Source organism: Archocentrus centrarchus, chromosome 2, assembly GCF_007364275.1.
Source record: "Archocentrus centrarchus isolate MPI-CPG fArcCen1 chromosome 2, fArcCen1, whole genome shotgun sequence".
NCBI lineage: Eukaryota > Metazoa > Chordata > Actinopteri > Cichliformes > Cichlidae > Archocentrus > Archocentrus centrarchus.
The window spans coordinates 22,777,967-22,922,145 of record NC_044347.1 but is presented as its reverse complement, the minus strand read 5'-3'; the positions used below and the strand labels follow the sequence as shown (position 1 = coordinate 22,922,145).

The 144,179-nt window shown below is 41.2% G+C and overlaps 1 protein-coding gene across 1 annotated transcript; it reads right to left on the bottom strand.

The window, feature by feature from the left end:
• Positions 1–79,669: 79,669 nt before the first annotated feature.
• Positions 79,670–134,704, bottom strand: LOC115792371 (E3 ubiquitin-protein ligase Midline-1-like). The gene is made up of 10 exons (XM_030746885.1): positions 134,413–134,704; positions 115,063–115,856; positions 99,123–99,218; positions 91,880–91,987; positions 89,771–89,919; positions 88,933–89,060; positions 87,113–87,256; positions 83,086–83,247; positions 82,594–82,801; positions 79,670–81,952 (listed from the first exon to the last, which is right to left on the bottom strand). The coding sequence occupies exons 2-10, from the start codon at positions 115,786–115,788 to the stop codon at positions 81,604–81,606; spliced, it is 2,070 nt and encodes a 689-aa protein (XP_030602745.1). The 5' UTR covers positions 115,789–115,856; positions 134,413–134,704; the 3' UTR covers positions 79,670–81,603.
• Positions 134,705–144,179: the final 9,475 nt, after the last annotated feature.

The following is a 144,179-nucleotide window of genomic DNA, read 5'->3' as shown; positions in this document are numbered from 1 at the left end:
ACTTTTAAGAAGTCGTTCGAATGAGCCGCTTGACGAACTCTTAAGTTGTCCTGCTTACTTTGAGACTCTTTGTCACCTTTAGCACCGCCGCGGAACAGAGGAAGAGCTGTTGTCAGAGTATTATGTAAATGTTCTACTTTTATGCTTGTGCTTCATCGTTTTTGTAAGCTTAGTGTGTCCGCGAGGCATCTTTTACTGCCAGGAAGGGACCGAGAAGGCCGTGGGAGCAAGCGCCTGTATAAAAATCCTCCAAAATAAAAAATAAATAAATAAAACGATACTACACTCGGAGGTGCTTTTTGGTACTGTATGAAATACGGTAATGATCGCTTTCAGGTTTTAAGCCAGCGAAATGTTGCAACAAGGAAACACAGAGAGAAACTAAGTGGGATGATTCAGGATCTGATTGAAGAGCTAACGGTTTATTTCATCTGTGTTTGGGGGTGTGCCTCTGTTTTCTGCATACATGGAAGCAGAGAGAGTACCCCCCCACGGAGAACAGAGCAGGCATTAATCACACTAAAGGAGGAGCTCGGGTGGAGGTGGGATGCAAAGCGGCTTGCGGGTGCACGGCAACTGTAGGCTAGAGCCGCTTTGCCAGTTTGATGCTTGATTTTAAATATCACCTTCATCCATTTATTTCATAGTGTACTGTGACACTGTGCTATATGAGACAGATATGACTAATTTCCAAGTATTCAGTCCACGATAACTATCATGTGACAAACCCAGATAAATCTTGACAAAAAGGCACATCACGACTGATCGTCATAATTGGACTGACTCTGGTTGAATATCCTAATATCGCCATCAAAATGAGTTTTTTGTTGTTGTTGTTTTTTCTAATATTCTGTACAGGTGTGCTTCCAGCTTTCTGGAGTTATAACTGTAATGTAATGATATTTTAGCAGTTCATGTAAACCGTCACAAGCTCTGACACTCTGGCTGTTTAGTTATTTATACATATCACGAAACTTGACCTGAAATTGCAGTGTGTGTGTGTGTGTGTGTGTCTCTGTGTCTGTGTGTGCAGTTTCCTTGATGTCCCGGTACCTTGCAATCACTCCAAACTTCACAGCACATTCTGTTTTCATATGCAGCTCATGTTTTTAGCACAGGTTTTGCCCCCGGGGCCCAAATCACTCCAGTCAAGTAAAATAAGCAATTTTGCGGCAGGTTTTGGAGATTAAACCGACTTGAACCGAGGTCTCGTTCGCAGCTGCACAGATAGGAAGTGAAAACGGGTTGTTGTTCGTTTTATTCTAACATTCATGATTCTGCTGAACTGCTTTATCAGATCCTCCCATAATGGCAATGTGGTTCAGGGCTGCGGGTGAATTGAAAATAGGTTTCTGTTACAGTTCGTAAACAATCTGATAATTTACCTGGCGCTTTAGTGAAGGGGGAGGTTAGAGTTAGCAGAACAGAGATGCTGAAAGGTCTGCCAATTCAATGATAATTATAATCAGCAAAAAAAAATTTTAACCCCCTGCCACACAACCCCCCCCCCCCCCCCCCCCCCCCCCAAAAAAAAAAAAAAAAAGATTTGCGTATGGATTCCTGTGAGGTGCTGACAATATCTCATGCTACCATCTGAGTCTGTCACAGAGCTTATTCCTCAATTTTAGCTCTGTGGAGTGCGAGAAGAAGAAAAAAAAAAAAACTCCCCTGCACTCAATCTCATCCATGGGCAAAGCCATCACTCATGCAGTCATATTTGAATTAGATGTCTAGACATACAGTTTGCCAAAGGACTACTCTGCTTTGTCGCTGAGGGTTTCCTTGCAGCCCTTATCCTCTATCAAAATGATAGAGTCCCAGAATGGATCCAAGGCTAGAAATAAATGTGGGTGTAAATGGAAAATATCTGGAGGGGTTTCCTGGGAATGGGCGGCTGAAGTCCCATAAAGCCTCTTTCTCAGGCAGGGAAAGCCGTGTCAATAAGATGCAACATTATCCTGTGGTGTGATACTGTGACACTTCACAGAACAACAAAAACAATAATAGTCATGTGGGATAAGTATAAATCAGTTCAGTTAAATTTTATTTACATTTTATTTATATCGCACCAAATCACAACAGTAGCCTCAAAGGTGCTTTATATTGTAAGGTAAAGACTCTACAATAATCACAGAGAAAACCCAACAGTCAAAACGACCCCCTATGAGCAGCCCTTGGCAACAGTAGGAAGGAAAATCTCCCTTTTAACAGGAAGAAACCTCCAGCAGAACCAGGCTCAGGGAGGGGCAGTCATCTGCTGTGACTGATTGGGGCTGAGGGGAGAGAGACAGGGCAAAATACACATTGTGGAAGAGAGACAGAGATTAATAATAACTTATGATTGAATGCAGAGTGGTGTATAAACGGAGTATAAATCAATCCACCTATATAGCACCATCACAGCATAAATATGTATGACGCTAATTCTGAGCACTTGTGGCTCATAATGCATATTTAACCTGTTTCCTGCCTCAATAACAGTTAAAATACTCTTGTAAGACTTTAAGAATGGAAAGAAAGAAAAGCCCCTGCATTACTTGAACTTTCAGTGATGACCTTGCACGTGTGTTGTTGACTGCAGTGGTTTCTTTTGTGTCTCTGGTACGCAATAAAAGAATCTCTTTGAGCGACATTTACACAAAGCTTTTACCAGTGTTGTTCGCTGGTGTCTAAGAACCTGTTTTCAACTGAATATTGATTCATTTTACAGTCAGTGTCAAATATTTAGTTAAAAAAAAGAAACATTTTACTGCTCACATTATATTAACATTGTAACTGGAAGCATATTACCAGGTTAAAGAAAAAGAAGCAGCAGCTCATGATGTTTAAAAAACATCTAGGCCTATCTTAAGTATTTTTATATATCCTTATATGTTAGCATGCTAATATTTGCAACTTAGCGCTAAAACAGTGGACCAAGGAAAAACACTGAGGTTGAACTCTGGACCAGGTAAAGGGACCACTTACACCACACATTCTGTCAAAGTCAATTCAATCTTAAAATCTTTATTTGTGTAAATCAGCTGATCCAGCCATAATGTGGTCTGGTCTGTATGGCCTCCATGTGCCTGTATACACTCCCAACAATGTCTGGGCATGTTCCTGATGAGAGGGTGGATGCTGTCCTGGGGGATCTCCTCCCACATCTGGATCAGAACACCGGTGAGCTCCTTGACAGTCTGTGGTTTCAGATATAGAATAATGTATAAGGCCCCAAAGGTTCTCAGTTGGTTTCAGATCTGGGGAGCATAAAAGGGCCAGTCAGTGCCTTCATCATCCAGGCCTCATGTTGGTGCATTGTCCTGCACCAGGACCCAGATCCTTCTGCACCAACATAAGCTCTGACAGTGAGTCTGAGTCAAGGTACTGTTGGCTAACATGTGGAGGTCTGTGTGACCCTCCACTGAAGGGCCTCCACAGACTATCACTGAGCCACGGCTAAACAAGCCGAGCTGGATGAAGTTAAAGGCAGGATTTCGTTCACCATGGCATCTCCAGACTCTTCCATGCCTGTTACATGTGTTCTCATCTGTGAAAGGAACACGGCACGAGTGGCACACCTACCAGTTTGTGGTGTGAGCACAGGTCTCAAAAAAAGGACATCGGGCCTTCAAGCCACACCCATGGAGTCTGTTTCTGACAGTTTGGTCAGAAACACGCCTGGAGGTCATTTTGTAAGGCTCTCGCAGTGCTCCTGTTCCTTCGTACACACAGGAGCAGACACCAGCCCCACTGCTGGGGTTGATGTCCTTCTGCAGCCCTGTCAGGCTTTCCCTCATGTAATGGCCCATCTCCCGGTATGTCCTCCACTATCTTGAGACTGTGCTGCGAGGCACAGCAAACCTTCTTGTTAAGGCACATATGGATGTGCCTTATAGGAGCTGTGCTACCTGTGCAACCTTAATGGGCTGCAGGTATTGCCTCGCGCTACCAGTACTGACAAGCAGATTAGCAAAAAAGCAAAACTAGAGGGGAAAAAAGGTCATGAAGGGTAAGGAGAGAGGAATAGTCTGTGGCCACCAGATTGCAAAAGCATTCTCTTTTGGGGGGGCTTGTCTTATTGTTGCTTCTCCAGTGCACCTGTTGCAACTTAAGTTTTCACCAAAGCAGGTGAAATGGGTTCACAGTGGCTTCTAACAGGACAGCTTGCTATTCCTTAAGTTTAATTGACTGTTATGCTGTGATGATCCCATGTTTTCTTGTTTTTGAGCAGCGTATATTGTTGTTAGACACTAAATAGTTACTAATTAGTGCTGAGAGCACCGAGGAGTCGCCACGATTTGAAGGATTCCTTGTCTGCCCAAAATAAATGCCGGTACTAAATTTTATAGCGATCCACCCGGCGGTTGTGGACTAATTTTAGTTTGGATCTGACTCATATCTGGCCAGCTGCCATCCCTAGATGAAAAGGCAGCTCAAAACGGTACCTGGAAATACGCTTCAAACACCGTAATACATCAGTATTGGCAGGTTGAACTTTATTACTTTATTAAATTCTATATTTTCCTGCATGTTGCTGGATTCTGTGGCAGGAGACACCGGATGCTTACTCATCATGCAATCTTGAGCACGACGACAGGGATCTTCATTTTTTTTTACTCTCTCATTTGTCATCCACAAACAAGCCAGACTGAACGCTCACCTAATTTCTCAGCTAATAGTACGTGATTCTGATCAGTGCCTTTTAATTGCTACCATGTTACAACCAGCAGGAAAACCACACCGCTTCATGGCACGGCCTTTGTGTATAACATATGGAATGGCGCTAATTATTAATGTCATTAGTATGTGACTATGTATGAGCACCGTGCTATATAAAGATCTGGCTTCAGAATGAGATCAAACAGTGTGCAGGGGGCTGATTATCATCTGTGAAGTGAAGTCGCTCACTGTGCTCGCAACACTCCAAGAAAACAGTTAATCCTGGCATCAGTGATCCATCGCTCTTGATTTCCACCCTTTGCACTGATCATTCACCCACACTTGACTTCTACTACAGACTGACGGCCAGCCCGCTCTCCCGCTCCCACTTTTCACTCGTCTCATCTTGGCGGCCACCGAGCCTCTTCTCTGATTAGTGTAATTTATGCAGTCATCACACTTGGTCTTTCACCTTTCTTTGGGGGCCAGCTTCAATCTTTCATGAGTTTCATTCTGTCTCTGATTATTAGCAAATGTTTATGTGCGTATGAATTTGTAAGCATGAATACGTGCTCCCGTGTGTGTGTGTGTGTTTGTGTGCGTGCATGTACGTGTCTTTTTGGTGGCAGTCAATTAAACAAACAGACACTGTCCTTGGAAAAGTGTTCTGGGTTTCTCAAGCACCTAGCTTCGATTCAGGGAACACTACAGTTCTGTGTATTCAATTCCCAGCTGTCTAACTGCCTCCATCATACATGCAGCACACAGAAAGAGGGGGAGAGAAAGGCTGAGCAAGGGGGAGGTGGGGTAAAAAGATGGAGAGAGGGAATTGGAGGTTGGAGAGGAAGAGACAACATGAGACAGAAACAGAGACCTAGAAAAGGGAAGAGAGAAAGGGAAGACAGAGAGAGGAGGGAGAAATTAAATCCACCACACAATAGTGCCATCTAGTGGGATGCCTTTTCACCCATCCCTTCATCTCTTCTTCCTCTTCCCTTTATTTGTCATTGTTCCCTCTTTCTCCCTGCCACACTACCTCCCAAATCACACAGCTCGCACTCCCGTGTTTTTCCTAGACACTCGGTGTCACACATCTCCTACACGCACACCCACCCGCCATTAATAAAGCATGTGGGGAAGTGCATGTATGCCCGCGCAGATTACTGATTTGGCATGCTAAAGCAGCAGTGACTCGTAATCTTCTCAGTGTACTGTGCCGATGTACGGCAATGATTCAAAACAACAAAACAGGACTCACAGAGACACGCACAGTAAAAAAGTTGCTTGCCAGGATAAAAAAAAAACCAAACTTGTTTGTCCCTGCTGTCCCCTTCCCTTTGTTTACTTCTATTTTCCAGTCTCCTCACATTGTTTTCTTTTTTGCTTCCCCCCACCCATCCATCCCTGCTCTTCCTCTCCCCTTTAGCACATTCCCCTCCTCTCCCTATCTGATTCTTTTTCTCTCCCCATCTCTCCTTCGCCAGAGCGCCACCACCCAGACTGTAAACAGCGGTGATGGATTACTAATTGTCCTGCTCTAGTTGCACCGGGGTGGAGACAGCTGTGGGTGGGTGGACTGGGATATGGTGATGTTGTGTGTATGCGAATCACAGAAATCAGAATAGAGAGCACGGTTAAAAAGGACAACCTTACAAACACACACACACACACACACACGTGCGCGGCTGCATAACGTGTTCTCTGGTGTGTTCTGGGTCGAGCCGCGGCTATGGAAATGATGAGATGCCATGGGGCATTTTGACATTCACACGGTGTCCTTGATTGAGCTTTTGCAGTTTGATACCTTGCCCATTAGTTTTGCTTTGATAGCTGTAATTTGGCCCTCTGGGGATCTGCTGCAATCTTAAAGCAATAAACTTTGTCCTGCAATATAAAAAATAAAGCAGGGCTTTACTCCAGAAGTTTTCTTTTAAGTGCTCCCCTTTTTTTTAATATATGAAAAGGATTTTAATAAAGCCTAACAACACACAAAATGAGTCTCTCTTTTTCTTCTGTGGGATGTTGGTGGTAGTCTTGCCTTTTTACAGCAGCAGTTTGAATGTCTTGCTGTGCAAACAAAAACTTAGATGGGCTTCGTGGTGGCATCAGTTCTCTTTTATCAGCATTATCTCTTGAACATTTGACATTACTTGTACTTACCGAGGTATTTTTTGAAATCGTACTTTTTATGTAGTTGCTGTTATGTCAAGAAAAATATGATAAGCCACTCATCTCAGTAAGCTAGCTTTTAGAAGGAAGAAAAAGGCAAAAATCATTAGCCTAGATTTCTTCAACCATAGACCAAAGAAATCCACCAACCACCTCCTGTATCTCATTTGTTAATCTGATACTGGCTTTCAAGCAAGTTCCTCAGTCACAACAGGCACATTTTGCTACCTTTGGCAATAGCACAGCGAATATTTTCCTCCACTTCTTCTGAATCTTTAATTTAGCTTGATTTTATGTCATGTATGGACATCAAAAGTCCTCCCAAAATGTTCAACCAAAGATGCTTGTGTAGTTGCTCAGTCATCCAGGTCATGCTAGTGTAATACTACAGTCATATTAGGGGAAATAATCATCCGAGATCGTGGCATGAATAAAAGCATTGCGACTGAGTCTCGTTGCCTTAATTGCTTCAAAGATGATGCAAGTCGTACCGACATTCTTTGGAGAAAGGTTGCCTCCCGACACACGGGCAACCATCAAAAGTGGTCACTCAGAGGAGGGCGCTGAACTTTCAGTCTCCTTAATCTCCAACAGCCAAAAAAAAACAAAACAAAACAACAAATCAATCGGGTCAATGCAGGTCAACCATTGCTAGTTGCAAGGAGGTTTTTACTCTAGTGTGATAGAGCCATCAAGTACTTGAGTTGAAGGCAACTGGACTTATTTTTAGGTTCATGAAGACATTTCACCTCTCATCATGCAGACTTGAGCTCCCATCCAAAGTGTTTCAGCCTCCCCAACACCTTTATCCATGTGACCTTAACAAGTCACATGATGGCAGGGGTTGAACACCTGGGACTCCCCATTAGCCTTTAAAACTGAAGAATTCTCTCAACCTAAAAAGAACCTAAAAGAAGCCTTTAACTCCTGCACTTACGTCTAATTTAAGAGTTAGCTGAAGAAAAAGTGTGAAATATTCACTGGTTCTAAATTGTTAAACAAGACAGCTCAGTTTTATGTATTTTTTTTTTTTACAAGTCACTCACCCCTCTTCCAATATGGATGGGGACATTGACATCCAGCAGTAAGAGAGCACTCCCACCAGAATAGAAATATTTCCTTGTAGTATAGGTGACCACTAGAACAACTTTGTGTTGATTGGCTGTAAGCCTGGACTCTGAGGGGCCGAATGTCATGGGTTCGGGTCTGTACTGAGCTGTGTTGTGGAAAATATAAGAACAAGCATTTTGGAGCTTGACTCACAGAGAGAACAGACTTTTCTTTAAAACAAAACTCCCGCAGTACCCTTTTAACTTTAATTGCTTCAGTACCTTAACCTTAATTAGGTTGTTTATCTAAACCTTTTCATATAAAGAACAAGTGGAAATGTAATGTCATTTGCAGCGGCGAGAGCATTCAAATCCATAAGCCTAATTGTTGAGTTAAAGTTCTGGGTAGAGTCTTTCTTGTCTTTAAGAAATGATGCAGAACGATTGTGCTTTAAAATTCACAAGGCAACACACATTTTACTACACCAGCACCGGTTGTGATGTTAGCTGTACAGATTGTTGTACTTAGCAGCTGTAAAATCCATAAACACTAAAATCTTAATGTCATAGTAAAACTGAGCTGCAGTCAGCACATACTCACTCACACCTCTCCTTATCTTTATCTCCTTCCAGTCTTCTCTCCTGCTGCCTCCTGCTTCCTTCCTCTCCTGATCTAAGCGGTCACGTCAGCTATCAATTAAACAGACAGCCGATGGAGACGTTATCTATGGAGTTTTGGCAGAAAAGAGCGGATTGCCCTAATGAATTATATATGCATTATTGATAAGCTCTGCTTTTTGCCCATCTTCTGTAAATATATATTTATATAACGTGTCACTTTGTCTAATCGTCACCGGCTGGCCGTGTGTCCTCCAAGTTTCTGGCAAGGAGGACAGCCCAGGAGTGGAGCCAAGTGTGTTTATAAGCAGGTTTGCAGCTGGGATTATTAGGAAGGGACTGTGGCTGCATGCAGACAAAATTCCATTTTTTTCTCAATCAAAAGTTTCTTGAATACACAATCTCAAAAGTTTGGGGTTCTTTTCAAATCTTTGTTTTTGAAAGATAAGCACTTTTTTTTTTTTAATCTAATGTTTGAATTTGAATAATTGGAAATCCTGATCATAATCATCTTTGATTTTTAAGGGCATATGCACCTGGGTGTACAGGGGCTCGTTTTCAGCAACCGTCACTTTGATGTGGCAAACGGCATCACCTACAGCACATCATCTAACGTCTAACCGCTCATATTAGCTCAGCTGAAGTCTGATGTTAAGCAATAAATTTGGCTCTTTGGGTGTCTGGCCTTTGTGCATTTAATTATAGTCTTTCAGTTGCCAAAAAAAAAGATTGCCTACACCGTGGATTTAATTGCCCAAAGCCTGCGGAATCAATACTGCGGCACGCAATCTCTCCACAAGGCAACAAAAACAGTTTTTTTTTGCTGAAACAGAAAGAAAAAAGGAACACATTCATGGACAACTGAGAAAGAAGACAAATTCATCAGAGTCTCTAGCCAGAGAAATACTCTCAGGTCCTCAGCTGGAAGCCTTATTCAGTGGTACTAAAAGAACCAGTGTGACACTGAATGAAGGGAGCAGTGCGTACTCTTTGAAAACTTCAGTGTTTTGGTGAGTTGTCACATGAAATAGACACTGTTGGGGTCTTAAGTTCTTACATGCTCATTACATTACTTTCACATTACTCCGTACTCCATGGCCAGAAATGCACTGTCACTTACTTATGCTCCTTATGCTACAGTCCCACACACGTTACTTCACACCCAAAAACTGGGAGTAGCCTTGGGGGGGCATGTAGAAATTCTATTAAAAATCATTCATTTCAAAGTGACCTCAAACATTTGAGCAGTAGTGTAAATATTTTAATCAGACAAGATAGAATGACATGTATACGTGTATGATTGATTGAATAACTGATTTTGCCTGCTAAGAACACCCTCCATCTCCTTTTGGGACTTACTGAGCAGCTCCACCGCTCAGCAAATGTCATTCATAATTAAACCATACAAAAAAGATGGTGTACAGCTACAGGAGTTCAGGCGGCAGCCCAGAAGGCCAGATCTTGACTCCTTTTCAGCTATGAGGATTGATTAGATCAATCAAGCCCTGCCTTGACACACACACACACACACACACACACACACACACACACACACACACACACACACACACACACACACACACACACACACACACACACACACACACACACACACATTTCAATGCTGCTGCTGGGTGAATAATTTAAATGCTAACTTTGACAGCTTTCATTCAGTCATCTTAAAGGGAGTGGCCCAGCAGGGCAAGATCAGTGTTTAATTTTTGTGTCATTCAAAGCCTTCATTTCTGACCACAGTCATGTAAGGACAGAAGAGTACTGAGGTAAAGAAGGTATGTGTACTGCACAAGCTGAAGATGCTAAATGTACATATGGTCCTCTGCCTCTCAGATGTCCACATGGAAACACAGGTACGTCTTCATCTACAGTGAGAGCTTATGTAAATAGATTCAATGGCTTTGGGTGCACTTGCAAAGCTCGCCAGGAATACATTATTCATAACACATTACAAGGCTACAAACACAAACAATTAGAATATACTTTTTTACAAAGAAAATGAATTACAGATTTAGTTCAAAGGTTCGATCTTTGGCCTCTGTATAAGTGTACAAATATATAAGCTACAACGATATAAACAGGCTGCATCTGTGGCAATTTTAATTCTAAGTTATAGAAAGTTGAGAATAAGTTAAGGGCACGGCCACATTGATTGGTATCCCGGCACAAGCAGCTGGAACCCACTGGCATCTGCCAGGCCTGATCCACTGCTTTAAATCACTAAACTAGGCCTCTTCACTGGGTAGGCTGTTGGTGCCTTCGGAGCATTTTAATGGATTACCTAATAAATATTTTTGCTTGGTGTGTGGCGCAGACCATCCCAGATGTTTGTGCTTCGGTTTTAGTGAGTGAAATCCATTCACTCCACTCCATTACTTAGCACTAATTGGCCAATGCACGTGCCACTGTGTCTTGCACCTTACTAGCTTGCTACCAAGTTTGCTAGCATTAGCTAGTGTATTAGCACAACACCCTTTAACTGCGTTAAAGACACCCTAAACCAGGGGTTTTCAAAGTATGAAAGGGTGAGCCCCCCCCCAAGGAGCACAATGCCTGCTGCGCCCCCCCCCCCCCCCCCCCCCCCAATAATCAACACACAAACAAATGCCACTACAAAACACCTTCTAATTGCTTTTATTTTAGAACCATCTTATCTTTTAAAATGACACTTTATCTGAATGAAATTTAACGCATGAACATTTTAAAACATTTCCTCCCATTTTAATTATTTTATCAGGGCCTTTGTATGGCAAATACGCCCTTTTTTCATTTTTCTAATGATAAGAACAACCCCAAACTCATCACAAAATCCAAACTTTAAGTAGTCGTGGTCATACTTCCTCTTTTTTCTACTGACGCCAGAGCTTGTCTCCCCTGCCTTTTTCTTTACTAAAAATTTGTCCATTCTTTCTGTCACATCAGTAGACAGCAAGCAGATAGCTTCTTTTCCTGGTTTATTTTTTCCCTCGCACCGCGCCTCCCCTAAAGTGCTCTGGCGCCCCCTAGGGGAGGCGCGCCTCACACTTTGAAAACCGCCGCCCTAAACAAAAACTTTTCTATTGGTAGCAATCTTCTCAAATATTTACTTGCTTACCATGGTTATGCAACCTTAGTAAACATGATTATGTATCCAAAGACAGTGATGATATCACAACTCTGATTGAACTCTATGGGACTGCAGGGCACATTGAAGGATTATAAAATTTAAGAAAAGCTTGTTATAATATGAAGCTTACAAGTCCTGCGTAATTGTCAGGATGTGATGATTGGGAATGACAATGGGCTGTTCCCCAAGGTCCCTCGACTTCCTGCTTGCTATATTGTCACCGGTCAAGTGGATCCTTCACGACAGGCCGAAATGACCCACAGAATACCTGGAAACATGCTGATGCTTCCAAAAGTCATTCTGCCGCTGACCTGAATCTTAATTTTTGGCATTGTGCTAAAAAAGTTAATAAACAAATAAAAGTGTTTTCAAAATTGGTTACACAGTTGGCACTAATTGGATTCATTTACCAGTTGTCAAATTGCAATAACTGTCTTGTGTAGTGGTGACATGTATGCTTGTGTATTTGCATTTGAGCACGTGTGTGACACTGGTTGTTGGTGAGAATGCTTTTCGTCATCTTCCAAAACCAAGTTACGCGGCTCTTTTTACTCCAACAACAGTCAGCCATGGTGAGAACGCTATTATTTACTGTTCACCAGCAATCCAAACTGAGACAAGATGAAATGTCACCCATAATGTGATTTTTGTTCTTTTTTGTTTTTTACTCTGATTGAAGCATCGTGCTGACAAGTCTGTCACTTACTGTTGCAATCAACAGCAGAGGTCTTTTTTTCTCAGCACTCTGATCTTAGTAATCAAGAATGGAGGAATCCCAGAGGTATCAGTTCCAATGACATTTCTTCCTGTACATCCGAATACCCAAAAGTTCCACGTTTGAACGGCTAAAAAGTACAGTAGGTCTGCTTTGAGGAGAAAGGAATAGCTGTAATTGCCATCATTTCCACATCGAAGCCTTTCATTTCCCCACGTGGCCCTAGAAATTGAACTTGACATTCTGAGACACATCAAGCCCCTTTTTAGACCCTCGGTTTCCATCTGCTGCCCTTTACTTTGTCTCTTTACCCCTGTCTGCCCATCTGTCATAATGTGTCCTTGTGCACAAAAAAAAAAAAAAGAAACATCAAAAATACCCTCCGCACTTCGTTGGCAAGGTTCTACAGAAAGCAGCAGCAATTACATTTTGAGCCTTGGGGCAAGGGGAGAGGGAAGGGAGGAGTGGTGGAAAGAGAAGTTGGAAGGGTGAGGATATCAGGTTGCGATTGGTCATGCCTTACCCTCCCAGCTGAGTCTCAAAGAGACAGAGAGATGAGTGGAAAAGGATTGCCCATTTTGTTTCTGGATAGAGGAATCAAGTCCTCCCAGAATGTGAAGCTTTGAACCCCTTTCACAAGTCACAGATAGACAAACAGACATGGATACACACACTGACACGCACACACACACACACACACAAGCAGTCTTGCTACTTTGGTCACTACACCCTGTGGGCCAAATGATGACTCAGTGCTTTAATCGTATTTGCAGGGGATTGATGCCCAGAGAGGAGTTTCCTCGCCACAGACTGAGACTTGGAGCAGGAAAAAGATATGGTTAGAGAGATAGTGACAGAAGCAGAGAAATAAAGAAAGGAAGTCCCTTGCCAGAAGAAAAAGAGGCAGCCATTAGAATCAGAGGTGAAGCTATTGAACCACAACGGCCGTTTCAATGCAAACTCATTATTGTTCTCGGCAGTGAGAAGAGACAACCTTATTATTCTCCTTTGCATAACAGGAACTCATAACAGGATATTGCTCCCAGCGTTTATGGAGTAGGGATAATGCTTAGGTGCTCCTTGTCCTCACCTTTGGCAGACACATTTCTCACATAATCCAATCATTTAACTATTCTTGAGCTTATTTTACTTGTTAGTACTTCTCATTCTGCTGTAAAGTGGGAGATGAGGAGTGGAAGCGAGAGGCAGTTGATAACTCGGTGTGTGTGTGTGTGTGGGGGGGGGGGGATTTGGAGGTGAGGATTCTTGGTGCAGGTTAAATTTAAGAAGTGAAAAATATAAAACATTCACCTGAGTTTGTGCATTGCCATATTTCATGTTTTAAAGTTTGTATCTAATTTGACGATGAGGAACAAATTCAACAGCCGTGCTATCATTAAAAAGAACAAAGGCCTGCATACACTAGGATTCAGTGCAGTTTAATTTGCAACAACATTCCTATCTAATTATAGCTTCCAAGCTCCATTATGCATAGTACTTTTTCTGATGCAATCAGCTTGATTTACATTAGTAACTATAAAATGAGAAAATACAAACTAAACCAAGAGCAGTCTGAGACTGCATATCTTTGCAAAGCCTCAAGGATCATGACAATGTTGCCCCCCCCCATATGAATATAATATGTATTTGTGAAGGTATAACATGAAATGTCCAACATGAAAGAATCTTTCCAAAAATGCCTGGATTCAGATCCAGAAGTTAGCCATGCGCTGGATTGGGAATCTGTACAGGGTGTACATCGCCCTTTGACAGCTAGGATAGGCTCCAGATCGACCCTGAATTGGATAAGTAGAAGAGGATGGATGGATGGATGATCCAAAAGACCTCAAATGTTAAGCTCTCTTAAGTCCTCTCTAAATTTTGCAAACATGTTCCAAACTTTTGAGTAGTTCACCTTTAAAAATAGCCAGACCTTCCCAAACACATAATCTCCCTGAAGAAATCCTGAACTATGAAACCTTCAAAGAGAGCTCATTATTTTTAGCTTTGAATGTTATTTCACCAGCTGGTTCAGAAATTTGAAATTCTTCCTGGGAAACATGGACACCGTATCCTCTGGACTAAAGGGGAGAGGGATCATCCAGGTTGTTATCGGCATTCAAGTAAAAGGCCTGCATCTCTGATGGTTTGGAGATGCATTCATTCATATGGAACTGGCAGCTTGCACATCTGGAAAGGTGCCATCAATGCTGAAAGGGGTTTATAGGTTTTAGAGCAGCATGTGCTCCATCCACACATCTTTTTCAGGGAAACCTTGCATATTTCAGTAAGATGATATTACAGCATGGCTTCGTAGTAGATGAGTCCAGGTGGGTTTTTTTTATATACATCTTACACGGTGTCCTGACATCTTCAAAGTTGGGTGTGTACTTGGACCCAACTCGTGATGCATGAGCATCAAGGCCTTCAAACTGAGACGTTGGCACCTTTGACAGGTTGGCCTTTCCTTAAAAGTGAAACTACATTCAGTGATTTTCATAAACCTACAACAGATTCCAATATCTGCTCGCACATTGCACATAAAGTACTTTGAGTTTCAAGAGTTGCCTCCAATTTGCTCCGCATCCAGCTTCCTCCTGCTTTTCATTTTCAGTATATTTCACATATCAGCTAAATGTTTGACTGTAACTATAACTGTCCTCACCACTAGACCATAGGTGTTGCCAAATCACAGCCAGCGAAGCAAGTTGACCAAGTTGTCTTTGCTTCTGCTTTTTTGTGCACTTGAATCTGCCCTTAATAAGACAACATCAGGCCCTACCTCAGTAAAAACCCTGTTTCATCCTGTGTTTGCACATCAGTGTTAGAACCTTTGGCTGATATCAGAAGGAAAGATCCCCACAAAGTTCCTCGTCCTCACTGGACAAAAAAGTACAAACACCGGCTCTGCCTGAATGCTTCTGGGCAACGACGTTCTTGAAGATTACAGTAATGATGCTGGGAGAGCTCCCCGACACAGCTTGTCTTTTGTATTAGTATTATAAAAATGTTTAAAGGCTATTAATATGTTTAATGCTGAGGAGCAGCTGGTTGCATGTAACTGTTATGCAACAGAATTACAAAAACACAGTAAGTCTGCACTTTTTGCCCTGCAAGACTACCTTTTTTTTTTTTTTTTTGGCATTTTTACAGACAGTTTGGGTCAGCAAAGTTGGGACAGTTTTGACAGCAACAACACACAAGGTTAGGATGGCTTACAAGAAGCTGTCTCGACTACCACATACTCTCCGTTCATTTGGAGGTGTGAGCTCACATTTTCAGTGTTGTCTTCACATTTGCGCCACCTCTTGTCTGCCAGTCTAATCAATGTGCTGAGTATGCCATTCCAACCAGGGCTCTAACATTACTGTACAGAGTGATGCTTGTTAAGCACCAGGAAAAATGCTGGGACCCATCATGCTGCATAAGTGCTTAAGGTGTATACTGGCTCCACGTTTATGTTTTGTCTCATTTCTTAACATTAATTTCTAACTAGGTAATGTATTAGAAAAGGAAAAAGTCATCAAATATGTGACATCACTTTAAATTTGTGTTAGGGTTCACCCTTTCCCAACCCCCTATCTAACACTGATAACATTATCAGTTTTGATGTGGCGCGCACCGTATGAGTCGCACCTTCTCCTCATTATTCTTGCCTGAAAGATCGCTCGGCCCATGAAAATATCCATCATGTTCAGCGTTAACAACAAAGAGGAATTTACCTCATTGGTTTGCAACAGAGTGGACTTCAGTACTGAGCAGCACATTAAGGTCAAAACACTCGGAGCCCGTGGTGTTGAATTGGAAAACACTTTAAAGTACACTGTAGCTACATGATGCCCCAGAGCAAGCTACTGTCAGACTCAATAATGCTTTTGTTGTTGCTTTTTCCATCATGACACAGAGGTGGTGATCACATAAAGGTGTACTACTGTCATGCGTAAAAGAGAAGCTTCTTTAATTTCTTATTGAAATCATAATTATCAAATGATGTGTCCACCGAGGGAGGGTGGGGAATATAATACGAGTTAATCAGAGATGTCTGCGGTTGTGGACACAGCATAACAATGAAGGCCAAACATGAAGACTGTTTTGTTAAATTCTGCCTGTTTTCCATGTGGCCAGAAAGCTTCAGCACAATAGTGCTGCTACAGGACCACAAGAGGTCCCCCAGATAACGCAGCGGGTTATTTGTTTATGGCCGCAAGTTTCAGCAAGAGCGGTCCAAGACTTTGTACCTCTACCGACAATAAAATATTTGGCAAAGAAAAAAGAACAAAAGCATAAAAACAGGTATGTCAGGTTCACTTTTAGGGGTTTATTAGTTTTACAGATTTCTTTTATATTATCTGTTTACATTGTAAAATGTACACTATGCTTTGCTTTCCATGTGAAAGAGCCCCTTTTTGAGACAGAGGAGACCTCAGGGGTCTCGTGTAACCCAGCCTGAGGGGTTCCACGCTACTGTACTCCCAGTGCCGGTGTCAGGAAGGGTATCCAGTGTAGCATCTTTGGCAAATCAACATGCAGATCCGTCTGCTGTGGCAACTAGGGTTTAATATTTTTCCCGAAAATGACATGAATCAAATCCCGGGAAACATTTCCCGGGAATCCCGGGAAAAAGTTTATTTATTTTTTTATTTTAATTAGGCCTTCTGTAGCCTGGGTCGGCCTTAACCTATTGTGATATTGTAGAGGTAGCTTTCCAGCTATGTCCTGTTATGCCCAGTAGGGGGCAACGTCGGCTTGATTAACGCAATAAAACCTACATCTCGACATTGGAGTGCTCGAGCTATGCGGTGTTGTATCGTTCCTCAACACTCCCTTAACAAATATAATTCGAATATTCCTCCATTGTACATGGAATTATACCAAGATATTTTACAATTGCTGGTGCAAAACAATACGGTTCATCTCCACAGCATTGATAAAGGCTCAGCCACGCTGTCATGGCGACATCTGTTGCGCTATATCTCCACCAGTGGAACGCTGTAATAGTCATTGAAAAGTTAACTACCGTACTTCACTATAATATGGCATAACACAGGGCCTTGAGTAATGCACTATGACTTGGTCATTGCCATTCTGGCAACAGCAAATTTATAACACCGTGTCTGAGGGTTAAAGTAGGTTTGCTGTGAATCGTCTTTTGAAAAACTGGCCAATCCTTATAGCCTAAAAAATATACATTTTACTCAACTCCATTTTAAAAGCTAAATATGTTAAAGTATCTATTTCATGATACTTTCTTCACACATTAGGCCCGTATCCTAATTCATGATTGTTAGTAAGCGGCTGCAAACGAGGAAAAGAAACACTCGAAGTTAAACAGATATTTCTTTATTGTTCAGGGCAGGCATATTTTATAGGCTATATAATGCAATATAACAATATATAATAATATAGAATTATATAATACAAAATACCTTAGGGTAAACACATTGCCTACGATTTCAACAAATTAAAGAGGAAAAAAGCACAACTGTGTAATACCTCTATTAAAACGCTTGAGATGAAGGCTGAAGCCTTAAACGGAGGCTGAACGTGCCTGAAATGAAGAGTAATGCTTTTCGCATTAAACGAACCCTTCTCTCAATATTTCCTTAAATTTAACATTCTGAAGCTTTCTTTTCTTTCTGAAAGTCAAATCGACGCGCGCGACTTTTTTCCCGGTTTCCCGTCTAACGTTTCCCGGGAAACGGGAAATGGTTCTGATCGCATTTCCCGGGAATCCCGGATCCCGGGATTAAACCCTAGTGGCAACCCCTTGGGAAATAAGGGGGAAGTTGCAAGTACCTTCTGCTTATTGTAAAAGTAGAACAGTGAAAGTTTTTCCGCCTCTTCTTCCACTCAACCTGCGGCTTCTCTCTCACACACCCTCAACACTGCTCTGCCCCAGTCTGTAGCCCGCCTCGGGCCTAAAACCCGCCTGATTCAGCTGTTCTGCTCTGGATTTCACCCTTTACTTGCCTGGATTAGTTCTCCACATTCTGCAGAGCTCCCCTGCTGTTGTGCACAGCCAGCAACCCACCAGCTTCTCCACGCGCCTGTGATCCACTCTGCCCTGCAACAATTAGTCATCTTCTATCTAACTACAGTCCCCCATATGTTTATCTATCAATCTCATCCAGCAAGCTCTACTGTAGCGCATGATATGAGAGTCTTCACATCAAAATGTGCGTAAACAATACCCATTGCTAGGCAACCAGGTATCCCGTTTTGCATCGATTTTTTTTTTTTTTTAATGGAGTCAAAATGACCCTGTTAGCAGCTCTAAGTCCTCCAAAATGATGAATGAACCCATTTTAGGAGAGATCCTGTAAAATGAGATGCTAGAGTTGTATTTTAGTTCCCTGATTTTAAAATGCAAAAGGAGGCAAAAAGACTCCTTTAGTGGTTCTAGTGATGAGATGATAATCTCCCAATTTTATGACAGTAAAATACAAAATGTCTAATGTTGCACCATTTTTTTAATGACATTTTTTTTTTTTTAATTTGTATTTATTTATTTATTCTTTATTTATTCTTCTGTTTGTTTGTTTGTTTGGTTGGTTGGTTTTTTTGTCTGTTTTCTCTGAGTTGGGGCAGCTCTTATCTCTTGAATATCTTGAATTTGTTAATCCTTCCATAACTCTATGAGGAATCTTACTAACGGACAGAAAAACCAAATTAATCACATCACTTTCACTTTGCTTTGTGAGAAATCAGTGCACGAGCCTTTGCTGTGAGTCACTCAGTTACACAGAGATATACTATAGGGAATTATTAGGGGGATTATTAAATCAGGTTTGTCAGTGTCACTCGTTAGCTTCCATCTGCTGTCAGCAGCATGAAAGAATGTTCTCGCACTCACATCTCAATTAGTATTTATTATGTCGTTCCCTGTGATTCAAGCTGCAGTCCACTGTTTACCTTTAAATACATCCCTGGAATACAAGAGCTTATCTTACATGCTTTCATGCCTTTTTTCCTTCTTTATTAATGTTTACAACAGGCAAACCTGAGCAGCCTGGTAGCTGATGGAAATTTTAAATAGACAAGACAACAGCCTACTTGAGAACAGAAGAAATGAATGGGGGGGGGGGGGGGGGGGGGTAAATAAACAGCACTGCAGAGCTTTACAGTGTCCTGCTTCTGTAAGATATAGTCTGCTTTCATTAGATGCACAGATGTGTATGAGAAGTAGTGAGCGGAGAAATTTAAGGCATAATGTTTTGTCAAAGAAAGATTAGTCGCGGCGTTTGAAGAGCTAGGCTCTTTTTCATTTCACTGCTTCAGCGATCTGAAACAACTCTAAGAAGGTTGACTTCTAAAGAACGACTTTGGACTGTGTCTGTATCTGCAGCTCCATATGATAGGCTGCTAAACCCGAGGTCGTGTTTAATCTCATATTTTTCACAAAGCTAATGGGAAACTAAAGCATACACAGCTCCAGCACAAGCTATTGACTAAGTGTTTGCCATGCAAGGAAAATGAATGTGGAGAGTTTATCTGTATTTTTCTGCTTCTGCACACGTCTCCAGTTGAACTGGCCTGAGCCACTGCCATTAATACTGTTGGAGTGTTCACCCAAGTTATAAAGCTGTCTGAAGGTCCCTCTGTCAGTCCCAGGACTCGCTGCTGCAAGTGCTTTATTCCAAAGTCCAAATATGTAGGTTTTTTTAACAGAACCCTGTGATTTTTTTTTTTTTTTAAATCACCTATGTATTTATTGGTTTACTTTGCAGGAGTTTGCCACAATAGCATCTCTGTTTATGGAACAAGGGAGAGCATTAAACCTTCTGAATACTCTTGAAAAAATAATCAACCGAGCTGTGCAATAAAAACAACAAAGGCAAGCGTAATGAGCACAAGGCTTTCGCAGCAACATTATCAGCCAATGCCGAGAGATGAGGGCCCTCGCACAATTACAAGTCCCGCACTTATCTTGTCGAAGCAGATCCTGCAGGGGAAAAGAGAAGCTTGTGTGTGTGTGCGTGTGTGTGGGGGGAGAGACGTGGAGTGCACAGCCAGGCCTTAAAAAATAATGCTCAATAAACAAAGAATCACTGATGGTCCAAGAGTGTATAGAATTTCACAAACTAAGCAGGACTCTATATTATTTCTTCTTTTTTTTGCAGATTCCTATCATGTCACATGGCTGTGTCATTATCACAGACCAAAGCATGATGTAGACCTTGTTAACCAATGTAAAGTGCTAAAATGTCATGTAACTATGATGGATTGGGTCATACGGCATTTATTATAGCTGCAGCATCTGTGTTAAAGGGTAAAGCCTCACTGAATCACACAGAAAGCTGCTGCTGCCTGATTATGCAATTGTGGGCCATGGCTGTGGGATATGATATGTCCTGTTACATATGATATATGTTTATAGGCTGATTTTTACCCTATAAAATCACTGCTTGCTAAAGCAACTGCAGGGTTTTAAAGGTTCCCTGTATTTGATTTCTTTGAATGCATGTTTGCATTTCTCATGTTGTGCATCTGTAATTCTCATAAATGGAGATACTTTCTATGTCAAAAAAACATTTGCATACACAAGTTTTGGAAGCCTTTAAAAAAAAAAAAAAGGAAAAAAGTAGCTAAAGGAAAGCCCCCTTTTCCACTCCCAGATAATTGGCATGAACATCATGGGCAGACCAACTTCATGCTTTTATTGCAGTAACAGGGGATTTTAATAACACCGTTCTCACCTCCCACATGACTGGGTTTGCACAGTATGTGGACTGTCCCACGAGGGAAAATAAGACACTGGATCTGTTTTATGCTAATGTGAAGGATGTGTACAGTGCCTCTGCTTTACCACCGCTTGGCAGATCACATCACAGTCTGGTTTTTCTTCAGCCCACATACAAACCCTGTGTAATGAGGTTTCCTGTTACCACCCACTTATTCAGGAAATGGTCTCCGGAGGCCAGCGAGTTTCTCGAGGACTGTTTCGAGAGCACAGACTGGACTGCTGGAGCCACAGGATAACAACATAAATGTGGACATCTGCAGCAAGGTGGACAGCATCATGGATCACATCAGCTTCTGTAGGGACTTTGTGAGTCCTGTAAGGACTGTTTGCAGTCCGAGGGAACATTAAAGAGCTCCTTAACCAGAAAAGGCAGAGAAGCTCAAGTGTGTGCAGTGGGAACAGGAAAGAAGTCTGTTGCAGGTAAAGGCGGATTATGAAAAAAAAAAGTGGAGAGTAATCTGTAGCAGAATAACACCAGAGAGGTGTGGTGGGAATGACCAACATCACTGGCTAAAAGAGCAGTCAGGTCATGGCCAATGAATTCAACCTGTTTATAACAGCTTTGATGGGATGGGGAATGCCTGCCCTGCTGTGACATCTGCCCTTCCTCCCAGCCGCAACTGCAACACCCGCCACATCTGGTCTTCTCCCTCCATCCTTCTCAACTGATCAGGTGATGGCGAAGCGCAGCAGACTGCATACAGGCAAAGCAGCAGGCCCAGATATGCCAGACTCCTGAAGGATTGTGCAGTCCAGCTAGCTGAACCCCTTCAGTGGTTCTTTAACTTGAGTCTACAACAAGGCAAAGTCCCGGTGCAGTTATCACTCGGTGGCCTTAATGTCCCACATCCCGAAGACCCGGGAACATCCGGTCCTCTGCCTCATGAGACCAGAGGTTACTCATGTACTGGACCCCCTCCAGTTTGCCAATCAGGAGCACATCAGAGTGAAGGATGCGGTCCTTTACATGCTTCAAAGGACCTACACATACTTGGAGGAGCCAGGATGCAATATGAGAATCTTATTTTTTGATTTCTCAAGTGAATTCAATGCAATCCAGCCCATCATACTGAAAGATGCTGTACATTGGAGGGGATGGGTGCAGCTGCCTCCCTGACATCATATGGGTAATAGGCTACCTGACATAAACACCTCAATTTGTCATGCTGGGGAGCTGTGTCTCTGGGATGGTGAGGTGCAGTACAGGGCCCCCACGAGGGACCATTATAGCCCCATTCCTGTTCACACTCTATACGGCGAATTTACATGCAAAAATATTCTGATTAATACTGCTATTGTGGCATGTATCAGAAGTGGACAGGAGCAGGAACACAGAGACGTTGTGGAGGCCTTCAGGGACTGGAGCAGCAGGAGTTACCTCACACCATATGAAACCAAGGAGATGGTGGTTTTCCAGTCATTCACATCTGCCAGTCTCCATACAGGGCAGAGCACTAATGTGGTGCACTCTTATAAATATCTGGGGGTCCTTTTAGATGACAAGCTGGATTGGTCCCTGAACACTGATGCTCTCTACCAGAGGGTGCAGAGCCGCCTCTTCTTCCTGCAGAGGCTGAGGTCCTTTGGCGTGTGTGATGAGATACTGCATGTATTTTATCACGCCGTGGTAGCCAGTGCTCTCCTTTATGCTGCTGTGTTTTTGGGGTGCAGTCCTGACAGACAAAAACAATAAGCAGGTGGTGAAAAGGCCAGGTCAGTGCTTGGCAGGAGGCTGGACTCACATAAGACTGTGGTAGAGAGGGGCACATTGAACAAATGTAAAGCTGTAATGGACAACGGCAGACACCCTCTTTGCAGCCTTTTGGCTGGGCAGAGGAGCAGCAGTGGCAGACGGTTCCTCTCAAGCAGAATTTATGGTTCAGCAGGGGTAGCATATTCGCAGTCCACTAGCAGTCCAGGGATAGCCCATCTACATGCAGAGAGCTCTGTTGTCAGATGGAGGCAGTGTACAAAGTATGTGGTACAACCACTCTGTGGAGCACTTTTTTGTGCTGTTGATTATCTATCTTATCTAGCTATCTTATCTATCTATCTCATTAGTGATGATGCTGTAAGAAAGAGGGCTGCACCACTAAAGCAAAAAAAAGCAGGAGAACATCTGACTGAAGAAATTGAAATAATAGTGTCCAAGGAGAAAGCCAGAAAAGGGGCAGCTTTCTACAGTGTTTCCATTAAAAATAAATAAATAAATCCATGAGCTGAAAAAACCCGCTGGTACGATGTTAAAACATCAAACGTTAACATCAAAGTTAAAATAAAAAAAGCCTCACAGATCATTAGAATAAGAAGAAAAACAAGTGGAGGATGTGATCTGTTAGTCCGACATGAGAAACAATAAAAGAAGCAATTAAAACATCCAGATTCAGGGATAGTCCCAAGAAATGAGACTGTAAGTGGCGACTCTCAGCAATGATGGCAGTATTTTTCAATGAAAGATAATGCTTGTTGGAATATGTTGAAAGGTCAAAGTTTACAGCTTTCATTTAAAACAGTTTTCTTTGCCTGCAGTTTCACTTAATTTATTTATTATTTATTTGTCTTGTTTTTTTTTTTGGCTCATAGTGTTTTGGGAAACTGTAAATGATGACCAACAGGAAATAGCAATAATTATCATAATTATTATCATTCTCAGCCTCTGACAGCTGGGATAGGCTCCAGCACCACCACCACCAAATGATGTGTAAATTTAGTTATGAGAGAAGCTTCAGGTGCACATCGCAATTCCATGTTGCTTTCTAAAGCAAGTGCATCCTTTGCCATGCCAAAGTATGAGGGGTTTCCTTCCAAACAAAGTTTGCCGTGATTAATTTCACTGTTTGACGCATTCAACCAGAGAGAGTCAGTTAGTGGAAAGAGTTTTTTTGGAGGAGAAACCTGCATTTTCATCCATGGCAGTGGGCAGAAGAGCACACATTGATGATGAACAATGCTGGGGTTCATTTGTTGGTGAATCAATCACGTTCTACCTCGACCTTATTTTCTCACCTTCCCTGTCACTCTGTTTTGAGCAGTACAGCATTAAATAACAGGTAAATAGTCATCGCTTAGATTTGAATGGAAACAAGGTAAGTAAATAAAACTATTCATCAAAGTCGGTTTCTCAGCTCATCTTTTGTTTGACTGCACAGACCCTTCTGCGACTGAATGGTTTTCATTGTCCCTCATGTCCTCTAAGTGCTTAAGTTACATTTAACTTTAAACTTTGTTCTTTTTGCATGTTTTTTCTCCTTTTTTCAAAAGTAACATCTTGTCATAGTCAATTAGGATTATCCAAAAGCAAGTCCGAAGCTAAGGGTTGTTCTAGCCCCTAGTTCCAGTCCGACAGCCCATCAATCAGTCACCGTCATCGAGCTCATTGAGGTGGACTGAAACAGCGAAGTGTGTGACAGGTTACAAACACACTACGAAGGTCACTGGCCACTTTAAAAGTCTGGATGAGGTGAAGTGTGAATGTTCATGTGGCTGGTTGTTGCTCTGTGTTCGGTAAGGTTCAGTTGGGTATGTCTGTGAGACTCTTTTTTTTTCAGCATTCTTATAGCTTCAGGGTTAAATCTGCTCCAGTGTTGAAATGCTGCAGTGCCATTTGCGAGACAGCAAGGGACTAAACGCTTTTTCGTTTGGGAGGGTTAGATTGCTGGTGTTGCTTTAAGCCTTTCTTCCACACTGCTTCTTGTAAATATTCTACACAGGTGGGAATTAGCAAGAGTAATGTAGTGGGCCACATCTTTTGCAAAGCAGTGGAATCAGAGGCTCAAGCACTACCCACACAAGGCTGCAGTGCAGCAAATAAGAGATTTTTCAGTCGTTTCTATAAATGATTAGTTTAGGTATGCCAAGTTGGCGTACCTAAACTAATGCTTTATTTAAAATCTTTAGGTAAACCATTAGACATACGCCACTAATACGCCAATAATCCAGGTAGATCAGCTGATCTAAGTGTGGAGCTCCAATCTCTATACCCCAAACCCTCATTTCTATTATAGTGGTCCTGACTAAACAGGACCCCTGGGTCTTCTTAGGTCGTTGTTTTTCAAGGCATTTATTCAAGCCATATTTATTATTTACAACCTCATTGACTAGTTCAAATGCGTGATGACTTTCAGCATCCAGCTGCCAACTTTTAGCTCTTGTCTTCTCAAGAGTGACTGATTATTGTCTGCACAACACACCTCACCTTGTCGCAAACGCCCTGCAGGCTTTGTCATTATGCTTTGTAAATGACGCCAAAGAGATGCAAACTTCGAGCCACGCTAGTCCTAACTATTGCATACATCTTGTCACACCACTTCTCAAAATGAAAATACTCTCTCCTCAGGACAATGGTAAAAAAGCCAGTGCATTTAGATACAAATACCAAACAATTATTTCCCCAGAGTGACCTCCTACAATAATTGATTTTGTAATTGGCACCCCGTGTTGATCCTGGCTTCTGGCTAGTTTTCATTTAGTATCATTCGCACCATCCAATCCCTAAAAAAATGTATTTAATCAGAAGCGCTCTGGTACTCTATCAAAGGCTTCGGTAATCAAATGGAGCTTCTCCTGGATTTGTAACATAATATGTTAATGCAGCTTTTTTTTTTTCCAGTATCTTACTATATTTTCTTGAAGCTCTCTGTAGCTTAGAGATGTACACTTTAATCTATCACCAGTAGTTTGGTCTTACTCTTTTGTAAGTGAAAAAAGAAAAGAAAAAGACTGTTGTGTGCCTCGTCAGAAAGAACTTGTTTTGAAGTTGTCATAAGCCTTTTTTTGGTGGTGGTGGTGGGGGGGCACTGCTCTATAGCCAACTAGTTGGTATGGATTGAGAAATTCTTCTGTGCAACATCACAGTCAAGAGATCAGTTTAGATGAGAGGCACTTTCAAAAGAAGAAACGCTATTGTGGAAGATTCGATCACTGATCATCACGGAATACCTGCTGGCTGCCATTAGACATTACAGTACAGTCTTATAACTTTTAGTTGCACTTTTCTGTTTGTAGCTTCAAACAGTCGGGTGCATTGTCACAGTTGATATAATATTGAACCATACCGCTAGAGAAAGATGAATGCAATACAAATACAAAAAAATTTCTTCTTGTGGTGATTTTTTTTTTCTTTTAACATCTCACTGGCGTGTTTACTGTCAAAGAGATGTTGGGTAAGGACATCACTGCTGTGCTCTTGGTGCATGCACACTGACACTTTTAATGCTGCTGCCAGAGAGGAAATATGGTAGATGACCTAAGAGAGGGGCTTACTACTGATGGTCACAATGAGAAGGCTCATTGTCAAAGCCATTATACAAGCCTGTGAAAAAATACACACACAAATCAACCTCTGCCAGTATGCCAAGGTTCTTGACTCCAAAGCGAGCCTTTGGGGAGATTTTCCCCCCTTTTCATCAGCTTTTCTCTTCTTCTTCCAACCAGTTAAAAGATTGGGATTTGATATGCTGTCACTCATCTCCTGCCTGTTTTTCAGATGACAGGCGGGTTCACGAGCTGCTGTAGAGTTGATGCAAACCGAGCAGGGAGGAAATTTCAAGGCTTCCAGAGAGTCCCCACTGAGCAGAAAAGCAATCATTAGGAATTAGAAAAGGGAGGAGGAAGAGGTAAAGTAGTTCAGGGGAAAGGGGAATAAATTTAATGGCAAGTCAATAGGTATTGATTTTTATGTAAATTTCAACACAGCAGAATAGCGCCTCTTCGGTCATGGGCTATCAGGAGCCAAAATAAGGCTAAAAGGAGATGAGGGGATATTATTTACTATTTGCTGTGTCTAGTGTTCTTCACTCTTCTGCGTTTCTCTCTGCCCTGCTGCCTCTCTGGTCACTGACAGTTCTCATTCGCCGGCGCTCTTCCTTTCTCTGTCTCATTCTCGTTTTCTCTCATTCTCTCCCTCCCCTCTCAATCCCCTTTGTATTACTGCCAAGCAGTCAAATGGATGTTGGCATATTTTAAAGCCCTGTTGTCCAACTCTCTCTCATGCGCAGGCCAAGTCCGTGGCTCAGCAGAGTGCAACTTGGCAGCTGACGAGACAAGCACACTAAAGCAATTAGCGCAGCCACCAACAGTCGCTTGGAGAACTGAACGTTCGTTCTGCTCACGAGTCAAATAGAGTGTATTATTTATATCCAAAGGTCAGTACCCTTCCTGTTAGAGGATCTCAGATCTGTTATTGTGGGACGTTTACACTGCAGGCATGGAAAAAAAAAAGGGGGGGGGGTCTAAGCAAAATGATGTTAAAAAGGGCAGAGCTGTGACAATGCCACCACCCCGCACATGCAGACAAGCAAATTAGAGGTTGAAGCTGGGTGGTGCTTAGACATCAGGATTTTAAAACCCTTCTTGCTCTCTGTCACACACACATGCAGAGACACAAAGCACACTGGAAGGTATCCCCAAGCAGAGGGGTCGGTCAAAGCAGCGCGCTGTTAAAGGCGGTAGAGTATGACAACCTCAGAGGGGGTTGACCGCCCTTGCTGTCAGAAAAGATGACCCTCATCTCACAGTCTTTGTTCTGAACAAGAGAGGAAGCAAAGCGGACAAAAATGACAGCGGAGCCTAAGAATAGTACGTGCTGCCGGGATACCTGTGAGTAGCCCAGCTGATGTGACGTGCTTGGCATGGATATGGCGTTTCTTTGAGGATTTGTCTTCAGATTTGCAGCGCGTCGTCAATAAATAGTTAACTGTCAATCTGAGATTGAGGGATGTAGCAGATAAAGAGTATAAATTGATGATCAAATTATTACAATAATAATGATCATGTTTCCCACGGTGTCCACGGTTTCATATGTTCCATGGTTACATCAAAGAAACGTTTGAGTTTCAGCTTAATTTAGAGCTTCGTGTGGAAGATCAGCACACACACACAAACACTACACTATGATTTTCAACGCAATATCCCAGCAATTTGTTATATAGTCCCAGAATTTGCTTTATTGATTCCTTTTTCATCCCCATGAGCAACAACTGCAGCACAGTCTGGTGGCAGTTAATGACATTTCATTCAGGCGTTTCATGAAATAGTCCAAAAATTGTATCCATCCATGTTTATAGATACAGATTATAGTGCTCCCAAATGATAAAGCAAGAAAATCTGAATTAGCAAGCAGAAAATTGTAGGGTTTGCTTCCCACAGAAAATTCATCTGTCGTTCTTATTAATGTCATAATTGGGATTTCTTAACCCTTTCATGAGTCAATTATGAGAACCTCAGTCAAGATTTTTTTTTTTTTCCTGAGTGTGTTTATTCTTCTTTCAGGCAAGAAAAAAAACAAACAAAAAAACAATGCAATTGAATTTTGTTTATGAACTGTTCCTTTTTGCAGTGTATACAGCATAAAGCATGCAGACAGGCTCTGGGTTATTTAATTTCTAACTGATCCATGACAATCACAGGAAAGTATTATCAAATAAAAAGGTAAATGTGCCACACAGCAGATTTGTGTCATGAAAAAAAAAAGTTTTATTTTATTTTTGCTTCATACTAACTGATTAATGCTCATCAAGCCACTTGTAGGAGCGATAAATTTAATTAAGGACATTTCAAATATTCTTTACTTAAAGTTACCTGAGACTTATATTTAGCTTCATATTAGCCAAATCAGAGTTTGCACATCATTTTCATGTTACAAGATACTGTGCATCTTCATTTTTAGAGGATCAACTGTTAATATAACTCTTGATTCATAGCGACCACTCCTTTTTAGTGAGCGGAGGGCCGAGGGGCCTGAAATGTCAGTCAATACCTGCAATATTGCCTCATTTGCAGTACCTGTCAAAGTGACTTACATCGGTGCACACGCATACATACACATACACACACACACACAAACACACCTCCCTGCTGTCAAAGTAAATTGGGTGCATGTTCTCTAAACCCTATTTATGGGTCTCCCATTGCTTTTCTTGATGTAGTGTCTGACATGGGGAAGAAAGGGCAAAATTCATCCAGGAAGAGAGGAGAAAAAATGTATATGTATGTATCTGAAACTGAGAGTGGAACAGATGGATGGGCGGACAGAACAAAGAAGATAGAAAGGTTGAAACAGCTATGCAGACATAAGAAAAAGATAAATGGGTAAAGAGACTGAGAGGGAGAAGGTGAGACAAACAAAAAAGACAGACAGAAAGATAGACTGCATCCCATGAACTCAGCTGTGACTTCATTCCCCCCACCTTCCCCACCTCAGCTTCCTGTCACTCACAGCTGATGACAGCCCCCATCCTGTCTCTGCCTCCGTCACCTCAATCACACAAGGACCTGATACTGTCATCACACTCTGAGCTCCATATCAAACCAGTACATTGCTATGTGTGTGTATGTATTTGTGTGTCCCTGATTGGGTATGTGACCCCTTGCTGGGTAAAAGAATGTGAGTGTGTGCAAATGCCTGATTGTGTGTCTACAATTTGACAAGCAAGCCTTCTTGAGAAAAGTCTGTCTGACTGTCGGTCTATCTGACAAGCTCCCATTCTGAAGAAAGCCTATGGATTAGGCAGTGCCAACAAATACACCCCTCGTAAATCTCAGTTGCTTACACCGGGACAGCAAAAGCTTCGATCTAAGGGCCGCATTGAATACAAATCAAAATCTGTAATGTGGTATTCCAGCTCTTACAAACACTCTCAGCTCCCTGGTTGATGTACAATCCAGGAAACATGGATTGAATGATTGGTACTGATCCAAGAGTTTTTTGTTTTTTGTTTTTTGTTTTTTTCATGTCATGTGTAGCTTGAGTATCTTTTATGTTTTACCATTCAAACATCAGCCTGTATTCTCCACATAATTTTTTTTTTTGTAAAAGTGTTGCCAGCATCAAATTCAAAATGAGCATATATTCCTCAAAATACAATTCTTCTTGCAGCCAAAAGTCATATATAGCATACATGGAATGCCATAACCAAGTGGGTGGCATGCAGGTATACAGGAACATCTGTGCCGAGTATGACCTGGAAGTCCTGAGGTCAAAATGGGGCATGCCCCCAAGGGTGGTCGGGAATAACAGAGCTAAGATTCTCAGGGGCTTCCAGATACAGGTGGACAACCTACCGGACATAGTAATGGTGAACAAGCAGAGGAAGAAAGCCGTAGCGATAAACGTAGTAATACCAAGGGATGGGACATCCAGAAGACTGAACATGAGAAGCTCAATAAATAGGAAGGAAAATAAGGCAGTCTGCATCCATCTGTACATTAATAATTGTTTTGATGGTATCTGTTGCCCACAGATGATTTAGACTCTATGAAAATCTTCTCTATCAGTTCATTAAATCCCTGCAGCCATCTGAAGGCAGCAGGACACATGCTGATAAATCTGCAGCTCCTCAATGCTGTTCTGCGCCAGAGCGCAGTGCCATTTCACACAACAGTGGAAATAAAGCTGGAAGAGCTTGGATTGACGCGGTCATAAAATGGCTTCAACAGAATTTTCTGTATTAATTCTGTCATTGTAGAAGTTTAAAAAAAAAAAAAGACAAACCATTTACCACTGGCTCCAGATTTAAGTTGCTCAGCTCAGTGATGTAATTTTGTTTCATTTGTGGAGCTTTTGTCATGCATTATGCAATTGGCACAGCTGTTTTAGACTGATGAGACCAGCTATTTGATTGGCTAGGACTGAATTTAATAACCACCAACCCTGCAATTTATGCTCCGTTTCTGCCTGCCTTTCCATGCTTTGTGCTATTGGATACATGAGCAAAAATAGGAGGTGCACTTGTTGGTACCCAGATATCTGACACATCCATGGCTTGCTGCTTGTGCTCATATGGTTAACATAGAACCATTATTGCCTTATTTTTATTTTTTTTCCACTGTCAACTTCTAGAAGTGCTCTAATTGCTTATGGGGCAAACTTGATGGCTGCATCCCTGCTGCGACACTGACATGATGACACCTCAATCATATGTCAGCGTTCCCACAAACATATGGTAGATGCATCTCGATGCCGAAAGCCTAATTTAGCGTAGATGATGTACATCTGTCACCCCCCCAACCCTTCCCTCAACTGTGTCTTCTACTCATACAGCACATACACCTCTAAATGGTGCACTTACTGCAAGATTGTCATATATTGAACCTGTCACTCAAAGCATCAGCCCAGAATAAAAACCCAATTGTACAGGGGTGTTACTGTAGCAGGACCATTTTCAAATCTGTGTGAAGAGTTGTGTGACTATGTCTCAACCTGTGTGCATAACCACACTTGGAAATGTGAAAAAAAAACAACAACAAAGAAGAAGAAAAAGAGTTTTCTGTCATACATCTACACATTAAAAACCACATATTAAAACAGTTAGTGATTGACTGGCAGCCCTTCAGTTCTCTGAATGAACTGGAGATGGATTCCCTCAAAAGATCAATAACTATGGCCATATAACTACTCCAGAACAGTGCAGGTACAACAGCTTAACAGCATGAGCCCCATAAACCCAAGCTCAGGGTAAAGAAAACCCTGGAGTTACAGACGGATCTCCTGACATTTTTGCCAGTCGCCACACACATTTGCAGATCCAGCAAAGCAGAAGTGTAGCAGAAATATTGTTTAGCACGGCAGCCAACTGAGGGGCCCACCAGTTCTAAAGTAGGGACTTGTCTGTATTTATCTTGGATATTACTGGATGAAAAGTATTTTTTGCCTCATGTACGCATTTACAGATTTGTCTACGTGTTTAAAATGTCAGTACACTTGCAAATCTGATTATAGATTTATATAAATCTGCTTGACAGAGTCTGGATGCACTTTCACAAATGACATGCGTTTGGAAATTCTTTTACATATTATAAATCTGATTACACAAGCTGAGAAACTGATGCACAACTCTGCACTCGTATTTGCAAAAATACAGCAACAGGCAAGACAGAAAAAAACATGCCAAGCTTTGACTGAGAAGTAATGAGTAATGCAAACGCTTGCACACAGCATCTCCATCACACCCCAAAATAATATGACCTAGCTTTACCATACCTAATGGTCATTTGCATTGACTTTTTGTCGAGTAAAAAGAGGCGGACTCAATTTTCATAAAGCAGAACAATAGTAGAATGGGGCAGAAAGAAAAACATCTTACCACAGAGGACCAGGACTAACTTTGCCTGTGGCTAGTTGAAAGACTTGACTCTTGCCACTGACCAGTAAAATCTAAACAGGAAAAACAATTCGATGCTGTATGATTCCTGGCCCTTTAAACCAAGTCTATAAAATTTTTAAACGGGTGCCCAGTAGGTCCCATTTTCTTTGGACACTCGCTGCTTTTTCACAAATTTTCAATCCAATCCTTGTTCCTGACCATTTTCAGAGGAATGTTTTATGACACCTAACACAAGGATGGACCAGTGTTGTGTCCACACATAACAGACAACTTAGCAAAGAAACAACTTGAAATTCGATCTTCAGGCGCTTTGCTACTAGCACTCTGTCACAAAAACACACATTTCCCATTTCTTTAGTTGAATCAGTGAAAAATGTCAACAATAGCACATATACAGTAGGGGATCATTTATCTGCATTTCTGAAATTTTACACCCCAGTCACTCCCTTTCTGCTCATATGTCTATACATGTAAATAACTACTTGTGCCACACAGCCATTTGTTCCTGGTTCCTTGCCTCATCTCTTTTTCTTTGGTTGATAACCTCACTCAAAGGTGTTAGGGGGATCTGCCAGACACAGAAGCCGCCCACCCTCAGCGAGGCCTTCCTGACTGCATTTCTTTGGGCATTCTTTGGCCTGGCTTGTTTCTTTATTGTCAATGATGAAAAGCTTTATCACCTATACTCGATCATCTGGCAGTTGGAATCAGGACTTCAGACATTGTTCAGGATTTTGGAAGCTCTTGCACCATGTAAGCTTTGCTGGAAAGCTAATAAACATCAGGTCTTTCCATGAAGGCATGAAAACACGTGTCATAGGCACGTGATAGGAATCTGACCCCTTCAAAGTAGACAGTGGCACCAAGCAAGGTTGTATGATTGCACTGCTGCTATTCAGTACTATAATTGCTGCTGTGATCTATGATGCCTTTCATGATTGCATTAAAAGTGTCAACTGCAGATACAACAGTGGCATATTTAACCTACGCCAACTGAAGGCAAAAACCAAAATCCATCACATATTGGTCAGAGAACTACTCTACGCAGATTACTGTGCTCCAGTTGCTCATAATGAAGAAGATGCCCAAGTTCTTACTGAGTGATTTCAAAAAGCAACCACCAGATATGGCCTCACAATATCCATAGAGATAATACAAGTGCTTTTACAACCAAGACCAGGCTCTTGATACGTTGAACCAGCAGTGAAGGTTGGGTTGGAAAATTTGAAAGTTGTAACCAAATTCTGTTACTTGGGTGGCATAAAATCTAATGATTGCAACATGGATGCTGAAGTGACTGCACGTATTGCAAAAGTTTCTTCAGCATTCGGTCATTTTCCTTTGAGAGTCTAAAACACTCCTGACAACACTCAAGCAACAAAAGTGTCTATCAGACGACTGTTTTGACAGTGGTGTTATATGGCTGTGAAACATGGACAGCATATCGTCCATCCATCTTCTTCCACTTATCCTTTTCAGGGTCACGGGGGTTAGAGCCTATCCCAGCTGTCATAGGGCGAAAGGCAGGGAACACCCTGTACAGATTGTCAGCCTGTCGCTGGGCTAACACAGAGAGACAGACAACCATCTACACTCATGGACAATTTAGATTCACCAAATAACCTATCCCCAGTAAGTGCATGTCTTTGGACTGTGGGAGGAAACCTGGAGAAAACCTATGCAGACACAGAACCTGCAAACTTCACGCCCCAGCCAAGGTGGATTTGAACCTAAGACCTTCTTGCTGTGAGGCAGCAGTGCTAACCACCACGCCACTGTGTTGTAAAACATCTTGACACATTTCCTGTGTGCTGTTTACAAAGGATTCCTGGAATATCTTAGCAGGATTGTATACCCAACACCTGTCCTGTCTTGCTGCCACATACACAGAATAGAGGCCTACGTTATGGAAGCAAGAATTCGATGGGCTTGACGTGTTTTCGGATGGATAAAGAAAGACTACAGTGTGTTCTTTTATATGAATTGTCCAATGGTGTGTACCCAGTCAGGGCTCCTCAGAAGCATTTTAAAGACCTTCTAAAGAGTTTGCTGACCAAATGTGGCATATTGGACTTTGAAGTACTCACCTGGAGCAGAGTCCAGTGGAGAATAGCAGTGAAGGTTGGTGCGGCTAGTTTTGCAGAGAGTTAAATTGAAGAACTGAAGGAACGTTTTTGATGTTGAAAGGAATAGATATCAACGCCTGGAATTTATCCTTGTGATAAGGGTCCACAACTATGTGGATGGTGACTTGTTGGACTCACGACCACAAAGGAGATGTGGATCTGTTGTGTGGGACAGCCAAACCAAGCAGTATTTTTGCACTCAACAAGGTGATTCCCAAAGAGTTCTTACCTGAAAACTTGGCATATATTTGCACAGTGTGCAGTGTGTCCTTAAAAGAAACTGAACAAGTGGAAGACAAAAGTGGCAGCCTAAAAACCTATCTGCAGCAGATGAACATTATCTGACAGTCATGTCCTTAAGGAACAGAGGAAAAAGATCCAGCAAGTCCTGACAGGACCTGATGAAATTGTCTGATGCCTTGTTGTCCAGCCTGCTCATCATTATGTAGAAATAGAAAGGCATCAGTTTAATCAATCTAAATATATTTGTCTTTAAACATAATTTCACTATGGATGTGTATTTCAGCAGCAAAGTTGTTCTTAAATTTATTTTAATATAATCATAAAAGTCTTAAATTTATGCCTGTAAATAAATTTTTTTTTTTCTTTCCTGCAGCCGTAACCAAGACAATTTTGTGCTTTTGGAAGGGTGTTTATGCCTGCTCTGGCTCTTTCCAGCTGTTCCCGCTGCTGTTCCCACGGCATCTGTTTTGGTTGCTCCCCTGAACCCTCCGAAGGCAATGTTCCTGCCCTATCGAAATCTATGCACATATTCAGAAAAATGTCCTTTCCTGTCGCGCAGGGCTGTCCCATTTTTAAAATCTAAGTTATGGATTTATTCATTAACTTTTATTATGTCTAGTCAGAGGACACAGGAAGGGACAAGAAGGAGAGGAAACATGTGTGTGTATCAGGGCGTTTGTATATGGACAATGATGTGGAGGATTATGGCTAACCTTTAGTTTTGGCCATTTTAAGATGATTAATTTGCTGCTGTTTTTTAGCTGGAGGGCAGATGCAAGCAGAGAAAACTTATAATTGCCTCAGTACTGCATGCCCTTCTCAATGTCAAGCGTATGATAGAGAGCCCCTATTCAATAACGCCTAATCTAGTAGGGATTTACTCAGGAAACGGATACAGTTGAAAAAACAGTGCGGGGTCATTATAATCAAGTTATTCTCCTCAAGCTGACATGGGTTGTGGTTTGTCGAAGTGTTCACGCCAGCACAGAACAGTTATCGAAATTCAAAAGTATTTTGTAACACATCCAGCAGACTTCGGAAGAGTATGACTTCGAATTGAAATGACCTTATTTTTTGGTTTTAGGGAGAGCTTCTAAGATCTGTTAATGACAAAGCTTGTCTTTCACAGAAGTGAATAATAAAGTGTTGGTCTATTTTGGATCATTTGTAAGTGTATTCCGGACATTTAAAATTGCATCACCATAAAGTTTGAGGACTTGGGAGAGACAGATACACACTGCAGAGGCAGTTACAATTCCCAATCTTTTTACACTTGGCAATTTGCGACCTTTTTGGAGCACGATGTCCTGGCTGTCTTCTCTTCGGCATCTACTGTTCTGCCTCTAAGGACACCTCAAGGACTGTCTCGTTGTTACTGCAGAAACTCGGCCTGTTCCCTCATCTGGATGGGGAGAGCATGCAGTGGGTATGAACCAAAAAAAAAAAACTTTCAGTGGAAGGATGAAGTTCAGAACAGGGTGACCACACCTCCTGTACCATCACTTTTCTTTTTCTTGATATCAAGTATAGAATTTTCCATGGTAAATGTATATTAATGTATTTTATGCAACTTTAACCGGCACCTACAGAATTTCTGTAACTGCTAGCTCCAGATTGTAATTGCCTTGTTGCTGCGTTGTAGCTAATGGTCGGTCACAACTGGACATTTCAGGCTGTGATTGTGTAGGTTTACCATCCCCGCTCACTTTGTGCCAGTAATAGTTGTTTTGCTTCTTGTTGTTATGAATTGCTGAGTTTAATGACATTCCATAGTCTCTGCTAGCATCCTCCTTTATGTACACCCCTTTAGAACCAAGGCTGCAGCCATGGTGCTAAAAGGGTAACAATGGGAGGGAACCAATTCTAGGTTTCACTGTTGGAGTCAGGAATGGTATGGCCACTATAATGAAACTGCCTGGCTGTAATCAGCGGTAATATTGCTATCTTTCATAAGCAAGTGCAGTTATGCAGTACACTATACAAGTATGCATTGAATAAAAGCTACTGCAGTGCAACATAAATAATTAGAGCACCACTGAACTTCATCTAGGGTTCCTGACAAATATAAACTGTTAACAATATTAACACACCTGTGAGGACTATTATTGGTAGCTGGGTGAATATGTGTCTAATTACCTTTGCAGGTCTCAAATCTGATAAACATGTAAAGAAGTTTTCAAAGATGATTAAGATCAATCTGAACTGTTTTAAGCTAATTTGAAACTACACACCCACTTTGGCAGCAGCACAGTTGCATTTTATGATATCTTCTCATCTTTCCTATAATAAAGCATCTGATATCCGTATATAACCAGGCCCTGAAAATAACGGACAAACAGCCAGTTCAGTGTCACGTTTTAAAGAAATATAATTTACGTGGTTTTGAGAGTTTCATTTATTTGTGTTTTCTTAAAATGATTTTCAAATGTATAAACAGTCTAGCCCATCTTTGTCTTTCCAAATGCATCCAAAAAAGATGGTAAGAGTTGCAAGGAGTGTGGTGAATGGCGAGTGTAAAATATCACATCATAGAGCTAAATTTGGACAATCAGCATTCTCCATAAAGGCTTGTCATCTATGGGACACACTTCAAACTAAAATCAAATTGATTACAGCTGCAATCACTATAATTAATCACACTGTAATTCCACAGTTACTCATATTTAGAAATCATTTTCATTTATATGTCTTTCTTACACTATATTTCTATATTTTTCCCCTAGTTGTGTGTAGTTATTGTATTTTGGTTTTTACAGCATATTGTGATTTAATGTAACTGAATACTGTAAAAAGCACTGGAAATTAGCAATAGTTATAAACTCTGAGCAGTGCATCAGTTTCATGCTCTGTGTTGGAACTATGTTACACTGCATCATTCCTGCTGAATAAATTAAATTCCACTTCTAGCACATGTATTGACACGAATATCCACTTTTCATATCCTGGCTTAAGTAAAGTGCTATAATTGGTAAAGTGTTACAACACTAAGTGTTCCATTAACAAATGATGGGAACATTAATGGATTCTAATTTTACACAAGGGTAGTAAGTGTAGTATCCTGTGCTAGGAAATGCCCCCAAAATAGCTGCAAAACAATGTGGAGAAATGAGTTTAGTTATGATTATATTTGCTAACTATTATTTCAGACGGTGTGAGTTTGCCTGTTATTAATATTAGAAGGGATCTGTCCCCTCTGGTATGGAGTACATCATTTTCGGGGTTGGTTGAAGCCTGGTTTTAAGCAAGACAGTAATCAGTTTGTTAATATTAAAGTATTCTTGTGTATTAAAAACATCAAAACTGGTTGTTGTTCTGACACTTAGAATAGTAGACAGTGTGAAGCTGTTTCCACTGGCTGGGTAGCACCTCCTATGAGTGCTAAACTGACTTTAATGTGTAAAATTTTAGGTTCTGTGTGTGAAAAATCAATCTTGTTGCACATGGTTCAGTATTTTGTGGATCCAAGGAAAGCCTTAATAGAAATGAAGTCCATGCATGTGGGTCTATAGAGTTAGGATGGCTCTAGTCGCACTGAGTTAAGAAAAATGTAGCAGTAACAGCAGCAGCATGGTGTATGTCCTGTTTCTTATGGTCTTCTTTATTCATAACAAACACTTTAATGCCAGTGTGCTCTTAAGAGGAATGCATTTTAATGCCTGATATCTTAAGTCCTATTAATACATGTTTCGATCTGCTTCAGCTAGTGTGACATTTCCACAACAGCAGCAATTAAAAACAGTAACAATATAAATAATACCAGGGCAGCACCCACTGCATCCATCCTCGCCCGTGCTATTTTATCCTCGTCTTGTTGCACTCCTCTTGTGCAATCCTTGTCCTCATTTGCATTTTAATTCCTGCGCTTGTGTGGCTCGGCATGGCTAATCCTGTGCTAACCTAAATGAGGCCGTGTTCTCAGCTAAAGAGTGTGTTTCCTGTCTCGGCCTGCCTCTTTCGTTCCCGTCAGAGACGCGCACAGATTTCCCTTGAATGCACTCCCTCGTGCGGGCGTGCGCACACTGACATGAACGCACGAGAGAGAAACAGGTAGACACACACTTATTGAAAAGGCTTTATTTAAATCTTTATTCTCTCTTAAAACACGCAACATACTTCACCACCACCCCACCACCCCCCCCCCCCCCCCCCCCCCCCCCCCCCCCCCCCCCCCCCCCCCCCCCCCCCCCCCCCCCCCCCCCCCCCCCCCCCCCCCCCCCCCCCCCCCCCCCCCCCCCCCCCCCCCCCCCCCCAACCCTACCCACGCACACCATATCTTGGCGAAGAAGACAAGATAGCCAATTAAATCAATCTTCGCACCTTGTGTATATGCTATGCAAATATTCCTGCAGCTGGGGGAAGGAAATGGGTGACAAATTCTGGCTCTCAGCTCTCTCTCTCCTCTACCTACAGTAAAAAGGTGCTTAGATGGAAAGAGGATTACAGCTTTCCTACCCACCTGAGACGCCTGTTGGGGGCTTTATTGTGTTTGTGCGTGAAAAGCCCCTTTACTAAAGTGCTGACGAGCCATGGCGAAATGCCGAGACCAAGTGAGAGAGATGCAAATTGTGCTGTTGGTGAGTGCATCCTGATTGTATTTAGATAATGCTTAACACAGCAGCTGTTCATTTACGTGAGCGCTCTCGTGCACAGGAGTCGAGGTATCTGTGCGCCAAAATATGAATGCATCTTCTTGAGCGAGGTTTGTGTTTGCACATATATGGGTGGTGCATTTGTCACAAACTCCTGCTGTCTTAAAAGCTCTGCTACCCCGTTTTATCCCCCAGGTGTCTGGATTGCAGTTGCAAAAAATATATATATATATTTAGCCGCCTTTTAAGAACATCTTATTTAGGTGTCTCAATTCACCCAGTCTATGTTAGCTGCCAAATTAAGATTTTACTCATTTGTTTGAGTGGTATATTTGGCCTCTGCAGGCCTAGAGCCCCATTTGCTGCTTTGTAACCCGCAGGAAGAACATGAAAGGCATAGAGATCTGCTCATGGTGGAAAAGTGCAGTGCGCTGCTTGTCAGAATCAAGAGGCAACAAGGAGAGTTAAAAAATTAATCCAATGTATCACTGTGGATAGTTTCTGCCTTTATAAAAAAAAAAATCTTTAAAACTGTACAGTGGGTAATCTATTTATTGATTTATTTTATGACTTATTGACTAGAGTAATGTGAGGGATAAGTGTTAGGGACGTGAACAATTTGATTGACAAGTGACAAATGCAGCTGTGGCTGATTGCTGTCCGTCAGGCCGTCAAGATAGTGTGTTGTGTCATGAAGCCTTAAGTTACCAATCAGCATGCATCAAGAGAATACTAATGCCCGAACATAATTTGCAGAAGCAGTTTGTTAGGCAAACTTCATATTTGCCTGTCTGACAAAATGAAGCAGGCTAAAAGATCTCAAAAGGTAACACATCATGCCACGACCTAAAGAAACTCAAGAGCAGATAAGAAACAGAGTCACTGACATCTACCAATCTGGAAAGGGTTGTAAGCCATTTTAAGACAGTAGTGAGAGCCATTATCCACAAATGGAGAAAACTCTGGTGACCCTTCCCAGGAGTGGCCGGCCTAAAAATTATTCAGAGAGCGCCATTAACAACTCATCCAAGAGGTCACAAAAAAAACCTCTGAAAAACATCTGCAGTACTGCAGGCCTCACTTGGCTTAGTTAAGATCAGAGTACATGATTCAGCAATAAGAGACGGGGCAAAAAGGAGACAAAAAGAACACAAAGGCTCAGCTCACATTTGCCAAAAACATCCTGATGATCCCCAAGACTTTTAGGAAAATATTCTGTGGACTGACGAGACAAAAGTTTGGCTTTTTTGGAAGGTTTGAGTCCCGTTACATTTGGCACGAACCAGTTATTAGGTTTAGGGTGCATTTAACTTTTTCACATAGCGCAAGGTAGGTTTGGAAAGCTGCATTTTGTATTTAATCAGGTTATCTAAAATTTGTTTGATTTGAAACATTCAAGTGTGACAAATGTACAGAAAACTAAGAAATCAGGAAGGGGGCAAATACTCTTTCATGGCACTGTATGGCCATCATTTATATGCAGTCTACTGTCAGATTGATGGATACAGACAGATATTGTCTAGCTGCTTTCTTGGTATGTTCTGAGAGGCTGGTGGTTTCTATGTTCAACATGTACCATGATCTAGTAATTAATAACCCTCCTATCTGAATGGCAACTCTGTACTTTAAAAGTTTACTTAGAAGTTTGGACTAATTCAAGGTTTTGCACTCCTAGCCATCCAAGCCTCGGAATTTCTAATGGAATCCTGATGAGCCAGCTGACTCACTGGGCATAAAATCAGGTGTTTAGAAAACCTTTTCCCCCCTCCCTTTGTTTGCTGTTTGGTCAAGGTTGCCGCCTGCTGTGCTGGATGCTCGGCCAATCGTTTTTTAAACGGACGGTGGTGTGTCCTGGTGATGAAAAAAGTATGAGAGTTGTTTTCAAAAACACATTGTGCATTTGGCTGTTTCCGCAGTACTGACATTGCCATCATACCTCATTTATTATTTGGAGAAGCTTTTATTAATCACAGGTTTGGATCTTTTCCAACACACAATAACTCATGATTATATTTTCTGATAACCACTCAGCATTCATTTGGTTTTGACTATTGCTTGTTGAGCTTTAATTTGAAAGAGGCCTCCACTAATTTTACATGTCAGAGTCAATTTCCACTTAGAAGTCATAACATATCCTCCATTTCCTATTAAAAAAAATAAATAATAAAATCTTTGATCCTGGAAGAGCATTTTCAAATCTGAGAAAGTCCCTGCAGGGTGCTTAATTTTAACAGAAACCTTTTCTATGTCTCAGATCATGTAGTTCTTCTCTTTCCTTTGCTATGTTGCATGTGTTAGCTCCCGCTATGAGTAGGTCAATACGAGTACGAGGAGTACCTCTCGGGAAAGATGTAAGAAAGAGGACAGGAGAGGAAGATGAGCTGTAATATTCTAATGCATTTTAGAATTTTTAATCAGATCATGGAGTTCAATGCATGATGCGTTGCTAAAGTTGCGTTTTTTGATTTGTGAAAAAACAAATTGAAGAATAATAATTTTGTGTTATTCAGAGGTTGGGTGAAAATACCAGGCAGCTTAGTGCAGGCTACACTGGTTAGTTTGCAGCATTGTGGTGAAGCTTTGCAGTGAAACACTCTGTTGGACTGGTGCAGAGCAGACTGTGTTCATGGTCAGTGTTGGGTTACATCAAGAGCAGCAGATATCGATTTACCTGACAAAGTGAAGTAGGCTAAAAGAAATCAGACAAATGGTCCATGTAGCCCAGGTTAGCCAACAACCCGATCCAGCTGAAGGAGGCAATCCATAGTCCATGGAGCTGGGCCACCCAGATGAGAAACTCCTCAAACTCGCTGTATCCTGTGTCTGCTGGGTCCATGCTTGGTCAAAACATACTGTTATGGAGAGTAGTGAGTACCCAAATTACTGATGTTACGTCTTGTACCGAAGCCTTTACCGAGCAAAAGGGGGTGCGTCCAAATGAAACCTGTGTTGAGGTCGATATCGTTTTTGAGAAAACCACGTGACAAAAGCCAAACAAGGCCCCGTTTTCTGAAATCACGTGACTGCTTCATTATGTGATTCGAGTTGCTAAAAAAGGCGTGGGAAATAGAGGAAGCATTCTGGGTGATCCGAGTCTAATCCGCTGTTATAGCAGCATCATCAGAAGCCCCTGCTTCGTCAGTCTTCTGTGAGAGTGTTTTCTAAGGCTGTGGAAGTTATACCAAAAAGGAATAGCCTAAGACCCTACATTGTCAGTTTTTTATTCGTGAAACAATATCAGCGTTAAACAAAACAAGAATCAAGAGAATATTTGAAAAAAAACAAAGTTCAGTGACTCAAAAATGCGGGATAGCTCACCCAGGATTGGATGACTTGCCATGATTGATGGAACCATGAGTTCTGCTCTCTACCAGAAAATCCTGAAGGAGGATGTCTGACCATCAGTTCATGCCCTGAAGCTCAGGAGCACTTGGGTTATGCAGCGGAACAATGATCTGAAACACACCAACAAGTCCACCTCTTAATGGCTCAAAAAAACAAAAAGAAGCCTCGGAGTGGCCGTGTCAAAGTGTGGACTTAAATCTGACTGAGATGCTTTGGTGTAACCTTAAACAGGCCCTTCATGCTCATAAACCCTCCAGTGTGGCTGAATTAAACAATTCAGCAAAGAAGAGTGGACCAAAGATCCTTCACAGCGATGTGAAAGACTCACTGCCAGTTATCACAAATGCTTGACTCCAGTTCTTGCTCAAAGGGTGGCACAACCAGTTATTAGGTTTAGGGGCAACTAGGGACAGGTAGGTTTGGATAGTTTTTTGTTGGTTTGTTTTTCCCTTAATAAATGTATTTACTTGGATTATCTTTCTCTAATATTGCAATTTGTTTGATGATCTGAATCATTTCTTTGTGCCAAATATGCAAAAAAAAAAACCCTAAGAAATCAGGAAGGGGGCAAATGCTGTATGTAGCTGTAGATGATTTTTTTTTATTGTCAAGCATTGATGTTACATGTACTGTTGCACTGTTTGTTATCTACACTGTAAAAGAATCAAGCAGAATGTTTAATTGTGAATACATGTTGCTAAAGTTGACAAAATGTAGCAGCTCACCACACGGTCGAATGGAGTAGCTGACAACTTCAATCTGAGACAGAATACAGGTTGAAATCACACACTACATACTTGTATTATGTAGTGTACATAATGTAATATATTGAAGTAAGCATCTGAATTGAAACACAGTACTTTTCATATAAGCTGAGGCATATTTTTATGAGCCTAGAAGTGTCAGATCACAGGTTTTTTTTAAGCTTGAGCCATAGCCAAAGAAGAGGTAAATTATTAAAAATCAGGATATCGCAACTTTAACCAAGTCTCGTAATAGTGTGTATGTGGACTACTAAAATAATACTAAAAGTACTGTTTCTGTTGAAATGTTTGGTTTAAATATACAGTAAAATTGACTGTGCAGGATGCAAAATAGCTTACAAAATCTCTATCTCCAGATTCCCCAAACTTGCAATTCTAACACTGCGGAGTGCTCGTTTCCTGTGCAGGTGTCTCATCTAATTCGGTTTAATTACAGGTGCCCTGTGGAGTCTCCAATGAACAAACAAAAGCTTCAACTTGCATTCACTGTTACTGAATGCATTGTTTGTATCCGTGAGGCCTGACTAACAAATCCATTGATTACTTTCCATGTTTGCCAGCTTGTGGTCTTTTCCCTCATTGCCTGTTTACAAGTTAAAGCCACCAACTATTGATCTGTGCAACAAATATGAAGGAACAAAATATGGGCTTCGATAAAAACATTGTTTCATAAAATCACAAGTGGGTAAAAAAACAGGGTACCATTAAACCTCTTTACTCTAGGAGACATTATTTATGTCAACCTCTTAACAACCCGTTTAGGGTTACGTGTAGGGTTTGGTTGTATTTTAGGCACATGCTCAGATGTTGTGTAGTTATTTCAAATTAAGTCTCATTCGTGAATCTTGGCAAATTTAAAAACATAACCCAACCCTAACCCCGGACTCTAAATGGTTCACTCGACTGGTGAATGCTAAGAGGTTAAAGTTTGATGCTGACAATCTCCCATTAGTCAAACACACACACACACACACACACACACACGTGATTATGGAACCAATTCTGGAATGAGATTTCTTCTTTGGACTTATTTAATTTTGTGGTTTAATGCAGATCAGATATGGAGCTGAGGCTGAAAGTAAATTTACTTAATTTTCATCCCGCATGGAAAAATAAATTAGAAAGGGGAAAAAAAAAAAAGAAAACCCTCTCTCTGCTCTGTAAATTAAATTTTAATTTTATTACAGTTACTTGAGCTTGAATATCAAATATCTTTGCTTTGCTGGCAATGTGGCAGCATGTGGGAGGGATGTGATGGGCACTGCACACAGACACGCCGGCGAGTGCTACAGCCAAAACCCATCGACAGCCATAAAGGGAAAGCTCGTCTTTCCAGTAATTGTGGACCAACTATTTTTAACTCAAGTCATTCTGGTTTGCAGCAGCAGTTGAATTCATAAATGTTTAAGCTACACATGCGGCTTTACAGTAAGGGTAAGTGAGGCTGAAACGCTACTGTTGGTCTTTCTAGATACGAGACCACGGCGATGCCTCATTTTCCACCCCTTTTGCAACCCTGTTTAGCTCCCCACCAACCAGCACATATCCTCATCCAATCACTGCCATTCTCTCACTTTTACACACACACACACACACACACACACACACACACCTTTCACATCTATTATTTCACTGTCACACATGCCTGGCACCGGCACAGGTTACGCATCAAACAGGACCCGACGGTGGCAAGCGTCACTGACTTGTGCGGCCCATTTGGCATTCAACTCAGCCTCTGCTCTCAGGACAGAGGGCTCTGCAGGGACATCACAGTGTTTGAGGCTTTTAACATTCTTTACACAACTCAGCACAGAGAGAGAGAGAGAGAGAGACAGAGGAAGAAATACAGAGGCGGAGAACAATAGTTAAAGCAGATAGAAGGGTAAGAGAGAAATGGTGCATGATACTGAGGACAAGTAGAAGAGGGGGAGACAAAGAGACAGAGAGATAGAAGGCACTTTTTCTTTCTTTCTTTTTTTTTTTTTAGTTGGCATTAAACACACCAAAGCAAACCGTGTTTCTCTGTCGATATTTGAGTCATCTCCCTGTGCAATTACTGCAGCTAGTAGATTTTGTGAGAGTGAGAAAATAATAGTGGAGGGCATTGTGAATGCATGGTGAATGTGAAGAATGGGTTTTTCATCTTTATCCTGCTGCTGACATGTCTTGTTTTGAAGCTGGTTAAGTGTCTGGAAAGACAAAGTGCACGGCGGTGTGTTCAAATGTCCGAGAACACATTCACATATAATTTCAATCAACTCTAATACGCTACTGTTTGCGCTCAACCTTCCATACTGATGCATGCATTTTTCTTCTTCTAAAGTGATAAATAATGGTGACCATAATTTTATGCAAAAGAGCTAAAGTTGAAGAGAACCGAATGCTACATTCAAAGAAAGTATGAAAAACTGATACCAAGCTGAACTGAATCAACAAATCTACTAGATCATGCATCATGTTCTTCTGCAACAGCGCTGTGATGAGGTTCTGCTGAGGCATAGGTAAAAAGTCAGAATCAGACTGGGCACCAAAGACTAATATAACATAAAATGTGAGCTGTATAACATACTGTGCAATATTCAAGTACACAGAATTAAAAAAAAATTTTTTTTGTACATAATAAACTACTCTTGCTCTTGCATAGCAGTGAGGTGCTGCTAATCAAATGCACTTGATTGCTTGATCATCAGCAAGAGTGAGCGCCACTTTAAAAACCGCAGTTTTGGCAGTTTGCTGGTCTGGTGCATTCAGGTGCGTGTTAACACAATGGCACAATCTTCCCAGGATTGAACATCCCAGCAAATGTTTGTGACAGTACACAATCAGAACAAGACTGAACACTGTAGCCCTTCGACTCTTCTGGAACAACATCCTTCAGACAGATGAGACCAAATTGGAGATGTTCTCAGGTCCTGAGAACCTTGCAGTCGTCGGTATACAGAAGAGTAAATGGTTGACACAAAGTATTCTAGAGTCAAATGTGAGGACGTCTGTTCAAAAGCCTGGCTGAAACCTGGTCATGCAACAGGATAATGATCCCGCACCAGCAGATCTACCACAGAACGGCTGAAAAAGAAAAGAAAAAAGATGTTACACAACTGAAATGGTGTAGTGGGACCCAAGAGAGCTGTGCATAAACAAATGCCCGCGATCCTCAATGAACTCAAACAACGGCATAAACGATGTGAGAGACCGACAACGTCAAACAGAAAACAATTACTTCAAGCTACTGCTGCTAAATCATGGGGTATACTTCATTGTTCATAGGCCTGCATGGAGTCCTATGAAATCTTTCTACCAACTGTTCCATGCCCAAGGTCTAGTAAGAAAATGCTGTTTTTCCCAGATCTGTCAAAACCCTAGGCACATCAGTAAGCAACCATTTGGAGGAGTGTAGTTGATGTTGCTGATAACTGCTCTGTATGCAACATAAAAGGAATTTCTAGCGGTGACAAACCCAAAGAAGATATTCCCTGCAGTTTTCCTCAGATCTATAAAACATTTTTCGACTCTCTTAGGTTACTGTTTTGGTTCTGGAGTTCAGTTTAATTTCAATCTCACTGCTGTCAGGGTTATGTTTTAAAATATAGCACATTCAACATTTTCTAGGGAGCTGAAAATTATGAAAATATTTTTTGAACGTTTTGAATTAACATTTCTGATTAATGCAATCAAAGAAAATATCTTTGGGCGAACTATGTCTCAGGGGTACTATTTCTAACTGAAACAGGCCACTAACCATTGACATAAAATGTCACCTTCAAATCAAAATACACTTCTAAATAATGAAAGAGTAGAACTGCATGAGGCAACTTTACTTTTTTTTTTTCTTTTTTCAAATTGATGAGTTAACAAAATGAAAGTAAGATCAAACAAAGCTTAATTCTCATTGTATCAGCATCAAAGGTAACAATAAAAGTGAAGAAATAAATGATTTGTGGCCTGAACTCACGAGGTAAACAAACCGAATCCTTGATGTTCGCTGGTTTTTCTCCACCGCACTTGTCAGAGATTGCCTGTCGCTCAAACTGTGCAGGCAGTGCCTGTGATGCCTTTAACCTTACTTTTCTTTCCTTTTTTGTGGTGAAACTGTATTCACTCTTTGTTCAGCTTTAAGTTTTGATTTTTCAAACACAAACTGCATTCACTGTCAGCAGAAATATGAAACGACTTGCTCGAGGCGATTTTTCTGACCTAATTTAAGCGCACAAATATTTTACAAATCCATATTTTAGATGTGTTAACCATGTTGCGACTTTATATTCTTATCAGACCTAGATACAAACTAAAACAAACTGGATGGATTTCCTTCCCAGTCATCAGTTTCCCTCAGCAGCGATTCTCTTTATGTCCCACAGACTGCATGATTTGGATTTTTTTTTCCATGAGATGTAGTCCCAGGCAGCGGCACAGGCTACTGACAGCAGTATATCAGCTTTCCAAATCATATTAAATGTCTAAAGGAGACTTATCTGCTACCTAGAGGCTACAGTAGCTCAGGCAAAGATACTGTATACTGGCCTTTCACCAGTCCCAAAAGGCTGATTAGCATTTCCTCAGGCCCACAGAGTTCAGTTGCTGAGCTGGTGCCATGTACTAAGAGCTGGCTGTGTACAGTATTTTCAAAGGTCAGAACCAGACCCAGAAAAGAAATGTAAACAAACCTTCATCACAGGTACTGCTGTGCAAGTTATTGTACTCAGTATAAAATGCAAATGCATAAAAGACAATATAGTCTGCAAACCCTGCCATTAATCCTGGGAAGAACTGTGCACATAAAGAACTTCTGTGTTATTTCTTTTAATAAAGAGAGGTTATAAAGTTGAGCAAAATTGAGAAAATTTCCAACAGGCCACTGTCCGCCATCTGTCAGGTGATGATATGGATGCACAAGTTTACTTGCAAAAACGTTTTTAAAAACTCTCATATTTGGTATTCATTTTATATTTGTCAAACCAGCAAGCTGAGGGAGCTAAATGAACAGGTGCTAAAATCAGAGCGTCCAACCTGCAATGTGCAAAACTAGCAATATGCAAATATTGCTTACTTAGAATGGGTTCAAAGATAGCTTGTTAGCCCATAAAATTTACTGGATATGGGAACAGAGATTTCCACACTGGTGCTTTTCTGCAGAACTAAAAATTGGATTAATACACTGCCAGGTTTCCGTGGTACTACATTTACCAGTCACACTGAGACTTTCTGTCCGTGTCTTTGTTGAGGTAAGCTAGAGGTCAGAGTTGTATACAAAGTAGGAGGCACCAATTCGTGATGCCATTTGACAATTACAAGCTAACTTCAGCAAGATGTTCTTATGGACTATGATGGACCAGCAACATATCCAGGGTTGTACCAATACAGGTCCAATTTAACTTGGCTAAAGCTACCTTGCCTCAAATGAACCGTGTTCTTCGCTTGACAACAGTTTGGGGTAGAGCGTTATCTTCGAAGAAAAGTTCAATAGTTCCCAGTGGCTCCTGTGTGTCTTTTGTCCTCTCACCGCCAACCGGTCACAGCAGATGACTGCCCCTCCCTGAGCCTGGTTCTGCTGGAGGAGCAGGCGACCACATGCATATGTTGCATTGCAGTGCGTGCAGTGCAGGTTAGAGTCCCGGCCTGTCGCCAATTTGCCCATGTGCCTTCCCCTATAGCTTTCCCCCATTTCCTGTCTGTATAAACTGTCGATTAAAGCCACTGTGGCCACAAAAAAAAAAAAGGGGGGGAGTTTTCCTTGCCACTGTCACCAAATGCTTGCTCACAGGGACACCATCTGATTGTTGGGGTTTTCTCTCTTATTATAGGTCTTTACCTATAAAGAGCCTTGAGGGTAACTGCTATTGTGATTCAGCACCATATAAATAAAACTGAATGGAACTGAACTGAATATCAGATGCTGTTTTTACACCCTGCTTTTAATACCCATCAGGATTTAGCCATATGCCCAAGCTTACTTAGTTATTAAGCATACGTGGCTGGTATTGCTTATGGTTATTTTTCTTTTTTGTCTTTCCCTGTGTTTGTGTAAAATACACAGTCCTGTTCATCATAGTCACTTTTCTCCTTGTCTCCAATTCCCCAGAAGCTTTTTTGATGTAAGAAAGCTTCTGTTTTCAAGCTGCCAATATGATTTCTTTATTTGCTCCCCCAGCCGTGTCCTCATTTTAAACATGCTCTTCTCCTTTCACCTTTCTCCCTGTGTCTCCGCTCCTCTCCTAAACAAAGTCAGCAGGGGTGGGATTGGGCCTAAATTTGCATGAACAAATCGCACAGGCTGTTGCCTCTCAATGGTGCCGGCACTTTTCAGATGATTCAGCTACGGGTGTGTATGTGTGTGTCTGTCTCTGTCACACTGACGCCGGGAGTGTTTGCGTGCCGACTTCCCTCTGTGGGCGTCCTACTTCCGAGCAACTAGTCAGTCCCACACACACACACACACACACACGCACATACACACATTCGTACATGCACACAAATGTGCTTGACGTATAATGCTTTTAGAAATATTAGTGCACTTGCAGTCGCGCCTGCCAAGGATTACTCCCATCTGCAGCAGCCCCTTCCAACCCTAATGAAAATTTTGTGTTATATTTTAAACAGCCAAAGAGATGCTGCAGCCTCACTATCATCTTTTTCAGTCCTTTCAGCCTCATATCCCTATTTGACTCTGAGGTGCCGAGTTCAAAGCATTTCAGCGAGAATAAAGTACATTGTAAAAATACCTGTGAAGTAGAGAATGCACTTAATCCAGCAAATATGAGCACTGTGTTAGTTTTGCAGTCTAATGGAGCGACGGTATTATTCAGATAGATGGTCTCAAGGTTCCTGCAAATGAGAAATGGCAAATGAGCGTGAAGCACGGGCAAAGTTTCAACTCGCATGACGACTTAAAAGTACACTCAGCTTTCCAAAAGAGATCCAAGTGAGGCTCTTTATGTAAATATAAGTGTGGGAGTAGCGCGGCTGTGCGTGCCGCATGTGTGTGCCGCATGTGTGTCTGTTAAAACGAACAATAAATGCCTCTCGAAATCTCGCCGACGTTCTGTGTGTTAATAAGCCTGGGAGGAGAGTCTCAATGCCTGTTTGCGTGTCAACATAGGTGTGTATCAGCCCAGCGCCTTTGAGAAAACAAAAGACACATGGAGGCAAATCTTCACCATGTGCCACTCTCCACTACCTCTGTTTGTTTGATTCTCTTTGTTGTTGGTCTTCTTTTTTTTTTTTTTTTTGTTTTCAAAGCATGAACAATCAGCAGGACACCGGTGTGCCACGATAAAAGAGAGGAAGAGGAAATGAAATGGGAGCTGATGTGAAAACAAACACAACACTCCTTCTTTCTCCTTGTTATTCCATGGAAACTTGGGCTAGGAAATTAATTTGGCTCTTGTTCAAAAGTTCTTTTTCTTTTCTTCTCAGCATGCGTTTGTTGTGTATACCTGCATGGCGTAGACTTCGCCTCCGTGCTTCTTTGCCGCTGAGGTGACATTTTCAGCAGATTTGCTCAGCAAGATGCCTTAAATGACACCTAATTTACCTGCCACAGTATTGTGGACTTGCCTTTTCCCACTGACAGACATCTTCCATTGTAATGTCACCAAAAGAACATTACAATGAGGCACAATGAAGCACCAAATACTACTTGGCTAGTGTTCAAAAAGATCTGCGTTTGGGTTAAAAATACAACAGTATTTTCTTGGTTACCAGGGTGACTTGGTTGCATGCATGAAACTGTTCTTCCTACTGAAATGCATCAGTTTTGCATTTTACAAGAGCCAAAAAAACAGGGAAAACGTCATGCCCATGTACATGAGCATATTGAGGTTTAATCACATGATGGCATGCACCACATGCTCTAGATTTGTCATGTCATTTGTCATGCCTGTCTTGAGAAAGTGCAAGGCAAAATTCCAGTTGTGTAATTTCGCTACAGCTCAGAGCAGCTGGACAGTCTTGGAAGGGGAATACTCGTTTTTCCCCTCACAACCGATGGTTGCCACATGGTCCCAGACCAGTCTCTCGGCCCAGCCAACTGGAGCCTTATTCACTGACCATACATACCATGATGTCACGTCCAAACTGGTAGACAAGACAAGTAGTGTGGTTTAGTGGTCACATGTCTACAAACCTTAGTAGACTGTATTTCTGTGGCTACTTCATATTGCCATAAGCAGAGGCTGGTTATTTGCAATGGTGAGAGATCGGTGGCCTCCAGACACCAACAAGCTCCATATTAGTTGTTGGGGAACCAGACGGGCGTTAGTAATTACTCTTCCATGCCATGAGATATCTTAATAAATTGCTTTGATCTGGTACGTTTCTTCCAGCTTTGCCTGAATTTAGTAACAGCATGAATTCTGCTCAGTTGTCATGTTGTCCCATCCAAATGTAAGTATCTGTCGTTTCTGCAGGCCCTGAAATACACCCTCTATGAATGTTTCCAAAATGAGCGTTCCTACCTGTGGCTTTCTGGTGGCTCTGTCTGTCGGTAATGTTACCATAGCTCAGGAGGTACAATGGTAATCTAGTAATCGGAAGGTTGGTAGTTCAATGCCAGGATATTCCTGTTGGCACGCCAAAGTATCCGAGGGCAAAATACTTAAAGGCTTGTATGAAATAAGGAATGTGCTTTGAGCGCTCAAGTACTCAGGTAAAGCCTTATATTAAAAAATAAAGAATAGTTTATTTATTTATTGTTTTAACTTTTCCAGTTGCATCTAATGCCATTTAGACTTTTCAGATATCTGAGGAAATCCATATTTATGTATTTTTTCAGGATTTGCTGGAGAAAATCAAACATGTTATTCACACGCACTTTCGTTCACGACCACGTTATTTCATTTTAAACGTAGATATTGGTCGTAAAACATGCCTGTGGTTTTTTTTTTTTTCAAGGAGAAGCTGGTTCTGAGTAAGACAAAAGACACTTTGAAATCTGATTTTATTGGCCAGAGCGTCCGGCCTGAGCTGCATCTGTAGAAAACCAATTGGTATCCATTGTGAACCCCTTCCAAATGTGCTTTGGATCTGATTGAGAAAAATCCACCGAGCTGTGCTTTTTGCTATCAGATTTCTTTAAATCTGTCTGGATATAGGCTGAGCAAGCTTAAACAATAATCATCCCACCTAGAAACATGATTGTGATCTAACCTGCACACCTGCCCCCCCTCACACACACAATTAAACACAGTCATATAAAACAGCTGGTTTTTCAGCTGTGTTTGCCTTCATGATGGTGTTGTCTCATGGTCCACCTGCCTTGATTTTCTGAGTTTGTTTCCTTTTATATTCTGAGATGTTACATTTGTCTTTGTCCATCAGTTCAAGTATAATGTCTTTATACCATCTGCTCTGAAAATATCAGCATATGGGTCCTGTTCATTATTTCTCTAGGCCTACACTGAGCAATAAAAAACAAAGTCAGAAGAAACTACATTAAAAAATGTTTCCTAACGTCAACTCATCTGCAAAAATATTATTGGTAAAAATGGCAAAACTCTACGATCATAAACTTTAAGTTAACAACGATGTAATCGTTCTAGTATATTTTACTGAAACTGTCTGAAATCGGAAAATCTCTGAAGCAAGGTTCATGGAAGCAAGATGATTGAGCAGGTTTATAAGAAGACAACGGTAACCTTTACCAACTTTCAGAATCCTCAAAGCTTGCTAGTCTTAGCTGATAACGTAGCACTACACTCGCTCATCCAAGTATGGCCACCTCTGGCTCCAAGAAAACCAACACAGCCATGATGATGACATTGAGGCTTTAGAATGGGGCTTCACAAACCACTGGCTGCATCCATCTTTTATATGTGGTTGTTAGAAATGCACATAGAGCACAGGATTCATCTGGAGAAGGGCGCCTTTATTAACAGAAATTCCACAGTAATCTGTGTGCAATGGCTGGCATGCAGTGCGTGCAGAACACAGTGCATTATTCCACGTCAGATCTTGACCAATTCAGGCTTAATGAAGACGCGGCTGCCGAGCCACATGCGTAAATGCGCACATCACTCTTAAATTAAAGAAGCACTTGCTGTTTCTACTGCCGTGTGATGCCACAGTTCTTTATTAAAGTCAGAGGAACTGAAACGCAGCCAGCTGTGGGCAACAAACAGAACATTAGCAGGGTTACTAACGTCTCTGCAAAATCCCAGGTTACATTTAAGCGACTCCTGAATGACATACTCGCTCACACGAGTCACTTCTTTCTGAGTCCCATCAGAAGCTGTATTTGACGATGTTTCAGCATAGTGTGTAACAGATAAAAGAGAGGAGTATAAGAAGGATGTTGGAGGGCTGTACATGTGTGCACATCTGTTTTCTTTCTTTCTTTCTTTTTTGCTCGCTGCAGTTTTTATTGTGGCCCAATCTCTGTGGAGAAATGTGAAGAAAAATGGTATGGATGGTGGAGTTCTTATGCATTCGAGGAACGGCGCCAGCTGCTCTCCATGCACAAACTTAATTTATTTTCTAAGAAAAAAAACTTTTCCTGCCTATTGATTTGACTGGGATTTACAAATCATGGGAGATATTCTTTCTACTTCTCTGTCTTTCTCCTCAGCTAAACCAGCAATCTGAGCCGAATCTTCGCGAGTCCTCCAAGAAAACTCGCTTTAGATTGCACGCAGCTTAAGACTGAGATGAGGATTCACCCTTTAGTGCAACTATTACCTCAAGCATCCAGTCACAAGATGATCCTGGAGTGGCTTCTGGACAGCTGCTCTCTGGGTATTCATGTGATTCGACCAAACCTGGACTCAAAGTCCACCTCTGGCATCACAACGTGGCAGTGTGCACTCACAAACCCAGTTTTAAAGCCCGAAACAGACTGTACAAAAAAGATTATACTGCATGATAATTTAACTTTATATTTAACTACACATCAAACAAACAAACGCGTTGATGTGCAGTTCAGATCTCCCACAATAACCTCCACATGAAGCATCCTCCCTGTGTGGTCCTGGCTCCAAGGTTGACAAACTCTTGTTTTATCAGCTGAAGTCCAACTTTTGCTCCACAAAAATAAATTAATGACAAAATCCCAGAGGGAGCGTCCTAAAATAAAAAGAAAATCAGAAGGAAGGGGGGAGAGAAAAGAGACGAGGTTTTCAGCCTCACAAAGCGGGTGCTTTTGACAGCTAGACATGAGGCTGGCCTCCTCTTTTCTTCACCTCTGCTATTCATTCCCTTTATTGGGCTTTTCTTTCTGATCTGTCTCTTTTTTCGCCATCTCCTTTCTTCTCCCAGCAGCATAAATGACCCTGGAGGGTTGGCAGCCTGTGAGCAGAAGCTAGTCAATCAAGATTTGAGAAGAGAGGGAGAAGATCCAAGACGGCATGCTGGAATTCAGACGGCACGTTGTTAACTGTGCGTATGTGTGTGTGTGTGTGTGTGTGTGTGTGTGTGTGTGTGTGTGTGTGTGTGTGTGTGCATGCTCCAGCAGGGGGTTGTCAGCACAGGTTGGCCTGACACAGGAGTCGGTTTCAGAGGTTGCCTAGGAAATGAGGCGGAAACCATTCCGCTAACTCCGTTCTTAAGACAGACAGGGAAAGTGACTTTGGGAGTTAACAACAACTCTCTGAAAGGACGAGCTAAGCTGAAGCTGCAAGAAAATTTTATTTACCCGTTTTAGATTTTGGAGAAATGACCGGGACTTTAGTTGAGAATTTGTAATTACCTCCGGAGCATGACGTTTATCTCATTTAGACACCTTGCAAATCACAGAGACAAAAGCAAATTAAAAATGCATGGCGGTCTGGCTCCTGTGTAGAGTTCAGGAGCGCGTTGCTGCGCAGAGCAGACGGCCGGCAGTAAATGGAGGCAGGCCTGGTGTATCATTTTTCAAGTGTTTTCTGCAGGGCGACTTGATTTCTCACCTGATGAATGCCGTTCACAATCAGCTTTGTCAGAATCTACATGTTATTCACACGAGTAATGTAAATGAAAGCGTAGGCTTGCCTGAGGTCTGAAGGACCTCACCGGAAATGATGGGATATTGTCTTCGAGCTAATGAACTCGGGAGAAATCCGGGTTACTCCGCAGAAGTGAAAGAGGCTGAATCGAAATATGATTAAAAGCTAATTAAACACACCATTAAATCGGCAACAAATGTGGTTGCCTGTAGTGTACAATGAGGTTCATGTATCACGCCCGGCTGTCCAGCTAAGCGTGGGCTGCTTCATTTGTTACCGCTGTGCGGCTTCACTGTAGCGTCAGCATTCAAAGAAGCACTCTCTGTTGATGCTCTTTCTGCACAAGTTCTGGACTCTGGTTTTAAAGAGTTAGAAAGCTGTTCCAAATAATTCCAGATTTGATCTTCTTTACACATCCTGCGCTGATCTACACATTGTCTCGTGGTAACTGTCCTTACAGCATGAAGTGCACAGCATGCTGTTCTTGCAAAAACAAAGAGGCAATGTAATGCAAAGTTCTCCCTTCATGCATCTTACCTTCATCTTCCATACATGAATCCCACGTAGCTTTCAAATGGCAGGAACCTTTGATGATGAAATCATTTGTTTAAAATATAACTTGTGTCACATCATCATATAACTACCTTGGATTAAACAGCAATAAATTATATAATTTATAAGTTTAAGTCTGTAAGTTTGTGCAATGAGGTTGTGTTTACATTCTTTCAATCTTTACATCTGTAAAGATTCTTCTTATAGAAAGACACATGGCAACACTCCAAACTGCTGTAAAGTAACACTGAGCTGCTGGGACACAATCAATACAGTAACCTATACACAATGTTCGCGCACTGCTCGCACATTCTCAGCGCACAAGAAAATCTATGCAGCGCAAAAAACTGAATCCAACATAAACCGTAAACTAATTAGACCAATAAAAATTCTTTCCGTAACATTTTGTAGTTTAAGTCAGTGAGTGTCAGGTGTTCAGCCAATGATACGATATGGTTCACTTATGGTACACAGCCAATCATCGCACATATTGTGTGTACGTGCCTTGCCCATATGCACCGTGGCACCGTGCAGGTTAGCTAGCTAAGAACAGTGTGGTGGAGTTAAGAAAGTTAAGAGAAGCTAACGGGCAGTGGGACATCCACTCACCAAGCCAAAATATAAAAGAAATGCGGTTCTTTTAAGATGGAACGGCTGTCGGAGTTTGTGCAAATAGAAGAACAAGCGGTGAAACTGGGTGATATTTTTTATTCTTCCAGTGAGAAAGGTTTGCTCTGCAAAATATGCAGCGAAGGGAAAAAATGTGGACTGAATGGAAGTTGGACTACCTTAATCGTCACATTCAGCAGAAAAGTCATTTGAATGCTGTTGGAATTGTAAGAAGACTTACAGTTCCAACAGCACTGTTACATTATTGCAGGAGAGAAAAGACCGAGAGAAAAGGAACGAGCTGTCACACACAAAAAAAATCTGACCCTGAGCATGATCCCTGGTTTATAACAGGTGTAATACTGGTGTGTGGCCACAGAGTGATGTTGCTCACAGTGGTCCTCAGTGTGCTCAGGGAGCTTTTGTGTATGCCCAGACACATGAAAAATTAGAAGGAACATTGCCTATACGAGTAAAGCGACATACAGCAGACGCAGGATTATCTGGCTCCTGATGTGTATTGACATCTGTTATTCACATGTATGACATAACGATACAGACTAACCCTAATTTTAGAATAGCCAGATAATGACTGCAAACTCTTTTCGGTACATCTGCTACCAAAACCCTAACCATCTCAAACGTGTCTCTAATTCTCGTGTTTGTAAATGCAAGGCACACTTGAAAGCGACCTGTTCCGTATTAACTGTATGCAATTCGAAAAACCTCCTGAAGTCACACGCTTGATCTCTAAACTCGCTTCTTTGCATGAAAGGGTTACACTGATCCCACTCCTCATTAGTGTGCTGGAACATCCTTTGGTATACATGATGCCCTTCATCCGGTTACTGTGCCCTGCCATTTTGGAAGTCCCTCCGGAGAAAGAAATTCACACATAATCATTTGAAAAAGAACACACATATGTGTATAATTACCGTTAGCATTCGGAGGCGTGTGTTAGAAGCGCCATCTATTCTTTTTGTTCTATATTGGAAAAGATACATAATGTATAAGGCCAGCTCCTAATTAGCTGTTATGATGGCCTTTTTTGCAGAATGCATGAATAAAATCAATAACAATGCTAAATCTTTACTTACATATTCCACTCATATGCATTATGAATCTTATTAGCTGGTATTTTTGTGCGTGTCTCAGAGGGATCTTTTAATTCACAGCGTGGCACTGAATAACAAGCACTCTGGCGGCGTCTGTGATTGTATTGTAAGGTCCTTCCTCTTCACTTTTACCTTAAAAGATTGGGAAAGGAGATGAGGGGGGAGCTGGAGGGAGAAGAAGGGAGGAAATGTAACAAAACTACAAAGAGCTATTTAACTGCTCAAACAAATAATGTTGGCGTCAGCGTAATGCCAGAAACGCTTCCTCAACCCATCCCGAAAGATAATGACCTGGACACACCCTCTGTCAAGCAAAATAAAGTACTGCTTCATCAGCCTGTTCTTTTTATTATCTGTTTTTGGCATCAAGGCGTGTTTACAAGACAGCTCCTTATTGTATTTCCTGATCTTATCCTTTGCCCCCTTTCATTTCCGTCTAGCGCCTTTTCATTTAGACTCCGCGATGCAGCACCTATCTTTGCCAAGCCTCGTCAAAGCCCATTGCTAAATATTCAGCCGTCTCAAAGGTGCTCTTTCCCTTTCTGCTCGTCTCTCTTTCACCACCTCACTCGTTCTCGCTCACTTGTTTCTCCCCGTCTCTCCTTTCCCGTCGTCTTTTCACTCAAAGCTCGGGAGCAACCGTTGCTCTCAGAGGAAATACAGGCCCTGCCAAAGAATTCATTGATTTGTTGTACAATTGATCCTTGGAGGCAAGCTAGGGTTGAGAGGTGGTTGTTGGGGGGGGGGGGGGGGGGGGGGGGGGGGGGGGGTGTATGGAAGGGTCAGGAGAACAGGGAGGGAGGGCTAATGTGAAGGGCTGGCAACTGCATCGGGGGGACTGATTGAAAATAACATGGCAAAGTCTCAATTGGAACAGATCCTGTTCGAATTTACTTCACCTTACCTATCTCCCAACACTCAAGTTGGCAAAGTGAGGAACTGGAACAATATAGACACCACTCTTTTGTCTCCTTTCTTCTTTTTTTTCTTCAGAGGTGATGATATTAAATTTTCCATAATGGCTGAAGACAGTCCAGCATTTAATCTGGATAATAAAGTTTGTCAAATTTGCAAATTTGCTGCTCGTGGTAATCTGATATTGTTTTACTCCATTGGGTTTGTATGGTTTAACAAACAAGCAAAGCATGTCATCGCCAGGCTGTAGCAGTAGGACTGATGAATTTGCTTTAACACTACATGTGTAAAGCTCCAAGGGCAAAGAGGCTGACGGCATACACACACAAGTCTTACAGATTAGGATTTCTTATCATCCACCTATCCCTCGATTAGCTGTACCTGCTTATCTGTTTATAAATTCATAGGGGTATCTCAACACATTAAGCAAGAGGAGGGATACAACCTGGGCAAGTTGCCAATCCATCGTAGGGTCTTGCCATCTTGAATTTTCATGTGCAGCATGACCAGCTGTGTCCTGTACAGTGTTGTAATTAAATATAATAATATATTACATTTAAGGCAGATTAATGGATAATCTTTGCAGTCTTGATTAGTTGTTTAGGGCTCAGTCACATAGCCAGGGTAAAATGTGTATTCCCCAACCAGTTGGAGAGCTGTTGCTGGAAGTTGCCAGCTGTTGCAAAGTGAAATTTGACATAAAGAGGGTGCTGTGCCAAAAACCTCTGTGTGATTGTTTTGGTCACCAGCAGTGACCCATAGTTTGCATGGACGATACCGATTTGGCTGTGAACACTCAAATGTACTCTCAGAGCTGTACTGAAACATGGCAAAAGTGTGACGCAAACCGGAAATGGAGAATAAAAGTTGCAAAGTAAAAGTTGCACCTTATCACTGCAACCAACAAATTTCAAAAGTTGAAAGTTTTACTTTTCTGTTTCTGGCTCGTTTTGCACTTTTTCAAATTTCACTACAGCTCGGAGAGTAAATGGCAAATGTTTACAGACAAGTCGGAGTCTTCCATGCACACTTCTGGTGACCAAAGCAATCACGAGGAGGCGTCAGTGTGACCAGTTAACTGCTAGCAACTGCCAGCAAGCTCCAGCAGCCACTCGCTAACTGGTCATGGAATACATATTTTTCCTTCGCAATCAGTGGTTGCCAGGGGGTCGCTGACAGGCGTCCAAGCCTGTGTGTCTGAGGGCTTAGTTGGTTAGACGAGCGCTTTAATTCAGAGCGAGGCGTCTCAGCAACTGTTGGATTTCTAAGGTCCAAAAAGGATAAACTAACTTTAATAGCCTGAGTTTTTTCTTTGAGAATTATCACATATTTGACTTTTTTTTCTTTCTTTTTTTTTGGTGAATGTGTAAAGCCTTAGAGGCACTAGGGCTATATTCATAAAAATCATATGTTTCACTGTATGATTTCTGTCCTTGGCTGAAAAAATAAAGGTTGTTATTCAGAATTCAAAGAAATATTTTATTTTTTTTTTTTCAGTCTTTTATTTTGTAGTCTATACGGACAGTGATTTGTATTTTAGGTGATCTTTTACCTTGTATCACCTTATGTAAAGATGTGCATCAACTTTATAAATGAAAACTTATTATTATTAACATTGTCATACATCACATATATGTATAAAGATTTAGAGGGAAAATTATGATTTAAACACTTTTTGGTATCCGCACACAAACAGTGCCAAGGACTTCCCTCTCTGCACTTTAGCCTAGTATTCAGATGCTAAATTGTCCCTCAATAGTCTAAAAAACTATTACTGTGAGTCTCAGTGTCATCAGTTGAGTATCTTCAGTTGGATATCTAGTTCATTTCTTTATACTGGAAGAGATTCTATGGCTTGAACCACCATGTATCTCATCTCCATCAGCGTGTCCGCTAGTTTCACTCTGTGGTCGTAAAACAGTTGAAAGCGCATCCCACCTATCATCCACCCACACACACGTACAGATTTGGTGTTATTACCGTGTTCGACACATCTAACCACAGTAATTGAAATCATAATATTCTGTTGCCTCTGACAGGATTTTTGATGGAGTTTCAGTAGAATAGCAGGCTAATGGCTTCCACATAGATTTGATCATTACAGAGAATGAAAGCTTGCTTTTGTAGGGCACTGGTGATTATCCACCTGCTCCATTTGGAGCTGAAGAAAAATTGAACCTCCAATTTCCATGGCTTGTACTCATTTAAAGGTCCACGATGGCATCAAAGGGTGTGGAGTGGTGCTTGTTCTCCTGTGATGAGACACAAGAAAGCCAATCATGCTACTACCACTACTACTATGACACAATGCATAATGATGGTGGCTGATGAGCAATTTATACAAACATAGGTTTCTCAATGCGCTAACCTTTTGCATCAGATGAACTGCATTAAGGCAGAGGTTTGGAATAATAGGACTTTTGATCAATGAGGTAAAAAAGCAACAGAAATTATGACTTAAATATATCAGAGGGGGAAAAAAAAGCCTGTTCAATAATTTCCTAAGTTAAAGAAAGAAAGATGTCAGGAAGATACAGAAAGCTGGATAAACGATCTATCCCAACATGAAGTAGATACCAGAACTTGAGTTCTAAGGCTTCCATGCTCACAGCAGTGTGTTTGGAGAATAACCAAGACCAGCGGCTAGCTGCTAGCTTCAAAGACATCGAAGCAGGAGGGAAGATGGTATATAAACATAAAGTTATGCTAGTTTTTTTTGGCATGGAAGATCTTTTTATTTTTAAACTTTTCTTTTATTTCCCTAAACTGTCGCTATCTGCTTATCATCCTTCATCGGCATTCCAAAGATGGTTAACTCTGGCAAGTTTTACAAGCTGCAAGGTATCCATGAGCGGTTGAAATCCCTCTATTTTCTTTGGCTCTGTTAGAGTGGAATATAACAGGGCTCACGAGCTGTGCCTTCCCATCCGCTGGGCTGATTGGAATAGAGAAGCTGATTCCCTCTGTTTCACTTTCAGCCTAACTAGTTCTCATAGCACTTTGAAGTGCCTCACCCAGAGCTCTGGCAGTCTGCAGGAGACTGATCTCAGACATGCTGAAAGAGCGGTGGGGGTGGGGGGGCTGGAGAACAGAGGCGCATGTTTGGCACGCGCTCACACATACACAGCTGTAGGACGTGTGGACATAGAAGCGTACCCCGCCATGCCTTTTCATATGAAGGTATACTCTTTTTTTCGACATTTTCACTCGCAGGTACTTGCACTGAGCTGCTAAATGAATGCTTTTTACTCATAACTGGTGGCAACACAACTAGTACTGAGTTCACTATTTAACCATTAATGTGTATTATACTTACAGTTCATTGGGCCAATAATCATGATGATGGCCAGTGTTGCATATTTTAATTGCATGGTGCAGCACAGTGGTGCAGTGGTTAGCACTGTTGCCTCACAGTAAGAAGGTCTGGGTTTGAATCCACCTTTGCTGGGTCCTTCCTGTGTGGAGTTTGCATGTTTCCCCCGTGTTTGCGTGGCTCAGGTTAATTGGTGATTGTAAGTGTTAGCTCTGTGACAGGCTGCCAGCCTATACAGTACAGGGTATCCCCAACCTCTCACCCGTGACCCTGATAAGTGGAAGGGAATGGCTGGATGGATGTTTTAATTGAATTTCCTTAAAATCTGTAAGGAAATGCATATGAGAGAACAGTTTGCCACTTTCTGGCATTTTAAAGTTAAGTTCCTGAATTGCCTGAAATGACTTTTAATTGACTCCCAATATGTTGCCGCCCTTCAAAAATCTACACTAATTCCCTGGCTTGAATTTCACTTTCAGTCGGCCTCCTTGCAAATGAGCTTCGTTTCCCCCTAGTAATAATATTACCGTCGTTACACAGATGACTACTTCCTCCACTTCTTAGCCTCAAATGCTCCTAAAATCCCCAAATCTCTACCTTGAAATGCACTTCCACAGTGCTGCGAGCTATACGCCCCAAGCCACAATCCATCTGGGCAATAATTCCATTACTATACAGAGCTTAGGATATAAGGGCATCGCATCTGCCTCGAAACACACTGACTCACCAGGCTGAAATGTGCCCTCAGTCTGCTTGACTTCTTCAGCATTCATCCCCTTAGTAACATCTCAAAGGATGGGCAGACATACACAGTCTGATGTACAACATACAAGTGCAGAGCTAGAGGAGCTGGCTGCTTTCTAAGTTTAGCATTTAAAACTGTTTGTCTTTATAATGGAACTTGTTGTAGCATCATGTCCATGTTAGATGCCTTTTTCCCCCTGATGGGAAATGGAGACACTTTGGTGCTTGTTTAAACATTTTAATGGTCAAGACCCTGCAAATGGAGGCAGGCATATGCTGCTGTTGTTAAATTTTAGAAGATGGGATGACCTAGTGTTAATTGCACTCTTCAGTGCTGTCAACGGCCATTGTTTTTGTCAGCAACACTTTCAGCGGTAGTTACATTTCAGTTAATAATTCATGTTTAACCAAGAGAGCCGACACACCCATGAATCAAAATGAAAAGATAAACACAAACTGATAAAAAGCCATTTACCTCAACCTTAGACTGGTCATTCCAAATTCCAATTCCCTTAAATCTAAAAAAGAAAAAAAATGAAAGCATTTAAGCATTTATTGAAAGTTCTTAGTTTAATTAAAACACAGTCGAGAACATCCAGACCCATGAATTACTGACTGTAACTGAAGGACCGCTCACTGTTCGGGGATCACAAGTTTGAAGCCACATTAGCATTATGGTCGTAGCCATGTTGAGCCAGAAGTGACTAAATATGAATGTGAGGGTGGAGGGCTAATGCTAGCAATTTTGGTTAGCATGGTGCATTCACAGACCGCATGGACACACAGATACATAAACCTGCTAATTAGCATTAAGTAATATATGAATAAATGACTACAAGAAATTAATTAGCCAAAACTGAAGCATCGATGTCTTTGACAGACTACCTGCACAGATGAAGATTACCTGTCAGCTAAATGCTCCAAAAGGCATCAAAAAAACAATCCCATTCAAGAAATCCAGTTCCATAATGCAAACTGACAGAGATGAAGTCTACCTGTGCCGGCACCCACCTATCACTCAATAATGCCTAACTCATTGTTATTTGTTTTTTATACATTGGAGTCTATCAGGATTGGCTTGCTGTAGGAGGCGGCCTCTAGTGGCCATTTGAAGAACTGCACTTTCTGGAACTTTCACATTGAGCTTGTTTTTCAGCCCCTGAGGGTACTACACCAACTAGGCATGAATAAAAACTTTGAAGATGAAAGCGGGAAAATTTATTTTTCACACTTAAAACGACATAAAAAAAAAATGCAGAAAGCATCAAAGTGAGCATGGTAGTGTGTGAGCAATGCTAAAGGGACCACTGTGACAGGAATTTTGTGATAGCTGTTAACTGCAGCTATTTAAAGATGTGTAAGTGTGGTGTGGGAGGTTTTTGTTGAAAGAGCATTTTTATCATTTTTTAACAGTTGGAGGTTCACATATAGATTCCCATATTCACTTATTGTGGGTGTGTTGGGGCAGCAATAGTGCTATTAAAGCCAGACTGTCTGATTACCATCGGTGATCATGATGCTTAAAATGTAAACGTAAATAAAGGCCCAGAATTTTGCTGTCGTGATCAGTAGCAGAGCTAATCTAACTAGAGTTAGGAGCAATTATTCAAACTAGCCAGTTAGCTGTCGTACTGTCAGCGCAGATTTCCTCACAGCTCTGTGGAAATGAACCAGAAGACCTCCACTGCACCACTGTCCACCTCGCTCCGAGCTGCAATTCCTCCTCAGAATTATACCATCACTACCTTTTAACTCCAAATACACTGTGACTCACCTGAGTGAAACTGCAACTCACATTTTTTTTCCCCTCCCAGAATAATCCTGCATGGCAGTATTTCAGAAGTTCGCAGGACAGATTGCTTGTTCATAGATGCACGAACCATTAGAGGATGCCCAGAGAACCTTACAATCCAAGGTGTTGCTGGAGTATTTACACCCTTCCCCTGGTGTGCAGTTGACCCATAAAATTACTAAGCCAAATGGATGTTTGACTCAAAACATCACCCGTAGGATGTTTATGCAGCACCGCGAAACGCAGTTGGCTTCGAATCGCCCTGGAGCAATTGCGGGGCTTTCCAAAAATCCATGATTGCTCTTCCAAGCTGTAGCGTTAACACATCTGATTGGGGGCTGAGATATAAAGGTGCTTTGAATGTGGGATGATTTAGTTAAAGGATGGCTGGAAAGGGATCTGTGTGGTTACATAAATCCACACCTTGGGCGATGTCTTATGTTGGAGCTGGAAAGGGTGAGGGTGGAAGAAGCATAAGCTTTGCAAGCTGTTGCACACGGGGAACAGGGAAATGATCCCAGGCATCTTGTTTGCATTGTCTTGCATGGCCATTGTTTGCGAATGTCACGCAGCAGCTTCCAGCTCTCAGCGTGATGGAGAGGGTTGAAGCTTAGTACTATGACACATACACACATGTATGGCTGTGCAGATACATAGACACTTGAAGACAAACACACACACACACACACTATTTCAGTGTTGCAGAGGGTAGGACAGTAGATTTCCCCAAAGCCGCAGTCTGGATAAGCTCCATTACAGTGTGTGGATCGCCCTCTCCTGGTTAACCTCATGAACTGCACCCACACGGTTCCATTACCTAACCCAGACTGTCTACTCTTAAATTTGCACAGTTTTCCCTCCTACACTGTTTTCTTCTTTATTTATTAATCTTTAATGGATGGGTGATTGAACCTTCAACTGTCAAGGAAAATGCTGCTGTATTGCATTTTGTCAGCTTTGTGTGCATTAATTATAGAGTAGGTGACACATCTGCATTAGCAGCATACACTTTTACCAGCAGTGTTAGGCAAAAGTTTTAGGCACTCAAGGTTTAGAGTCTTATCCAACATCAAATTCCATCTGGGCTTCTGATGAGTCCCAAATACATTCTGTACCATGACAATAAAAATTAAAAAACTCTAAAAGACCAAGGACTCCAGCTACAGATGGTGTGGCCTCCACAGAGCCCCGATCTTGACATCATGGAGTATGGGATTGCATGGAGGAACAGAAGGAAGAGAAAACAGAAGTACTGTGGCAAATTCACCAAAATGCTCGGAAGCTACTTGCCAAGTACTTTGGCAAAAGCTGAACCCAGGAGGATTGATGCTATTTTTAAGGCGAATTATGGTCATGGTGCAAATACTGATTTTGATCTTTGCAGCAGTGTCTTAAATATACACAAAAGTTTTTATTTCATTAGTTTTACTTCGAGGGTAACATTGCATTGAATAGTTTCCCTTCCACTTGAATCACATTAACACCGAGACATCGCAGGACTGTAACATTGGATAAAGCCGGATTCAAAAAGCTGTTATTTGTTGACTTACCGGAGTCAAACATTTTTACACAAGGGATGATGGATAACTGCTTTATGAATACAAAAAATCCGAAAACAGCTGGGATAAAACACTTTTTTTTTTTTAAATCAAATGTTCTTCGGAATAAACAATGAATGATATATGAACAAAACCCCTCTGTAGAAATCTTCAGAATATAGCCAGACAAGACAAAAACTGGAAAGTTCTTCTGAAGTGGAGATTTCTGGCTCATGAATACGAGGAGCAAAAATTCATTTTCCGAAAGCCATGCAAAGCCATGTATTATTCCATAGAGGTCTACTGGAAACCACTAATATATCACCAGTAAATAGGTTTTCTGGAAATTGTTTTGAGAACATGCAAATAAAGTTTGATCTTATTAAACGTGCACAAGTTCACATAAATGGGCAACAGAGAATAGAACAACTAAAATGCATATTTTGAATTTTTTTGGTACTTTGAAAGACCTTTGGGGGGAAAATGGTTTAGTGTACAAGGTTCCTGCAGGCTGCGAAAATATGAGTATTGCTTGTAAATCAGTTATTCAGAACAGGCATTTCTTCAGTGCTTTAATCCTGGATTAGCTCTCCTGCTGTCCTCTCAAAATATTGATTCTTTATGGGTCACTCAAGTGTTCTGAGGTCCTTGGAAAAAAAATACAAGTAAATATACCTTTTTTTTTTTTCTGGTGTTGCCTGAAAACAAAGGTTTAAAAGACTTTTTTAAAAAACTTAATTAAATATTTATCGTATTCTCAAACTTCAGAAGTTTTAGGCTCCGTTTATATAACTGCTTCATGCAGTCGGCACACAGCCGCAGTGCGATTCGGCGCCGCACTGAAAATACAAGGACCACTGAGTTTCCAGCTTATCCCCGTCACCCCTCATCTACTTCAGGCCCACCACGGTTCAATACATGCTGTGTGTATAGAGGTATGTAATTGAATGTTACCTATACCTTTCACTGCTCACAGGTTTCCAGTGAAACTGAAACTCTATCAAATACCCTGCTCACAAACAAGCCCCCTCGGGTGTAAAGGCACTCATCAGTATGACGTGAACGCTGCAGCAACTGTGACTTTCTGGTTTTATCTGGGATCAGTTTGTGAAGAGGAAAGTGAAAACATGTGACCTTAATTTCAGCAACAAAACAACGTAGCTATAGATAACTGGCAAATTGCTGTTCAATTTAAAGGAGAAGTTTATGTCAGTCTGAAAAAAGTAGATCTGGTTCCTTCTTCCCCCCCCCCTCCCTTTAACCCCTCTTTCTTCTAATTGGCTCCCTCTCACAAACAGAAGGTTTGAACAGTAGGCCTCACTGTGGGGATTCACAGCCAGAGGATTTCTGCCTGGAAGGCCCTCAGGCGACAAAGGCTGTGTCCCAATTCGAAGAAGCTTCCAGTTGAGGCCCACAAACGCGGCCTTCTTTTTCCCTGGATTTGAAGGACAGGTCAGTGTCCCTGAATTGGGACACACCCGTAGTTTCATACTACAGATAATCTTCCATTTTGAAACATAGTTTGACCAAGATTTAAAAATAGAATCAGCATGATCCAAAATGAGTGACTGAGTCCATAAATTCAGCAGGAGGTCAGGATGGAAAACCATTTTCCCACAGGCTTTTATAGGACAGGAAGTCCTAAAAGGCACTTCTGCATTGGCTACATGGTCTTTGTGTTAATGCACTGTTGCAATCTGTAGCTCTTCTTTTCCTCGTATGTGCGTGTTCCCCTGTTTGCATCTTACTGCATTCTGGGAATTTACATTTTATTTTGAAGGTCATTTGGTCGTGTTCCTCATATTTTCACTTCCCTCCTTTGTTCCTTTTCCCGCTTTCTTAATTGTCTTGATTGAGTTCCCTTGAGCTTTGTCATGCAGAAACATTTCCTCTTTGCAGTTGCCGTTCCTTCTCCTGTGACAGTAAAAGCATAGTAGGTCCACTTTAAGACCTGTATGGTACCTTTTTTTTTTTTTGCTTGGTTTTTAGCGTCTGTTGGTATTTTGGAAGCATTTTCTGTCCTGAAAGCAGGGATTTCTGCCAAACTGCCTTGGCTTTTATTTAACAATAAAAAAAAAAAATTTAAAAAACATTTGTTGCCGAACATTAATCGCTTCCCATTTGTTGCTGAATTTCAGCTCTCTTTCAGGTTTTTTAATAGTCACACGAGCCAAGAGACTCCTGGATTTTTCTTCAAAGTATATTCAAATAAACGAGGGATGGTGTTTAATACAATTCGGGGACAACCTCACTGAGAATTACACATTGTCATTCACTTTCCTATCTCACCTTGCAGCTGAGGTTATATAAGTCCAGTCAATTATGAGGAAGGCATTTGCAAAAGGACATATTTCACTATCAAATCAATAAATGTTCCAGCAAAAAGAACTCCATTCTCCACTTTCATAGCAAGTTGGATAACTTTTTTTTTTTAGTCATTACTGCAAAAATGTTTTATTTGAATCAGCGCAAAGACTTCAGCGCTCTGTACTCGGTACATGGGGGATATTGAAAACCCTCCTGGGGAGCAATTGTTGATGGAGGTAACTGTCACTCTCTGAAATCCTAATTTGCTGTAAGGCAGAAAGCAGGCTTGTCAACTGAGAAAATTGCTACCTTTATTTTCACACTGTTCCCTTCTGTTGAACACAAATGACATAAATAACACAAATGACAGGTGCAGCAGCGGAGAAACGTAACAAAGCTTCACCGTAACATCCATACCCTCAGCAGAACACTCTCCCTGTGTAGGGAGTGCACATACAGTGCTGTGCAAAAGTCTTGCGCCACCTGTCCCTTTTTTCTTTTACTGTATGGCTTTTTGAAGTTCTTTCCAAGTTGTTCCTTGGACATTGGCTGCTTTTTCGCTCATTTTCAGTCCAGTCCTTGTAGCCGACCATTTCTGTATTAATGTTTTCTTTTTATAAAAGGCATCTAACACAAGGCATTAAGCAGTGCTGTGTCTACACATAACAGGCAACTTACACTTTGGCGGTTTGTTACTGCAAAATATTGCTGTGTACTTGATAAGCTTTCTTAAGACAAACAATAGCTAGTGTTTGGGCTTTGTGAATTTTTATTGGTGCATATGATAGGTTGTTGGGTACATTTGTTAAGCAAGCACAACTGCATGCTTTCAGTAGAAAGACATGAAAAGATTTATTCTAATTGCCAGGTAAACACTTACACCCTCATACTCATATGGCTTAACCTAGAAATTCAAGGCCCCTTGAGAACAGCACAATGGTTACAGTACCTGAAATATATGTACTGTAATTGTTGACATCCTCCAAGGCCTTTGTGCAAATTCTGACCTCTTAAATCGTTTAGTGTTTCCTTTTTGATGCCACACAAAGGCAGTGACATTAAAGTTGTTGTAGTGCACAAACCATCTGGATACAACTTTCCTGGTTTTAGTTTATTGTCTGTGACCACATGGAATTGAGCTGAATCATGGATGATAGATCAGTGTATCTGTGTATACACTGCCTAAGTGTGTGTGTGTGTGTGTGTGTGTGTGTGTGTGTGTGTGTGTGTGTGTGTGTGTGTGTGTGTGTGTGTGTAGAATTACTTCTTTGTGAGTCAGTTAGATGAAAGAGACAACATATCATCTTGGATCTGCAAACGATCACACACAACATGTACAGATTCGGGAGACACACGAGGACGCGCACAAAAGAGGCAAAGCAAAATCAAAGCCTCGCTCAGACCGGATATGAACATGATTCGAGGAGTCACCTGGGAGTGTCATTTCTAAGTATCTCCAGTGGGACTCGCCTCAGGTAATCCATAAGCAATTATTCTGCAGAGACAACAGACAGGCCTGTCATATCCGTTCTCCTCTCTCTGCAAACGCACTCAGGCAAGAACAAACGGTGCCGCGCAGACGCACACATTTGCGCATCCATACACACACGTGCATCTTCCTCTCACCTTCACACACAAATACACCTAATCTCACACATATTTGATGCTCTTTTTTTTTTTTTTTTTGCTTGTGCAAATTCATCAAATTCACCTTTTTTTTTTCCTGTTATCATATTTTCCTTGCTCTCTCATCCTCACCTTTCTCTCCTTCATGCACTCTCACATAGCAATTACATTTCAGTCCTAATGAGGTCTTTTCAGTGGTCTTATTCATTCCCCGTCACCAATTGTACACACGAGGTTCATATTACCTGTCACAAGGAATAGTACTCAACATGTACAACAGCTGTATAATGTTTTCAGCAGCTCTTAAAGAAAGATGAGGTTTGTTTGAGATTATTTAAATATGAATTTCACTGGTTTCATTTGTATTTAAAGGAGATGTGCACCTTCAGACTAGGGCATAAAATAAAATCTGGGCCTCCAAAAACTGCGGCTGGCTGTATGTTGTCAGTTTGTTGTGCATGAAGTGCACATAAAAGACGGATGTAGGTACTGTGACATCATCCATTTGTTTGTGACGCTTCAATATTATCAGCTGGCCTGCCATGTTGAGTTTCCTTTCTTGAGCCCGAGCAGTTACCATTTGGACAGGAGAGTGAAGCACTGAGTTATAAGCTAGCAATGCTAGCAAACAAGCGTGCCAGCATTGCTAGATTGATAGTTAGATGGACTGCACAGGCACAGATACCTGCTTATTAGTGCTAAACAGCATGACAATAAACTACTGCAAGTCCACTCACCAAAACTGGAGCGTAGACTTCTTGGACAGCCATTTAGTACAATTAACTTCACAGCAAGCTGTATTGACTGGGCCATATTTAATGTGGTTATTAGCCAAAGGGCTTCAACACTACAGATCCGATTAAGAGGTCCAGCTCATTGATTGGATTTCGCAGAAGTGAAACCTAGCAGACAGAAAAGGTAAATTACCAACAGAAACCAAACCATTTTTTATACCAGGCTCTAAAAATTCCTGCTGTAAAGTTAGGTATTTTAACAGCGGAGTCTATGGGGATCGAGTCATTTTAAGAGCCACCCTCGGGAGCAGGAGCTTTAGGTGCTTCCTCACTGGCTCAAGCTGTTCAGCCCAGTAGGATGGTACATGAGTTTAAACAGTGTGTGATCTATTTTGATGAACTTAGGCTTGGGCCTACCTTTACTACTGTACCTACTGTACATTTGCACAATTTTCCCACTAACCCTCTGAGGCCTGAGTCATTATCTTTGATGCCCCGAACCCTAGCATCAAACCCTAAACCTGTGTTTAGGGTTAGAGACAAGCAAAAAATCAGTTTTTAGAAAATAATGTTAATAGTTTTTGATGTCTGCCTGTTAGAATGATTATTTTCTTTGTTTCCTATTTGCCGAGACTTTGAAGAACACATTTTAAAACAATCAAAAACTACATATCTGTTAAGACAGAGTTGGGGTCATCACCAGTGATGACTTAGACCTGAAAAGATTAGCAGAGCGCACTAATCAACAACTAATATTGTTCAAAACTCTCGAGCTTTAACTTCAAATTTAGCATCAAATTCCAGCATAACATAACCTCGGTATGACCTAGTGGTCCTTTTATAACTTGTATTAATGTGCTATGATAATTACATCTCTTCTTGAGAATTTGCACTTTGTTTTAATTAAACATGTTGTGATAGGATGTCAGTATGCAAACTGTTCTGAAAATAAAGAGGCAAAGTTTACCCTTATGCAGAAATATCATCTTTCAGGAGACATAAAAATAACATGAAATTACATTTCTTGATATGACAAAGAAAAGAGAAATGAGCACACATTACAGCAGGAATGGTCACTCAGTTCAAAAATGTATCATGCCACAGAGTTTTCCTTATACCCGCCACCAGATAAGGTGAACTTTTCCATTATCAACAATCAGCCAGCCTGTCCTAGAGGGCATTCATAGAGGCAAAACAGATGGCACCAAGACAGCCAGTTCATTGTGTTTCAAAAGATCCGACTCTTTCAGACCTCCCCAAAAGAGTGAGATCTCAGTGAGATCAACTCTGAAAAACCCGTCACACAAATTGTAATTGGTAGATTTATCAAAAAAACCTTCCACATCCCAGGTCAGGGGAGGTCATTCTGCTGTATGAAAATGTTTTTCTTTGTTGGCCACAACAATGTGGAATAAACTGTATACTGGAGGAGGAGTTGGCCTTTAAACCTGTGATCAATCATCAGCGATGACACTGTAACCCTTAGCCTGCCCCAAAGCTATCAGAATATGATTTTTACTCTTTAAAAATTATTCTCCCAAGTCTTTGAAATGAACAAACATTCTGACACATACCAAAAAAAGGGTTTCAGTTTCCTTCCCTTAAAATATCCCTTTTGTTCTCAAAATATGCCATTGCCATAGTAACTAACATCTGGGGTACTTACACTTCTGGCACAAGTAATTGACAATTGTTGAGCTGATTTATTTGAGTATTATTTGATTGGTTAATTTAAATCTCTCTGTCTGATTGGTTAATGCTTTGAATTTCACTTGATTCTCTCTGATTAGTGGAAACTTTAAATGCATTTTCAGAGCAAAGCTTTGTCTGTTTCTCAGACCTGCACACATTTCCAGCCTAACCTTAGAGTACTATAACTACGGTACTTTGACCTCAGAAGGTTAAACTTTTTTTTCCTTACGCGTGGCTGTAGTTTACAATTACATCTACGGATGTTTCACCTTCATTCACTTTAAGTGAATGTAGCCTTGGCCAGAAGGAGTTGATGTCATCAGGTGGTAACCATCGTTCATTGGGTGTTTCAACCCTCAACCGCAACACCCTCTCGATGGTGGGTCGGCAGTGGCGGCCAAATCACTGCCCATCTCCCCCTTCTGGTTTCCAGCTTAACTCCTCTTGCCTGCTCCATAACCAACAAGAGGTTCCTTCTGTTGCCTCCCACATCCTGCGAACTGCTACCTTTCTCTCCCTCCCTGTTACTCCAGTGGCTCTGAGCATTTTCCACAGCGGCGCAGCTATATTCTTTCTGAGGTGTATGCGGACACACCCCGGAGAGCTTTTTTTTGGGGGGGGTGAAGGAGCACAGGGGTGCACAGGGGTGCCTAATCAGTGCCGTGCCTCTGTTATTGATCATATCATATGCACAGCTGTTAAATACAGAAAATGCCAACCAGAGAAATAATTTCCCCACATCGTTTTGCCCCCCCCTCCCCCTTGTGTGACGCGCCTATGCATTGCATATAGTGCATACCCACTTTTTGCGCCACTGATTCTCCACAGTGACTGGGTGGGGAATCCACGCCCGCCATCCTTTTCCCCTGCAGTCATGCAGGAGGTCTTGGTATTTAGCCCTCTTCCTTCCACCCCTCTTCCCATGGGACTGTAAGTTCTATGAGGATGATCTTTTTTGCCTCTTCAGACCAAAGTACCACATCCGGCCTCAAGGTTGTCTGGACAACCTGGGGAACTGCAGCCTTCTTCCCAAGTTGACCTTCATTTCCCAGGCTTCGGCCTTTTGTAGCAGACTGTTCCTTGTTATTGCTGTGGTTGGTGGCTTTTCCCCCCTCCCTTACAAACTGGATTAATGTGGTTTTCCGGGGTGGTTGGCGTTTCTTGCTTCTCTCCTGCTCCAAGATGTTAGCGAGTGTCATGAGCACCTTGTCATGGCGCCACCTGTACCTTCCGTGGGTGAGTGCTGTTTATACCCAGACAGGATGTGTGCCATGGTGCCCCTTTCCCCACAAATCTTGCACAATGGGTCCTCTCTCCTGCCCCACTTGTACAAATTTGCCAGCACTGGGAGTGAGTCATACACTGATCTCAGGAGGAAGGAGATGCGAAATGGCTCCAGTCTCCACAGATCCGCCCAAGTGATCTTCCTCTTGGGGAGGTCCCATTTAAATTTGTAATTCACTCACACTACAAGTCAGACAAATCTGAGCTTGAAGTCTTCATACAGAGGTCAAACATTATCACTAAGTCTGTTCCTGGGAGCCTGTCCTTTTTTGGAAGCACGCTGTACGACCAATACCTACATTTTAAAATTAAGCGACCTCTAATTGTCATACACGAAAGGGCGCGTGAATACCATGTTCAAGACAATACAATACTGAGATACCAACTACTGCAAATCTATCCTTAATGCTAGCTGGTATTAGCACTACACTTAGTACCGCCAGCGTCTACTTAACATGTGAGAAATGCCGTCACTCCAAACAGCTCAAATTCTTTTCTCTCACAGGTAGAAAAGTGAAAGAACACACAAACGCAAACAGACAAGGAAGTGCAGCCTTGTTTATCCTCCTACCTTCCGGTACTCCCTCTAGCATTTTGCCAATAAAAATAAAAGTTGATGTGGCGCTCTCCTGAATTTTAAAAACAGATGAGACACATTCCTGTTCTGAGCCAACTTGTGTTGCGCGCTGGGACTTCTTTTGAAAATGCCTGCCGCTTAATTCAGCCTTATTCAAAAGAGAAGTGAACAGAAATGTCTGAAACTAAAGCGCGGCCGGTGTCTGCTACCTTTTAATTCACGCCTTTATCATTTCTTGTTGCTTGGTTGCTCCCCTCTCTTGTCTGCCTTATTTTTTCTTCCAATTACTTGAGTGCACAAAAGCCCTTCCCCATTTGGAGTGCAATAAATTATCGTCTCTTAATTAGGCAGCGAGGCGGTAAAAGCATGTCTGTCCAAGTTTGTTTCAACCTAACTGAAGATTTTATGATTGAGAGGTGCAAACTAATTGGATTCTTGACTGGCTGTCTGGATGAAATTGCAAGACTATTGAAGAGGGACTGAGTCAGTGCAGGTGGAAGAGAGAAGTTTTAAGGAGAGAATCCCAGGAAAGGAGGAAGTGCTGAGAAAGACATTGTCAGTAGCAAGAGAAGGGAGATGGCGAAGGATGAAGGGAAATGAGACGCAGGGAAGACCATGGGAAAGACATGATTACTTAGAAACAGATAAAGTAGTCAAAATACTGCTAAATACACTGCTAATTATTGTTTTCTTTATCATAATGCACAAAGCTTGATGGCTGAGTTCAACTTCCTCACTGAACTTTCCTGTTGCCCCAGGGTTTGCCTGATCAATAGACTAGATTGCTCATCACGAAAACCATTGCTCCCTTTTCTAGTGCAGTAAGATTTGAATGCAAGGCTGGTGCATACATAACAAGTCTCAGATTAAAATCAAATGCATAAAAAAAATAAATAAATGATATGAAATGGTGGCTCCAGTTCCAAAAAGATTTAAAAGGTAGTTTTGGTAAGCAAGGGTATATCTGAATATTATTCGTCAGGTAGCGGCTGGTAATATGAGCCCTAATAAGATGCTGAGCTGGATCTGATTCTCATTAATGACCTCCTGTCCACTGTCCCTTCAGGAGCCTTAGGAATGAGACCAAAGCTTGTGAGAATAACGAATACGCCACAGAGCTGTTTCTTTTTCTTCTTCTTCTTTTTTTTTTTTTTTTTCTAAGAAGGTAGTGTTGCTATTAAGTCATGAACTTCGTGGGAAAGGGAAAGACAAATTTGTTCTTAGAATAATTGCATTGATCTGTAACAAGGCTTAGCAATACTGACAAGATGAAAAGCCTGCTATCTCCAAAGTCCACAACAGCTAGCCTGCAATTAGTAAAGAGAGTGGAAGGGCTAATTGCAGGCTTAGGAAATGGAGTAGTCTCTTTTTTGGGTTTCTAACACCAACGTTAAATACAGCCAGGCAACAAGTTCAGTGGTTTTGGAGGATTTTTCTGAGGCCATCAGCAGATATGCTTACCTGGACGGCCTTTGGCTCCTTGTAGCTACCCTACCTCGTCACAGGTGAGACCTAACCAGCAGCCAAAAGCCTTGCAGCGTCCTCCCAGCATTCTTAAGCCAAATGCAGAGGCTCATTCTAGGCCTAGACCAAGCCCTGAAGCGCAATTTTCATTGCCAACAATCTGGTCTTCGTGGATGTCGGCCAATCCCTGGATTCTAGGAATCTGCAGCTTTGGTGGTCATTAAGAAGTTCAACCAGCAGGTGGAAAACATAGGCAGCAGCAAAACAAAAGAGATGTTTGACTGCCTTTAGTGGCAAAGCTCTGCTGTATCTTGTGCAAACACAAAAATAGAGCTGGCCTTCCATTTGCTGTCAGAGACGATCAGAGCAGAGCGAGGTTTCCCGCTGCCCACATCCCTCTACACCTCTGCACTAATGATTGACCTGGAATCTGTTAGCCATGAAAGCTAATAACTTGGCCACAATAATTGTAATTTTAACATCAAACTAGCAATTATTTTGTCAGAGTGGGTGTTATTTCCTCACAAATAGTAGCTATTTGGCAGGTAATGTTTAATAACACTGTAATAGCTGAATGATCCTGTTAGAATAAAAAGCACTATGACATCTGTGCAGGAGCACGGCGTCGTACTGACAGACACTTAAGTTTGTTCAGTTCTCCGGTTAAAACACCTGAATGACATTTAGGTTAGGACTCAATACCGGACCATAGCATCTTTTGCAGGAAGACCGGACAACACTTTGTCACAATGTCACTGTGGTCAGCTGCAGCGGTTTGGGAATGGTTTTTCCTATGCTAGGGCTGGAGTGGAAAAGGTTAACACAAACACATTCAGTCTGCCAAATGAATCCCTTTTAGGACTGAAGAAAATGACTGACGAGCTCTTGATTGTGTATTGATTGCACAGTCAAAACACTGGTGCAACATTTTGCCTGCAGTCAAGCCCCATTTTTTTTTGTGTCCATACACAAACATGGACACGCCCATAGCTTCTAATAGTGCCGTGACTTGTGAGGATTTGACAGTGGTTTGAAAAAATTGGAGTGACCGGAGAGGCAAATGTGGCCTGGATCAAGCATACAGGAACTGCATTTCATTTGTTGATTTCTTTATTTATGTTTAATAAAGAAGATATGAGAAGATGTATGACACATGATAAATCAGTCATGGTCCAGAGGGCTCACTATATATAAAATACTTCAACTTCATATGCATAAATTCCTTATAGATTGTTATAGATGGCAATCGATTGATCTGCCTTCTTGGAAATGTCTCTTTATTTGATACAAGCATTGACACACACACACACACACATGCACAGTTAGATTTCCAGACTTATAGGACGCCACGCTGACTTGCATTTGTTTCCTGAAATCTCACCCCAACATTAACTTTCCAAACCCTAAAACCAAGTTTTAACCCTTAAATTAAACCCCTAAAAAGGATGCTGTGCACGACATAGTAAATATATTTATGGTCCCCATAAAGGCGGACACACACTCACACACGCCATGCCTAAGTACACAGCATTTCAATTGTTTTGTTGCCATTTACTGTCAGTGATGAAGTGCCGTTTCTGTGGGGGGGACTTGTGTGTTTATTTTCTTGAATCCTAGCAGTGACATCTGCTGGTCATGGGGAGTAAGGTTCTAGGAGACTGCACAGAGAACAAAGCTCCTGCATAGGCAGCCAAAGGCATGCAGTGGGAGCAAGGCAGTGAGAAATGAGGAAAAACTGCAGTGTAGGTTAGCAGAATTTGTTATGCACAGAGCTGGTGTTTTAAAATTCAATTTGATATGTTTCAAAATGGAATGATGTGAAGTCACCAATGCTGCTGCTAGACTTTATTTTGTCTTTGTTGTTGCTGTGCCTCTCTAACAAATGCTGTCTCATTTTGTACATCCGTTCCTGAGGGAGTCGCTGCTATTGCTCGTCTCAAAATTCTGCAATTGCCTGTTCGCTTAAAATGCCAAATCATCAGCAGCAAGTAGCCACTGCATGTCCAACGCGCGCGCGCGCGCGCACACACACACTCACACACACACACACACACACACACACACACACACACACACACACACACACACACACACACACACACACACACACCTGTATATTAGGATGGCAAGAGCCCATGGAGTACATGTACAGCTCCCCAGGGAGGACAAAGGCTGTATCTTTTGGAGTCTCACTCTCTGTGTTATAACCCTGGCCTTGGAAAAAAAAAAAAAAATCCTTTTGGGATTCCAGAGCCTCCAGACTGAACAGCCGAGTATAGCTGGAGTACACAGCAACAGCAACGCACTGAACCGACTCTGGCCTGATGGCATGTGCAAAACTGGGACAGTGTTTGCCTAAAGGACAGTGAAGTGGTCTTGTGCAGGAAGGTCAGTGGTTCAAATTCCCATCGGGTGGAGGAGTGGGGGGGGGCTGAATGAGTAACAGTCTCTACGTCTTGCAGAAGTGTCTTCGAGGTACCTGGGAGGCAGCAAAGAAGAGGCCCGAGCTGTTAAAGCTGCTGGACATTCACACTAGTTGTCATGTGTGGATACAGTGCTACATCACCGCGCATGAACCGAGGCTGTGGCGAAAAACAGCACAAGCTCGGCAAATCCTGCCTATGATAAAGGTTAATAAAATAGTTGGGACCCAACCTTTTGAGGCACATTTCAGGCGGGCAGCAAAATCTCAAGACACATTAAGTTGCCGCATCGATTGTTCGAAATGTCACACAACTTCGCTCCGATTGTATTAAGTTGAAAGATGAGGTCAAAATTCAGGGCTGGAAAAAAATTAGATTTTGCTTAAAGTAAAAGCAATTTTTTGGTCACGGACTTAGAGAGGTTATTAATACAGCAATAATTAATCAGTTAGCCTGTGTCATCTCTGTGCCAAGCAGAAAATTTTAGAATGTAGAATATCAAGAAATGACAGACTTTATCATCCGCTTACTAATTTAAGAGTAGCACAGATGGCCTCACATCATTACTCACACCCCTTTGCAATAAAATCATCAATACAGACTGGAGCCAGTTAGGAATATTTCTCTATTCGTCTGCCAGCTTGACTTACTGCAGTCAGTGCTTCAGCGAATAAGGTTAAAATAAACAGAGGTGTCATGGTGATGGTAATTATTTTTGGTTTCTAGGGTAATCTTTATTTTATGCTTTGCCCTGTTTGTTGTCCCTCCTTTATCATTGTTTCCTGTCTTATTATTCCTGATTATTTCCTGTTTTATTATGAAAGTTAGAAGCTAGTTCCTTGTGGTGTTTTTGCCTCCTGCCTTTGTTTCTTTGCCGCCCTGTGCTTTGTTAGCCCTCTTGCTTGTGTGTATTTGGCTTCTTGTTGAGTAATCTACTTGCTGTCTGTGTCCACAGGTGACAGCAACATTTCCAGAAACAAACTTTTGGTTAAGAAGAAACTGGCATATTATTAGAAATGAAAAATAAGACTCTTGTGCAATACAAATACAAGCAATACAATACAAGCTTTTTGCATTTTCAGAGATGCTTTTTTTTTTCTTTTTATGATGAATTTTGCCCAAACAGGCAGGGGTCCAGCCTCGTTATGAATTACAAACACACACACACACACACCTTGGTCATTTAGTGACCTGAAAAATTGTCTTTGTGTCCCCTGTGTTGTTTGCTCAGTGGAGCGTTGTGTAAACTAATTTTGCCCGCTCACACCACTGACCCATGTGAACGGCACACACAAAGCTTCAGCTAATACTACCGTAACCCTGCCGTCTAAGAACAATTGCTCCTGGAAAATCAGGAAGAGCCCCCAATGTCCACAGGAAGTTGGCGCGATAAACTCGACAACTTCCTCTTCCACAGGAAACGTGTAAACTCATGTGAACTCGGCGAGTCGAGAGCTGAACCTTCTGAAGCGTTTGAATGTTTCTGAATGATTCATCGTGTGAAAGCAAAAGCAGGTGCTGTCAAGCTGTTCCTATAGAGCGCAAGAGCAGCAACGTGCGATGCTGATGGAAGAATATTGATTATAGCACATTTAAATGACTGATTCTTGCTTACAGCCGGGAGTACAACACCTGCCCAAAGGGCACCGGTAACTTTATTCAAAACAAAATGTCACAGTCTAAACTTATTGAGTTTGGGACTGCCTGAATTCTCTCAATATGCGATCTTTATTTTTTCAACCAGAAATGGCTCCCGGCATTTCTTCCGGATATTTTATGAGATCGGCTCTTGACATTCTCACGCGCACTTCTATATTACTTAACTGGAGAAAAACAAGGGAGCACACTTTAATGTGAAAAGGAGCAATGTTTATTTTCTCTCTCTCTCTCTCTCTTACAGACTTAGCTCAGACAGTGGTGATGCAAGCACTCATACTCCATCATTTTTGCCATAAAAATATCCACAGAGACTGAACAGATAACACCATGGCCATAAAGTTCAAATGGAAACATTAAATTAAACACAATATTTGCATTCATTTACAATGGAACACTGAGTTCAGTGCATTGCCAATAAACATAGAATTGAAGCTCATTTGTCCTAAGTATTGTGTAAATCTTTACATTTGCAATTTTGTCACTGTTAACCAACAAACAGTGGAATCTAACCTACTGTAAATTAGCGAGAACATATCGTACTTGATTGTTTCCTTTGGGAGGTTTTGCTGTATGGGTTTTGACTTTACGCATGAACTTATGTTGGCTATTTTGTCCCTTTAAATTGGAGAAATTAAGCAAAAAAACAAAAAAGAAGAATGAAGTTTACCCTATTGACATCATCATTGTGCAACAAGTCTGAGGGTGCAAGGGTGGTTGACTCGATAAAGTGAAGTTTGATGAACTGAAGCGTAAAAATGATCTGTGAAATAGTATGTAGAGATGAGAACTCTCTGCTTTTGGTGTAGTGGTATTCTGGCACAGATGTGTCTCACTAAATATCCATATGATCAATTAGCAGAAAGCTGAGTTAAAAAAATCAAATAAAATTACACCCAAATGTGTATTTCACGCCTAATCTCCGATAATAACCCGGGTCTACAACTGTAACACAATTCACATAATATGCACCACATAAAATAATAATGACAGGACTTGTATGACTGCCAGAAACAAAATTAACACAATAAGTCAAACACAACACTTTCCCAAATATGAATACGTGTTAATTGCACCAGAATACATTAGAATTTTAAGCTACAAAAGCATGAATAAAGTATGAACAATGTGCAAAGACAAAGTCTACATTTAGGGGAATCCTGCACTTAAGATTACCATAATGATATTTCCTCTCTGTCACCTTTTAAAAATAACTCGGCATTTATCCTCGTAGAGTAAAATTTATATGAACAGCAGTGGTTCCTTTGGTTCCTTTTTAATGAGCAAGGAGAAGATAAGGGGGATGTAATTACTTTACAAAATATACATCTGTAATTCTGCTCTTTCCAGCAACCCTGACTGTGTGTGTATGCAGTATGTGTATTTTGAGGGAATTTCAAAGTGCAATATCTAAGAATTAAAATTAAATAAAAGAGGGGGGAGGGCAGAGGGATGATAATTGATTGTGGCTTGTTTCCTAGTTATCATGGTACAAATATGCTCACCATAGCCCAAAGTGCCTTATAGCAGACATTTCTAGTCCAGCGCAGTCCCGAGCTGAGACTGATTTAGACCGGGTTTTCACTAAGCTTTTTAAAATCGAACCCAACATCAACCAGAATCCGCCTTGATTCAGCAAATTATAATAAACACAAAATCCATTTGAGAAGCTTTGACAAAGCAACGCATCATGCAACACTTAATTCTTCTGCACAGTAAAGCTGCACTAGGTACATTTGCACAAATGCTAGCAAGTTTTACTGTCGTCTGAGAAAGTGAAGCTACTGGAAAGCTCGCATAAACGTTTAGACCAAAAGAAACAGCGTGGCGGGGCATGTATCAAAGGAAACCAGCTTGTAAAAGAGGAATAAATCAGACATTTGCGAGGCTATTTTTTATTAGGACATTGTGCTTGCTAGCTTCTGACGGAGATGTCACTGCCTCTGGGTACAAAAGTGCATATGAGGAGAATTTATGTTGGGTAAATAGAGCAGAGCTGATTGAATTAAAGAGGATAGAGACCTCGTCTGTTCTCTATCCAAAGATGAGTATTTTCACATCTCTTGCCCAGTGCAGCTTTAAGATTCTGAATTTGGGTTGATTTATTTTTGTCTCTGTGTAGCTTTCAGTTGTTGGGTTCCAGTCCCTCTAGATGGTCAGGGATTGGTAGACCAGTGAGAATGGTTAGACACTTGTTCCACACATTGAACACGGGGCACACGGGTTGGATGAAGGAGACGTGAAATGTATGTAGGTGCTGGGAGCCTACAGCATCGTAGAAGCTCAGGTATCCAGCATCGTAATCCAGCAGGACCCCAACCCGTCTCAGGTGGGGTGAGGGCTCAATGGCCAGCTCCTTGCTGTTGTGGCGAACCACCCAGGAGTTGTTGCAGCGGCAGAGCACCCAAGATGCAGAGTTCTTACCGATCCATTCGTGCTTGGGAGCTGACTTGTAGGCTATGCCTACAGCATACCTGGAGAGGAGATAAAATTTCCATTATCACAGGTGGAAACCAAAAACCTTCAATGTTTGCTTAAATGAGGGATATAAAGTATCTCAGTATCTTGTTTGTACATGATGGGGATGGTATAAGCAGATGGAGTGATTAATGGTGAAGAGAGGCAAAGCTTTCGAATTCAGCATCAATCTAGATGCCAGCATTCACCTGTGCCCATGACTAAAAGGATGAGATTGTGGATAAAGCCAAACTGCTACCTCTGTAGGGTGTCTATGTGCAGCTTTATCAATAGGGTCTGAGGCTCAGACATCTGGAGGGAGCCGCTGCTCCTTTGTGTCAAAATTGAGGTGGTCCAGGCATCCAATTAGAATGCAACCATGGAGGCTCCCCTTAGAGGTTCCCTGGTCACGCTGAGCTGGGAGGAGACCCCCAAGGCTGGTCCACAATACAATGGAGGGATTACATATGTCATCTGGCATAGCAGGATACCCCAGGAGAAAGTGGAGAGCATTGGTGGGGAAAATGATGCCTGCTTAGCCTCCTAAAACCACAAGCTAACTTTGCATAAGTGGGCAGAAATACATGGATGGATAGATGGATACATGGTTTCCTCAAACAGAATCCCTAAATTATTACTTGAAATGTGTGGCCCTCACCATGTGCTCCCTCCAATCAGAGCCTCCCAGTAGTGACGCCCACTGTCGATGTAAACATTTCCCACCACACCGTAGCTGCTCTGGCTGGCGAAGCGCTCCTGGCTGTGGCCTTTCTTGGATGTGGTTTCATCTCGCTCCACTGTCAGGTTATCATGGGACACCTTCAGCTTCTTGTGAGCAGATTTGGGATCAAGCTTGAACGGTTGGCCTGTTCATAGGAAATGAGATGAATAGAAGAGTTGCCTTACAAATGGTTTCTGTAATTTTCTAGGAAGTAGACCGGAAGTGTACCTCAGTTTTATCAACTTAACCGTAAGGACCATGTAATTACCAGTAGTAGTTTATAGTGGAGACTTTTCTAGCATGTGTAATTTCTCAGCTTTGACCTACTTACTGTATGTAGGGTATACCAAATAAATAGCATTTAAAGGCTGTATTTTTATAGACAAAAAAAAAAAAACCTCAGGACAGTTTCAGTCTTTATTATCTTACTGTTTGTCTTTAAAGTCCCTGGTTCACTGCTTCTGCTCCCTGCTTGGTTAATAGCCTTGACAACAAAGATATACTTGGTGCCACTCTGCAGACCGTGCACTGTGTAGTGGTTCTGCTTGATGTTGGGAACAATCATCCAGCTTTCCAAGGAGTTACAGAGGCCTGGGAGGACAGGAAAAGACAGAGAGGATCATGTCAGATTTAGTGAATAGTCAAGTAGTTATATTTTATATATATATATACGTGACTCTTTAAAGGTCGAACTCTATATATACAGTTTATAGGAACAAGAAATTGAATAATGCTAAAGAATGTATGTAACTGCAGGCATTTCTACATAAAATAAGAAATATTTACTTAAGAGATTCCTGAAAGAATGATGCATAGCTGTGTGAAAGGACAGCACAAAATAACTGGTTGTGTGCAAGCCTGTGCCAGTGGAAAAAGGTGAGAGGGCGTAAAAAGGCACAAGAGGGAACTATTCACACCTCGTTGGCTTCATAGCTGCACTATGCTCTCTCTGCTGTGTGTGTGTGTGTGTGTGTGTGTGTGTGTGTGTCTGGGTGTCTTTGGTATGTGCTTTTTTTTTTATTTATTTAATGGCACTTCAGCACTGCTGCACAACCTCCTAAGGCATGTGTACATGGACGTGGGTGTACATTTTCCCTCCATTTCATGGCTGTGTTTGCCTGCTGATTTACTCAGGAAGTTACCAGTGCTCTTTGTTAGCCATCCATAGTTGGAAACCAGTAAAAAAAAATTTTTTAAATAATGAGCAGCCTCAATCCAGATCTTAATGTCACTGTGTCACATAAATAGTTATGTCACGTTCTAACAAAGACCTGCTGCTTTGACTTTAAAGAAAAACAAAAAACTGATAGAAATGCATCTAGTGTCTTGACACTAAACTCTAACTCCTTTAAATGTTTTTAACCTTTTAAAATGTGAAAGCAAGAGAGGAAATAAAGTGTCAAATTAGTTTAAGAAATGAAACTGAAGTGCTTTTAAGCTTATCCAAAAATAATTTGCAGCACAGGGCTAAAACCAAGCTACAAACTCATATATGCTAGCCTAAATGACTACATTTAGCTAAAGCAAAAACATATCTTCTAAAGCTATTTTCAATCATTTAGATTATTTAAACTGACCATAATTGTGCTGAGCAATTGAATAACAGCAATTAAAGTAGATAGGCCCCTGAATTTATTAGTTAATATAGCGGCTAATCAGAATAGGCTAACTGTATGCATGTATTTGTGTATGTGTGTGTTTACATGCAATTTAAACTCCTTTACACAAATGGAAAGTACAGAATCTGATTAAATGAAAATCTTAAATCCTTTAGACAAACCAAGAAATTTCTTAAATCCATAAGTTCTTTCTATCTAACCTTCACACTCAGATGAATGCATCAGAGTGTGACCTCCTCTACCTCCTGGGCTACAGCCACCCCTACTGGAGCAACTGCTGAACAGGCTAAATGACTAAAAAGCAGTTTGCACATATCCAGTGAAAACATCTTCCATCATGATCTTGTCACACGTTTCCCACAGGAAATCAGATTCAGAAGGCTGTACAGAACAATTAGGCGTTAAGGATGTTGTTTCTAGTTTTCCACTGCATGAAATTAGAAGACTTCCACTTTCAGCATAGTGATTCATCTCAGTTGCCACAGGGGGAAACTTCTGGCACATGACTTGGATGACAAAAGTAACACCTCTGACATTAACAGACGCGATAACCAGAGGAGAGAAAAATCACAGTGTCCTCTTGAATAGAAAGAGACAGAAATGTGAAAGCAAGAGAGGAAATGAAGTGAGAAATTAGTTTAATGGCTGTCACTCTTAAATATGCTTTAAAATGTGAGGTAATGACAAGGTGATGGCAAAGGTGTAACCTTAGATAGACGGGAAGAAGAAAAGGAAGGTGGGAACCCTGAAGCACCAAGAGCTGAGTCAAAAGCAGGGAAACAAAGCAGAACGGGAACCAAGAAAAGAAACAGAAAGAGGTATTTTTGCTGTTAGGTAATTCTATTTGAATGATAAAAAGGATTTCAAAAAGAACAGATGAAAGACAGAGAAAAGGCGGTTTGATTGAAAGGGAGCAGGGGGATCTCGCCTTCAGATGCCCTGACCCCATTTTCTTCCTTGTAGCTGTTGCTCACTCGAGTGTGCTCGTGATTGTCTGGGGCTGGTGTGTATTTGAGCAAGTGCGAGTACGTCTGCGCATCCCGCCTGTCTGTTGTTGCTCTACAAGACACTGTGTCACTTAGAGTGCGTCGGGGATGCCGATTCGTTTTCCGGCTGTCATCTCTCCTGATACGACGTCTCACTCCTTCAGTGCCACTTAAACCTAAACGTTTCGCGTGTTTCGGCGTAAGAACTCTGCATATCCACTGAAGTCTAATCTTTCACTGAGTGCTCTTCGTGCAGTCTGGATTCACTATTGTCAAGTCTCATCCCGCTTTCATCCTTCACAAGCTGCAGTCATTTGATGTGTGACAACATCAGGGTGATAGCAGTATAAAGGCCAGAGGCTTCACTTCAGGAGGTTCCACTCCAACACTATCTTAGAAAAGCACTTCGACTCACAGCTGCCTAAGGGGAGCGAGTGGCCACTGGCAGGGCAGCACAAATGTACAGAGCAAAATTTAGCTCTGTCTGTAATTAGTTATGACCCACCCACCCCCACCCCCACACCCAGACTTAATTACAAGATTTTTGTTTTGTTTATTTTGTATATATTAGTCACACAGAGTTGTGGTCAAACGTTTACATACACTCATGAGCATGAATGTCGTGGTAAATTGGGGATTTCTAATAATTTCTTTAGCCTGTTCGTTTTCCAAGGTGGAATAATTGTACAGCATACATCTTTAGTGACTTATAAAAGCAAGAATTGGGTGTACAAGTTTATAATTATTTTTGATTTTCTCTAATCCGCACAGGGTCAAAACTATACATACAGGCTCAAAAGTATACATACAACCCCACTAATATTTGGTTAAATGTCTCTTAGTAAGCCACACTTGGACCAGATGCTTTTGGTACCCATCAACAAGCTTCTGGCATAATCCTGGCTGGATATTTGACTGCTCTTCTTGGCAGAATTGGTAGTTTTTTTTTTTAATTATTTGGTTTGTTGACACAGGTCAGGGCTTGGTTCTGGATGTTCCGAGGAAGTTGCAGATAGCAGATCCTCTTCATAGTATGAGACAGAGTAGGGGTTTCTGGCACAACTTTGCCTACTTCCACACAGCGAAGAATATCTGAAGAAGTCAGAACTGCATCAGCACTTATAGAACAACTTCACTTCTTGACCAACAAGCCATTTCAGCTTGTGGCCTTCATCATAGTCATCCCTGATGTTTATAGTGCGCCTGTGTATATGTGTTATTCAGAGTAATCCAGTCATAGCTATCGCTGGATTATTCTGAATAAAACTAAGAAATAAACATAAAAGTGACAACATTTAAAAACATGATTCTTAGGCAAGTTGTGATGCTCTAAATGCACATATGAAAGTTTATTCATGACTCAGTGTGACAGCTGTATATCACACTGACTGTGTTCAGATTCACCAAGGTAGGACTGCTAAAAGGATTGGGTTTTCCTTTTTCTTTTTTTCTTTTTTTTTTACCACAGATTACATTAATTGGATACTTAGGAAGTGGAGCTGTACCTTAATTACTTAATGGAGGCCATTAAGGTACTTTAAGAACCCTGAATGTGGTACTGAATGGGTCCCTTCAACTCCCCCCCCATCCCCCTGGGAAGCTGCTTTTTACAGTTCAAAAAGCTCTTCCCTACAAACGACCCACTACCTTTCAATCCTACCTTTTATCTTGCCAATATCGCTGAATTTACCCCCAAAACCTCTTGTTTTCTTCATCATAGCTGCAACCTTAAAAAAATTAACTTAGTGTAGATTGGTCATCTGGGTCATTTCAAGAATTATTCTTTTGCTTTCAAACACTTGAAAAAAACCTTAAGTTCCCATCTAATTCCAGGATCCACTGTATACTTACTGGCAATGTTGGACTGCCCGGTGAAGATGGCATACTGGAGCTCATAGGATGTCACAGTGAATTCATCATCTGACGTCCAGTGGGCAGTGATCGTGTCGTAGGAAGCCGTGCACAACTCTTCCCTTATGCACGGAGCACTTGGAGCTGCAATAATTGAAGCAAATGATCGTCATCTCCGCCCCTAATTTTATATACTGTTTGGATAAAACTGTAAATTACATTAGCAATATTCCAAAGTTTGGCACGCTCAAAGGTTGTCACTTGTTACAAAGGTAGCCCTGATTAACCTTGTACGTGTTCATTTGCTGCGATTTATGAGTCTACAAGCTTCATTACACACCGGACCGAGGACGCTCTTTCTAATAGAGTGGTAGGTTGAGCATTAAAAGGAATGCAGGAGCAATTTAATAAACTGTTCAGATACAAAAGCGGACCGCATTAACACAGCAGGAACAGTAAATATAACAGTCCTTTTTAGAAGTAACAAATGTGAGTCTTTACATAACCAGAGACATTAGATTGGCTCTCTTCCACTCATGCACTGATTCATTGGAAAACCTCATTATGTTATAACTGTTTTTTGGTCCACAGAGAAATAAATACAATGAGTCGCTTTTGTATTCAATCCATGAAGCCTCTAGTAGAAAGAGAATGGACTGAGGTAAAGAAATAAAGATACAAAGGCACAGCTTAAATTGATTGTAAAGCCACTTCCTATCTCTTTCTCTGTCTGTCACTCGCTCCCTCTCCCGAGCCTTCTGTCATGAGTGGCTGCACATAGTGGAGTGATTCAGACTGATTCACTTAGCGAAAAGGCCCTCCAGCGAAGCCCTCATGCATCACAGAGAATAAATATGAGCCAGCCATTTTCACAGACCTTCCAAACCCTGTACGCACGACACCTCGTTTTTGTCGTGCTCATAATTCATGCTGTGACATTTTGATGGGTCCTTGCAAATAGGACATCGGAAATTAATGTTGAAAATTAATTTTTGAGTTAATAGGCTGGGGTCTGTTCAAATGCAGTGCTTGAAGAAAACAGAGACATCAAAAGATTCTTATTTTAATCCTAAATTAAAGCAGGAATAGAATCTTAATTGGAGGCAATATTTGAGTCTCGAACCGTGAGAAACTGAATCATGTAATAAAAGGGCTATAGACTATAGATTAATACTAAAGATTAGACCATAGATTTAAGGAAAGAAAGCACCAAAAGATGATGATAATAAGGATGAACATGAGCCAAAGTCCTCAGTGATTTTAACAAAACATTTTGCAAATTAATTGTCTGATTTTAAAATGGGGGAGAAACAGTCCTGATGTCCATTTGAGCAAAAAGACTGAAACGAATAAAAGCATGGAGGTTTCCCAAGCACAGAATTCTGGGTTTGAAAAATAAATTAAACCTGCACTTCCTTAAATGGCCACTTGAGTCTGGCTTCAAAGACTTCCATGTCAAAAGGTCAAACTTTACAGCAGAAATAAATATGTTTACAGACAGGTACAAAAAAACTCTATGCCCCCCCCCCCTTATTTTTGGACTCCCCCACTAAAATTATATTTAGCTCACTAACTGTTTGTACAAAAAGTCACTGATCACTAATTATCAATAATTATCTATGGAACGTCTACCAGGCTTGTTAGCATTAGCTGGTAATGTAGCACATCACTCTGTTGTCACTACAGGATCCAAATACTGTAGCCAAGATGGTGACAGGCATAATGCAAACAAAATTAAGGTGTTAAAATTGGAGTTTACTAACAAATGGGCCATATCACACTGGCTAATCCATCTTTCATATACAGGCTATGACTTTTACCAGTGAGATAATCCAGATTCTCCAACAGTTTCTTCTCTCGAGTGAAGTCCAGGGCAAAGGTGTCGAAGGTGTCAGTTAGGTGTATCTCAGGGATCAAAACTTGGGTTGATGCGGTAGCCATGGAAACCCTATATCAGGACCAAGAGACACTGAATTGTAATAAACTTTATTTTAAATTGACTAGTCAGTTTAGGAGAAGACAACTTAAGTTACTTTGTAATCGTACGTGTATGTTTGGACTATTTTGAAGGACGGATCACCTTAAATAGGCTGCAACCTGGATGTGGAAAAAAGTATTGCTAATTCCCATGTCAACATCACAAGTAATACTAATACAGACACAAGCAATTTTAGCATTTTTGCAAAGCATCAGATATGATAAACACCAATATACAGAATTAATACCTCAACGGTTGCTAAATTAAAAACAGGACTGAACTCCCAATCTTAAGGAAATCCTCTTCCTAATTAGTGAAGCTGTGTAGATTAGCTTCTGATTGAAACTCTGCTTTTGTTTGAAGGACTAAAGGATAATGATTTCTTTTTATATCACCCCTTTTGTTTCTCCTGAGGATGCACATATTGGAGAGCAGGTTTTGTTCTCAACTGCCAAATCAATTAGTCAGAGAGCTTAAGCAGGGAGCAGAATAAGATTATGCTAAATAAAAGATGAAATCCCGCTCTACTTGTTTTGGCTGTTGGGGGAAGTTGTATACACAAAGTTTTCAAACTGTTTCTCACCATTTGTGCGTGCAGCCTTTAACCTCTCCCTTAAGCTAGACTTTGGCATGCTGAGCTGAATAATTAAAGCATGTGGTCAGTGTGTGGGCTGTCTGACCTCTCATTGATGCTCTTGGCCGTCTGCAGAAAGCGAGCGTGATCGGTTTCTTTCAGCGTCTGATCGGCCTGTGTTATGAGGGCCGAGGACCTCTCTATGCACTGCTTGCAGTTGGAGATCTGTTGGGCGAGCTTCCGAAGCCGCTGTGCCTGGAAAGTATATGAAAGGGAAGTCGTAGAAAAGACTATTTAGGATGGATCAGAAAGCGTGAAAATGTGATCATTCGAGTTAAGGTGTGGCAAATCATTATGGTTGATAACATAATCAGAGCTGGTGGCAGGAAATGTCCCAGAAATGTGGGGTTTTATGGGCACAAGTAGATGGATGTTAACATTTTGAAGTCACTCATACATGAAAAGGTCAAACCCACGGTTGACTGATGCAGGTAGTCATCATCTATTTCTGCATGTTTTTTTTCTACTGGTATTAACATCACTGAAGGTTAACAAAGGGCACGAATATACCCATCATCCTTAACTAAAATCACAGGACATTTAGCGTAATAGCTCTGACTTCACTTTTTCCGGGTGCTTTCACACCTGATGCTTCAAGCAAACAGCTTAAAAAGATGGACACAGTTACTGTGACATCACTCACTGGTTTCTTAAGTCCTGTTTTGTAGCCGGAAGTGACGACGAGGTGCTGGGCTCACTGTGAAACCACACGCTCATCTCTAATGGCTTGTAATTGACAATTTTGAAGCATGGTATGACCAAGTGTACAAAACAGACATAGATTTGTATTCGTTATGACCCAGACTGAGCCCATAATCTCAGCAGGAAACAGAGTTCCAATCAGAAAGCTGTTTTCCTCATAGGCTTCTATAGGACGGGAAGGCTTTTTGCAACCACAGCTATCGCCATCTGGTGGTACTGATCTGTGCTGTGGTTGGACCACCAAAAATCAATTGCTGCATATGAAAAAATACATAAAAACATTTTCAGTTGGCTGTAGTGGTCTTAATTAGACTAAGCTTCACTCAGATTTGATATCTTAACAAAAGAAGAGTAAAAAAAGAGCACATAAACTGCTTGGAAAAGGCTTTTTTTTTCAGTATGAGGTAAGCTTCTCATGCCTCAGCTAATCTTAACTTTTTCAGAGCTGTCAGTGATTGTGCTGCATGCAAATCTGGGATTTTAGTTCACCTTGTTTGCCCCTCCGTTTCATTTTCTTTCCCTGTCAGCAAAGATGTCAGGAGACGGATTTAGGTTAGTGGTTGCACTAAGGTCAAAGGGTATTTCATCAGCAGTTTGTCTTGTGAAGGACCCAAGATACTGTAATCTGATTTGAAGCCAATTGTTATTCACTATTACTCGAGACGCTTTGTCTCAGAAAAATACAACGTTGAATTGCTTTTGATCATAATCTTGCAGAAACACACACAAAAAAAAGCAATTTGTAAGAATTCTGTTGGCCTAAAAACAAGGTTCCATCCATCTGTATCTGTTTCTCTAGCTTCTGCACAATCCTAATAGCTGAAAGCCTAGATTACATGGTGAAAAAAAAAAAATAAAAAATCCCCAATGCATTCCAAGTCTCAGTAGACGGAGCTTAAAAAATCATCTGGGTTTAGAGTACGAGAAAGAGTGCCCTCCCATATGCTCTGGGATCTACTTTTGGCGAGTCTGTCTGTTGTTCCCTTCTGTTGAATATGTGTTGAAGGGGTTTGCCTTCTGCTGGCAGAATAAGGATCAGGTCAAGCAACTGTGATGAAGCATTGTGTTGGACAGAAAATGGGGTCCGATGGTATCTTAAATCGATGTCAGACTGTTTAAATTGTTATTAATGAAAGCGATGGCCTTGCTGGTCAATCAGCTGTAGCAAAATACAAGCTTTGATTTGTACTTCCGTGTCAGGCAGATATTAAACACGCTGCATGAATGAAGAAATCCATTTGTTTTTGCAGATTATTGTAGCTGCAGACAACATTCACTCTGTGAGGATTATTGTGTGTGCTTGAGCAGTTGATTATTGGACCGAAGCAGCATTTTAATGTTAAATAAGGGCTGTGAAACTGATTGAGAGAACATGTAGCAAAAGTTAGTTATTAATATAGCAAATGAAAATAGACGGTGTCACAGTCCTCACCCCTCTGAGTGTTCACCTCACCTTCCCCTCTTTGATCTTGCTGCCAATGATCTGCCTCCTCTGCTGAATAATGTCAATCAGGACATCGCACTCCTCCATGAGCTTGCCCTCCTGGCGGGACGCGTTCACCTGAGAAACCAATTCACACAGAGTATTAGACGAATAAAGGGGCTGATGAAGGGTGTGGATGGGGTTTTTAGAGGGATGCGTGTTTAGTGATTCCACATCATGTCCACCGAGGGACAGGCTGTTATTTTCCTCCATCAGCCGGCTCTCCTGTCTGGAAGCAGACACTTGAGGAAGCTGAGGCATATTCAGCTATTTTGCCTGCTGCTGGCTACAGTGCTGAGTGATAAGTAAAATAAGAGGGAAGCACTGTGGCTGTAAGAAAGAAGACATGACTCTCAGCAATATGCTGTGCAAGGGTTATGAAATGACCCCTTACAGTATATACTATATATATAAAGTGCACCATATTTACCATTTTACCTGAGTGTATGAATCCTGAATGTGAAACAAATATACAGTGGGTTTATATATTTCATGTTTCATATATTAAACAAGGACACACAAAAGCAAAGCGATATGCAAGCAGTTAAACAACCCAGAGTTCGACTGCCATAGACTCCCGCGTCAAAATGCACAACTTTACAGCAGAAATAAACATGTTTAAAGGCTGATTAAAACATAAATAGTTTGGGTCTATAGAGCTTATTCCCAACTTCATAAAAACTGTACTGTACGTCATGACTCACCTATTCAAATTGTATTAAGGCTTAATAATGTATATATTATTAGAGGTGTGGCAGCTTTGAGTGACAGCCGTGAACAAACTGGAGATGGCTAGCTCTTTGCTAGTCATCAGCTAAGCTAGCTCAAGCGCCAGAGCTGGATCTCTTGCCCATGTCTGAGGTGCTTTTAATGCAATTTTCTGACATACAGTATTCTTTGCGCTGCCTCTAATTTTGCTAAATGCTGACACTTTCCATATGCTCGTTGCCAAAGACGCTAACGAGCCTTAGCTGCTATATTTGTGCGCTACACTTTTGACCAAATAATGTAATTTTGTGCTTCAAAAAAACGAGACAGCTTCAGCTAAATTCACTGAAGTGCTACCCTCAGTACAGCTCGCTGTATCAAAGGTAATTTTTACCACTTTAATGCTTTTCTACTTGGTCAGAAGAAAACATACTTTATTTGCGTGCTGCAGCTTTATTTCTACTGATACTCTGCAGCTTTTGGGGTCTGTGGAAAATGAAGTAAAGATAAAATGTAAATATTACATCTACTAAGGAAACAATGAAATTATTTTTTCATGTGCATTGGTGACTGTACCCACAATCACTATCACATTGTGGAGTTCCAGCCTAGCACTATGCTAACTGAGCAGCGGTATTATAAAAAGAGTAATTAGCCTAGTTTCTCTGTCTGTGGACTGAAACATCTGTGTGCCACAAATCCCACTGACGGCAGTTAAGTTTAAGAAAAATGATTTAATCTAGCTGGAAGGTGTTTGGAAAAGTGCAGCTAACTACTTTCAAGATGGTTCTGCCACGAGGCTCCATTCTGTGAGGCATTTGATTCACTTTGCAGTTGGAACCCGTACAGTCTGAGCAGGCTATAAAAGTTGTTCAAGTCCAATTACGAGAGCGCAAGTCCAAACATAATGTGTAATTTCTCATTGTGGTCATTTCCTACTGGCCCTTTCAGCACCTTGTAAAGTGTTTTCTTGCTGCAGCAGAGCGATAGCACTGGGAGCAGTGAAAGGGAAGTCTGCTGTGAGTGTTACCAGGCTGAAGAAAGATTGCACAGCCATTCAGGCAAACATACACTCTGTCTTACAAGCACACATCTATGCTGACAGGTGTTTTAATAATGACATCATAGGGACTCATTTGCTTTTCCTCCACAGAGCCAAACGAGGTTTGAGTAGATTTCTGCAATATCCTCAGCATCCTTTCCTAAACAGCATTTATATGATTTTCTGGGATCGTGTTGCCAACAGAAACAATTTTCCACCTGGATTACATCTCAGTGCTTCTGTTAGACATGCTGAGCTGACGGCCTCAGCTCTGCTCTATAGCAATGCCTCTGCAACTGTCTTTTCAACACTGTTAATTGGTTTCATCAACATCACTGTGACAGCTGCGGGGAAGCATGACATTTTAAACAGCTAACTGTATATGTTATCTCTGAGTGGCATTTTGTACACCACTTAGTATACTTATGCAGATTTTGGGTATTCTGGGTAGAAGCCTTTCTTCATGTGAACCAAAAAGGCAAACACTGAGGCTCGTCTGTTCTTTGGAAGGCAGGTCTTTTTTTCTCCAGCAGCATTTATTTACCTTGCAGCACTGATTAATATGAGGAATGGCTTCCAGAAACTGATTAGAAACAATCAGAAACTAGAAGGGCTCTCAGTAGAGCGCATACCTCCCCCACCCCAAACTGTCCATGTGTCGATACTGCGCTGCAATAGGTACCACCCAATGTTGTCATACTCCACCATAAATTACTAGATCATAAAGACTAGAAATTTATTTCATCGGCTTTTAAAAACTGTAAAATATGATTTTCAATTTGTATGTAAAAAAATGAGATCCACATGAGCAGATACTGTAATACATAGACTGGATATATTTTATTTACTTTATGTACCTTGATAGGGTCCTCTAAAAAGACTAAGTGAAAAACGAAGAGTAAACATTTGCTGAGAGATGAATTGTATATGGTTTGTAGTTCACTTTGCAGTATTGTGAGTATTTTAATTTAAAATAGAAAAAGAATAAATTCTCAACAGTAACCCGATTACCAAATTTCATCGCGTTAGCTGAAAAATTCAATGAGATATTCATCTTTACATTTCACCAGTGATGGCAGATGAGGTTTTTTTTTTTTTTTTCTGAAATATTTTGGGGACCTTGACCTTTGACCTTGAAAATGAAATCATATGTTTTTGGGCCCCGAAGGAGTATTTCCACAAAGTTTCATCAATTTTGGTTCAAAACCTTTTGAGGGATATTGCTAACAGACAAGCAAACAGGCATGAAAACATCAGTGGAAGAGGAAATAAACCTGCAATGAAAGTCTCTTAGCCTGTTTAGTTTCCTAGGAAGATCTGACTTGTTTTCTCTGACATTTCATGACTGTAGACCTGAAGGTGCCACTGTGAATTTAGGATGATATGCCACTTACTGCCTATATCTCAGGAAGAACTACCAACAAGGTGGCAAGGACACACAAAAGTAATCTTACGCTGTTTTTCACAAATGCACTTTAGCGCTGAACTCTTCGAGGACTTACACGGCAGACGAGCATTTCAGAACGAAAAACACGCATTGGACATTAGCCAGTCTTCAACCTGCCATCTCCATAGAACAGTACATGTGATGTCCATGTAAGAATAGCACAGCTGATATCCCAGTGCATTAACCAACAGTAGGCTGCTGTCATGTTTGCTGTTACCTAAATGCTCTAAGCAGACCTTGCCTAAACCACACAGAGTATTTCTATGAGAACAAACACATCTATTTATAGACTATCTGTGGATTATTTACTGCTTTGTGCAACCCTTGATAAAAGACAACAGTAGAAAATATCCAATCCAGATTCTTCCAGAAGTGTCCCAAGGTGATGTGGGAACATGGCTTTATAACATGGATGTTCCTGGTAACTAATTTATTGGCTGACTGAACATGAGAAAAATACTCAGACTGAAAGACTAGTCTAAAGGTAAGAAGACACTCAACTGACCAGCACAGTTTTGCAATGGTGGTCCACAGATGCTACACAGACTTTTGCTATTTATATTGATATGTTGGTACTGAGCGGCAGTGTCAAAAATACATAGAACGGCCAATGGGGCTGGTTTCCTTTAGCCGTCTTTAGCCCCTGCCGTGGAGAAGACATACTGTGAGTGATGTACAAAGAAGTAGGGTTGTGGTTTACTCTGCTGTGTTTCCTGCACAAGCCAACATCGCAGCCAATTAGAATCCTACATGTAACCACCAAGCTGTGTACTTTTGGCTTTTTGGACAAGTGTCTCACAATCCCTCTGTCTGCACTACCCAAGATGGACACCAATGTGGAACCATTAATCCTGCGTCAGAAAAAAAAGTCAAATCTGAGCACAGTCTGAAGGGTGAGGATAAATATTGCCATAAAAATATTGCATAGGTATTTAAAAGCCATTTGCAATTGTTTTTCCACATTCTTCTATAACCAATTTAGAAGTGTAGCTAATGTTAGCAGTGCTTGCACCGGAGGCTCTCATACTTTGCAGGCTAAAAGGATTGCTCCAGTCAAGTGACCACACACGAGTATGCTCAGACCTCCAAAAAGAATGGTTGTATGTAGGCTGTGTCGATGTGCTGCAAAGCTATCAACTGTCTTACTTTGAAACATTGTTAATGACTTCCTGTGGTGTGTGGCTCCATCACATCACAGAAGCAGCAGTTAACTAACATTGTTCACTAGTAAAATCTTAATAACTGGTTTAACCGAGTAGTATTTCCAGTAGCTGCTACCAATCACTCACAGTCAACTAGTTGCCCACATCAAACCCACTTTCACAGTTATGCCTTCCACAAAGAAAGCTTATTTTCAAATGGAAAAGAATACACACCGTACCCCTGAACACAGTTAACCTGTTAGCAAATGGTTGACATAGTAAAACTGCAATAAACAAGAGTGGCAGAGCCACACTGTCACACACACACGCACACGCAATTTGTGACCAAAGTACATGATGTGCTGTGTAAAGATGTGGAGCATCTAATGACTGTGGGCAGAGCCCTCTGGAGCATATGATCAGTGTGACAGATTATAGCCTGAGAGGGACATTAAGTGATTCATTTAACCACAGAAATACACACAGGCACACACACACATACAAATGATTCAAGCCTGGAGGATATCCAAACTTTCTAAAATGCATATCAAACAAACTTTCTGAAGGGGAGGTGAAGTTGGTCTGGGAGGGCCTATATTCACTGACACTCGAGCCCAAAGCATCAGAGCTAATGCAAAACTGCAAAAGCACTAAGCCTTTTTAATTTTCTTGTTTTCCTTTTCTTTTATGGGATAATTCTCTTCCGTTCATTTGAATAAACAAACCAATTAACTGCCTAAAATGATCCCTCTTTGAGTATTTAGGATTATTGCTGAAAGTCATTGTACCTTCACAAAATTATAACGGCATCCTGTTTTTGTTTTTTTTCAGCATGCAAAAAAAAACAGCGTAGAAGGGTCCAAATGTGGTTTTGGCTTTAAATTCTTTCAAAACAAAAAAAAAAAAAAAAAATGAGCCATAATGCCAGCTGAAAAGGAATGCATGCGTAATTTGGTGTGGGAGCATTAAATTAAACTGTGGCCACAGCCGAACCACAGCAGATGGTGACTCAGAGGAACTGGATCTGCAGCCTTTTTTTTTTTTTTTTTTTTTAAAGCATGACTCGTTTAGGAAGATTGCCATTTTCTTGATCTTTCTACAACACTTGGGGTCCGAGAGAATCTCAGCGGCCATCTTCAGTGGAGCTTTGGAGAGGCTTAATGTGATGTGAAAAATTCAGAAAGCTCCATCAACAGCACGCCAGCCAAAGCTGTGTGACCATCATCCTTTTTTTTTTTTTTTTAATCCCTTTCAAATTCATGCCAAGCACGCCAAACAACTCAATTTTCTGAGTTCATATAAGTTCATCCATGTATTTTTAGCTCACGTAAGCTCATTTTTGAGTTTACGACTTGTCCGATATGACCTTTCACATCTATCACAAGATGCTATCACTGTATTCCTCAAAGGAATTCTTTATTTAGACCCTTTAGGGTCTTCGAGTGTGTTGTGAAACCCTGCTGTATGTGTCATGATGCATGGGGGAGAAATAGGTCAAGCATCTTTTGTTTGTTTGTTTGTTTTTACCCTTTTTATGTTCATCATTTATTCATCAAAAAAGTATCAAAGTTTTTTTTTCCCCCCATTTAAAATTTGCCCCCCAGCTTATAGCTCAGAGGACGCATCTTTGCGTGATTGCGACACAAAAACATGCTCACAAAAAAAATTTATACAGCACTTAAATCTTAATAAATCATAATCCGCTTTCCTTGCAGCGTGCAAAGGCCCCGCCATGCAGACAGTCTGTTCTCCATTATTGCTAAACTAAGATGTCACTGCCTCCCAACCGCTGCCTGTGGCATCACTTTATTTAAAGCTTCTTAGTGGGCCAGTGGAACATGAAGAGGCAGGCTTAGCACAGAATTGCCTTCACTCGAGTCAAATGCATGCAGACATTCACACATTTGGTTATTATCCTAAAAATAAACATGTTAGACTGAAAGCAGCTGATGTGTATTTGCCTGTTTCTGCACTCAAGCTTTTTTTTTGGGGGGGGATGCAGTTTCTTCCTGCAACAATGTTAAAGATGCTACATGTGTTTGTATTTGCACATACAGATTTTTGTCTATATCTTATGTGAGATCAGAGCAAATATAATGAACAGACAGCACATTCTGTTCTTTTTGGTGTCACGGTTTTATATCAGGGCTCTGCGGTTAATGCAGATGTAACCAAATTAAATAGGGAGTGTGGTGAGCATATATTACTGAGTCCAAGATGACACCTTAGAATAACTTTTTACTCAAGCAAAACCTTCTGTGATTATTTCTAACTTGGTATGTTTTACTTGCATTTGTAGTTTGCCTTTTGTTATGTGTGTTTTACATATCTCTATACTGTCACGTGTATATTGTATACTTTTATTTCATCTGCCCAAAGACAACAGAAAAACAAAATACATTATTTAGAATGATTTTAAATATAAATGAAATAATATTTAAATTAGCCTTTTTGCAAACATCTGGAACAGACAGTCCCCCTATTAAAGGATTTTTAAAAAAAGGCTTTTTCAGTGGCATTGTACAAAAAAATCACATAAATCAGCAGAACAGTTTGAGTATGTAATCAAGCAAAAATACCAAATACTTCGAAATTAGATAGTATAATGTGTTTTAAATGGCAGATTATTTACATTCAGTCATTTACTGCAAACTGTGTTGTCAACTCTTGATACATGCTAAGCTAAAGGATGCGGATCAATCTTGAGTAATTACACAAATTACACCGGCGATGCTACAGCTACAGTTATCAGTCTTAAATATTCAAACCATACCAGTTTACATTTACCCATTCGGTTCAGCTGAGCAAATCTGATAAGTACCAACATACAGCTGTAGACATGCTGCTAACCATAAAGGGCCACATGGGACTCACCTCTACATGTTGACAGGTTTGAATCAATTTTCCCATAAGAGACTCCAGCTCGTTGTTCCTCTTGATCAGATTACTCAGGTTGGAATCCAGAGCTTGCTGCAGAAATCAAATAACACAAAAGAGACAACAGAGAAAGTGAAAGACAAGAAGAAAAAAAAAGTCTCTGACATGATGCAAAGAAGCCGAAGTGGAGGAAGAGCTGCAAATAGAGGGAAGATAAAAATGCAAAAAAAAAAGAACTCCCCTCCCCTTTAGTCTTCTCTGCCGTGGAAGCCAAAGAGGGTGTAAGAATATCAGGCAATGAACAACAGAAAAAAACAAGGAAAAAAAGTTATAAAGCAAGTGGAAAAGAGCTGCCTTCAAGAAAACACAAGAAAAAAAAAAACGGTTTGATTCCTCAGTTCAGGTTCACCACATAACACCTAAGAGAAGCAGTGATTTTCTATCAACTCTCTTTCTGCACACGCATTCCCAGGAGTTACAGAGTTATTGCCTGTCCTGTTACAGAGTGCATTTGGTGACCACGTACCTCTGAGCGCGGGTGATACCCCTCATCTCTGTATTGCCTCCTCATCCTGCCCTGTCCGAGCCTCTGACAGAGAATCCTACTCTACGAGAGGATGTGACTGGGACAGCCACTCCACTGAGCACCAAGCCATGCGCAAACCCGGCCAAGCGGCAAATTAGGCATCAAAAGCTTTCCCTATGAGAGCATGCAGCAACGCTCTCGGCTAACGAACCGGCAAACAGGTGACAGCACGTCAGCCCTGTCCCTTAATGCTCCTCCCTGCTTTTCCCCCCCTCTTCCACTCTTTGTTGCTTTTCATCTGCCTGGGCACAAGCTGTCTCCTTTACTTCTAAGACCATCATATTATTGCCAAACCAAGCGTGCTTAAGCTGCTCTGATGCCGTGTCTCCTCTTGCCCATTCAAAACTGTTTTCCAGATGACTTTAAGACCAGGCCGGGTGACTGCAGAGATTTGCACGTCTCCAAAAAGGTGTGTAAGTTCACTAGAGCAGCAAGGCCACAACAGATGGCGCACGCTTTCTAACTCAGCAAAAAGTGAATCTTTTGCTTGTGTTTAAAGCTGCTAATTACTCATCTTTAGAGTTAGAAAAACAACCACAGCTACTGTAAAAAGACACTCAAATTTGCTCAACCTTTAACCGATTTTTAGCAGCAGTGTAAACAAAGCCAGTTCTGATGTTACATTATAAGGATTAAAAAGGCGCTACCTTAGAGGGAATACTGAATAAACAACAACAGTAAATACAGATAGAGATGTGCGTGCGTGTGTGTGTGTTTTACACTGTAGTGGTACTGGGGCTTAATGGATGGCCTTAATACCACAATGACACACAAAACCAAAAGCAGCATAAAGGTCTGTTTGAACAGGAATATGGCGCTGTCATCATTATCCTCTGCGAGGTAAAAATAAGCTAAACCTCTTAAAGAATGATGATGAGGACAAGAATCACAACAATAAGTCAGCAGCTCCCTCTGATGCAGCTGAAATTTGATTTCACAAACCAACGTGATGTCAATAGTTTAAAGTTCATGACGCACACTAACATGCAACACAGGGGAAATGGAATAATGAAGGTTTGCGTGCTTCTGTTAGTGGCTGTATTCCTGTTTGTGTTAAAGGACCCTTTTTGAGCTTGTTTGTTGTTTGTTTGGGACGTGAAAGAGGTTAAACCGCATCAACGGCGTCCATGTTGCAAAGTAGTATTTATCTCTCGGGGGCCGCTCGCCCTGTCAGGCTGATCGCCTGTCAGTCATCCTGCCCGTTTATCCGGTGTCCTCTCTCACTTTCTCTGTTTGCCTGTCCTCTTTTTTCAGCTGCCAGTCCAAGCCGGATTTTTACTCTGCATCCATCCATCCAAAAAGAAAAAAAAGAAAAGTCTGTGTAAAGTTAATCTGCTCTGAATCATCTTGGCTAAGCCTTTTTGATTTGTTGAGTTTTGATATATACAGTGAGCCACAGGATTTAGATTATCTTGAGATGGATGGATGGGTGAAAAATGATTCAATAAAAAATAATGGATACTTATACTTTTTAAACTGAAGTACATATTCAATATCCTTTTTGTTTTTTTTTAGAAATAATGAATAATAATTTGTACTAGAAACATTTTATTTCTTGATTTGAGCCCTTCTTTCTCCTTCTCCATCCTCCTTTACCAAGTGGTTTTTGTCCTAAGACCAATATGAGCCCAGTGCAGACAAAAAAGTGCAAATTACAAGAGCAAAGATCAACACAAAGGCTTTAAAAATGAGTTATTACTTCATAGTTTTCTACTACAGCTTTATTTATTATAATAATATATATATTTTTTTATTTTGTTGTGGTTTTATGCTGCACTATATAAAGCATTTCTTTATTAAAGATGAACTAGCATTTGCAGTTCTGCTCTCATTTTTAAAGTACTCCTGAAGCATGAACACAGCGCTGGTCTAACCCGAAATTTGAAGTAAACATTAACTTGCTGCTAAAATTGCATATTTGACATCGTTAACTGATTTATGGAAATGACACAGATAATAAAGTTTTTGCTCTTTTCAAAGCCACCAGACTGACAACAAAGACAGTAATTTATTTTTTAAACTCAGAAAACATGAATTACTGGTCACTTTAGCATTTTAAAACAATAACAAACCAAATGAAGCCACAGTTACCAAAAACTCCTGCGTTTTCCAAAGAATAACTGCTTTTTGTGGTAGTGAAGCTTTTTCATTTCCTTGTGGGAAATGTCTAAAGGCAGGTAAAATTGTAAAAATGTTGTAAATATTTCGTGTTACCTTGCAACAAAACTGATACTTTCACAAAGCCAGGTAGTTTACTCCCACGATCCAGGTGTATGTAATATCTACTGATGGAGGAGCAGTCTCCACCTAATCTGTAGCGGCAGTTTGATACCGGCCTTCGTGTAGGGAGCAGAGACCTGAGACTTGGCTCAAATTCAGTAATTGGGGGAAGTGAATGAAGAGCAGTCCCATCAAGAGAGGTATAATTCCAGCCTATTTTTATTTTATGGCAAACTATGATCTTTGCCTAAGTACTTTTTAGTGCCTAACCCTAACCAAGAAGTTTAAGAAGCTAAACCATACCAAGAAGTTTTCAGTGCCTAACCAGAAAGTTTCAGTACCTTTACCTATCCAAGAAGTAACGGTACCAAAACATAACCAAGATGTTTTCATTTCATAAATCTAACACAGAATTTTTTTGTATTGTTTTAAGTCATTTTTACCGAATGAATGTAAAAGAAGGACTTCTTGCTGCCTAAACCCAGCCATCTAGTTTCCAGTGCTTAACAGTTGAGTGAGTTCAACACAGTTTTTATGAGGTTTTTATTTTTCAAAGAAAAGCTGCTTCCTTCAATGGTATCTGCTCTTAATTAGGTTCTGAGCACCCTGCAGCAGGACAGCTTCCCACTCTCTTAGTTTCTTTTTATATTACCTCCCAAAACATCCACTCTTTGAAATTGAGGTACATTTTGCATATGTTTCATCACCTAACATCTTCCTGACAGCTTAAAAAAGTTGCGTTTCCATATAACAATTATCACACTTGTATCAGTGTATGCGCTGTTCATGTGTTCAAAAATGACTGTAGATGCATGCTATAAATGAAATGAATCACCCTGGAGCAGTGCTGATAAGCTAGGAATGTATGCAAGCGGCTCACACATGCTCATATACTCACAGATACCGACAGGTAAGCAACTGAAGTCAAAACTTCAGAGGACCTACATCTTTTTAAGATTTACTGTGACACTGAGCAGGATAGTGCTCAGAGGGATCCTGCCAGGATTTCTTTCCATTCTTTTCCTGGTTTCTCACATGTGTTAGAGAGAGATCAGAGAAACCTTAGTCACACAGATGAGGAAAGAGACTGTGTGAGAAGATGAAGAAGAACAAAGACAGACAGTTAAACAGCAAGACAGACATCATAGAGGAAGCAGGAAGAGGAAACAGAAACTTGAAGAGGGCCCATGCTTGTTTACCACTGTGCTATCCAGCCTGTCCACCTGTCTTCAGACACATCTGCACTGCATTTATCTCATATCATCATTGTAGTGGGTGTTGTGTGTTGGTGTGTTTCCACTAGTTAATTGTGGGAAGTGTGTGTGTGTGTGTGTGTGTGTGTGTGTGTGTGTGTGTGTGTGTGTGTGTGTGTGTGTGTGTGTGTGTGTGTGTGTGTGTGTGTGTGTGTGTGTGTGTTTGAGACAGAAAGAGAGACAGAGAAAAGCCTGGAGCAAAGAGAACATCAAGTACAGGAAGAAAAAAGTTGGCTGTGAGTGCTACACAGTGCACTGTAAATTTTCACTTAGTGGCTTTTAATTACTACAGTTAAAAAGAGAACCGGACAAAGGGAGACAATATGATACCTGCATTTAAATCACAGTTTCTTTAAAATGGGACTCGTCTTGCCAAGCACCTTATAATATCCTTGGTTTAGAAATACAGAGTCTACTTTAGGAATAATCATTCCAGTTTGTCAGTAGCTACAATCAATACTGTATCTGAAAGCAGCAGGCAGCTCTTTTGAGGACAACCTGCCTCAAAACACCAAACAACAGGAAAAGCTGGTAATTAGTTCTGAAGACAAGCAGATATAGCAATGATAGCGCCAAATGCACAAACACATCAACATATTTATGCTAACTTGGCACCTGCCCGATGCATGAATAAGCAATGGTTGGTAATAACGTCACTATTTTAACTTTTAAAGAGTGGCAGTCACACCCTTTGACAGTGTGTGTTTTCACCTCAAACATACTGGTCTTTGATATGGCCAGAACCAGCCTGGCAAAGCACCCAAAGTGGCCTGATGGATGAATTTAAAAGTATAGAAAATGGCAGGTAAGCCAATAATAATAATAATATGTCAATAAAATGCATTACTTCCTGGTGTGGCATTAGTATTTTTCCAATCATAAAGAAGTAAAGTTGGAGTTTGTACAATTCTAACGAGTTTGAAATATTTGGTCAGTATTTGGTGTGACTACCTTTGTTTTTCATCACAGCCTGAACTCTCTGAGGCAGCTTTATGGTCATTTCTTTACAGTCTTCAGGAATCGTTCTTCAGGCTTCTTGAAGGACATTCAAAGCTCTTCTCTGGATGTTCTGTTCTGTCTGTCAACATGATCCCACACTGCTTCAATATTGTGGAGGTCTTCGGGTATGCTTTTACCGCATTGGCAGTGTGTTTGGGGCCATTATCATGCTGACAAATGAAGCTGCTGCCATCACACACTTTCCAGATGGTATTGCATGGTGGCTGAAACTCTGACGGGACTTTCCTGCATTCATACTTCATCAGTTTTAACAAGATCCCAAGACCACTGGATTCAGCACACCACTGTTGAACAAGTTAACAAGATAAACTGGATCAGATTAAAGTCTGTCTGCACTCTACACAGACGTTTTCACCTTCCTGGCTGAAGAACTGTAAAATATTATTACTTCTATAGCTAAATCTCTACTATAATAGGACAAATCATTTATTAGTAGCTGAGAATGAGAAGCGGTGGAGGAATTTTTCAAATCAGAAGAAAAAGGAATAAAACGCTGTGAAAACACCACACTACACACAAAACTGTATTATTGGAAAACTGTGCATGAAGTATCAAAAGTAAAAATACTTATTCTGCAAAAAAATGTTCCCTATCAGCATTAAATGGATTATTACTGCCACATGTTTAAAGGTGAGCTCATTTTAAATAGTTTATATTCTGTTTAATGTCCAGCATCATATTCTATAAATCACGTTTGTAGCGGCTGTCTCTGAAAAAAACTGTTTATGAGCTCAGAAACACAGGCCTGCATCTTAATTTAAAAAAAAAAAGTATATCAAAATATATTTTAAACAGTCATCTGAATCAATAGGCCTCAGCAGTGTGTCACATGGTTAACTGTTAATATTTACAGTGGAGATTAAAAATATTAATGAAAAATGAAGGCGTGTTGGCAAGATGGCCGGTTAAACTCGACATTCAGTCAGACAAATAATTTCTCACTGATGTTAAATCTGAAAGTGCTGCTAACCCTTCACCTGGCCAACTTGCCTGTTTTATTAGAGCAGACACGGTCAAACCTGCCGTCCCCTCTCCATCATCGTCACGGCTTTCCTCGCTAATGTACTAACGGGGTTATTAACAACTTTTTCACACTCCATCTTCTCTACATCACACATTGGCCAAGGTTGTTAGCAAGAGGAAACTCATCTGTTACGATGATAAATCACTGAAGTTTGTTTACTTGGTAGTGCTGGCTGTGCTTCCACACAAAGCACAGGTCGTAACTGATCTCAGAGCAGTGAAAGCAGAGCCAGCAGCAGCCTTGTGCGCTGGCCTCCCATCAGTTTACCGTGAATGACCACAGATTTATCAACCACCAGGAAAAAAAGGTGCTGGCAGGCGTCGCTTGCCCTGCTTGTCCTGGTGGTGCTTGTCCACTGCCTCAGCCTTTTCTCCCTGTTCCCCTTCCTCAGATACTCATACGCTGTTCATCTACTCTATAGTTTTCCAGACCAATTTCCTCAAAAATTAAAGGACTCACTGCACACTGGACTTGCATTTACAGATAATAGCTTTTTGAGACTCATCATGTTGGGGCAGAATACTCTTTAATGTCTGTCCAACTGTGTATCATTGGCATTTTTCATAGATTCAACTTAAGAAATGGGACCACATTATTTGTTTTTGCAACAGGCTGCTGGTAACAAAGTGCTTAAAGATATAACAGGCCTTTGCTAAGTTTTCTGTTATAGGTAGCCACAATGGTGGTTGTGTCATAAACCAGCTGTATGACAGGCAGATTGTGGACCCAAATGTAAACTCAGCAGCCAGTGTGTAAACTCAAATGTGCAGCTTTAATGCTGATCGCTCACCAAGGTATGTAGTCCAAGCAGGAAATCCAAACGGCTTATGACTCATAGCACACGGGAAAACACAGAACTGAGTTGCTTCAACGAAGGACAACGGCTGACTGAGACAGTTTATACAAACATGGGAGAACAAGGGAATAGGTTAGAGGTGGGAACACAACTAGGTATAATTAACGTAATGACTCTGGGGAAGTTAAACTAACCACAAGAGACAGAGAATATAACCCACCAAAATAAAACAGGGAACGAGACAATAAACAGGAACAGGGACTCAAAGAATAAAACACAAACTAATAGTGAAACAAGACCAAAACTAGATGTGAAACTAATACTTGAAAATATAAAGAAACAAACCAGGAAATGCTGCAGCAAGAAAACACTCAAAACAAAAGGACTCACAACAGGTTCAGGCATTCCTCTGAAAATGATCAGGTCAGGACTGAAAATGAATGAAAAAGCAGCCGATGGCCAAAGGAAAAAAATTGACCTTCAGAAAGCCTGGAGAACTCTTGCTCACGACCAGTTTAAAAACTTACCAAAAAAAAAAAGAAAAAGTCTGGTTTCCTTAAAGAAATGAGGGGAGGCTCAAGACTTTTGCACATCAATGTATGTGGCTGAATCTGGAAAAAGTGAGACATATTGTTGAAACAATTTCTTGTAAATAAATGACTCTTTTTTCAGGATGTTTTTTCGGGGGGGGGGGGGGGGGGGGGGGTATTGACACCAAAATTATTATTATTATTATAAAATTATCAACTATTGAAGGTTTGAGTGACTCTTATTAAAAATATTGTAGGTGACAAATATAAGTGGTTTAATTGCCCCCTAAAAAATTGCCGATGTCACGTTTCGTCTTGCTGCAGTGATGTAGAGGCCGCTCATCCACATCAGCGTTGTGTGGTCAGAGGGAAGAAGCAATGTTTCAGTGCTCGCTCTCTGTCTGAAAGTTTCAAGTTTGCTGAGCTTTTGATCGCTGCAGCGCCGAGTGCGATGTCAAATTGCACTGACACACTGTACGCTTCTGGCTGTCAGCATATGTATTTTTAATTTAGCTTTTATTGCTGTTTTATGATCCTCGTTAAAGATTGTTTGACAAAGTCAAGGTTGAATTTAAAAAAAAAAAAAAAAGGTCAGCATGATAGGATGGACTGTCAACGTATGTAAGGGAGCGAGTGTTTTTATGATATAAAAGATGAATGAGATGGCTGGAGGACATAAAGCTAAATGCCACGCTTATCACCAAGGTTATGGTTCAGAAGCTTTTGTGTCTGCTCGTGTTTTATTGTGTTTGCACCCGACAGCCCAAAGTATTTTTTTAACACTAAAAGGGCAGCTGATTAACAAAAGTGGATTACAACAAAACGGAACAAACCTGTGATTTGAAAGCAACACGTGCACACAGACACACACACACACATGAACAGCAACTCCCATCTTTTATCTTCAAGGTTCTTTCTTTTCAGACCCAGAGCCAAGGACTTTAAAAGCTATTTCCAGCCGCCTCCTCCGTCAATTTCCTGTGACGGGGATAATTTTATCTCCGAAAAAGGATGGGTGTTCCCACAATAACCTCCGTGGCTCTTATCAGACACACACCACCGCTGGCACTGAAAAAAGGAAACTATTCCAATCATCTGATATTCTCCCCCTCACCCCCTGTGGAGTGGGGATATCTCAAATTCCAGCGGATCAGGGCAAAAAGTGATATGAATGAAATGTTCCAGAAAATATGACCAAAACAGTTCCAACTTGTCAGACTTTATAATGAAAGAAGAACTGAAGAATCCTATCTGAAGAAAATGGGGCGGCCTGTAACATCTTGAGTATTTCAACTTTTAGATATGAATTACCTGAAACAGGGGGAGTCTGCGTGTTGTACCTCCTCTTTAAAGAAGTCTCCCTAAAGTTTTCTGCCTGAATTAAAAAAATCAAATGTGTTGTTCATCATTAATATTGTATTGCACTTCCCTAGGTAATTATGTTAGACCTCAATTTACTTCCTACCCTGTTTCTGTTTACCACGCAATTTTGCCTTTTTAAAGCCTCAGCACATTCACTGTATACGGTACAATGTTCATAAAATATGAAAACATTGTGTCTAAATGTACTTGTGTTGCATAATCATAACCGAAAAAAATATATTAAAGTTTATGCCTATATATATTTTGCTTATGTACTGTCTGAGTTTAATGAATTCTTTTACAAAATACTGCCATGCAAAGATTAGACAAAGAGAGAAAAAGAAATAGCTTAGAGAAATGAATTAAAGTTAAGTGAAGTGACGTGTGGTGCTTTGAATCAGAACTTATCCTGAGGCTGAGATATATTTTAAGCCTCACTCTTATTGAGGACACAGCAAAACAAGTCAGTGGTCTGAAAAATAAAGTGTGGCTGTTTAATATGATTAGGAATAATCCGTCTTTAACTTCGATGATAATGTATTGTATTCAACTTAATAGACAATTTTTTTTTTTTTTTTATCCTGGTCTTAAAGTCGTGTTTATGAAAATGAACAATTGTGTTGTATTTATGTTAAAAAAGTCTAAGAAATTATTGGAATTATTGGAAGCGTAAGAGAGGCTGAGGCGTAGAGTGCCAAACGCCACTGCCGAGCATCCTGCTGGCTAATGTCCAGTCACTGGATAACAAGCTGGACGAACTCAGGGCCAGGATACAGTTCCAGAGGGACATACAGGACTGTCTCACGGAGACATGACTGATACTGGCCCACGTTGTACAGTCGGCGGAGTTCTTCGGTGTTCATTGCATGGACAGAACGAGCGAGTCTGGGAAATCAAGAGGAGGAGGTGTGTGCCCAATGATTAATAACAACTGGTGTGACAGTAGGAATGTTGCCCCTTTGGAACAATCCTGTTCGCTTAACCTGGAGCCCCGCGAGTTCACTTCGGTCATCTTCAGTGCCGTCTATATCCCACCCCAGGCAGACATGGACACTGCACTATCCGAGCTACATGAGGCTATTTCCACCTATTAGGCTAACCAGCGTGATGCGGCTCTCGTCGTAGCCGGGGACTTTAACAGTGCAAACTTGAAAAAGGTGATACCAGAGTTTGCTCAACACATCGACTGCCCCACCAGAATATGCCACCACCACCGCATGCCTAAATACAAACAAAGGCTCAGGCAGGAAACCCCTGCTGTGAGAGAAGTGACACAACGGACTGATCAGAGGCTGCTCTACAGGGTGCTTTGGATTCAGCCAACTGGGACTTGTTTCGCAGCAGCGCGGGCGGAGACATCGAGGAGTTTAGGGAAACGGTTGTTTGAAAGTTGTTGATGACACTTTGCTTATGAGGACCATCAGGACTTTTCCCAACCAGAAGCCGTGGGTGGATAAATCTGTCCATGATGCCTACAATTCTGGCCTCACCTCTGGGAACATGGAGGACTACAAGGCTGCATCAGACAACATCAGCAGAGCAGTGAAAGAGGCTAAATATCACTACGGCCGCAGACTGGAACAACAATTACAACAGTCTGACTCCAGGGGACTGTGGCAGGGACTACGCACCATCACAGACTACAAAGCACCACACACACTGCCCACCACCTTCGGCCCACTACAGTTTGCATACCAGCCAGACAGATCCACAGACAACGCCATGACCTTCCTCCTCCATAAGACCCTTTCCCACGTAGACACTGGTAAGAGGAACTATGTGAGAGTGCTCTTTGTAGCTCAGCATTCAACACCATAGTCCCCTCCAGGCTGATCTCTAAGCTGTTGGACCTGGGCCTGGGCCCATCTCTGTGCAGGTGGGTTTATAGCTTCCTGACCAGCAGACCACAGGTGGCACGTGTCTGTCACAGCACTTCTCCTTCACACCAGATCCCCCCAGGGCTGTGGGCTCAGCCCTCTGCTGTACACGCTGTACACCCATGACTGTGAGGCCACATCAGAGTCCAACATCATCATAAAATGACGTTGTAGGACTGCTGTTGTAGGACTAATCTCCCACAACAAAGAGACAGCCTATGGGAAGAAGGTCTCCCGTCTGGAGAACTGGTGCCGGGAGAACCACCTTCTGCTCAACATCAGCAAAACAAAGGAACTGATCGTGGTCTTCAGCAGGAAGCAGCAGAGGGACTACCATCCCATCCACTTCTCATCAGTGGTGCTGAGGTGGAAAGAGTGGACACGTTGGGAGTGACCATCTCACGGGACCTGTCCTGGACTCATCACGTTAACATCACTGTGAAGAAGGCCAGACGGCGTCTCTACCTCCTCAGGTGGCTGAGAAACATCAAGCTCCCACTCAAGGTGCTCAGGAACTTTTACACCTGTGCCATCGAGAGCATCATGCGTGGGAGCAGCACCACCTGGATGGGAAACTGCACTAAGCAGGAATTTATGGCCCTAAAAAGGATGGTTTGTTCAGCTGAACGGACCATCAGAACCACCCTGCCCAACCTGCAGGACATTTACAGCAGTGCAGTGCAGGTTAAGGGCTCTGAAGATCCTTAAACAGGCCAGCCACCCCGAACACTCTTTCTTCTCCCCGCTTCCTGCTGGCATTACTGCTGCCTGAGGACTAAGACTGAAAGCTTGAAGAAGAGTTTTTATCCATAAGCCAGTCATCTGCTCAACTCTGAGCCCTAAACTGCACCATTACTGCACAATGTAAATTATTATATTATTCTATGTATAGCATCAATTACTTATTTTTATTCTTTATATATTTTTTACTAATTATTGGCTCAGGTACAAAATAAATTTTACTGTGCATTGTACTGTGTATAACTGTGCATGTTACAAATAAACCTTATCTTATCTCTTCTCTTTGGATAATAACAGTAGCCTGCTAACACAGAGCTAATGTTAGCTTTTTGACAGCTAACTACAAAAAGAAGCATAAAATACTCATCTGACAAAACTGCGTATCAAATTAAACACATAAATAGAAGAAAATAAAATCAAATATTTAAATTTTAGGCTACTGTATTGTTACAAGATAAATCATATTGAGATGATTCAGAAAGCTTTGTTATTAGCAAAGAGCTACTTGGAAACCCATAAGTAATGTTAGACTTTTGAACCTTTATTGGGCAGTCACCAAAATACATGGAAAGTAAAAATTTCAACCATAGTGTTATTGGAGGTCATTATGAGACCCTTTTTTTTTTTTTTTTTTTTTACTTTTGTGACTTTTTTTTTTCAATTGTTTTTATGTTACAAACCAAGTTAGCATATATGGTTAATTCAAAATAAAATAACTTACTGTGCTTCTTAATGGTCTCCCAGTTCATTTAAAATGCTGCTACCTGGTTTGCTGCGGTACAGGTACATCTCTCAGATATGCAAGGACAGGTCAGCCAGCGGTGCCCAGAGTTCAAACTAAACCCAGCAAAATGGCTTTTAGCCAATCCGGATTTCTGCTTCAGCTCAACTTGGGACTTACAGTTGCCCCAACTCTTTTTAAAGCCAAGGTAATGATTTTTTTTTTTGACTGCTTTTAATTAAAATGGACTTTGTACTTATTTAATAAATTCTGATTTAAACTTACCTGCTCTTTTATTTCGCTTGTGCATATTTTATTATGTTATTTTCTTTATCTTTTACTTCTTTTTATTTTATTATCTTTAGCTTTTAAAGTGTTCTTTTCTTTTTTAAAAATTTGCATTTTAATGTTTTTATGCCATTTTCCTGTCTTTTAAATATTTCAGTAGATTATGCAGAGCACTTTGAATCGGCTTTTTGTGTAAAATGTGCGAGTGCCTAGTCTGGTGCAGTCGTCGATGCCTTGGTGTGCACCTTTTATGTGTAAGCGCGTGAGAAAATAGACGGAGCATGCTCGTAAGTTAATGAAGCGGTCATACATCCTTTGTTTTCCCATCTGTTCTCCGCGTCCTCAGGTACTCTGAGTTACGTGAAACAGCACGAGGATTATAAATTTCACAGAGCGCTAAATCAAAAACTTGTTTTAACCAGCAAGCACAGTCAAGAGGAAATATCAAGATGTTTGCGGAAAATGACTGAATAACAAATTTGGGACACATTAATAGAAATCTCTCATTTTGAATCTGTCTATTTGATGTGTATTTTCTCATATAACCTTTAAGAACTGCTTCAGGCTTGGGAATGCACATGAACTGCAGTAATAGTGCTCACATAAATTATTTTTGCTTGCTATAATAATGCATCTAATAACAATTTGTCTTGCACATTTTTGTTGCTTGCACAGGCAGAAACCTGTGAGCAGGTGCCATTGCTTTGTTTGTTTGTTTTTCGGGGGGGCTGGGGTTTTTTTTGTTAGTTTTCTTTGGTTTTTTTATAGTATAGCTGATAATTAGCTTGTATAATAACTGCAGGGTGTGCTGACCTGTGCTATTTCTGCCTGGCTGAATGGGGAGAAAGAAAATCACGATAATTAGATGATGCACTGACCTGTAGCTTTCCTGCTAATTTTTCTTCTCTGCCTAAATTTGCTGAAACAGGCAACGTGAGGCGGTACAGACACCCACATTAAATCTAATGACAAAGGACATCAAGCCCATCATTGGAGGCAATGCGGTTTCTAAAACAAAAGGATGATAAAGAGCGAGGCAGGAAGGAGTGTTTTTAGGCTCATTTATTGGGCACACACATACGTAATCATGATCACGGCTTTTGGTGAAGGTTGAGTTTTCCCCATTGTATCACTGCATGCCCCTTCTCTGAGGACACATTACAAACTACTTCACACTAACACGTTTCAAACCCCTTGTAAAAGGAGAACCATGCTCAGTCTTGACATTTTATTTGAGGGTGCTTAGCAAGCGTGTGTCTAAAAATGTCCCCTGGTTAAATGATGCTTTGGCAAACTTAGATGTATTTTCTTGCTTGCTGCTCTGGAAAGAGAAATCTTTATTCTCCATCTTGTAAGCTGATGCTTTTGCTCATTAATCAGCAGAAAAAGCTCTAACTTTGTTTTCATTCAAATCGTCAGGATTGACCTGAGTGAAAGTGCCGCTTCTAACACGTTAGAGGTAACACTGCCACAACCAAGACATATACATATATATATATATATATATATATATATATATATATATATATATATATATATATATATATATATATATATATATATATATATAGTAGGAATGTACCAATAGGGAATTGTGGGCTGATACCTTCCAGACCTGGAAAATGAACCCAACACAGAAATACCACAAAAAAAGTCAGTTTCTCCAGCTGCTGCTTGAGGCTGTCTCCAAAAGCAAGTCAATCCCAATAGAGTTCCATCTTAAAATGCACCGCTTTAAAGAGAAAAACATGTTTACAGCTCTGTGCTCTGTAGCTAATTTCTCCCTTCTTAACAACTGTACTGGGGTGCTTTTCTTTTTTTTTACATAACTCACTCCTTTGCCTCAAAGTTAGAGGTGTGGTCACTAATTCAAGTTACTGAGCTTGACCTTTCAATTGTGTTTGTGCATTTCTGGAGCATTTTTCAATGGAATTAGCAGATAAATAATATGACCTGCAGTGCGGTGCAGCCCAAAGGAGTCCGGCATCAGGTTTTGATGAGTAAAATTCGAATATTTTATTAGGCTTCTTTATTAAGCAGTAATTGGCAGGTGTATGTATCTGTGCATTGCACCGCTTCAGTTTATACATGGAGCTTGCTAACCAAGATTGCTAGCACTAGCTTCTTGTCCAAATTTGGTTACTTCTTGCTCCAAAAATCCAAAAACACAGCTGCAGCCAAAATAGTAACACTGAGGCAAAATGTGCCATGAGAAAACTACTTTTGTGTTTCTTTCTTTCATTTTTTTTTTTTTTTTTGCAGTTCGTTATCCCTGTTTGTTAATAGGCTGCTATTGCTCAACAAGGCTAAGCTGATATGCAGAAAAATCAGTGTATCTCTATATCCCTACATACTGTTCTGGGCAACTTACAATGGCAACTTTGTAAGTTCCACACTCATTTTCAACATGCAGTGAACCTGAAGACAAAAAAAGAGAGTGTGTGTCACAAGCTGTTGGCCCGCTGGCTGACCTGAGTGATGTGTTCATTGTGTGGCACAGAAAGCTGGTTTCCAGTTTTCTGCTAAAACCAAAAACTCTCTCTGTGCTCACATAAACTCTGATTATAAGCAGCCACAAATAGAAGGTAATCCTGGTCTGAAAGTTAACTTACATCATCAGCTTGAACTGTGCAGTAAATAGATTTTCAGCTAAGTAAGATACATCCTGTTTTCAGTAATTCAGAGGATAACTGCACACTCATAGGTTCTGGATTTTGTGTTATACAATGAAAGCCTGACTTGGGACTGAAGCAAGTATACCTTGGCCAGCTCTACTTATTTTCTTTCTCTCTAGCTCTCTTTTTCAGAAGACATTAAAATACTCCAACATTATGCAAATGTAATCCTAAATCACTGGAGACACTCAAGAAAAGTGCTTATATTAGTCAAAGGCAGATTAATAGAGGAAACCATCTGGTGGACATTCAAGGTAACATTTACTTCTGCGTGATCTTTGCTGTAACACACACGCACACACACACACACACACACACACGCTCTATAGCCATTACCAGCACACTGTAAAAGCCATGCTCAATTAAGCACACCTACACCCAGCGGGCAATTGGTGCTCGTTAACCTGCAACCTCATTAAAGACACCATGCCTTGTTACTAATGACACTCCCCATATTCACTCTGTGTGCTTGCTTCTGAACACCCTCCTGGCACACTGGCATGGCGCAGTGATTATGCTAATTGCTTAATTATTCAGTAGAGATAATAAGTCAGCACGAGATGATAAAATCTCACATGATAATCGAGTTAGATACCTGGGTAAGGATAATGGGAAATTTCATACTTTACAGCAGAATAGAATTAAAGTTTAATATTCGTTCTGTGTGTGTAAGATAAGCTCATAGTCTTTTTGTTCTTTATCTGTCATGAGGCGGATGCGACAGATTTTATAGGTTTTAATTAGAAAAATGGGCGTGTTTAGAAGGTGTCAAATGTAAAATAACTCCATTAAAAATAAACTAAATAAACACAAGAAGGAAAAGACAAACAATTTCTGCGCTTACCCGCAGTTTTTCATAGCGGTCACTCAGTGCTGCCACCTGGTGGTCCCTGTGCCTTCCAACTAACTTGCAGAGGGAGCAGATGAGCTGATCATCAGTGACACAGTACATGTTCACCTTCTCCTCCTCATGCTCCAGGCACTGAAGCCCTCTGAGGTGGGAGTCCGGCATGGGCTCGATGAGCCGGTGGCCGGTGAATGGCTTCTTGTTTGGGTGCGTCGCTCTGAGGCACTCCTCACAGTATGACACCTCGCATGTCACGCATGTCTTAACAGCATCCTGTGGTGGGTCCTGCTCGCAGAACTGGCACTGGACCGGCTCTGGAGGCGTGCTCGGGCTAGACATGGCGGCGCTGACGGGGACCAGCGCCAACCGGTTGGTCCCTTCCTCACTGGGAGAGTTGGGCCCGCTGTGAGGGGCGGGCAACGGCAGTGGCAGGGGGAGCCCGGCTGAAGATGAGGCACGCTGAACTCTATCAATAATATTCTGCAAGGTCACGTTTCTCTTAAGTCCGTCTAGTCCACGCTCTGGACTCAGGGAAATGACATATCTACAGGTAGGGCACTGGAAGGCGCCGATGCTCTGAACTGATTCGTTGGTGGTGCAGTGGGAGACGAGTATGCGGTGGGCGCAGCCAAAGCACAGGCTATGGGCACAGGGGAGCAGCAGCGGGTCTTCGAAGAGCTCCAGGCAGATTGGGCAGGTTAGCTCTGACTCCAGAGTGTCCATCCTGCTCAGAAAAGGCCAGGCGGGACCAGGCGCAGTGTCAGCGAAATCCAGAAGAGCCGCTCAGCTGTCTGGAGGCCAGAGAGATAGATGGAGGCGAGCAGACAGGGAGAGAAAGAGAAAGGAAAAGAAAGCAGAGGGATTTGTGATTAAATGGTGTGAAACAGCTTACTTCTCACTGCTTTCTTTGGAGGGCTTATATCTCAATGGAGCAGACCGCTGAGTGGACTTAAATAGAGGAAGGATGTTAAGTGCTGGTTTTCTAAGTCTGACTGAAGACTGAAAATAAGACTAAACAAACAGAATAATTAACAAGGTTCAGGATATTTTACCAACAGACATTTCACTATTTAAAACCAACAACAGTTTTAAGTAGAAAGGGAGCACGTGAGCCTATCAATTCAAGTGTATTTATATAACACCAGTTTGCAGCAACAGTTCCCTCAGGGCTCATTATTTTGTAAGGTACAGACCCTACAATATTAGAGCGAGAACCCCATTTATCAGACAGTCCCCTGTGAGCAAGCATTTGGAGATGGTGGGGAGAAAGACTTCACTTTAACGAGGAAAGGGCCAGACTGCCACAGGACGACCAGTCAGGCAGTGAGGGACCACAAAGAGACCACAAACAACAGACGGTGCTCTGTGCATGATGGGAAGTCCCTCAGCATGGTTCTGGGCCATCTGACCCTGCCCTAATGATAAACTTCATCAAAAAGGAAAACCTTAAGCCTAATCTTAAAAGTGAAGAAAGTCAGGAGCTGATGGCTCTGCATCCCAGTCCATCAGGACACAAAAAGATGCAAACCTCTCTTTGTTGTCAGCCTGGTCAGAAGGATGAAGTTGTGAAACACACGTTTACCAGCAACAACAAATCTGTTTAAAATCAGGTTCAAGATCAGAAAAAAAAATCAGAAAAAAGCTGCATTATTATCGAAAAATAATATGAGAAGAAGTTCAGTTCAGAGAAAATGTGAAGACTGTTCTTTACACTGAGAGTCGAACATACAGCTGCACTAAAAGCATCCTGTGGCTTTTGTTGCAGCCACATTACAAACATGCTGTTAACCTACTTTTGCCCTTTGGTGATTCTCATTGTTGTGGACTCGGGAACGCTATAGGTTTCCCTATGCTTGGATTAACTGGACTGCTGTTACGGCACACTCCATCAGCAGCAACTGCCACCGTGTTAACTGCAGCATCAAGGAAGCATCTGTCAGGCTGTACTTAAAGCCAGTAAAGCAACTTCTCACTAATCGGATCCTTTATGTAACTGATGGGCGGCAGCAGCAGCAGCAGTGAGTTACGCTCCGTCCTTCATTCTTTACCATTAATTGACTGCGCAGTAGTAACTTCTATAGACAACTCTATGGAAGCCCTGAAAGGCAGGGTTGAATTTTTAAGCCTAAGATCTTTTTCTCACCTGGTTTACATTAACTAGAGGAAAGAAATTAAATTTGATCAGACTTTTTGTCTTTTTTTTTGGCTTTTTGGGGCTTCCGTACAACTGGCAGTCAGCAGTATTCCTGCAGGAAAAGATTTATTTGGAGAAGTCATTTCAAGCTTATTCTTGTGCACATCATTTGAAAACAACCACACTATAGTTTTTCACCTTTAACCGCTTGGTTTGAAATGGGAGTCTTGTTTTGACATGTAGTGCAGATGTGGCAGGTGCAGCCACATCTGCAGTCAGTTGCTAATTAGAGCACATGCCCATTTATTTCTCCTGCAGAGGAGCTGACTAGTGGTTTCCATCTGAACCTGCATGCTGTCAACACGTCTCCAAGAGACTCAGGAAGAAAACTTTGGAAACACAAAACAGCAAAACATAATAAGATTTACCATTTTAAAAAGGCCCGATTAGGTTGGAGGGTCTTAAAAAGGGAGGTGTCTGCTCTTTCTATAACTAAAAGCAGTCACAAATGGAATATGTTCTCTGATAAGTATTCCAGTAAGCTGTTAAATAAGTGTGGCTTTGTTTCCAATCAGTTTTAATAAAGAACAGTTAGCTTTGAGACTTTGCCTCTAGGTTAAAAATTGAACGCTGCATGCTTTCTTCAGTTCTGAACTCACAGCCGTAGGCCTGTTAATACACTTTTGGTTAATTTTAAGAAGATAAATTGGATTTTACGGTAGCTGAAAATTTCAAAGAAAACTAAAAATCCCCCTTTAAAAAAAAAAAAAAAAAAAAAAAAATGAAAAAAAAAATGAAACAAATCCCTCGGGGTAGAAGGATCTTTGCAAGTTTAAGGAAAATGGATAAATGGACAGGAATAAAAAAAATAGAAAATGATATCCGATTAGCACAGAGATAATAGAGAGTATGAGTGCATTTGATTATAATAAGTATGTAAATTGATATTATAAACCATGCTGCCATTTATAAACACTTTAAGCATAATAATGACACTAACACACACAAAAGCAAATGCAAGCTCTTTTGGGGGCAGGAAAGAAAGCGTCTCTTATCTCCACGGTGCGGCCTTTTCAGCAGATGTCACTGTTTACTGAGATTAAGACTCGTGTGTATCTGAGTGGACTGCTGCACTCAGAATATCTCCTCTTCATTCTCCAGCAATCTTTATGCATGGTTTCCTCTCATCCTCTGGGAAAAAAACAAACGCTGCAGATAAACTGTCCTCATATGAGCTCGGTGCAGTCCAACCACTTTTTTTAGTCTCTGTGAGATTTGAGATCAGATATTTATTTTCGGACCTGATGAACTGCAGAGGCAGACGGGAAGAGGAGAGGAGGAAAAAAAAAAAAAAGATTGTGTACAAAGACCTATTACCAAACAAGCCTTGATGTCTTATTTCTAAAGCAGAGGGGAAACAGCAAATGTGGAAACAAAGCAAATATGGAAGGATGTACAGAAGAAAATGTGAGAAATTGACTGAGGGAGATGGAAGCGATTTGGCAATTACGCGCTTTGAATGAAGCGAAATGGGTGTGTTTGACCGGACTGCTAAGAACAAACCCTCAGAGAGGCGCGCACTTACAGTCCATACACACTGACACATACACATTCAAACAAACCCTTCATCTGAAACAGCAAAGAGACCCTCTGAGGTGTTTATATCATCAAATCATTTGTCAGTGAGACCCGAGCTTACCGACTGTCAAATGAAACTCAGGGGGCTGACAGGGGGGAGAGTATGCTGTGATTCTTTTGGTCGAATAACCTTTTCATAACAGCACCGCTGGATCAAACTGAGGTCATGCAAACATACAGCAGCTCCAACAATAAATAATCAGCTTCGAGATGAGGGAGCGACGTTTACCTAGTAGGGTGAGCAGCATCTTGTACATAATCTCGTTTAGCCCACAAGCATTTGACAGCTTGTATGTAAGGTCACGCATGCACACACACACACACACACACGAACTTAACACATGGACTTTTCCACATGCAGGATGATGACAAAAGAGCTCCAAATACACTCTTTCCTAAACTAAGCCATGCAAGATTGAGGCGAACACGAATCTCTCAGCTCTTATTTTTTTTTTTTTACCCACCTGGATACACAATAAACAACAAGCAGAGGTTGTGACCTGGCAAATAGTTTAATTGAAAGCCTTCCACGCTGCATTAATCTGTGTATTTACATAAGAAAGAAGAATAACTGTGTATTACCATCAAACTCTGCAGTTTCACTCCCATCAGATGTGTGAAGTGTTTTTGCAACAACAACAAGAAAACCTCTTGAACCCTACATTATCTGCCTAACAACCAATAGCAGTCAGACTAAGTTAGGAACTAGTTTGTGGCTAAAGAAAAGCCTGATAACTCTTTTTCTAGGCAAAATGTGGTGCTCAAGTGAAATGAATATGTTGTCATTTAAAGCAAAAAAAAAATCCTTGATTAGCTGCACGCCATCAGATGGCAGCCTAAGTCAAAAATTAGCTCGTTGTTAACAACAGGAACTGCCAAATGGGGTCATTTTGACTCCTGCAGGTGATAACCTGTTCAATCAGCGACCTTTATTTTAGCATTACTAAATATGACACGTTATTCAAAATTCATTTTTAACTTTTTCATAATGTTTTCGAGGTGATTTCTTTGGGGTTCTGCTAATGTTGCAGGACGGGGTAAGAAGGTCACCCCTGGCAGCTCTTCGGGGTGGTGGTTCTAGTGTTGAAGAGCCTCGTAAGCAGAAACATATACAACTCAAACTGAGTGCATAGGGTCCTACAAGGCATACGATCCAATTTATTGCTGTCAGTGAACATTTACATGATGTGTCTCTGCAAGATTTCTGCACATGCTGACTACTTTCCCTTTTTTCTAGGAATAACACACACCTCAACCACAAAACTGACCATAAAGGATGGGCAGCATTACTTTAAGATTACCTGGCAAACTTGGCAAAATCATTCATTACTTAGAGGCTCACAACATCAATGTTTTTGGGACACAACTTGAACACTGATGCACCTAAATGACGCCAAAAAAACGTGACAGTACAGCCTGTGATGAAGTTTATATTGAAATATGGGTGAACGCAGCAAATCAAATGTTCTCACACTGGTTCACGGTGTTCCACTCACTCCACACTGATAGCAGAATTATTGATTGGCTATTGTTAATTAACAGATACACTGGGTTAAATAGCTCATTCAACAAGGCCGCAATCATCCAATATTACAGAGAAATGTTCTATTTAACTCTCAGCTCCTTCTGCAGCATGTTTCCTCTTGTTAATCAGGGTCTCTGGGCTTGCTACAATGCTCAGAATGACAAAAAGGCTTTCTAAGTGTAACCATTAAAACCAAAGAAATGTAATGCATGAGAGCGTTATCTGTTGAAAGTTAATGATGGTGCTTAAATCAATTAAATATGAGTTGGAAAAGTCTGAGGAGTTTATTTGTTATGCACTCCGTTGCAGAGCACAGCTGTCAGCAGACTAACAAACAGAAGCAGAGAAGGTAGAGGCAGAAAAGAAATAACTTTCTGACAAAGCCAAAAAAAAGTTAGACAGTGATGGAGCTCTGACAGGTTTGAAAGGGAGGGAGGAAACCTGGAGGCACTAAAGGATGAAGAGAGAGAGAGAAAAAAGCCCCTTCACTCTGACAAAGGAACACACACAAATGTAAATCTGTGCTTACATATAGACATGCATAGTTACACAAATCCAAATTGGCAGGTAAGACAGGATGAAATGCCTCTCAACACACCATAGGTGACACTGTTGAACCATGTTTTGAGGCGACGGAACACAAAGCAGAGGAAGAATGTGTGGATGTAAATAAATAGTTTCAGAAAAAAAACTGGAGGCAAAGTTGAGAAAGCTTGGGGGGGGGGGGGGGGTGCATTCAGAGTGGTGGAAAAACTTGATGAAATGAGAGTTGTTTATTTTTCCCACCATCACTTTGTGCTCCACGACTGTCAGAGCTGCCACAATGTGTGAAAGACTCGTCTGCTGTGTTGGCGCCACTGAAATGTCAGTACCAATAGTGTTCAGTGGGGGGCAATGCAAAGCTGAGTGAGTGGTGGAAGAATCCTCCACAGTCTTATTCCTCCTCCTTTCCCCCTGCAGTTTCACCGTGTGGAGAAAATGTTTCTTTCTGAACAAAAACTGATGTTTGTGACATTACTTGTAGCAATGTTTGTATGGGCTGCTGTATGCTGCCACATGCAATATGATATTTATGTGACATCCACAAGTCTGGGTATAGAAGAGGAGGAGGCTCATGGCTCTAAATCTTTAATTTTAAATGATCAACAGTTTAGTTTCTAGAGTAAAGAAAACCACAATGTGTTTACCTGGTTTCATAACTTAAAGTATGCAATGGCTTGTTTCAAAGATGTTTAAGTAACATAATTTATTTTTCTCTGTCTGCATTCATCTATCTGCTTGGTCTAAACTCATAAGCAATCATTATTCATTATATAACTAATTAAGATCAGAATAATTCTCCTGTGTCACAAAGCAGCTTCTAGCTTTGAGTCTTAGCTCATGTTAGCAGACGTGTTAGCATGTTATCATGCTGTATAATGGACATCAATCCCACTGTTTTCTTTACTAAACATCCATCCATCCATCCATTTTCTTCCGCTTATCTGGGGCCGGGTCGCGGGGGCAGAAGCCTAAGCAGAGAAGCCCAGGCTTCCCTCTCCCCAGCCACCTCCTCCAGCTCATCCGGAGGCACCCCAAGGCGTTCCCAGGCCAGCCGAGATACATAATCTCCCCAGCGTGTCCTGGGTCTACCACGGGGCCTCTTCCCGGTGGGACATGCCCGGAACACCTCACCCAGGAGGCGGCCAGGAGGCATCCTAATCAGATGCCCAAGCCACCTCAACTGGCTCCTTTCGATGTGGAGGAGCAGCGGCTCTACTCTGAGCCCCTCCTGGATGGCCGCACTCCTCACCTTATCTCTAAGGGAGAGGCCAGCCACCCTTCGAAGGAAACTAATTTCTGCCGCTTGTATTCGCGATCTTATTCTTTCGGTCACTACCCAAAGCTCGTGACCATAGGTGAGGGTAGGAACGTAGATCGACCGGTAAATCGAGAGCTTCGCTTTTACGCTAAGCTCCCTCTTCACCACGACGGACCGGTGCAGCGTCCGCATCACTGCAGAAGCAGCCCCGATCCGCCTGTCGATCTCCCGTTCCCTTCTCCCATCACTCGTGAACAAGACCCCGAGATACTTAAATGTTTACTAAACATGTTAAGCTAAAAGCTTTTCTGATAAAATTTAAAAAGTGTAGAGGCTAAAACTGGTTCCCTGCAGCAACACATTTTGCCTCGGTCCTGCTGTGTTAGCTATTAGCATGATACCATGTAGCCATGAAATATGTTACATCTGTCTTTTACACTTTGAAAGCTTCTTATTTTAAAACCACCTGTTTACAAGTGGGTCAAACATCAGCAGCTACTACTAGCATTGCTACTAACTATAATTATTATCTCATGACAGTTATTTAACCAACACAGGCATAACATTTGTTAAGCTGCCATTATCATATATATATATATATATATATATATATATATATATATATATATATATATATATATATATATATATATATATATATATATACACACAAACACATACTATTTTTCCCCAGGTACCTCCCCAATGGCTATATTGACTAAATGTCAGTATTGGCTTTATTTGCCATCTTGGTAAATATCTTTTACTAATACCAGTGACCACTATGGAGCTGGTGTTAACTTATCTTAATTAATCAGTAGCTAAATGTTTAAAGCTAGCATGATGAAAAGCTATAAGATTCTTTTAAATAGCCATTTCTGTAACGATAATTCAGATTTCTATTGTTTACCTATTGGAAAAATCCCTCTGCTCTCTACAAAATACCTGCTCCTATACACTTGTGCATCTTCAACCATAGCTATCACCACATGAAGCTACTGAAACTGATGAGCGACTGTTACGTGAAAGGGTTTTACAAACTCGCCAACAAGGAAGCATCTCAACAACAGAATCTACTCTTTCACATGCATCACATGCATACATCATTTTACTGTGATGTACAAAGGCTCGACCGTGTTCATTTTCCCATAAAGTTGACCATGATGGTGCACAAATCTGAAATCAAATGGGGAAACAGTTTCATTTTACTGCTTTAACCACATATTTATATGTAAATCAGAAAGCACAAACTGTAAACCCATTCTGTGAAACTCTCCTGGTGACCATTGACTTACCGATGGCAATATAATATTCAACAGATATGATATGATATGCTCAGAAGGATCAGATTGACATTTGTTATCTCGCTCTTCCCCTGATTCTCTCTCTGCTCATCTCAGGACTGTGTAACAGAAATCCAAAATGCTACATTTCTATTTTGAGGGGGTACAAATGCCATTGCCCTGATGCCTCGCCGAAATGCCTGGTGTTTTATTTTGAAAAGGGGACTAACTTTTATATGGTCTCTGATCCTTGAATGTCAACACGTAACCTTTTGCAACTGACCAATATTTCAGCGGTCACCTATTCAGGCAGGGTTAAGTCAAACCTAACTTTTATCCCTGTGATTTCTAAACACCCTGGATAAACTACCTTAACCTTAACCCTAAACCAAACCATAAGTATCTGGAGAATTTAAAACAGGAAACATTTTGTTTACTTTATGAACTGGGAGAACAGTTTTACAAAGCCAAAAATTCACCAAGTGTGACACTTGGGCTTAGAGCACTTTTTAGCAATGACTTAGACTTTAGAGTTAATATTTAGAAGAATGCACACTCACTCCCTGGAAAATGAATGCATCTGAGAATAAGCAATAAAGTCATTCGGAAATTAAGCCTCAGTCAACTTTTGATCTCCCTTCCTGTTTATATTTGGGCCCGGCCCCCCCATTAGTCTGCATTCTGCTTCTGAATCTTTCATTAACATCAGGTCCATGAAGGTTGCAGCTTCCCTTTCTCCTTGTAGTTTGAACTGTTAAAATTTTCATAGGCGCTCTCTCCTTTCTCTCCATTTTCTAAAAAAATGATTCAACAAGAGGATGACGCGGACGAAAGCCCAGATGAGAGAGAGTCTGTGCGCTTTTTAAAACAGGGGGAAAATGAGCGGGGGGGGCAGTTTTACATAATGCACTGAGACACTCGTAATGAGGATGATAATTGGTACTAACTGGGGGTTTAAACACCGATATGTTTTTACAATAAAAGTTAGTTCATGATAATTTGTTCTCTAAAAAATTTGGCTTCAGGGAAATTTGATTTCATTTCTGCTTTTTTTTTTTTTGTTTTTTGTTTTTTCCCTCAGCACAATGAATATTTCAACTACACCAAAACCTGACAAATTTAAGCTAAAACGAGAGACACTTCTGTGTGGAAGTGTAGAGAGATCCCATTATCAGATCGCTTTCAGGAAATGGCATAAAATCCCTCAGCAATGAGCAACCCAAAAAGCCATGTAACTCTCCCAGAAAAAAACACATTTGGGTGCAGGGTCCATGTGGTGATTTGACGTGCGCGGCTGTGGCAGCAGAACCGAGAAGTAGGTCATCCCCGTTGACCTGGCTCGCATAATAAGCATACACACTGCATGTGTGTGTCACTTTACGATCGCGCCGTTCCAATTTGCTCTTAACTCAGAGAGGCAGAAAATAGCAAACACGCAGTGAAATGTTAGAACCGAGCGAAAGAGGACAAAAGCATCTGAAGCCGAGCCGGAACGTGGCGATATCCAGCCGTCAGCCTTCGTAATGTAACATTTTACAGGCCGGAAAATCTTTTCTGCTCAAAATTCAACACGGACATTTTTTAATTTATTTTTTTAAATTCGAAGCGCACTTAATGGTAAAGGTGACCAGAACCTGACCAGAACCAGAACCTGCATCGGCCTGTCAGCAATATTTTGCCTAAATTTCCAACAAACATCACCTACTTTAGCAACTGGGACAGACAGAGAAAGAAGCTGTTCTCAATTATTCACATTTTTATGAAAAGCCAAATCAATTATTTACATTTTTGTGAGCTCTTCAGCACAACCTCTGCTCGGCTTTGCATTTCACCAACATCTAAACCATTTGACACTTTGTGTACATCAATCTGTCAAAGAATTTTAAAGATCCCTCAAATGTTTGTGTGCTTTTTTTCTTTTTCCTGAGTTGCAAATCCTATGATCTGCTTTCATAGCGGGGCTGGAGAGCTGATGGATTAATCCTTAACCTCATGCAGTTGCTGAGAACAGGGGCGTTCTTTCCTCGCTAAGGTCAGAGCAAATCTAACCTACACCCAAATGTTTTAAATCAAACAGATCAGGCAGCTGAGATTTAAATGTACTGAGAAATTAAAACTAAAATATGTTGAATTTCTTCTTTTTTTTTTTTTTGTTGAGTGAAACTGGTTATTTTTGCTTAAGCGTGCTCTAATTGAAAGTATGATTTCACTCCACTTGGCCATTAATAATTAAGCATCACAGCTGCAAAGATCAGGGAAGCTCTGGAGTTTCAGGTGCAAATTTGTATAATAAGTATTTTCTGTCACGCTGAGTCGTGCTTTGTGTGTTGCATTATGTTTACATTTCATATTAGATTAATTAGGCTATACTCAGTAACGTATGTTACTGGGTTCGTGACTATCACCATGACAGCGAAGGAAGATCTTTATAATGAACTTGCTCGTCAAAATTGCTCACCATAAACATTTATAGGACTGGGTAATGCAAGTTCTATCTACAACTAGTATCAGCTGTCTGTCTGCATTGCTGTGTCTATACAGAGAAGGATTTTTCCACAGTGTTTCCTTACAATATTAGCCTTCTGGCTCTTCTTGTATGCGATCAATCTTGCAGCGCAATCCCTCGAAGAAATTCATCTGACATACTCAACAGCCTTGCTTGCAGGTGTAGCTGTCATAAGTCCAATTAGGACAGAGGACTAAAACTTGATGAACATGCCCGGAGTTAAAGCTAACGAAGTCCAGACTCCACTTTTAGACAAGTGATAAAAAAGCTTTGAGCGTTAGATGTCAAATTCAAAGAAGAATTAGATCTCAAAATCTCTTTCATCTCTCTTCATCCCTCCTTCCCTTTTCCTCTCCTCCCCTCTACCTCCTTACCTTCTCCTTCCTCCCCATGTTCACTACAGTATGAGGCTGGACGTTTAACAAGTTACCAGCACTAACAGTTGCCACACACACACACACACACACACACACACACACTCAAAGCTTTTGTCTGATTCCAGATACCCTGCCATGCTGATCCCTAATCCGCTTCCTACTATACTGGCTGTGACCAATCCTGGCCTTTCATGTTCTGAAGCGGTCAGTCACACCTAACAGGATTGGCTGGTTATAGTCTGGGATGCAGAGGCTATTAGTGATTATAATAAAGGGTGACATTTGTGAATATGGTGTGTGAGAGTGTGCGTGTCTGGATCTCACTTGCGTGACCCAGATTGGGTACAGTGGCATATGTGAAAATAGACTTGGGGGGGGCAGAGATTATGTTATTACAACTGAAAGTCTGTTGATGTCAAGTCCAGATTTTATCAGGTTGAATGATCTTTGCTATACCAGCACATGCAAACACACAGCGATGTCTTTATCATCTGTTAGTAAAGGATTTCTTGAAGGGGAACCTACACTGTTTGACCTTTTTCCTCTTAAATAAATTTAAAAACCTGTTGATCTAAAAGATACATTACGTAATTTTTTTGCAGAAACTGCAGAGCATTTAATGCTAAATTATTAATGATTTTGCAGTAATTTCCGCACTTTGCAAAGCCATGGGACCCTTTGGTGGAGCGGTTTTGGCACGTCGGCTGCATCACGTGCAAATACTGAGTTGAGCTTGCACTGATTTCTGAGATGACCCACCTGACAAAACTAAAGTCAACAGTTTGTCTTCTTTTAGCTCTATGTTTGGTCTCCACCTATTCCACTGGCTCTTTTGGTGCCAATGCGCTGCTTATTTATGAGCTAAATGCTAACTTTCTCTGCTTGTTGCTCATCAAGTAGTTTCCCTGAAAGCTGCTGCTACAGAACTGAATTTCTCAGGTGCATTTATAACTCAAAGATGTTACAGCATGCAAGGCAATATATTATATACTGCTGCAGTGGTTGATGCTCATATTTAACATGGTCAAAGGTTCAGACAATCAGCATACATAATCAGCAGCTCTAAACACCTCATTTCTGATAGCTTTTTTTTCTACTATTGGTCCTGTGTGATGTCAGAGATATCCATATTAGGGATATCCCTAATATGGTCATCTCAGGCACATAACTCCAGCACTGAGCACAGAAGTCCCTCCCACCTCCTGTTTCAAGCTGTTGTTTACAAGGGGCAGCCAATTAGATGACAGCTGGCTTAAATGAAGGAGAAAGGGAGCTGAAACAGCTTCAGACATGAAGAGGATGCATGTGCCAAGGCCCATTACAGATAAAGAAGGGTCATTTTGAACCATGAATTATGCCAAGCGACTTTAGCAAAAATACAGCTGGAAATGAGCATAATAAACCCGCTTTTAGCCAGCCATCTTTTTGAATTTGAGTGGAAGAAAAACACTGTACCTTTAGCTAAAAACTCCTATAGCATCACCCTTTTCTGACACCCTCTAATAATCACACATCACAATAGTGCTAGCTTTAGCTCACAATTTAATAGAATTCACTGTAGCATTTCAGTTAAGTGCCATTTAATGCCAGATCCTGAAAACCTGATAAACTTCAAGGTTACTTCTGGTTCACTTTTCAGCCTGTACAGTAAGAACCTCACTTGGATATCTGACATAAGACTGACTACATAAAAAAAGAACACTCACTGATCCCTCATGTGCTGCATTTCCATGAGCAAGATTATTGTATAACGCCTTCATGCTGCCTCAAAATGTGTGCTTAGGATCCCCTAGTGAAGATGAAAGTGATTAAATTGTGGTTATGCCCTCAAGTGCTAAATTATCCTAGTAACTTTGATTGGATAATGAAATGTTTTTGATGTGAAAATGGCCCCAGAGAGCTGGTAAAGATTAGGTAAGCTAGTGTTTGCATGCATGAACAGAGCACGAGTGGGATAAACACCATGCATGCTGCATTTGCATAACTCGTGCAGTACGGCATACAGAGCTGGCAAGATTATTGCAGCAAAATATCCTTCTTATCTAGTTACATTTGCATGGCATTAAGGTTCAGTTTCTAAAACAATGGCTATCTTATAGCTGTGCACAAAAAAGCCAGATTTTCCTTTGTGTTTGAGGATTTTTAACTTATAAGGATTTCAGCTTGTTGAGAATTTGTTATATTGTAGTCAAGCAGTCCGCTTGGATCTCTGCTTCCTCAAGAGAAAGTTGTTTTTTTCTACCTGCCTGAAATGCCTAAATGACCCTATTCCATTGGACATCTTGCATCTTAACACCAGAGATGTGGAATATGCTAACAATTACATTAGACTTATAATAATAGGTTTCAAGTCATCTGTGTTTACACTGAACTGGGAGGTTAGGAATGTCAGAAGGCATGATGGTATTTAACTTCTCCGAGACCTCCAGAGTGATGGACATACCAAACACATCTGCCGAGCCGCGGCTGATTAAATAAACCCCTCGATGCATATCGAATGACTGCAATGTTTTTTCAGAGCAGAGCCCAATCTGACACCTGTGAAAGGGTCTTTTTCAGGTAGCATGCTGAGAGAATCAATGACTTTGCCTTCCAGCGGTAAAACTGAAAGCTCATGTTACATAAACAGTTAAAAAAAAAAAAACAGTGCTGATTTTTGGATCTTCATTTTTGTTTATTTTTTTTTAATCTTCTGAGAAAATGTGTATTAGCTACTTGAGGAAAAGTAGCCAAAAGTAAATGAATCCTAAGAGATCATCACAGTTAGTGTTGTTCATAAAAGTTAAAGAATCTAACCTATCATAATCCATAATGAGTGAGTGGATGGAAAGAAGTATTAAAAAGATCTTGACAAAACTATAAAGACGGTTTAAGATGGAATGAAGAACCAGAAAATGTAATAAGTGTACAATGACTCAGGCTGACAGCAGGCTGAAAAAATATAGTGGCTACATTCACAGTTGTAGTTTTTGTTTAAAAAAAAATTGGTCCTTAGGAGGGGTTAACTTAGGCCACACAGGCTTTAGTACACTGGCAGAAACCACTGGTGTGCCGATAAAGGATGGTTACTTTCTCTTACACTTCGCTTCTGTTAATCTGAGTCACTGAAATGGACTTCTCAATACACTGATGGTGTCTTTTAGAGCATTTTGAACACAGTATTGTGACAAATAACATCTATGAGGCTAAACCATCAAGTCTGCTTTAATTTTGGTGCATATATTAGATGTTACTTAGCATGCTAATCAAACTACTTAGCATTAGCTAATAATATGATGACCCAGAAAGCAAAAAATGTCACATGCAAAGAGACTTAAAGAAATTGAATGATTCGTTTTATGATACTAGGCAAAATCTTAAGATTTTATCTGTGAAAATTTGGCCCTTTTTTAGACTTTTAAGCTTTTTTTAGATAGTATACAGCAAAGGGCTACAGGTCTGCCACAAACCCAGGCCCACTGCACCACAGCCATGCAGCTTACATGGTCGCCCACTCACCCACTGAGCCGCCCTGGCACCTCACTCATATCACACAACAATCTGATTCTCTTCAGTACATTTTGTGATTATTTCCAAACTCACCTAACCACTCAGTTTAGGTAAAGAGGCTAAAATATCAGATATCATTTAACTTTAGTGAACAACAGCACAAAGATTTAGATGGTCGGCAGCAGATGTTAATCCCAAACATTTCACACTACACCCACACAGCCACACAAACGGGAGCTTACGAAGCATAAATGTTACATCTGCACTGATTTCTTTTTTTTTTTTAAAGTAGATGGACACAAAAACAGTTTTCAGCTACAGTTTGAATGGATTCTTAATACTGGGAGCTAGATTGTTGATATTCATTTTCTCCTGCAGCTTGAAAAAAGGTTAAACAACTACTTTGACAGGCTTGAGTTCCAAAAATACTTTAGGAGATAATCATGGTTTCAGTTAGAAACCAACAATTACCACTTTTTTCCAGGCTCATTTTTGTGCGGTGCTACGTGACGTGTGCCAGACTTTAAAAACTTTTGAACTCATCATGGCAGCAGTTTAAAAGAAATTAATCTTGTCTGTGTAAATGAACAAATTTATGGCATTTCATGCTTTGTCTTCACTCCATGAAAAGTAAAAGTAAAATTATTCAGAGAAACAACAAATCAGTGAATGCAAGGTGATAACTTGCAGGTGCTTCTTCAAGTCAAGAAGCTATTTTGTGATGTTGGAGGACAATATCAGACCAATCAGAAGCAGGAGTAGATGTTGTGATTCTTCAACGTCTGTTACCTTTTTTGACCGATTCGTTTGGGTTGACCACATTAGAACTGAGTCACAGTAAATGGGGTTAACTTTTGGCACTTTAGTGGACAGTTATTTGCAGTGTTGTGTCACTGCACTGTGGTATAATTCTGCACTCAGCCATTTAGTATAAACATGAATTATTTGAACTGCAGATCAGAGAAAATAAAAAAGGCTGCCTTTCAGCCTCCGTTAATTAGAAAAAAAACCTGACATTGTATTGCCTTTGTTTCTAAAATGACTTTATAATAACCTGAAAGTCGTGCAGGCTGTGTGGATTTTATATTTATATCGTTAAAATGTTGAAACGTTTGTCTCATACCTCACTGTCACACAGGGTAGAGGCTCCTGACAACTGTAAAATAAAAAGTTTGAGGAACCACTTATCCTCTCCACAGGACTGCACAAGCTGCCAACTCTCACTGAACCGACTGTGCTCATTGTCACCGTTTCTGAAGTTTCCATAGCAACATTGCGCTCTCATCTTATCCAGTGGGTGATTAAAGAATGCACTGGGGTGGATAAAATGAACTGATCTGGAGTGGAAATAGAGCGAGAATGAGAGCGAGGGAGGGAGAGAAAAACGTATTCCGGTATGTCTTGTCCCTTTTCAAGCATGTTTAGATAGCAATTAGCAGTTCGCCCCTCGAGCGTCTGAAGTAGGCGACTGCTGACGCTTTGAAGATCAAATTAACCAATTACGAGGAGATAAGAGTCTCATGAGTTATACCTCCCCCGTTTTATCATGTATGCTACATGCTTGTGAGATAACTGGGATATTTTGGGGGCCGCATTGCTGTCTGCTATTAATGGCACTAGCCACCAAAGTTGTCCTGAAATAAATTCTTCCCTTGTGATCAAAGCGTTATTTAACTTCCTTTGAAGTTGGGTCATATAAAGTGCCTTTTCATAATCGGTGACGTACCTGCATCAGATCGCAGGTGGCAGGCCCCCCAGTTTGGAAAAGCTAAGCAATGTGCGGCTTTGTACAACGCTGGTAGGGAAACCTACTTTAAAGCACATTAAAAATAAGACCTACCTAACCAGACAGTTGCAGAACTTGAGAGTTGCTCATCAACTGTTGCCTTGATTGGTTAGTTTATTTATCCGATCCAAAATGAACTTAATCACACAACACTTGGTCAAGACGCATGCAAGGTAGGGCAGTCTTTAGTTTTGGTGGTATTTGATTAGTCTGATATTTGGCAGATACAATATCTGATGTGCACTGCACCTATACAGTTTATGCATGCAGCTTGCTGACCAAGCTTGCTAGCATTAGTTGATAACAGAGCACATTACGTTCAAACGGTGGAGTCTAAAACCAGTAGTTGACATCAGAGTGGTCAGGTTAAGAGGGGGAAATCATAATGTAAAAATTATAGACTAAAAAAGATGGATGTAGCCAAACAGTGCCAGAAAGGGTAAAGCCAAAAGGAAGTAAAATGAAGTGTAAAAACGTGTTCTCAGACTTGTTTGTTGAAGATCTTTTGATTGAGGCCCCAACTACCTCAGAAAAAGATACTAAGGGATGGGGGGGGGTCTTGTGAGTTGGGAGCGACAATGTGTTGAGACAACACTAAAGTCGAAGCTGTAGCTTATCAGCAACTACTGTTCTGGAAGAAAAAATAAATTGTTTTTTTGTCATAGGAGGGTGGCGTTTTTGGTCACAGCTTGAGTTCCTCATTATAAATGGCCAACTTAAAGCAAGTAAAATTATAAAGCAGCATGCACTGATGCTGATTCTCTTTTTCTGTGGATCTGTGGCTATAATATATTTGGCTCCCAACCCTGTTGATACCAGCACATTGCTTAGCTCTCCTGCCTACTTCTCCAAACTGGAGACTACCCTGTCTATAAATACGTACCTCACACAGCTCTTCTTCACAGAAACCAAACTATCCCTTTTAAATCAGCAATGCTCAAAGTTTAAGAGGCAACCTTACCCTTGAGTTAAGTTTACACGAAGTGACAGATGTGCTCCAAGAAGGAAAACAAATTTTAAAAAAAATCTGCATTTGCTATATTTGTCTGCATAGTTCCCACGCTCAGTCTTCATTCAGGAGGGGGGGGTTTAAAAGCAAAGATGCTTCACTCAAGCCTGCCCAGGCTGACAATGTCTCACTGAAACATGTCAGGGGGAAACAGGAAAAGAAACAGCAACAATGCTATTGTTGCTAAATTGGTCGGCAAAGTGACAGCCACGGACCGACTACAGAGAAGGCCTTTCTGTTTTTCCTAGTCTGTTCACGTCAATGCAAATGTTGAATACGGCAACTTATGAAAACATAAGCACTGCTGCTTTTTGGGGGGGCGGGGACGCCCACAGCACTGCATATGACTTCCATAGACAGTTAAAGAGTTGGAAAGTAATCAAGACCTACTCCATAGTATCTAAGCCTAACCCCTTTGGCCTGTGTGGCATCAAAATATGTGGCTTTAGAAAGTCTTAACAATCAGGGAGCAGAAACCATATATTCTGATTGTCACACATTAGAAACTATAAAAAAAATAAGCAGAATATAGGGTTAGGGTTACTTTACATCAGACCTCATGAGGTTAAATCCATTTCAGACTCGACATAAACTATCATTTAAGGGAGCTGCGCCTACTTCTGTTTAATACATGTGACTGCTTTCTTAAGCCTTGAAGTCAGAGCACAGCGACCTCCCTTCCTCGAGTTCTCCATTGTCTCACAGAGCAAACACAGAAACCTGGATTTCCTTGATCCCAGTGACCCACTGCAGGTGAGAAAAAACACTGGCAGCACCGAGCCCATGCTGTCCAGCTGTCACCCACATGCTTCGGCACACACAAGGCACGCTCACACACGCATGCACTAATATGTACTTAACACGGCTCAGCGAGCACGAGATGCCGAAAAATTCAGTAAGTTGACCTCTGGGAGGCTTAAAAACACAGAATGAGCGAGTTGTGCCAATGTGAATAACGTGTAGAGCGTATAGTGCAGCTAAACTGTATATATATATATAAAATCATGAAAATGTGTTATTCTATACACACAAGGTTTTCAAACTAGGAGGAAGGAACTGGGAGGACAATACAGACAAACATGTCCCCTTTTAAATTACCACAGTCAAACTCCCCGTACACTTTAGTGGAAAACAGACCAAACATTTGGGACCTTTAAAGCTGCTCTTACACACTCAAGTACTCAAGTACATGCATACTTTAAGCATCCCTTAAGGCACTGTCTCCTGTCTCTGTTATGTGTGCTGAGGCTTCAGGCAACCAACAAAATATACAGTGGCTCTTTGAATTTGGGTCACAAAAAGCCAGACTCACATGCTACATAACAACCTCCCACACACACACACACTTTTCTTTTCTTTTTTTTTTTTGGTCAGCAGCCAAAGTTTCACAGTTAATACCTGTCGACCTTTTAAATTGGGATCTGTATGGAAGTTGCTACATTTTAGTGAAGATTAAAGCTGACGCTCTTCAGAAATCCTTCTGTGCAAGTTTCTTTTCAACCGTGATGCAGATGGCTCCACACTACTCATTGGCTCAATCCTGAAGCCACTGCTCTATCATTATCATTCCAGTAAGGCAGGCACTGAATGCTTCCACTGCTTATTTCCACTGAGAATACAGTTTGAGCTGAGATGGAGGGTTAAAGCATGTGGGAATCCCCCAGGGACTGACAGACTTAAGTAAACTACTCTAAGAAGAACTCCCTCTGAGACAGCCCCCACCTCACACATCTCCATACAGTATGCACAAAAAAAAAAAAATACAAATCAAGCTCCCTTCTCTTCTTCCTCTTCCTTACCTTCCACATGATTAAAATCCCATCATCCACAAACAAAGTGAAAAAGAGAGGAAGAGAGACAGAGGGGGAGAGAGGTGGGGGGAGAGAATGGCAGCTATCTTTGGGTCTCTCTCTCTCTCTCTCTCATCTGTGGGATGCAGAAACAGCAGCAGCAGCGGTGGCAAAAGCAGCAGAGAGCAGCGAACTTGGGAGTCAGAGAGGATGTGGATACGTCTCCGTGGCTGTGTCATCACCTCTCATGACATGTTTCCTCCCCTGCCTGTGTAAGCCTTTCCATCCTGACCCGGCAGGGAGAGAGAAAGAGAGAGAGCGAGAGAGCCGGGACAAAGTAGTGCACCGCCCCCCTCTCTTTATCCCCTCCTCCTCCTCTGTCCATTCCTCCCTTTCTGTTTCCCTGTATTCAAATCTGCCAGCGAGCTGCCCTGTCTCAAAGTAGGCCAATCACTGAACCGCTTGGGGGTGGAGTCTGGGCCCTCTGTGTGCGAGTGTGCTTGCAGTATGATGTGTCATACAGATAGAACTTGCGCGTGCATGTCTACTTATCCATGCTAATGTGCTTTACCTGCAAAGTCGTATTCCAAGTGTAATATGCACATCTGTGCAAGCTAGAAAAAGAAATTCCCTAGTTCTCAAATGTTGGTTTTCAAATAATTGCTTAGTCTCAGATGCAATAATTGAACAAATAAAAAGCCAGACTTCAATTTTTTGCTGGGATTATGCTCCCATCCTCCAAATATTTACTGCATCTCTCAGTCACTTCAAGTGCTTTACAAAAGGCAACCAAAATGAAGCCAACAGCTGCAGTTCCAGGAGTGGCTACTTGAGGCTGAATGGGGAAAAAAAAAAGAGCACGTTCCCACAGACTCTCATGTTAAAATGCACAACTTCACAGCATCAAAAACATGTTTAGAGACTGCCACACAAAACATTTTGGGTCTTTATGGATAGTTTCCCATTTCCTAACAACTGTACAGTGAGCAAAATTCTATCACAACTTATCCATTTAGATAAGTTTGAGTCACAGAGCTGGACCCCCCGACCCCCACCCCCACTGTGGTTGTGCAGTTGGTGCCTTTTGGAACACTTTTCATGATATTATCTGACAAATGATGTGGCTTGCTTATGTGTGTCCAAGACGTTTGATCTACGTTTGGTAAACTAAATTCTAGCATGATGTTAGCCTGCTGCTTTGCACTAATTAGGGCTTTCAGCCCATACAGTTTATGCAGCTTGTATCAGCTGATATTTATGCCCCAGTCACACAGACCTAGAGACCAGTTGGCAACTGGTTGGCAACCATTTGCTGCAGAAAAATGAGTATTCCTCGAACCGTTGTTAACGGTTCCTGTAGTTTGCTGGCAATTGCTGTGAAACTGATTGTTAAAGTCCCAGTCATGCAGGCCCAGAGGCTGTCAGTGACCCCACCCCCCCAAACCAAAAACAGAGACTCTACACCTTCAAAATAAAAGTTGCATCTTTTGAAATGTGTTGGTTGCAGCAGTAAGGCACAACTTTTACTTTGAAGTCAAAGTTCTCAGTTTCTAGTTTGCATCGTACTTTTTCATTGCTGCTTGATGGTTTGTTAGTAAGAATTTGCAGACAAGTTGATATCTTCCATGCAAACCATGAGTGATTGTGGCAATCTGCTTGTAAAGTTTCATTTTTAATGGGTTAGTAAAAATACTGTTTCATTTCCTATTTACTTCCTTTTATTCATACTCTGTTCCTAATACAGCTTTTTGAGTCTTGTAGAGTGGGAAATCACATGCAGTAAACCATGAACTGAAACCCAACTCTTAAAAAAAAGAGAGACATAAACTCAGCACCTGGTCACAAGCTAGCTTACTCCTAGTGCCAGTCCCAAGCCTGGATAAATGAGAGGGTTGTGTCAGGAAGGGCATCTGGTCCCTAATCAAACATGCGGATTCATCCGCTGTGGCAACCACTTGAGAAATATGGGAGCAGCCGACAGAACCTTCTATTATCATAGTCAGTTCACAAAAATGATATAGCAATTTATTAAGATAACTACAAACATAGTGGAATACTTCAGTTGCATTAATAGTGAATATCATCGAAAACAGTTCAAAGTAAGAATAATTCAACAAGATATCCACTATACATGAGATACCTGTATATTGCCCTGTTTCTTCCCTGGCATCCGTGACACATCCTCAGCACAAATTTGCCCTCTGTAATTTCTTTAATGCCTCCCCAATGGCCCCGATGTCGCTCCCTCTCTCCCTCCACCTTGAAACCTCAGCTGTTTTGGCTGCTCCTCATAAAAACAACCCCTCCTTTTTTTATGCAGCCCACAAGGAAAGCAGCTTAAATTAATCTCCAAGATGCAAGTCAGTCACACACAAGGCATGCTGGCCTGTCATTACTGCACTCTTTGATCCAGAATCTTCAGTTGCCTGGTTGGAAATCCTACCTGTCTGATAAACAGTGGACAGTTCTCTTAGTACTAACAATGGTTTATGAGAAAAGGCAGAAAGTCTGAATCAAAAGCATTTTTTTTAGAACTCTACTGTTTATGTGATATAAAAGCAGCAATCGGCTCATTGGTCGTTTATCCAAAGTAATCCCTAACATTTTGACTCCTCTAGTTTGGGGTGTAGAACATGGTTCTTACTCTTGCAGTGGATTGTGGGTTTAATTCCATCTTGTATGCTTGTATGTTTTGGCCTGAAAATATGCTGAATATGCCAAATAAACCTGTTTGTTTGGGTCTGCTAAGTCCCAAACAGCATGTCCAAAACTGTCAGTGCTTTGCATTTTTATTTCATTGGTGCATTCACAGATTCCTATCAGATAAAGTGTTTCTGGAATTCCGATAAGGTCATTTAGAGCCAAAGTAGTAAAATACACTTTAAGCACGTAAGTATGGGATGTTTAGTGAATTCTTTAAACATCAGGGAACCTTTTCATATTCCAAACCCTAGACTAAGTTCACTAAAGTCCAGTAAATGCACAGTGTGCCTGTGTGTGTGTGTGTGTGTGTGTGTGTGTGCTGTGGTTGCAGGATTCTGGTGTGTATTTCTAGTGGTTGGAGTGGGATCAGTTGAGGTGAGGCTGCTGCTAAAGAATGCTCTTTTGGAAAAGGACAAGGAAAGAGTTTCCATTGCGGGTCAGTTCTCAGCGAGAGCAAGACCAGTCACTTTCTGAACACCCTTTACTGGTCCAGCAAGACATGAAGTATTCTCTCGCTATGCAAAGAAGGAAAATAACAGCACATGCAGTTAGCAGAAGAAGCTGTCAAATATGAAAGGAAAAATATAACCTTACGGTCAAAGCACTAAGAATAAACATGAGCTGAGTCGTGAAATTGGAAAATATGTCTCACTAAAGGTTGTACTTTAAGGGAAAACGACTGCCATTTTCAAGTCTCAGATAGTGGCTTAACATAGACATTGGTTATTATGTTTCTTTTGAAGTGAAACTTTCTTTCAAAGCCAAATCTAACAGGTCGTCTTTTGCTGTTTTGGTTTGATTTGAGTTTTCATACTTTGGGGCTTAAAAAAATCTCACTAATCTTAAAACAAATAACTCCAGCTCACTGTTCCCAAAATGCAGCTTTAGTTACATGCTAAACCATGACTGCTTAGAAAGACATGGTTTCTATGACGTGTCACGAGTCTATGACGAGTTTCCAGCACCAACATAGTCTAAAAGTCCAGTTTAGCCACTAAGAACTGCTGTATCTTTCACTCAGTTTCTATACACCAAATACATACAAGACATGACGTTTTAAACTAGCTAGTTAGAAGGAAGAAAAATACTGCCGATACAATTGTCACACATGAAGAGACTAGATATCCACACCAAAACTATGCTGTTTCAAAAAGCAATTAAAGAAACATTTTGAAAACAAATCAGATCTCAATGGGAAAAAAAATCATGCCGATATCTACACTGATATGGACTGGGTAATGTGTTAGGAATGAAAGGATGCCACATCGTTTGATTATCAATCTACAGAGGGCTGACTTCAAAGACATCCCGAAAATCAAAGTAAAAAAACAAACAAACCATGCAGCAGGTGAGTCCATTTTGACGAAATTTATTTGTACCAACTCAAAATGGTACTCAGTAGGTTGTATGGCCCCATGCGCTTGTTTGCATGCTTGACAACATTGGGGCTCCTATAGAGACGATGGATGGTGTCCTGGGGGATCTCCTCCCAGATCTAGACCAGGCATCACTGAGCTCCTGGACAGTCTGAGGTGCAGCCTGGTGGTGTCAGATGGACTGAAACATAATGTCCCAGAGGTGTTCTAAGAGATTTAGGTCAGGCGAGTATGGGGGCCAGTCAGTGGTATCAATTCCTTCTTCCTCCAGGAACTGCCTGCATACTCTCGCCACATGAGGCCAAGCATTGCTGTGCACTAGGAGGAACCCAGGACCCACTGCAGCAGCGCAGAGTCTGACAATGGGTCCAAGGATTTCATCCTGATATGTAATCGCAGTCAGGGTGCTGCTGCCTAGCCTGTAGAGGTCTGTGGGTCCCTCCATGGATATGCCTCCTCAGACTGTCACTGACCCACCACCAAACCGGTCATGCTGAACAATGTTACTGTACAGGCAGCATAACGTTCTCCATGGCTTCTCCAGACCCTTTCATGTCTGTCACATGTGTTCAGGGTGAACCTGCTCTCATCTGTGAAAAGCACAGAGCACCAGTGGTGGACCTGCCAATTCTCGTAACTATGGTAAATTGTAATGGTCATTGCACTCATTGTGTTTAAATGTTAGGACTATAGCGCATGGAAGAAATGACTATACTCAGAAGACCTTGTTCTTTATGGAGCTTGTGGGTGAATGATGACAAAAGAACCCCTTATACAATGCAAAAGGAAAATAATCAACACACAGGGAAAAACATTTACAGAAACAGGAGCACACTTTGATTCAATGTCTTTAAGATTTAACAGATCTGCAGTTCAGTCCAGTTCTTGAAAGCTCAGTTCAAGAACCTTATAAACAAAGGTCAAAAGTATAATTAGAATTCTATATTACAAAAATTAAGTTACCAATAACATTCATTATCAATACAATCAACCATTCTATCAGTTCACTTGCACAACACTATATTCAGTTCATTATAATGCTATATAATTCTTGATTAGTATTTCACTGAATACAATCTGTCGATGCCATAAGCATTATACGAACATGTTCATTAGCATTTGAACAAACAAAAAGCAAGAATACAAGTTGAAATTAAATGGTCATTTGGACCTCTACCAAATACACAAAGTAGACGATAATACTCTTATATTCAATATTACAGAGTTCATTAATTAATCTCTGAAATTCTTTATTTCACCACAGAGATTCATGGTAGCAACGCTGTGGGAAAACGCTAAACATAATGGGCGCTAACAAAAGAAAATGCCACTATTAACTGAAAGATTTAAGAGGGAATCCAAAAGAAGACTCCCAGCTGAGTAAAAGTAGTTACTTTCATGAAGATGTTCAAGTTTCTGGGACGCTCGCTCCACACACGCTCTACAGTCACCAGCAAGTAATAGGAAGTGACAGAGGTGACGCTGAGGCTTCTCAATCTGCCAACAGGTGTGGCAAATGACTGTCTCTTCCTCAGATCACATGGGTTACAAAATGCCAATCAGGATCTACAGTGCTGGGCAGTGAGCACAGAGGACCTCAGGCCACCCTCATGAAGTCTGTTTCTGATTGTTTGGCCAGAGACATTCACACCAGTGCCTGCTGGAGGTCACTTTTTTATCTCTGACAGTGCTCATCCTGTTCCTCCTTGTCCTGCTGATGGGTTAAGGACCTTCTATGGCCCTGTCCACAACTCCTAGAGTAACTGCTTATCTCCTGGAATCTCCTCCATGCTCTTGAGACTTTGGTGGCAGACACAGTGAACTTTTTGGCAATGCCACGTACTGATGTGCCATCCTGGAGGAGTTGGACTACCTTTGCAACCTCTGTAGGGTCCAGGTGTCGACTCATACTACCAGTAGTGACACTGACCCCTTTTTGAGCAGTATATATTCTAAAGCAGACTCTGACTCTGTAAAGTTTAGCCTTTTAACATGGGAGGGCTGACTCACATTTGAAGACAGCCTCAAGTGGCCATTTCAGGAACTGCAGTTTTTTTTCACAGAATTTGCTTAATGTTTCAGCCCCAAAGGATTTATTCTTTCATATTAACAACTTTTTTTTTTTTTTTATGGTCTGCCTATTTCTTTTCTAACTTACAATGTATTCAGCTTTCTGGACCACTGAAGAGAGAATTTACTTTTCTTCAAACAAAGTTTTGTGTTGGCAGTTGCACAGACTCAAAATCTTTTATTCTACTGATGCCGCGCCGTAGACATGGATACTGTATATTGTTGCACTGGCAGGTCTTCTGTTATTTTTTTTTCCCTTGGAGATTATCCAACAGCACTCTTCAGAATTAAAACACAGACATGAGCATTCTTCATTCAACTCTCTGCACACACATACTGTAGTCGCTAAAGCTCTGTCAAGTGTCCAGTGCCTCAGTACTGCAGAGCAGCGTGGCTGTTTTTCACCTTGAACTATATATTCCTGTGATGCCCCCGGTGGCATTCTGATTGTGCTTCAAATAACGGTGTGCAAAAAGAGAGAAAAAAAATTGTGCTTAGTGTTATAATAATGACTTCATCTGCTAGGGATCAAAGATCATTTCTGCAATACATGTAGCAAGTATGAGATGACAACACTTAAAGCAAGAAGGACATGTAGTGGGTGAACAAGCAAAGGAAGCATTGTTCTTAATGACTACACAAAAACATTGTCAGTTCTGTTAGACATAATGGACATGATCAAATATCAGTTCCAGGAAGATGTTCTGACGTACACATAAAAACACAGATGCATTCAGCAGCTGAAGAGGCAGAGAAAGTCTGGCTCTTTTTGTATTCAAGGCTGTGGTTTTTGTGTTTGCACCCAGAGGTTTTTTCTTTTACTGGCACCTGTAAGAAAACACGAGGCAAAAAGGGGTTGTGACAGTAAAAGCTATCTCTATGGAAAGCAAAAGCAATATTTCCAAGCTTGTTTTTATTGTCTGCTTTATGAAAGCTGCTACATTTTTGATAAAATATAGGAGGAAAGTAGCTCTGGTCCTACTCTTGCCTTTCATTTTCAACCGTCCTGTGATGGCTTTCAATTTGGGAAAGGTTGGCCTCTGCTCAGAATTTAAAGAGGCCTTACTTTTAACTACCAGGAATGAGCGGAATGCAAAGGGGCCTGTCTCCTCTCTCGGGGTGCGACCATTACAGGGATAAAAGACGACAGGGTTACGACCAAGACCTTTGCAGAGGGCACGGACGCTGTGAGTAGCCTGGGACTTGTAGGATCACATTTGTGCAGATAGACGCAGCCTTCAATGTATTAAATACCTCGTAGTCAACATCCTGGGTGAGATAAATGCAAAAAGACAAATTCTGTAGGGTATCCAACAATGCATATTAAAAAAACATGTGCTCCATCTGCATATTGTATTCCAGAGGCACCTTTACGACATGGATAGAGAGCATCTTAAAACCTTCCCTCACCACAGATAGCGATCTTTAACAGTATTTATTGTATGAGTCACGAGAAGCTTGGGAGATATTCTGTATAAGGATTCTTACATTTGGTTTTAAGTGCAGACACATCTTGTGTAGGACCAAAAGAAAAACATATGCCGTCTTTGTAGTCGTAGTAAAAGCCCTTTTTGGAAAACGCCAAACAGATTTCCCCTCAAGCTGACCTGTGGCCTTTTTTAAGAGCAAGTTCACATGCGGTCAGTAGAGGACTGGTTTTAATCAGTAAGTGGAAGACATACAGCTGGTACCAGCTGAGTGGAGACAGTCTGCTTTGAAGCCCAGTTTGGGATTTAAGGGGGCATAAAGTAGGAATGTAGTTGTTGCATTTGGTTGCGTTCCTTTTGTGTGTTTTGTTAGGGATATTCCTGTGGAGCCTAGAAGCTATCTATCTCTGTCAAGTGACCTCAGTAAATAAAGCGATCTAATCTGCAAGAAACTAATACGGAGAAAAGCCCCAAAACAGACTTTAAGAAGGGAGCAATCGGGGACAAGAAGTGAGACAGACAGATTAAGAGATAAAGGAGTGGGTAGTGCAGAAGACAGAGAAATCACAATGATAAATGCAAGGTCTCTGTTTTCTCAGATGTAGATATTTCAGTATGCAGAGGAGGACATGAAACAAAAGGGGGAAAAGAAGAAGGGAAAATGAAAATAAATGGCTGTAGATCCAGAGAAACTTTTCTTTAGTAGTTGCAATTAAAAAAGAGAGAAATATGGGGCTTCAATTTGGTCTGTTCATACACTTCATATAGTACAGATTATTTTTTAAATAAATTATGTTGTGAGTTTGTGAGCAAGTTGTTTGTTTTTAGAAATGCCAGAAGTTGCATTTGACAGCAAAATGCTTCAATTAGCCTCCATTCACAAAAAAATTCAACTTGTTGACCGTCTGATGACACATAATACTAAAATTATTTACATTTAAAGCAACACTTTAACCTGCATAAGCACCGGGCGAAGCTGAAACACCTGGTATTTCAGCAGTTAGCTAGCGATCAAGCGAAGTGATAGCTAGCTAGGTAGTGGCTAGCTAACGATGATGTCACTGAATCTTTTTTCTGGGTTGATTGACTCTCCTCTCCTGCTAAGTTTTCCAAATGGTGACCATTGGGGGAATGAAGCGTACACACACAGAGGGTATAAAAGAAAGTGCCCCAAACCTGCTTTTTTTAAATGGCCAGCAGGGCAGAATTCCTCAAGTTTTAAAGAGACTTCTGGACGTACAGACATCTATGACCTCAGTAAGCACATTCCTTTTTATTATTTATTTATTTATTTTATGTTTACTCCGTTGCTAGTTTCAGGTCATATTGAGTAAAACATGATGCTCATTTATGATCAATTAGAATCAGAGTGGAAGGTTATCCAGGGTACGCTAGGGTATGAGCGTGCAGTGTCCTCGGTTTCACAGGCAGATCCACCCTTCACCCTTCAAACAAGATGTGACGGTGAAAAGGTCGCCACAATGGCTATGTTTGTCTTTTACATACAGTATATACTCACTGTACACAACTGCTGCATTAAGTGCATTTTGGGTTGGACCCATTTTTGCCTTCAGAACTGCCTTAGATCCTAATGGCACAGATTCAACAAGGTGCTGGAAATGTTCCTCAGAGATTCGGGTCCATAATGACATGATAGCATCACACAGTTGCTGCAGATACATGAACTGAATCTCCCATTCCACCACATCCCAATGGTGCCCGACTAGATCGAGATCTGGTAACTGCAGAGGCCATTTGAGTACAGTGAACTCATTGGACTGTTTGCCACCATAGACCCCCCGCCTTCCTCACTGGGGAATTTTTGGTGACATGTATATTCAAAAACTATATAGCCTCTGGGATATCCAGATCTGCTTGTTAGCCTTCATAAAGCCTCCAGGTGAATCCATGGCAGGCTCACAAAGATCGGTACCCCTTGAAAATTTGCGATTATTCATGTATTGCTAATGTTTCTAGTATTTTGTAATGTGAGTGCATCTGCCTTCACACGCACTTAGCATCACATGGTGTCATCAAATGATTGCAGATTTTGCCACACGGTGGCATATGTCTTTTTGGCTACAGCAAGCTCAAGTGTCACTATGGTGTATGTCCGCCCGATCTCTCTGGTTGCTTCCTGTGATAACGTCAGTACATGCTGGACAGTGGCATTGTCAGTAAGAGGAGCGAACACTGGAGC

Coding starts and splice junctions, on each gene's coding strand:
- LOC115792371 (XM_030746885.1), bottom strand. CDS start 115,788: ATGGACACTCTGGAGTCAGAGCTAACCTGCCCAATCTGCCTGGAGCTC. Junction 91,988..99,122: donor AAACCTGTCAACATGTAGAG/GTGAGTCCCATG, acceptor TTGGTTTCTCAG/GTGAACGCGTCCCGCCAGGA. Junction 89,920..91,879: donor GCAAGATCAAAGAGGGGAAG/GTGAGGTGAACA, acceptor TATACTTTCCAG/GCACAGCGGCTTCGGAAGCT.